This window comes from Microtus pennsylvanicus, chromosome 15 (genome assembly GCF_037038515.1).
Source record: "Microtus pennsylvanicus isolate mMicPen1 chromosome 15, mMicPen1.hap1, whole genome shotgun sequence".
NCBI lineage: Eukaryota > Metazoa > Chordata > Mammalia > Rodentia > Cricetidae > Microtus > Microtus pennsylvanicus.
Genome location: NC_134593.1, coordinates 71,107,196 through 71,239,272, shown reverse-complemented (window position 1 = coordinate 71,239,272; position 132,077 = coordinate 71,107,196). Strand labels below are relative to the sequence as shown.

The window sequence follows — 132,077 nt, the reverse complement described above, 5'->3', positions numbered from 1 at the left end:
CACACACACACACAGCCTGGCCATCGGGACACACACACACACACACCCTGGCCATCGGGAGACACACACACACACACAGCCTGGCCATCGGGACACACACACACACACACACAGCCTGGCCATCGGGACACACACATACACACACACACACAGCCTGGCCATCGGGACACACACACACACACAGCCTGGCCATCGGGACACACACACACACACCCTGGCCATCGGGACACACACACACACACAGCCTGGCCATCGGGACACACACACACACACACACAGTCTGGCCATCGGGACACACACACACACAGCCTGGCCATCGGGACACACACACACACAGCCTGGCCATCGGGACACACACGCACACAGCCTGGCCATCGGGACACACACACACACACACACACACACACACACAGCCTGGCCATCGGGACACACACACACACACACTGCTACCTAGTCAGGCTCAATCACTGCTCTATATGATCTCAGAAGTACTGCTGTACCTGCACGGGAAAACACCTCGGCCCTCCGCACACTGACCCTGAGCTCTCCAGGGCACAGGCGTGCCTCCCCTTCCAATAGTCTGTGCTGAACACGCAAGCGCTCCTGCCTAAATACCGGGGCTTGGTTTTTCTGCTCAAAGGAGTACATCTGAGTGAACCTTTATCTTCAGTTGTGAGGTAACCAGCTCCCTCCTGCTACTTCTGGCCCACCCACCTAACCTCTGCAAGGGCTTGTTTTTTCTTTTCTTCCTTCTCTTTCTTTTTTTCTTTGACAGGACCTCATGTAACTTGCTTGAATTCCCAATTCTCTTCCTCTATCTCTGAAGCCTTGGGTTTACAGACACACACCTGGCTCCATATTGTCTGTCCTTCCTTCCTTCTTTTCTTCCTTCCTTCCTTCTTCCCTCCTTCCCTTCCTTTCTTCCTCCCTTCCTGTCCTCTATCCCTCTCTCCATCCCTTCCTCCCTCCCTCTCTTTCCTTCTAAAACATCTGTTATGGGGATTTGAACTCAGGTCCTAAGGCTTGTGCAACAAGTACTCTTACCTGCTAAGCCATCTTTCCAGCCCTGCAAGATATACTTTCACTATTTTTAGGCCTCATTAAAAGCTGGCCTAAGGGGCTGGAGAGATGGCACAAAGGTTAAGAGCAGTTCTTCCAGAGGTCCTGAGTTCTATTCCCAGCAATCACATGGTGGCCCACAACCATTTATAATGAGATCTGGTGCCCTGCAGGCATACATGCAGGCAGAACATTGTATAAATAATAAATCTTTGAAAGAGAGAGGAAGAAAGAAAGAGAGACAGAGAGAAAGAGTTGACTTGATCTGTTCTCAGGTTTTCGGTTTTCCTTTGCCAGGGGAGGAACCCTGACCTCAGCTACCTTACCCAAAGACAAAGACACTTTTCCAGATCACTGGTGATGCTTTTCCCAAATCTGCTCTTGTTTCTGTGGCCAGTGACCTCCATGCTGCTCAATCCAGTGACCAATTCTCTTCCTCCAGAATACTTGTCTATTGGCAGCAGCAACACGTGGCTCAGTTAGTCCCAGCCACCTCACTGCTTTTCCTGGGTCCCCAGAAACACTCTTCCTCCTTAGCATCCCACGCCAACATCCCGAAGTCTTCACACCTTTGTGTTGGAGTGCCCCGTTCAGAAGGGACCACTCAGCCTCTCCACTCTGGTACCATCTCTGGAGACAATGCCTACATGCCTGAACCTCTTCTTCAAAAGCCAGGCCCCTCTGGCCTTGCTCCCACCAACGGCTTCATCATCTCGGTAGAGAGCCACTGTTTCCTTCCCGGCACCTGAGCCAAGAGCCTAAATGCTTCCCTGACTCCTCCAATCAAGAAACATTCGATCCACCAAAAAATACGCTTGGTTCTTCCTCAAATGGACACACCCCAAATGTGTCCATTTCTTAGGGTACTTGGAGCCACCATCAATCGGTTCCCAAAGGCTCAGGGCCTTCACCTCCTGCCTGGTCTCCCGGATACGAAAGATGGCTGCAAATCCCCGGAGCCATTGCCTGCCAACCCCTGATCCACAGCAGCTTTAGAGGTAACGACAAAAAATCCAGGCAGCAGCAGCAGGGCCCTCCACTGACCCCAGCACTCAGGAGGCAGAGGCAGGTGGATCTCCATGAGTTCAAGGCCAGACGGGTCTACAGAGTGAGTTCCAGGACAGCCAAGGCTACATAGAGAAATCCTGTCTCGAAAAACCAAAAGCCAAACAAACAAACTGAGAAGAGAACATAAAATCCTGCTATGCAATTTTTAATAAAATAAGGAGAAATTTGAGGTAAAGCTTCTCGTTGCTGCTGAATATGTATTATAGTCCTGGAATACAGACAGACACCTTCAACTTGGGAGTCTTAAAGTCACAGAGGACGCTTAGATACAAACAAAGGGCAATGCACTCCAGATCCAAAGAGCATCCAGGGACCCGAGATCATCTCCCCCCACCCCCCCCAACTCTAAGACTGAATCTCAAGTAGTGTATCCGAGGCTAGCCTGGAACTTCCTATGCAGCCAAGGCTAACCTTGAATTTCTGGTTGTCCTACCGAAACCTCTAGAATGGTGGGATTACAGGTGTGTCCCACCATCTCCATGCCCAGTTTCTAAGTGTTTGTGGGACTGTGGCACAGGCCTGGGAGGTGAATTCTGGCCAAAGGAGGGTCAGCCACACTTCCCTTCCCATAGGAGAGCTCATGACTCTGTCACCTCCTAGCAGGACTTCAGAAATCCTTTTCTCTTCTTAGCTTTTCTCCTTTGGTCTGTTTTCATCAATGCTCCGATCTACCTTTCCCACAGTTAAGGATTAATCCTCCCGAAATGCAGTCATATACAGTCTCCTCCGGCTGGAAACTTCTAGAGGTTCCTCCAAGCTCAGTCCAAATTCCATGGCCTTATATCTAGCAACCTTCACAGCCCATGTTCCCACCGCATCTCCTGCTGGCTGAGAGAGTATGGCTTTTGATTATTTGATACAGTTTCCCCACTACCTGTGCTACTACTGACTATTTTTTCCCCTCAAAATGTCTCACTTAGACAAGATTTTTTTTTATTTTGCAGTTTTGGAGATTAAGTCTGAGAACTCATACATGCTAGCATCAAGCTACATAGCCAGACCTCTTTTTTTCTTAAAACATTTTTTTTCAAATATGTATGGGTATCTTGCCTACATAAATGTCCAAAGGCACTAGGTATACTAGTGCCTTTGGAGGCCACAAAAAGGAAACTGGATCCTGGTAGATGGTTGTGAAGAGCCATGTGGGTGCTGGAAATCTAACCTGGGTCATGGTAATCTGCCCTGGGCTCTCTATAAGAACACCCAGGACGTCTGACCTCTGATCCATCTCTCCAGCCTTTTATTTCTCTTAAATGTTAAGATAACAGGCATGGCTGCTTTTATGCTGTTTTAAGGACTGAGTCCATGGATTTATGCATGCTAGGCAAATACTCTACCAACTCAACTATACTTTCAGCACTACTCCCCGATTTTAAAAAATTATTATTACTAGCCAGGCATGGTGGCGCACACCTTTAGTCCCAGCACTCAGGAGGCAGAGGCAGGCAGATCTCTGAGGTCAAGGCCAGCCTGGTCTACAGAGTGAATTCCAGAACAGCCAGGGCTACACAGAGAAACCTTGTCTCGAAAAACCACACATACACACATACACACACAAAATCAAGATTAAAAGTGGGTTTTCCTACTTCAAAGGATTTAATTTAAAAAAATTCCTCACAGGTATATTCAGTCATTTCAGTTTTAGTTGATTCCAGATGTAGTCAAGTTGACAAAGAAGACCAGCCACCACAAGTCCACCCCTTGTGAACCTGACACACAATCATATCTCTTTATGTAGTGCTTAATTTCCAAATGAAAACAATACACAATTATACCTAACATGATGTAACTATCCAATGTACAATCACAAATGCATGGTATATTTAACCAGGTCATAATTATGCCTAACATGATAAAACTATCCCTTGTATAATGGCAAACATTATAAATTTTAGAATAGGTGGCAATGTCCTTTAGGGACATTCTTTATATCTCAAACTTAAATATGATAACTACTGATATTCTTCTAATTGATGTTAGAATAACCCTTTTGTGCACTGTGAATATGTATTATCCACATGGTTAATAAAGAGCTGACTAGTCAACAGCTAGGCAGGAAGAGGTTAGGCAAGAGAGCCAAACTGGGAGACCGCTGGGAAGGAGGAGGGTAGCGTTACCAGCAAGACACGGAGGAAGCAGGAAATGAACATGCCATGCTGAAAAAAGGTCCTGCTATGTGGTAGAGCACAGATAAGAAATACGGGCTAATTTAAGTTATAAGAGCTAGTTAGTAACAAGCCTAAGCTATCAGTCGAGCATCTATAATTAATAATAAGCCTTGTTGGACCCTAGAGTCCAATCACTGTAGTAATAGGAGCGGCGGGGCTGCATCCCCAGCACCCCGGCGGCCTGCTATCTTATGCCCCGAAATAATTACACGGACACTGTATTCTTTTAAACACTGCTTGGCCCATTAGCTCTAGCCCTTACTGGCTAATTCTGATATCCCGATCAACCCATCTCTAATAAACTGTGTAGCACCGGTCTTACCGGGAAAGATTCAGCATGTCTGACATGGTGCGTCTGCCAGGGGAGCAGAGCTATCACGTCTCCCCGGGAGAGGGGAGCATGGCGTCTCTGAACTCACTTCCTCTTCCTCCCAGCATTCTGTTCTGTTTACTCCACCCACCTATGTTCTAACCTATCAGGGCAAGCAGTTTCTTTACTTAATTAACCAGTGACCTTCCTCCATCAAATCACCAAGGAGTCATACCAAAATACCATCTGTCACACCACAGCTGATGTAAAAGCATGAGGATTTTATTAATTCTGTCATGACAGGGTCCCCCAGCATTCAGGAAGCCAAGAGACCCTGAAAAGCTGGTACAGGCTACTTTTAAAGGAAAAAGCCACAGAAGCAAGGGGATATCTGGGGGTTGTTCTTTGACTATTATGATTGGCTTATTAAAAGGGCTATTACCAATAATTGGCTGGAGAGGGTTGCCAGATCAGAGGAGTTAAGAGGTCACTTTGACCCCGTTTCCCAGGGACTGAGTCAAAACATACATGTGTGGGTAATTGTTCAGGAACTGAGTCAATGTCTTAAAGGTTATCTTGCCCCAATTTCTGGAGAACATACGTGCATGTGTAGCTGTTAGGTCCTTGGTTCCCAGGGGGAAGGAGGAGCATTACTGCTGAGACCGAGAGGACTCAGAATGGTCAGAAATGGCTTCAGAATTGTCTTAAAGTTCTACAGCTTCTGTGTGGTTACTTGGGAGTCAGTTAAGTGGTGGGACAGGGAAAGTTCATCTACAAACTGATGATAACAAAATTGAGGGGAAAAACCACAAACATCTGTACAAACACATGCTTAAGAAATTTGACTGAACCCCTCATGTCAATTAGAGTCTTTGTTTCTGCATCTGGTTACATGGCCTTAGCTAGTGTTTATAACTACTTCACTCTACTACCCATTCTGTGTTTCTTCTAGGGATGCGCTGCTATTTTGTTTTTGCTTTTTTGCTTTTTGAAACAAGGTTTCTCGTTGTAGCTCTGGCTGTCCTGGAACGCACTCTGTAGACCAGGGTGGGCTCAAACTCACAGAGATCCACCTGTCTCTAGCAGGATACTGTTTTTGATTCACTACTTTCTCTGGCAGAGGCTACTCTTGAGGATTCTATTCTGCCTTTCCAACCATAACAGCCCTCACTCCACTGGTCAGGAAACCAATGTGAGAATTCTGCCAGATTCCGAGTTTATCTATCCCAATTACACATTCTGGGACTGGGGAAAAAAAAAACTATAGGGCCAAGTTTGAACCGACTGCGGCAGACTTCAAACTCCATTATCACCTGACCCCCATAGTCCCTACCTAAACCGGAGGGCCACAGTGTTTCTTGGGCATCAGTTCAGAACCAGTACCCAATAGATCCTGGAACATCTGATTGTTTCCTTTCCCCTAGTGTACAGCTAACCTTGTGAAAGGCTGTGGGTCCCTCTGGTGAAAAACTAGGGAAACTGTGAGCAGCTTGTGTTTCAGGAAAAGATGCAATAACCAGGAAAGCAAACTTTGCTTTTGCTGAGGCTGTCTGTGGAGAGAAGCAAAGGCCTTGGGCATGCTGGGTAACCACTCCACCACTGAACAACATCTAGGTATCATTGTACACATGGAAGCTTCTAATGATTTCTAGATTCGACACTAGAATAATATGAAGGAAAAAATACCCCTATGGAAACCTGACAAACTGATTCCACCCAGATGAGTCTTGCCCGTAAGAGTCCTGTCTCTAGGTGTGAAACACATACTGCACATGGAATGGAATACCTAAGAGTCTCTATTGTAGCAGCTGTTAGCTACAACACCAGGTTTTTGAAAGAGGAGCTCCTGCTAGCCATGCAATTGGTGGCATCTCTCAACAAATCAGAAAAATCTTTCATGGTGAAGAAAACTAAATAGTGAATTAAAATTGTAACCCCACTCAACATGACCTTTGAAAAAGCAGGTGTTGGGCTGGAGAGATGGCTCAGAGGTTAAGAGCACTGGCTGCTCTTCCAGAGGTCCTGAGTTCAATTCCCAGTAACCACAGGTGGCTCACAACCATCTGTAATGAGATCTGGTGCTCTCTTCTGACCTGCCCGCAGACATGCAGACTGTATATATAACAAATAAATAAAATATTTTAAAAAATTTTTAAAAAGAAAGAAAAATGGGTGATCCAGGAGTTCCCATTATTTTGTTTGTTTTGTTGTTGCTCTTGTTTTTTGTTTTTGTTTTTTTTGGTTTGGTGTTGGTTTGGTTTTGGTTTTTTGAGACAGGGATTTTTTTATAGACCAAGCTGCTGGCCTCAAACTCAGAGATCTACCTGCCTCTGTCTCCCAAGAGCTGGGATTAAAGGCATGCACCACCATGGCTAGGCAACACCCAACGTTTGTAAGGGTTATGGATCCCTACCTCCATTCCAGATTTTCTTTTTTTAAAAGTAAGGTCTCACCAAGTTTCCCAAGCTGGTCTTGAACTCATGATTCTCTTGCCTCAGCCTCCTGAGTGCCGGGATAACAGGTATGGACCACCATGCCCAGTTCTAAAGATTCTTAAAACAAGACTATGAAAAGAAGTTGTGGAAACTTTACAAATGGGTACAGATGGTGATGAGGGGGAGGGAAGGGGAAAGAGGGAAGATATGCAGGCTGTCATGAGTTCTTCACAGTATCTGGGTATCTCTTTTCCTTTCATTGCTACTTTAAGATAGCATTAGTTTTGGCTCATGGTTTCAGAGGTTTCAGCCCAAAGACCCTGGCCCTGTTGCTTCTGAGCTCACGCATTGTGGGGCAGAATACCACGAGGAGCATTTGGTGAAACAAGGAGTCTTGCCTCATAGCAGACAGAGAGCAAGCGACTGGAGGAGGCTAGCAACGAGGCACCCCTTCACTTCTTTCATATAGTCAGAGAGTGCGTGTTTGCATATGCATGTGCGCGTGTGCACGTGTTCAGGTGTGGAAACTGGAAACGTGCCAGGACTCCAGGAATCAAATTCAAGACATTAAGCTTAGAGGCAAGCGCTTGTCTTCCGGGTCCCTCTTTACCTGCCTTCAACCAGGCGCACTTCCTGGCCAGGTCACCACCAACTACACTGTGGATCTAGGATGGGGGTCCCTGCCCTGCACTCATTCTTACAGAGGGAGTTTACACACAAGCATCAGGCAGCTTGTCTCTAGCTCCTCCTCTTTCTCTTGACAGTTTCCATTCATAAGTTCAAGCAGTGAAGATATCAATGGTGAAGGGTAATTTTTGTTCAAATTTTCTTTAGTGAACAGTAATGGGTACAAGCTTATTTCCTGTATGACTACAGAACCCTTCTGCCTACAACAGCCACAACTTCATATCTATGTCAGCTCCTTGTGTTTCAAGACAGACCATTTACCAATAGGAGTGTTACAAAGACTCTAGTTTCTAGAGGAAATTAAGGGTCGAATGATTAGACCATTAAAAAGTAAATCTAAGAGAGAATATATAACTATAGAAACATGTAATGTAGTAAAAAAGCAGTAACTTTTAAAATGTGATTAAATGAATTCCATGACTTCATCAAGATTGTGTGTATATGTGTTTGTGCACGCACACCTGCTAAAGGAGGTTGTTGCCAGGTGTCTTCTTCAACCACTTTCAACCCCCCCACACACACACATACACACAGGGTCGCACTAAGTAGCCTCGGTTTTCCAGATCTCACTATTAGACCAGGCTGACCTTGAACCTGTGCCATTCCTTCTGCCCCAGCCTTTAGAGTGCTGGGATTACAGCTATGTGCCATCATACAATGATTTTGGACTTTGCGTCCCCAAGAGCCCCAAAACTTCCCAAAATACAGCTCCTAACACGGCTTGCTTATCGGTTCCCTCCCATATTCATCCTAAAGCAGAATTCCAACCTGCGTTCAGCCGGCAGGAACTCAGGTGGGGCAGAGGACAGTTGAATCCCAGGCACATCCGCCTCCCTCTCAGAGATTCCTGGTTAGAAACAGGCACAGGACCCACAGAAATGCTACCTCAGCAGGCACAAACACGGTTGGCGTCATCTTTAAGGCAGCAGGGACGCTGCTCAGTTCTGTGAATGTATGGCCATCGCTGGTAGCCTTTTAGTGGCAATGGAAATTTTCACATTAACATTGTAAATTCTGTACCATATTTTAACGCCTGCTACATCAGATGTAAACACAGGGGGTAAAAAAAAACCCCACAATGCATAATGAAAAACCATTCGTTTTCCCTTTTCTAATCTCAGTAGGGACGGAGCCACAGCAAGCAACTCTGCAAACGTATGTAAGGTTAGGGGCTTTGGAAGGAAACGCTGGCTGGCACCTCATGGCCCAAATCACTGTCTCAAAATAATAATTTAAGGAAGAAAGGGGAAAGGAACCCTTGGGAGGAAGCCCTGTGAGATCGGGGAGCATTCTAGTGTAAAGTCCATTGTTTCTAGAATCATCTCAGAGAAGCTCACCCATCTGGGGGTCTGCTCCGGGTGGCAACTCCCACTGGGTCATCCCTCTGCCATCAGGGCCGTCCCATCATGGCCTCAGTCAGCACCAGACCCCTTTCAGAACACGGAGGTTGGCAACAGCAATGACTTTTCTGGACCAGTCCGTGTTCATCCCCACCCCCCAGGCCTTTCCCAAATGTCCTTCTCCTTGTCCCTCAGCCCCACTGCTACTCCTCCCCGGGTGGGCTCCTCAACCCTGCTGTCTACCAGCGTCCCAAAGCCCAAAACCCACCAGGGGCCTCCATCCAGGACTCCTGTACCAAGTAGACCCAGGCTGTACCACGCCACCTACTTCAGTTCTGGCAAGAGAAAGCCCTCAGCCAGGCCCTCCCCGGACAGATCTTGGAAATGATTAATCTCTCAGATTAAACTGAATGAGCTCAATATAAAAATATTTTTAAAAAACAGTAGGGTCGTTAAAGAGTGACAGATTTAAGCGCCATCTGGGCTCACTGGTCAGGGTGGCGCGAATTCCATCAAACGGCTGAACGGCGCACGATCTGAGAATCCCATCTGTTTTATCTAGATGCATCCGTCCGACAGTTTGGCCATTTTGATGTTAGAGTTGTTTAAAGAAAACATTATTCTACGGACCTAGAACAATGCCTCCCCTAAACTCCCTGAATGAAAATGTACTCTTGATTATCACAATGCTTGACAGGAACTAAGCTCGGCTGGACTCCGAACAGTGGCCCCTAAGCCATTCCAAATAGATCTCTTTTCACAAAACGGTTATTTCCACCGGTTTATTTTTGCAAACCTTTGGAGCCATTGTGGAGATGTTTCTTAGGGCTAGTCTGTGAAAGTTCACTTCGGGTTTTTTGTTTGTTTGCTTGTTTGGTCCCCACTGAAAACTATATTAATCAGATGTTACAGCTTATAAAACAAAATATTTTTCTCTTTATGTTAATCCTTCTTCCTCCGCACCCCTCAACTAAAATATTTTTGTGAAAAATACTCAGGAAACGCAGGCAGTTTTAGTTACTCTCGAGAAACATAGTTTTCCTCTTCTCCTCTTTCTTTGAACACAGGGGGATGTCCCTAGTTTTTTCTCTGTCTGGCCTTTGCCACTTTGGAGCCCTTCCCTGCCTGCTTAGGCTGTAAAACAATTTCTAGAGCATTTGGATTTCCCTGTGCCCAATACATGGCTCTGTTTCTGAAATGGTGGAGAAAAAATATATATATATATGTGTGTGTGTGTGTGTGTGTGTATCCTAAACATATACGGCAGCTATCCCCTATTGCACATATTTGTTTGTTTTTTGTCTTTAATAAAAGGAGGAAAAACATTTTAAAAGAAATATAGAAAGGTGAAAGGGTAATAGAACAGGATGGGCGTAACCAGTGCACATATGCACACGCATGAAAATGTCACAATGAAGTCATCTATCTGTTCCATTCATAGATATTGTAAAAACGAATAAATATATTTTACGTATTTTAATACATTTTAAAAGTACCCTATTTTAGCCAGACCACCCTTTAGCTGGAAAACATCATGCCTCTACGATATGACGATTAGAATGTTTGCTCATAAAGTACAGAAGGGGCAGTTTTCCTGGTTTACTGTTATACTACAGTTACACGACACATTACAGTATTTCACAAACACATGCGTGCTAAGCTACCATAAAACCAAGACGCAGGCACTTGGGAACCAAAAGAGAGATTGCCCATTACCACCTTCCTGCATTATTAATTTTTGTCATCTTTTATAGGTGCCATGAACAGCCAAGACTTCCTCAGGGTCGCAGCCACATCCTTTCGCCATTTGACAGAGCGGATGAATTTGCTAACGTATAAGTCACAGCAATTTTAAAAAGCTGGCACAATATACCATATGAGGAACATGTGTATTTATCATTTCTTTACCTTTAAAACCAAGCCAACAAACCCTACTGGAGAATCTGTCTAAGATTGTGGACAGCGGTGTCTGAAAAGCCACACCGAAATGACGAGGTACTCGGATCTCTTTAATAATCACCACTATCACCTAACCTTCCCATGGAAGGAGTAAAACAAAGTGACAGCCAGGCATGGGGCCGAGGCCGACAGAAGCCAGCCTGGTCTACATAATAAGTTCTAGGATAGTCAGGGCTACACAGAGACCCTGTCTCAATGCCCCCACAATCCCCCCAAAATTCTTTCTCCAAATCTCCCTTATATGATTAAATAAGGAGGCACAATTTTATGGATTGTTTTTTAGAGTGGCATTTCACAGATGGATTTGAAATACCGACCTCCGGGTATCACATGACCCCTGAGAAAAATCGTCTCCGCAGCAGACAGGTTTTCAAATGCAAAAGCAAACGTTAAAATTGCTCAGAAACTTTGTTTTCCCAAAAAAGCTACTCTGGCCAGTCAGAGCCCTAGACAGACATGAGAACTCTTGCATAGGGCGACTGGCCCCAGAGTCACGGCAGCATCCGGTTCACACGTAGGACATTGATTTATCTTAAGTGCTGGTGGCCAAGAGTTACAATCCATTTATGTCACTTAACTAAAGCAAATGCTGGAACCATTGACTTTTTCTTTCCCCTTTAAGTTTGGAAAATAAATCAGAAAGGGCTTTAGAAGGACCAAAGCTATTCAAGACATCCCTGAAGAGTGAATTTGTGCTGTTTATTAAACTTTCTTCACATTTGTGGGTTTTGTCCCACTGTATGTCACCCGCAATAAAAAAAAATGGGTTCCTCCTTCATGCTCCTGGCTCCGTCCCCCATTTCCTACCATATTCAGGCCTGCAACACTCTGCAGCTTGGCTTTAGTGAAAATGGAGCTGGTTAGGTTGTCTCTGAGAGGTGCCAGCTGGCTTCTGCACAACGGTGACAAGCTTTCTTTGTTTGTTGCTAATCCTTTTGGCTTACTTAGTGTCCCTAAGTCACACAGACACACACCGGGCACTTCCATCAGGTGGACACACAGTATTGACGCTGGCAGCATGGTGCCCATGTCCTTAGGCATATTCCCAACGGCACAGCCCCTTTCAGTGGGCACCCGAGAATAGAGGTCAGTTCCGCTGGACGTGAGCTGGTTCCGTGGCCCAGCAGTGGAACGTGAGGACTCACTCGGCCATGAGATGGAGAGGTGACAGCAGCAAGGAGGCGGGGAGAGCCACCGCAGAGTCTTTCTTCCTTGCTCAGGTAAAATGCCCCTAATCACGCAGCCCTCGCTCAAGGATGCCAACTGGAAAACGGTATTATTTGTGCCCGTGCGTGTGGCTGGTATCAAATGACGCCTGTTTGCTTCAGTTTCATACATTGTTCAATCAGTGGTGCATAGTTTTGGAGCTTACAAAGTAGCGGAAAATATTCCCCTTGGGGTTTTGCCTAAGCAACTCCATGTGAGCTAAGAGAAGCGGGGAGCTAGCGTGTTCCCTGACAGGCAGTTTGTATTTCGGTGTAGTTGAGCAATTTTGTGGAACCCAACTCTAAAGAAAATTCTCGGCGTCTGCGTGCTGCCCAACATTTTTTTTCTTTGTACCTACAGGGTACCACCTTAGGTCTTAGTACTATATCTCAAGTCACTGAACAGCAGCTGTTGGAAAGCAAAAAGAAGCAAGAATGTACATTACAATTAAGGACAATGAACAAACAAAGAAGCATCCCTGCAACCTGGTTTAAAAAAAATCTTAACAGTGTCTCCTTAATCCTTACCCAAACTCCTGTAACACTCAGGGTGCTCCTGTACACTCAGGGTGCGTGGGGCAAAGAGTCTGTAAATGTGCTGTACTTTACAAATTATTATCAGACGGTAGCATTAGCCATTCGTCAGGGTGTCCAATAATCTGTATTTCGAAATAAGGTGGCTTCCTTCTCAAATCTGTTACCAGGAATACTGATGAAAAAAGTAGGCCTTTTCTTTAAAAATCTTTGTCTTATTGTGACTATTGTCTTAATGAACTGGACACACACATCTATTGCTGTAAAACCAAATGGAAGAGGCACAGCTAATCCAGTTCTGTGACCCCAGTAATTCCCAAGACACCAGAAGAAAGCTGGAAGCTATTTGGCTCAAGAGAATTGATAAAATTGTACTCCTTTTAAATTTTTTTAAAAGTTTTTTAAACTGTTAAGAATCCACATGAGACTTCTAAAAAACATGAACGCTCACATCTAGGCAAGCTCCTGAAAACCATAAGACACACACAGTTTTTCTATCTGTGTGGGGCTAGGCATTCCATAACCCAGAACCTCTCAAACTTCTGGGGCTTTTAGGAAACACAACACAACCAGAACAAAATGCTTTCTGAGAACAAAACCGCAAGGAGAGGTCAGGGAGCCAACAGACCAGCAAAGCCCTTCTTCCCAATTTGGGGTCATTCTCCCCCCAGAGCTGATTGGTCTCCCAATAAATTCCACACTAGCTCCTCCCTTCAGCTGCCTCGGAAACACTCGGACGGCCTCGGTGTTCCACAGAAGTTTAGTTTGCTGATTGGGTCTGAAACAAAGGGAAGCCAGCGGGGGCGCCGTTTATAAGGGGGCAGGGGAGGCTGCCCCGCTATTGTGCTCCCGCGGCATCCGCAAGCTGTCGGTTCTATCTTAACGTCGTTAATAAGGCTGTTAACACATCAGACTTTGTTTTAGGGACCTTGAAAACACCAACAAACTATTTAAACGACCCACCTGAAATAAAATAGTATCCACCTCAGAAAGCTCGAAATCATAATGAGAACGAAAGAAATCAAGTCCTTTAAAATGAAAAGGGCCAAAGAAAGGGGGGGAAAGGAAGAACTGGCTGAAAATGTGTACAAAGTCCTCGAATCTTGGGACTCTTCTGTTTGATTATCTTGATCATGTTGTCTCTGGGTTGCAGGTGTTCAGAATCAAGAAGTTATATCAAGAAGAAACAACTCGGAGGAGCATATGCAAAACAGCATGACAGGCTTGATAGAATATTTAAAATGAATATTTGGCCTGATAGATTAAGAATAGTTAATTCTGTTGGGAAACAAAACAATCTTTTGATCTCAGAATTAGGAAGCAATCCATTATATAAGAGAAGCTCCTAATCCAAGACTTACTTCAAAAAAAAAACAAAAACAAAAAAACAAACCCTTTTTCCTTTGCTCAACATTAGGAATTGAGACTTCAACAAAATAAAATGTTTGTGACTAAAATTAGGAGACCCAGCTTGATAGTCAATATTTGACAATAAATATCATTAAAGGAGAAATCGCTTCATTTGAATTTTGTTGTTGAAACAAAAGTTTTACTTAACTTTTTTTTTCTATTCAAACAATAAACTTCTCACATGATGGTCTTGTAAATTTATAATTGATAGTAAGCTATCAATTCATTCATTGTAAAAAAAAATAATAATAAAAGAAAACTACCTTAAAACCCCACAATGTTCTGCAAGAAATTTCTAACACTGTAAGTATCTGAGGTCTAAAAACTGAATGGGGGCTTTCGGGATTGTGCTCAAGGCATGGATTTTCCAAACAGCTTTAACACAGCAAAATATACTGTTACATGTATGTGTTAATTTTATATAGCCCGTGATTTAAAGCAATGATAATTTAATAACTCTTGCCAGCACTGCAGAGGAAAATTAAAAACATCACTTTTTTAAACAAGAAATTCAAAGTCAAATCACAGAGGAGAGTTATAGAGCTTTTAGAAAGAGGGTTTAAAAGAAAAATTCCAGGAGTATTTAAATATTTGAACTGTAGAGCACAGCTGTTGGTAGGTGGCCAGCGGTGCGGTCGAGACTGAATGAAAAGACAGGGAGATTGCTCACAAAGACATTGATGAGAGAACACAGGGGCATAAACCCAAGGCTGAATTTGGAGGCCACTCCAAAACCACTCCCCGCATCACACATAATTCGGCGATTGTGTTCCCCACAGGTCGGACGACCAGTGAACAAGAGCTGGTACAAGGCCAGGGACTCAGGTGACAGCGGGAAGCAGAAGGGGAAACTGAGGCAGTTACCCTGAAGGAGGACCAGGGTGAAATAATATTTAGCTACTGCCTCTAGCCCACTGCCTTTCCCAAACACAACGCTGGCCTTGCTTCTCAGGCTTCCGACAATCTTTCATGTTTTAGATACACACATTTCAATCCGAGTATTTCAGTTGCTATAACAACTTCATAAATTTGTCCTCAGATGTCCCTTTTAATCATACCATTTTTAAAGAGCTGGATGCTTCCGTGGAGGGCCTCAATCGACTCCACTCCTACCTGCTTCGCGAGGAGCCTGCGATTGGCTTCTTTCTCTCCAGCACCTGTAAGGCCACTTTCTCCTCCCTCTCCACAGGCCAAAGAGAGACTCTTTTAAAAATGTGTTTGTACATGGCCTTATTATCGAGTTTTTAAACCCAGGTGACAGGGTGGCCAGAACTGGTTTGGGGGGGCTCACCGGGGAGAGACACTGCTGCTATGTTGGCCTGTGCAGTAGGCCCTGCCCAGACAGCTGTATTCCCCAGTACCAATTATTTATGCCACCAAACAGGTTTTTGGATAGAATGTTGGCAGTTTTAATTGGCTTCTGGTGACACACAGAACCTTTAAGATACTACCTACCTTCAAATAGGAAAATAAAACCATCATCACGTGTAACTAATTCTCTCGTGCACGAATTTTTAAGCTATTCTGAGATGTTTTAGGCAAGGCCAATAGAGAAGAAAGCACAGCAGCCCTGGCATCCGCAAAGGAATTACTTTTCCAACATCAACCACCAAAACAATGGAAGACAGGACACCAACAACAAGCAGGACGGGGGTGTAAAAAAATTCAAGCCAGGCTCTTTGCATACGTAGTGAAACCTAAGGCCTTTCCCTAGCGAGCAAGGAAATACACAGCTAAGAAGACAAAAGGCCTTGCTGGGGTTTTTCGGGTCACAATTTGGGGTTAAATACAGCAGATGGGAACCTGTGAGAGCTTCGTGGAACTTTAGAATACTCCGGTGTAAAATCAAATGGGGAAATAAGGGCCAGGAAGTTAGGGTGTCCAAGGATATTTCAATCTTCTACTGGCCCTATCAGTTTAATATATACCAAAATTAAAATGCAGGGTAAACAACATGCAACTACATAAATACTGCTTATATTTAAGGAAGGGCCCCAAACTGACTCAATATAAAAAGTTAGAACTTTTACTTCAAAAAATACTGGCGACTTTTTTTTTTTTGGTGTGGCCACTGAGCGCGGGGGGGGGGGGATCTCTTTTAATTATATCAAAAGCAAAGAGAAGGGGGTAGGTTCTCTACCTTTGAATACTAAATGAGGGAACAGCCGCATCAAGACTTCCCTTGATCTGTTTTGTCTGAAAAATTAATAGGCTTTACCAAGTCCTCGAATTGCAAAAAGCTCGAATTGCAAAAATCTCAAAGTGCAAAAAAAGGAAGCGTGGTGACACCCACAGTCCCGGGGACAAAATGCAGCCGAGAAGAGGGAGCTTGCAGTGGAGGGTTCGGTTGTTTCATTTGGGGAAGGGTAGTTTTTGTTTTTCTTTCCTCCACAAGGCAGATTAGACCTTCCTCTGACACGTCAAGGGCCAACCAACCATTCCCCACGTCTTCCTCCAACCTTCCCTCTGCCTCCTCTCTCGGCCGTCATCTCCCTACCCTGCCTGTGGCGGATGCAGGAGGCTGGTGGGGGCACAGTGGGAAGGCCTGGCCACCCAACTCCGCAGCTTCCAAAGGAACAGTTGAGAGGCAGGAGGATGTGTCTGTGGAAGGAGGACTGGAGAGGCCGGCATTCCTACCAAGCCTCTTGTTTGTCTTCTCTCCCGAAAGGAGAGGTGGGACCAGGACCTCAAAGGGGAAAGTTCCGGGGTGCCTGGAGGGACTTCTCTAGTTCACACTCCTGGCAGCAAGATGGCCCCCGAAGGTGGATATTTGTAGCTTCTCTTTTAAAGAAACCCCACGGAAATTTCACTTCTTGGATAAACGGCTGGGTGTTGGAAAAGAGAGAGTAGGGAGGGGGATGGGACAGTCACTGTCCAGGCTTCTGATTCACGATTCAAACCCTCATCCCAAGGTGTCTTGGTGGCCACCCTGGTACAGCAGGGCTGGGAGGGTCTGAAATGACCTCTTACCAAGGGATGTGAGCTCGAAGGTCCCTCCATTCAACAGCAGGAAAAGGGGAAGAGAAAAACCCAAGCAAACGTGGCGGTGGAGGAGATCCCAGTAAACACATTCACTTGGCTGAGGGGTAAGGAGTGGGCTGGGGAGATGGTGCTAAAACCGCTATTTACAGATGAATAGCAGCGGAGCTGCTCAATTCTCTCAGTGACAAATCTTAATTGCTCAAAACAAAGCAGGTTTCCAAGGGCCTGGCACTTCCAAGGCCCCATCTTTGCCTGTAACTCGCAGAACAAAGCTCCACATCCAGTATTTCCATTAAAAAATAAATAAACCAAGGCAAAGCACAGTAAGTTTACCTTAATCTGTTTCCTTGGGTTTAATTTCTTCCCACCTCCCAGACTAAACCTACGCAATGCCACCACGACAATCCATTTCTTTTACCGTGAGATGGGAGAGACCTATGTCTTGTTTCTTAAAAGGTGGATCAAAATCTGAATTTCAAAGAACAACATTACTAAGCAATTACATGGGAAATCTAGAAGGCCTTCTGAGAGAGCTATCAAAAGACAATATTTGTCTAGAATCCGAGCACTAACGACCCTGACACAGCAAAACCATTGTATTTTCCACAACTTTTGTTTTGCTCCATACAGCTGTGTTTTCACAGATGTCAAGCCATGTGTCTCCACCAAAAGGTTTAGCCCTCCCTTCAGAAGCGAATGCTGATCAAAGGTTCAAACGCAGAAATACAAGCTCCCTTTCCCCTCTGGAACATGTTTTTATTTTTCCGCAGTGGCTGCAAACCAGAATTCCCATCTGCTGTCCTGCAGCACCCAGGTTAACCTTAGCAGTGGGGCTCGGAGCCCTGCTATCTCAGCTAAGGAGGGCAGAGATGAGCCCCTCCCCAAGATGTCCACTCCGCTCAGAGAGAATTGAGCCAGACAGGAGCAGAATCCATTTTAGGTGACATTAGAAATGAATTTTTTCCTCTCCTCAAACGTCAGAACAGATTTATGAAGTTGGGATGGGTTTTGCTTTGATTGCACACCAACTCGCAGGAAGAAAACCACGTGCAGCAAGAATATGCAACTAACGCTTGGCTCATTCGAATTTGTCTAACAACAGAAAAATAATATTAATCTCAAATATATCATACCTTACGTTTTCTAAGCTATAGTTCTGAATGGAAATGTTCTCAGACATCCCCCCGACCTGTTATTCTTTTTAATAACCCCCTCGCCCTCACTTCCCATTCTTTTCACTGACCATATCTTTGAAATGACCAAAATAGAAACAAGTTAGTTTTTTATGCAAAAATGGGTTGGTTCACTGCCGGGTACGAGAGAGCTCCAGAGAGGAGCGAACTCACAGCAAAGAAACGGACAGGCTTTTAAGCCCTTGGAAGGTATTTTTGCCATGTTCTTAAGATCATTGGGTGAAATGAATTGGAAAGAGACGTGTATCTGTCTACCTACATCTCTACAGACAGCGGTTTGGGCGACGGATGAAGGGAGACAGGACGGATACAAAGCGTTGGCCAGTCCCTCTTGAGATTTTTACAGGCTCCACAGTGGGAGGTGGCGAGGACTGAACACCAGTGTGTGAGTGCCATCTAGTGGCCAGCTTCGAACTACATCATGGTCGCCGCACCTAGGGTAGGCTGACCTCTCCACATTGATTTGACTCTCTTGCATTCCCAGTCCTCGCGTGCACTCCTTGCAGCTTTTGTTGTTCTGATTACAAAATAAACTTGAAGCTGCTTGAGAGCCACACCGGGAAGGCTAAATCGGCCACGTCTACGAAGGAACTGTTTTGATCACACCTGAAGGACCGACTCTCTGAAAATAGAGCCCTGGCATGCCCAGCTGCCCTTCTGACATCCTGCAGAAAAGCTCCCTCTTGGGCACTCATACACAGACCTCTTAGGGTCCTCCACACGGTAAAGGTACAGTGACCACTCATGCAGCTGGACTCACGGGTAACCAGGAAGGAAACTCAGCCATTTCTCCTACTCCAAATGCCTAGGCTGTAAGCCCCACAGTGGAGCAACCACCAATATGTCCTTTCCTGGGATGACAGGACCCTCTCCCCCAGCTTTGCCGAGCCCAACTCTGAGTGTGGTTCATCACTGGGTAGCAGGTGGCCCCAGAATCCCCTGCCAACCACTAGAGACCACGGTTCTGTCTTCGTTCAATTGGAGTTTCTCCTGCCTTCGCCTCCTAAGTGTTAAGATTATAGATGCAAGACTATACATACTGGGCCCTAAAATGCTACTCAGTTTTAAAATGGTGGCATGCCATCCCTTCTGGCTCATCCCTGGTGGAGAAGGAGTCACGTGTCCTGCCCACTCAAGTCCACTCAATGTCCTGCACACAGCACTTAAACAATACATACTTGATGTGATTCGAGTCTGTCAGAGTGAACAGTTACCACTATGCAGAGACAGAACACAGTGGGAGAGATCCCTCAAAGGCAGAAGGGTTGCATCGGACAGACCCTGGGGTGATAAGACGGTGAAGGCTCCAGGTCCCAGGGTCCCTCCTTTCCTAGTGTCTACCTCAGACCCACGTTGATGCAACACACCAGCACAGCCCAGCTCCCCTCAGCCAGCTTCTCAGGCGTCGATGGAGCCAGGAATGGATCCTTAGTCTGCTGAGTGAGGCACCTCCTCACCATACCTGTTTCTGGATGCAGCCAGACCGTGCCTGGCTGAGGAGATGTGGTCAGGGAGAAGGGAAGGACTCTGGGGCTTTGAAGTATGGAGCAGGTCCCATGTGATGGAGAAGATCACCCAGAGCATGTTGTGAGCGGAGCGTGTTGTAAGCAGAGCGGACTGAGCCCAGGACTGGACTGGACCTCCTCCCGTGTCTGAGTGATGAAAATAATCTTTTTTCTTTTTATTTATTTTATTTTATTTTTTTAAATATTTATTTATTTATTATGTATACAATATTCTGTCTGTATGCCTGAGGGCCAGAAGAGGGCGCCAGACCTCTTTACAGATGGTTGTGAGCCACCATGTGGTTGCTGGGAATTGAACTCAGGACCTTTGGAAGAGCAGGCAATGCTCTTAACCACTGAGCCATCTCTCCAGCCCTCTTTTTTCTTTTTAAAGATTTTATTTATTTATTACATATACAGTGTTCTGCCTGCATGTCAGAAGACAGTATCTGATCTTGTTACAGATGGTTGTGAGAATTGAACTCAGGACCTCTGGAAGAGCAGTCAGTGCTTTTAACCTCTGAGTCATCTCTTCAGCCCAAAAAAATAATCATTAAAGTCATTGTATGTGGGGCCTTTGATAACAGCCCTCAGACACTTGTCCTGGTTTATGTACTAGTTATCAGTATAGATGAAATGGGTAGTTTCACATGGTTAGTGCATTGTACTTGAACCTGCCCAGGGGAAGCAAAACCATAAGCCCATCTATGACAGCTGTGCCTTGCCACAGTGAGATTCCAAGGTAAAAAGGCCAGAGGTAGCATGTGTCTGTAAGAGGCAGAGGCATGAGGGTCAAGAGTTCAAGGCCAGTTGAAGCTCCAGAGCAAGATAAGGCCAGCTTCAGTTGCTCAGTGAAATCCTGCCTCAAAAAGGAAAAACAGGGCTTGAGAGACAACTCAGCAGAGAGTGATTCGCTCTTCCAGGGATCAGAGTTCAAGTCCAAGCACCTACATGTGTGAAGAACACTCAGAAACATAAAATAAAAATAACTAAGCCTTTAAAACTATGTGCATGCCCCTGTAATCACGGACACTAGCTTGGCTGTTCAGCTACACTATGTGAGAAGCTGTCTTATCATTCTCTCCTTTGTCTGGTGTTCCACGGGCTCTTTGGTTTATTCTTCCTCTAGGCTAGTGTTTAATTATTTTTGCTTTTATTTTTGTGAGGGGCATGTGCATTTGAAAGCCAGAGAACAACCTGAGGAATCAAACCTCAGGAGACATTCATCTTTGGGGGGACATTGGAGACAAGGCATCTCATTAGCCCAGAGCTTGGAAAGCAGAACAGGGTGACTAGCAAGTGAACCCCAGAAATCTGCCAGCCCTCCCTACCCAGGGCTGGGATTACAAGGGTGCACCACGACAGCTGGCTTGTTTTCTAAACATGAGTTCTGAGGATGAAACCTGGGTGGACTACAAGCCTTCACCAACTAACTAGTTCTGGGGATGAAACCTGGGTGGATTACAAGCCTTCACCAACTAACTAGTTCTGAGGATGAAACCTGGGTGGACTACAAGCCTTCACCAACTAACTAGTTCTGGGGATGAAACCTGGGTGGATTACAAGCCTTCACCAACTAACTAGTTCTGGGGATGAAACCTGGGTGGATTACAAGCCTTCACCAACTAACTAGTTCTGGGGATGAAACCTGGGTGGATTACAAGCCTTCACCAACTAACTAGTTCTGGGGATGAAACCTGGGTGGATTACAAGCCTTCACCAACTAACTAGTTCTGGGGATGAAACCTGGGTGGAATACAAGCCTTCACCAACTAACTAGTTCTGGGGATGAAACCTGGGTGGACTACAAGCCTTCACCAACTAAACCTGGGTGGACTACAAGCCTTCACCAACTAAACCTGGGTGGACTACAAGCCTTCACCAACTAAACCTGGGTGGACTACAAGCCTTCACCAACTAAACCTGGGTGGACTACAAGCCTTCACCAACTAACTATACATCCATCTTCCATCATTCTTTTGGATGCTTTATTTTGTTTTGTTTAAAATTTCTTCCTTAATTTTTATTTTTTGGTATATGAGTGCCCTGCCTACATAACATCTGTACACCATGTACCTGACACAGAGAGATAGCTCAGCAGTTAGGAGCACTGGCAGCTCTTCCAGAGGTCCTGAGTCCAATTCCCAGCACCCACATGGTGGCTCACAACCATCCGCAAAGAGATCTGGTGCCCTCATCTAGCCTGCATGCATACATGCAGGCAGAACACTGTATATACAATAAATGAATAAATCTTTAAAACAGAAAAAGAAACCAGAAGAGGGCATGGATCCCCTAGGACTGGAGTTACAGGCCATTATTAGCCATCATGTGGGTGCTGGGAACTGAACCCGGGCCCTCTGGGAGAGCCAGTGTCCTTAGCTGCTCAGCCAATCTCTCCAGCCCCAATATTGAAAGAGAGACTTCATTATTTCAGGCACCACGACAGGACCAGCAATGAAGCCTCAGCTGGACATCATGAAGTGGGAACTAAGGGAGGGTTGATAACAGGTCTGGGACCCCAGGGTTCTCATGCTCCCTGATCTCATGCCTTGCTTCTAGCAGGCAATGTTCTTTATTCCTGGTGCCAGCGTTAGAACAGAGGCTTCTTAACTTCTGGCTGCTTATCCCTGCTCTTTAAAGAAAGGTTCGTGCAGGCTGGCTCTTAACTCAGACAGAGCATTTGCGGGATCAAAAGTCCTGGGTTCTATCTCCAGTTCCCTAGACAATGAGAATGTGGAAGTGCAACATACACCATGACACTTTGGTTCTGGAACACCCACACCCCACTCTGGAACACCCACACCCCACTCTGGAACACCCACACCCCATTCTGGAACACCTACACCCCACTCTGGAACACCCACACCCCACTCTGGAACACCCACACCCCACTCTGGAACACCCAATCCCATTCTGGAACACCCACACCCCATTCTGGAACACCCACACCCCATTCTGGAACACCTACACCCCATTCAGGAACACCCATATCCCACTCTGGAACAGCCACACCCACACCCCACTCTGGAACACCCACACCCCATTCTGAAATACCTACATCCCATCCTGAAACACCCACACCCATTCTGAAACATCCACATCCTCTTCGGAACACCTACAGATACTCCCAGCTGCCTTCATGGGTATCTAAAAACCCTGAGTCTAGAACCCAAGGCTCCTCACAACCTGATCCCATGAAGGTTTCCACTCTCACCCCTCCCCCTCCCCCAAGCACACCCTTTCCCTTCAGCAAGGATTTTCTCTCTCAACAGCCCAGGCCCCTGTCACTGGTTTACACTGGCCCATCTTCCCCAGGGCCACCCTCTACTGTAAGCATGTGTAGAATCTACTCATCCTGAGAGTGTTACAGTCACATGTCACTTCATGGAGATACATTGTAAGACACGGGCCATTAGCTACTTCATCGTTGTTCGAAACCTCATATGAATACACCTACGGTTACTACACTGTCCCAAGGTGATTTAACTTATGGGACCAGGGTTCTATGTGTTGTCCATAGTCTACAGACCCCCATCACCCTGTAACCCATGCCTGTTACTGCATCCATGTTCCGATCATCCACGTCGGTGGCCAGCACAGTCCTGCTTGCAGAAAGGTAGTCATCGCTTGGCTGTGCGACTGATTTATAGAGAAGCTGTTCCAAGGGCAACCCTAGAGCCTGTCTGTTCCAAGGCAGAAGCACGGCAGGGGTGGCATTGCTAGGATGCTTAGGACCCTTTTCCACCTCATCTACTGACGTCTACACTGTACCACCTCCTACTTCATCCACTGTGTCTACCCTATACCCCTTCCCTACCGCATCCACTCAAGTCTACTCTATACCCCTTCCCCACCTCAACTACTCATGTTATGCTACACCCTTTCCCATGGCACCTATTGTGTCTACTCTATGCCCTCATCTAAGACCAGTGGCTGTGGCAACACTGGGATCCCAGTTCTTGCCAGAGAGGTCTGCACATATACACTCTCTACACATATAAACTATATATATATACACTCTCTATACATATACAGCATATATACATGTACACTCTATATACATATATACTACACATGCACATATACACTCTATATACATATATACTACATGTACACATATATACTCTATATACACATATGTACTATATATACACATATACATCCTACACACACATATATAATTTTGTGGGGCGCTATAAACTGAACGACGCAGAACACGGGTGGAAAACGTGAGTGAAACTGTGGTTTGAAAGAAAAAACAAAAAAACAACCACTGTTTAGTGCCCAGAAACAGGACAGACTGTGGAGCATCTGCGTGAGGATACGGGGCTGATACATCACTGCATCTTGCTACGCGAGCAGAATCCATGTCCGTCCGGACACAGTGCTACCGTCCGAGAATAGCCACCCCATCCCTGGGCTTTTAATTTGTATTCTGCTTGAAAATATGTGCATTTGGGCTTCCTGGAAATTTGCTTTACTTATTTAACTCTCCTCTAATCATCAACAGCTTTAATTGGGGAGGTTGGTTAGATTTTATGAATGAAATATGAACATAAACATATATACATCCTTATGTTCAAACACTGAACATTTCAAAGTTCAGCCTGCAAATGTAAAACCATGTGACATATAAGACGGAACGGGGGGGGATGTTATTTCCATGGATCCATAAAAACTGCTCATTTTTAAAAATAGCTAGATGACTCATTTTCAGTTATTAATAGAAGGAAGTAGTGCGAGCGAATTTGCTAGAACGTCGGTACAGGCTTATCGAGAGTCTAACCAGGCTTCCATGTATCTGCAGGGGCCAGAGAACCATTAGCTGTCATTCCTCGGAAGCTAGCTACCTTGTCTTCTGACACAGTTTCTCTCTCTGACCTAGAGCTCGCCAAGTGGGGTAGGCTGGCTAGGCAGCCTGGCTTCCCAGGGCTGGGATTGTAACCGTTCACATGGGGTTCTGGGGACCAAACACAGCTCCTCACGCTTGTATACCTTAACGAGTGAGCCATATCCCTAGACACTCTTTCCTTAAGATTTACTTTTATTTATTTATTTTTGTTGTTGTTGCTGCTGTTGTTTTGAGACAGGGTTTTACTGTGTATCCCTGGCTGTCCTGGAATTCACTCTGTAGACCAGACTGGCTTTGAACTCTCAGACAGCTAACTGCCTATGCCTCCCAAGGGCTGGAATTAGAGGCATGTACCACCATACCTGGCTAGATCTATTTTTATTTTTAAGTGCACATATAAGAATGTGTCTGTGGTGGGGGTGTTGTACAGACATGTGAGTACAATTGCCTGTGGAAGCCAGAAGAGGGTGCCAGACTCCCTGCCGTTTGTGTTAACTTATGTGGGTGCTGGGAACGGAATAAGTCCTCTCCAAGAGATGTACACACCCCTAACCATTGTCTTTCCAGCAGACCTGCCTCCTCTTCAAGACAAGGTCATGCTATGGAGCCCTGGCTGGCTCCGCTCTCATACAAGTGCCCAGGCTGGCCTCGAGATCACAGACTCAACCTTTCTAATGCTGGAATCACAAGTGTGAGTAGCTACACACAACTTCTATGAAATATTCAGCCTGTCGGCACTTCCGGCCATGCGATCCGCTCTGAGACATATATCTGTAATAAACTAGAGCCCCCAAAAGGGAACATGGGCAATCCCATGAATCCCTGACGAGAATGCTGCTTAGAACACAAAGAACAATGGACAGCCAGCTCCAGCCTCAGTAACTGTCAGCTACATAGTCACCTTAGAATCCAGGTAGAATCCAGGAGAGCCAAGCCATGCACAGCTACTGTGCGCTCAAGCCTGTGGAACAGTCCGTGGTGATGGGATTTTTGTCTCTGGACTGTAGAGTTAAAGGCACAGTCCTGCCAATTGTGAGGTGCCCTCTCTCACACAGACCACCCACAGCCATGGATTTTCCATCTGGTGAACAAAACAGACAGCTCCCTAATTATTTCTGAAAAGGATTTTTCCCCCGTAACATACTTTTCTTTATTTGTCTGTGACCTGGAACTTCACAGAAAGCCCAATGCATGCCAACTTCATTTCTTGTACTGAAACATCCTATTTTATTGTTTTAACTGGTGTTTGGGCTTTTTGTTGTTGTCGTTGTTATTGTGTTTTTTGTTTTTGTTTGTTTTTTTGGCTCTAAGATAGAAATTACTATCCCAAGATCCAGCGCACCAAACACAATTCCCAACACACTCCCAACCAACAACTGTTTTCTCTGAGCAGAGAACACCCTGTTTAAACACGAACCGATGAAGTGTTCTGTTCACAACCAATAGGATGGGAAACGGAGGGAAATTATTTGCAACCATTCTCAACTGGGCACCCATACTGCTAGTGTCAAAATCTATGGCTTTTCCAACAGGATGGCCACCTCTGCCAAAAGCATGCTCAGAAATGCCAACTGCAATTAAAATCTGGCACCTGTCTTGGGCGCCAAATTTGCTTCGAATGTCTCCATGATGAATTGTGTCTCGGCTTTGGAGGATGCACGATATTTCTTACCCTCTGCCCTTTGGAAAAACACTCGAACAGGAAAATAATTGATGGCTGTTATCCCCAAAATCACTTTTCTCCCCATCTTAACTCTGAGGAGTCTTCTCTGCTTTCTTCCTCAGAATCTGTTTAATTGGTCCCAAGAGAATCGGTATATGCCCTTCCCTACATTTGTTTTTACGACCCTTAGGGAAAACGGGCACCGGGCACCTTCTTCCTCCTCGGGGTTGCTTTTGGGGAGTTGAAGTATGATATGCACTGACTGCACAAGAGTTACAGACTACTGAACCGAGACAGAGATTGCCTTCTCTAAGCAGGCTTTTTAGAGTAGGAAATACGTGTGTGTGCGTGTGTGTGTGTCTGTGTGTTTGTGTGAATGAACTTGGAGCCTCACATACTTTCCCACTAAGTTACCCCTACACCAAGAGCAAAACATCTATTTTGTTTGGTTAGTTGTTTTTAAATAGAATTTCACTCTGTAGCCAAAATGGCCTCAAACTCATGACAGTCCTCACACTACTGAAATTACAGGCATGTGCCACAATGCTCAGCTTTGTGGCTGAACAAAAATCTTGATTTGTTACACGTTGTCCTTTCTCATGCTGTCTCCCCGTAAGCTTGTGCCCCGTCAACTATTTTGCTGAACTCCAAATTATACTAAGGGTTTTGTGCTTGGTTTTGGTTGTTAAGGGATCTGTAGTGTTTCTCTTGAAGGCACCCCAAAACTGGGTAAAGTACTTGCCACACAAGCAGGAGGACTGAGTTAAAGTCCCCAGCACTCATGGTAGAACTCCCATGAGATCACAAATGGGGATACGCAACATCAACACCCTATTTCAGACAAGGCTAGGGCTGATACCCAGGTTGTCCTTTGACCTCCATATGTGGTGCACTGTGGTATATATACACCCACATTCACATACACAAACACGGACAATGCACACACGTGCAAAGATTTAAGAAAACAAAAACCAGGAACTTGCTCCGTGTTTCACAAGAGCCTCCTAGGCCCTGAACCTCTGGTTCAACATAAGGGAAGACAGAGAGGTCTAAGGCTCATGTGTGCAGCATGGTGCTAACATTCCTGCCCAAGGGACCAAATGCCAGCAATGTGCAGGTGGTCACACAGAACCTCCACCTGGTCAGAAGGGAGCTTCACACAAGTCGACTGTGAGACAAGCAGCTAGCTCTGGTGTGGGGTCAACCCGGCAAAGGCTAGGTTACTGTTTAGAGATGTTGGTTTGCACTGACACTCCAAAACTGCCCATAAAGTTTAGTCTTGAATCAGAGTGGAGTTAGCGACAGACTGACCAGAATTAGCCACAGGGGTTTGGGGAGGACCCAGGATACATATAGAGAGACACAGGAAGTAGTAGGGAGGGTCTTAGGAAGATTCAAAGTCTTTTTGGATCAAGGAAGGAGAAAGGTCACCAGTCGCTTCTCTGCCTCTTCTCTGATCAATCAGGTTTCTACCCCAATATCTGACTCCTGAGTTTTAACAGAACAATATAAGCAAATGCTTCCGATGGCAAATCACCATAGATGAGGGAGGATGCCCTTCTGGGGCCAGCGTGGCACTCGGCCCACGTCCTTTCTGAGGCTTTCCTCCGCCTTGAGAAGCCCACTTTGCACACTGTGAGCTCCCATGGCTCCCTGCTCTAAATCATCAATTAAAATGGCAGAAAGGGTGGCACACAGACTGCCTAGAGTGTCTTACCGCTACATACACAACACGTGTGAAGTGATCAAACTATTTCATCGAGAAATCCCTTCCCGGACTTTAATCACAGCACTCTCTCTATGAGTTCAAGGCCAGCCTGGTCTACATAATGAATTCCAGGTCAGCTAAGGCTATAGAGTGAGACCCTGTCAGAATGCATGGATGGATGGATGAATGAATGAATGAATGAATGAATGAATGAATGGAAAAAAGGAAGGGACGGAAGGAGGGAGGGAGGAAGGGAGGAAGGGAGGAAAGAAGGAAGGAAGGAAGGAAGGAAGGAAGGAAGGAAGGAAGGAAGGAAGGAAGGAAGGAAGAAGAATTGTGGGTCTGGGGAGACAGCTCAGTGGTTAGAAGCACTCACTGCTCTTGAAGGGGGCTCAGGTTCAGTTTCCAGCCCCTACCTGATGGCTTATAACCCACCTATAACTCCAGTACAGGGATACAGGGATCCAAAGCTCTCTTCTAGCCTGTATGGGCACCAGGCATACATATGCACATAAAATAAAAATAAACAAGTCCTTAAAAGAAAAATAAATAAATAACCTTATTGGCAGAAAATACGAGGATACGGGTAATTAATAATGTAGGTGCCAAAGATGGAGAATTCAAGTTACGCTCCAGAAGAGACTCTGGATGTCCGGAATGCACGCAGGGCAATAGTGTAGACTGCTGGTGATGTGAAGCAGTCATTACTGGTCACCTCCAGAAACACCAGAGAATGGAGATGCCAAAGCCTCCAGCCTCTGAGCAGACGACATATTGCATTTTTGCTACGAAGTTACGTCAATAGGTTCTGGCAGAGGGGACAGCTATGGTGGCTCCAGGGATAGTGGGGGGGGGGTCTCAAAAGCAGTCTCCTAAGCAGACCCGAAGAGGGCTGTGCCCAGGAAGCAGCACAGCTCAAGATGCCAACGATGAGCTGTAGCTCTGGCTTCTCACTCTAAGATGGCATTCGATCCACAGATGTTTAAGTAATAAGATGCTATGGGACAATGGTTTTACCCTGTAAAGATTTGGTTTTTGTACTTGTTTAATAAAACGCTGATTGGCCAGTAGCCAGGTAGGAAGTAGAGGCAGGGCAACGAGAATGCTGGGAAGAGGGAAGCACAGTCTGCACTCATGACCCAGATGCAGAGGACGCAGGATGTGACTGCCTCGCCAAAAAAGGCACCAAGCCAAGTGGCTAACACAGACAAAAATGATGGGTTAATATAAGTTATAAAAATTAATTATTAAGAAGCCTGAGCTACTGGGTCAACCAGTTTATAATTGATGTAGACCTCTGTGTGATTCTTTGGAACTAAACAGCTGTAGGTCCAGGCAGGACAGAAACCTCAGCCAACAATGAGAATCCAGCCTACCCGTTCCTTTCTCCCCGTCCCTATTCTCTTTTTCTTTTTCTCTCTTCCCCTGTCCTTCAACAGGGTCTGCCTGTGTCGCCCAGCCTGACCTCTGACCTGTGACCTCCCACTTTGGTGGGAACTGGGACCACCGTCACACTCAGTTTGGCCTTCACTTTCTGTAATCTTTTTCTTCTTTTGTCTGACCAAATTTTTAAAGAAACAAACTCGTATTTTTCAGCCTAATAAAGGAAAATATATATACTGTCAATGCCAAACTATAAATAGCTTTTATTTGGGTTTTCACCTAGATTCATTTAAAAATCATCTTAGTCCATATGACTACTCATTTTTATTTTAATTTTTTGTGTCTATTAGTGTTTTGCCACGGGAAGTGTTGAGTCCCCTGAAACTGGAGTTACAGACAGTTCTGAGCTGCCATGTGGGTGCTGGGAATTGAACCAGGTCCTTTGGGAGGGTGGCGTTCAGTGCTCTCAACTGCTGAGCCATCTCCCAGCCTTACTCCTCATTTTTAAAACGTGGCAAACGGTCTCCTGTGCTGCTCTGGGGTAGCACCAACTGTGAACAGTGTCACCATGTTTTATGTGTACTTGTGTGTGTTTTATAAAATTCTCTTTAGGGGCTGTAGAGATGGCTCAGCAGTCGAGAACAGTGGCTGCTTTTGGAGAGGTCCCAGGGTTCGGCAGCTCCAGTTTGAGGGGATCCATGTCCTCGTCCAGTCTCCAAGGATACTTTCCTTATGTGGTGCCCTTACACCTGCAGGCAAAACACCTATGCATAAAGTAACAATGATCTCTTTAAACAATTTAAAGAAGAGTTAGTTTCCTTTTTTAAACTTTATTTTTAAATGATTTCTTTATTTATTTAATCCACATTGGTGTTTTCCTGCATGTATGTCTACAGGAGGTGTCAGATCCTCTGGAACTGGAATTACAGACAGTTACAAGCTGCCGTGTGGGAATTGAACTCAGGTCCATTTGAAAGAGGAGCCTGTGCTCTTAACCACTGAGCCATCTCTCCAGGCCCAACAGTGGCCTTTTTGAGAGCAATAAAAGAATCCTCTTTCCAGAAGGTGCCGAACTAAAGGGCTACAAGGCTTGTGGCTCCTTGAACAGGACTCAGACACAGGAGTTGGGTCGGCTCCTGCCCCTCCCTTGTCCGCAAGTTCAGACTAGACTCTCAAGTTCCTTATTTGTAAAATGGGTAAAGAAATCCCCTTCTCTCCAGAGCATCGACGAATGTAAGGCAGGGTGCTTGGCATATCCGGAGACTCGTGGAGTCTTTCCAGGTACAAGAATAGATCCGGGAGGAGGGCAGGGCGGGTCAAGAAGAACAGTACAGGGCACCCGGGAACAGGAGCACTCAGCTGGAACGGGAGGTCACAGGGGAAAGGGGCAAGAAAAAAAGGAAAGAAGAGAAAGGAGAGGCCAAAAATAATGTCTTTGAACTAGGTAAGATTCCATCAAACACTGCTGGCTTCAGAACTACCTTCGTGAAAACCTGGGGAGACCGCGAAGCTCATCCTTGGCACTCTCTCTGCCCCAACCCTGCGGCTTTGAGCACTTCTCTGAGCCATGGCTGCTCCTGCCTGGCGCCTGAGTTACAGCCAGACCTGCTTTTCAGGGAGCATACGAGCCAGAGACCCCAACTCTCACAAATGTGGCGTTGTCCACACTGTATGAGGAAATTAAGAGGAGGAAGAAGGAAAAACTAAGCAGTTTAAGGAGATTTTAAGTTTTATTTTATTAATAATAGCATCATTACTTGGCTTCATTATGTGTTATTTTCTGTGTGTAATTGTGTAATGTGAGTGCATGCCACATTGTGGGTCAGAGGAGTTGATTCTCCCCTTCAGCCTCTGCGTAGGTTAAGGGGATCGAACGCGGGTGTGTGCAGCAAGCACCTTTATCCACGGAGTTATTTCACTGTTCATCATCATTATTATCATTATCATTATTATTGTTGTTTGAAGACAAGGCTGGTGGTCTAGAACTCATTGTGTAGCCTCGCCTGGCCTTGACTTTGTGATCCTCCTAAGTGCTAAAAGCCTCAGGCCAGGCTTTTAGAACAGCATTTTAGTCTTTATCAGGACAATATCCCTCTGAAAAGGGCCCTGCTCCTGAAGCAGAGACGGTGGGTTTGCTCCCTGCATTCAGATGCCCGTGCTGCCCGAGCACCTCTGTACTGGACTCGCACGTGACCTTTCTGACCTGGTTACTCTGAACAAGAGTCAGAGCAAGCCATCCTCGAAGCCTTAAAAGCACCTCTAAGTGAGAGGGTTCTTGAACTCCAGAGACCTAAGGGAGTTTCATAAAAGCCCAGTGGAAAGCAAGGTCCCCACAAGGAACTGGGCTTGAAACTTAAAACAGGGACCTGCAGCAGAGATGGCAAAGCCCGGGGGCACAGTGGTTTCAACCATATTGTACTGCCCTCAGGGATAGCGGTGTGGCTCATTTGGTAGTGTGCTAGCCTGCTGTGCATCAAGCCTTAGGTCTGACTCCCAGACTATGTAAATCCAGTGCACTGCTGTAATGGCAACATTTGGGAAGAAAAGGTAGGAGAATCGCAAGTTTAACACCATCCTTGGCTTTACATAGTGAGTCTGAGGCTAGCCTGGGCTACAAGAGACCCTGTCTTAAACACACACACACACATATACACATACATATTCACATAGACACATTAGTCTGAGGCTAGCCTGGGCTACAAGAGACCCTGGCTTAAACACACATACACACATACATACATATTCACATAGATACATATACCCATGTACATACAGTTTACACACATACACACACATGCACGCACGTACATACCATTCACACACACACATGCACGTTCACATACACACACATATACACATGTACAATACCATTCACACACACGCTCACACACACACACTTCCTAATGCAGATTACACCATCCCATGCGTGTGCTTTGAGAAGCATCAGACCTGGAGACTAAGGGCAGCCCTATGTCCAGGAGCCTACAGCTGCTCTGCGCCAGCCTCTGCAGCCATGCACCAGAACCCAGAAGCCTACAGCTGCTCTGCGCCAGCCTCTGCAGCCATGCACCAGAACCCAGAAGCCTACAGCTGCTCTGCGCCAGCCTCTGCAGCCATGCACCAGAACCCAGAAGCCTACAGCTGCTCTGCGCCAGCCTCTGCAGCCATGCACCAGAACCCAGAAGCCTACAGCTGCTCTGCACCAGCCCCCTGCAGCCATGCACCAGAACCCAGAAGCCTACAGCTGCTCTGCGCCAGCCTCTGCAGCCATGCACCAGAACCCAGAAGCCTACAGCTGCTCTGCGCTAGCCTCTGCAGCCATGCACCAGAACCCAGAAGCCTTCAGCTGCTCTGCGCCAGCCCCCTGCAGCCATGCACCAGAACCCACAGCCAGAAAAGGACAAGGGGTGATGTCTCTCTAGGTCTGAAGGGGCTACTGCTAATGGACCTGGAAGCAAAGGGACATCCCACCACACAGCAGGACCTCAGGGGAGACAGTGGGGGCCAGGCAGGGGTAACACTGTTAACACACCTAGCCCCCTTCCACCCACCCCCTGGAGGAGGGAGTTGGACAGACAGGGGTGGGTAGGGACCATGTAGGCAGAGATTTGCATAGACAGGCGTCCTGACAGCCAGTTAGCTTCTAGATCAGTGGTTCTCACGATGTGATGACCCCACATGAAATTATCTCGCTGCTAGTTCCTGACTGTTGTGTGTCATAATGTAAATATCTGATATGTGTCCCCCAAAGGGGGTCGCGACCCATGGGTTAAGAACTACTGTGGAGGTCCTGCTTTTGACCCGCAGAAGGAGCCCTGGATTCTCACTTCATCTTTTTGGTTTTCCTCATGGTTTCAGTTAATGAACCACCTGGGAGCTCGCAAGATGAGCTGAGCAGGTGAAGGCTCTCACTGCCAAGCCTGACGCCTTAACCTGGGCTTGATTCACGGGGCCTACCTACATGGCGGAGGGAGAGAACCAACCCCTGCAGGTTGACCTCTGACCTGCCTGGGCATGGGCACGCACACACGCACGCGGACACACAAGAACTTATAAGACCCCCTCTTGGGTTTAAAAACCTGGAACTCGGTTAGCCACTGTCAGGACCATTTGCCAGCCCGCAGGTCCTGTCCGCACTTCAGGGAGCTCTCCACTCCCCTAGTTCCAAGGCCTTACAGGCCACCCTTGCCCCAGGCTCAGGATTGGCCTCCTGGTCCCACACAGCAATGAGGTACCCTAGGTTCTGTTTTCACATTAAAAACCTTATCAGCTACAACACTTAAAACCGTTGCTTCTTCCCCCACTAACAAAAACAACCATACTTTTAAATAGTTTTTATGCTGGTAACACCATTCCCCACCCAGAGATGCAAACAGAGAAATCACCTTGTCATAACAAGCAGTAAATAATGGGCCCTGTGCCCGCTACACTTAAAGGTCCATTCAGATAACCTAAGACTTGAAACTCTGTTACAAAATGATTGTTGCCCAGGGCCTGAAGCTCAGGTTCACAAGCCTGTTCTCCTTCCTGCTGGCCCTCCATGCTTATAAAGGATGCCGTTCAGGAGGAGAGGCAGCTAGTCCTCACTTCCCAGGCTGCTAACGGTTTCACATAAAATGAGCTCCCACGATTTTACAGCCACCCTGCTGCGACTTCCCAGGTGACAAGCCATGGGGAAAGGAGGAGGACATGTCTTCTCCGCCTGGTCTCTGACCTCCCCAAGTGCCAGGGACTTTTCCATTTGGTGTGTCAGATGTACTGATGCGCTGGGCCTCTGGGTAACAAGCATGGAGCTCTACCCTGTGACTTGGGGAGACCAGGAGAAAATCAGCAAGTCCTCTCTAGAGAGAGGGGGTTTGAATTCACTTCCTAAAACGAAGGCTGTAAAGCTGAGGGAGTCACTGGGCCTTTGTATTCCCACTTAAGTAGGTGGGCGGATGTCAGCTGATCTTGCGTTTTTAGAAGTAATTAGAAGAAAACGGTAAAGTGTACATTCCGACCGCATAAGGCAGCTTTGTACCCGTGCTCCCGGCCCAAGAAGCGCTGTAACTCACAGGGTGACCAGGGGCCGCACAAGTGAAAGTGGCCCCAGTGGTTCTGTAAACCTTGTGTTTTAATATGTGTACATTTATATGAAGCTTTAACAACACATAACACACCGAACACAGGGCCAATGAGCGCTTTCAAAAGAAAACACCTCCTAGAAGCCTTTAAAACAAAGCTGACTACCAGAAAATACACGGAATCTTGAATTTGGATGTATCTGACTTTTGTAGACTATATGCTATGAGAGCTGTTTCTGGCCAGAGACCATTTAGCAACATACTTTTTGGGAAAAGGAAACCTAAAAATCATACAAAGTAAAAATAAGTTTTCAACTTTCAAAAGCAGCTGACAGCCCCCCTGAGAGGCTCGGCCGCAGAGGCGCCTGCAGACCTGAACACCTGACCTGGATCCCAGGAATCCCCAGGAGAGAGAGAGCTCAGAGTGAGAGGGTCCTCTGACCGCCACACGTGTGTGTGCAAGCACACACCTGCAAACACGAGTTCGCACACACAGAGTACCCCTGCTCTCATACACACACGCATCCCTTTTTTTTTTTAAGATAGGGTTTCTGACTATCCTGGAACACTCACTCTCTCACTCTCTGTCTCTCTGTCTCTCTCTCACACACACACACATACACACACACGCACACACGCACGCGCAAGCTCACACACATACACTTTTAAGGTCACATCTTTATTTCTAAGAAATGACCAATACAGCCAGGTGGTGGTGCACACCTTTAATCCCAGCACTCAGGAGGCAGAGGCAGGCAGATCTCTGAGTTTCAGGCCAGCCTGGTCTACATAGTAAGTCCCAGGACAGCCAGGGCTACACAGAGAAATCCCATCTCAAAACAAAACAAAACAGTTCAGTATGGCATATTTGAACTAGTTTTAAAACTTTAAAAAAATCTCAAATTCACATACAACAAAATGCCATATAAGTCACTTATATATGTATATGTCTTGGCACACACATCCTTAAGCTTCCAAAACACAACTTAAACTCTCAAACAGCTCCCTTTATGACCACAGATCTTCCAGCATCATTAGTCATGAACTTACAAGTGGTGAAAAGTAACCCAGCTGCCAGAAATTATTTACTTTGTAGCACAAACGACTAAGGATGTAACACCCACTAACCTGCTTGCAGGGAAAAGGCAGGGTTAATTTATTCTGCCCGCCTTGGGTTTTACCTTCTGCTCAAACAAGACTTGTTGCCACGTTTAACCCTTTCTTCGCACACTTTTGAAAAAGACAAAAGAAAGAACAGAGAAAAGGAGAAAAGGGCAAAAAGCCAACATTTGTGAAACCCAAATTTGTTAGTGCCTTTAAGTGTAAGAATTAAAAAAAAAAATCATAAACACTGAGTTTCGGTTAGGTTTTGGTGGTTAGTGGGACTGGGGACTTTGAACATTTTAGACCCGTGCGTGGTCCATCCCAATGCCATACTCAGCCCACGATTAGTGTTAAAGTCGGGATCATCACACACTAAGTATTCCACGTATTTTTTTTTTTAATTCACAGCGTAGCTCCAGGGGCCTTTTGCCATTCAGAAGCGCCAACCCAACCACGGAGCCGTGAGCAGTAAGTCCCAAGTCCTAACTGGATGATCCTTCTGGCAGAGTGACGACAGGGGCTGGCTTATTATAGAAGCCCTTTGTAACTACAGCCCAGGAATGTCATCTGTCTTGAATTACGTCCACCTGGGATTATGTCCCGATGACCAACACCGGCAGAACGCTGGGACCTGAGAACTTCGCTGCTTTGCTGATTGACATTTAAACTGTTTGAAGTTCCTAATTAAGGCCTCTTAACAAATTAACTGCAGATGCAGGAAGTTAAGTGGGCGGTTGTGCAGTATACAGAGATCCGAAGTCACCTGAGAGCTGCAAGCAACTAGAACCAGTTCAATGCAGCGAGCTCATTAGCACAATGAGCCTGCTGCTCCTGGTGCAAACACTGTTGCGCTGGTTCATTTAGCTTCCCCAGAGCATGGGAGGTTGAGCGTTGAGGTGTTGGAACTCGGGGCCTCCTGCGTATTAGGGGATGTTCTACCACTGCACAGCACCCCCACATCCCCAGTGTTATGAATGTAAGGTAAAAGAGAAAGGCACCCAACTGAAATGCCGTGCAAATACCACTTAGATCGCCCATTAGAACAGACTGTCGACTTGACAAGCCCCCAGGTCACCGTGAAACAACCTCTGGGCACACCCAGGGCTGTTTCTTGACAGATTAATTGAGGTGGAGCAGCGCCCATTCCGTGGGCTGGAGTCAGTTGCTGAATCACAAGGAGAAAGTCAGGTAAGCACTAACCTCCACCTCTTACTGCTTCCCGACTAGAAACAAGATGGCCAGACACTTCACCCTGCTTCCCTGCCATAATAGGTGGTCCCCTCAAACAGCGAACCCAGACAAACCCTTCCTCATGTTGTTTCTCACTGGCCGCAGCCATGACAAGGCAGCGCCTCAACCAGGCTTCAGAATGAAGAGCCAGCCTGGTGGGGTGGGTGAGGGGGTGAATCATCTTCCCCGCCTCTCTGTTGCCTGGCAGAAGTCCGGTGCTGGTCAGAGAAGCTCGGTGGTGTCACCTCAGCCAAGCCCTGGGCCGAGTCACCACCACACTACACTGTCCTGTGTTAACTCCTGTGGGACATGTGGTTCTCTCTTCCAGGAGCTACCCTTCCCTCTCTGTCAGCCTTTAAAGTCAGCTCCCAAGAGGATGGTCCAGAAACCCCACCTCTGTGTCCCCACAGCATCTGAGCTTATCCCTGTGTGACTGTTCATCTCAACTGTCAACCTGGTGACATCTGGAAACACCCAAGAGACAGGCCCCTGGGCACACCCGTGAGGGCTAGGTTAACTAGGTTAATGGAGTGGGAAGTCTGTGGATGGCGCTATCCTCTGGGCTGAGAACCTCAACTGTATGAAAACGAAACGAGTGAGCGGAAGCATTCCTCTCTCTCTCTCTCTCTCTCTCTCTCTCTCTCTCTCTCTCTCTCTCTCTCTAAATGTTTAAAAATTGTCTATCTTTTCACGTGTGTGAGTGTTTTGCCTACATGTATGACAACTGTACACACACCATGTGTGTAGTACCTACGGAGGCCGGAAGAAGGTGTCAGATCCCCTGGTTGTGAGATGCCATGGTGTGCTGGGAATTGAACTGGGTCACCTGGAAGGGCAGCCAGTCTTCTTGACTGCTCAGCCACTTCCCCAGCTCCCCTGTTTCTTCACTGCGCAATGTGGCTACAGCCCTAAAACTTGGCTGCTGGCTTTGTCATGATGACTGCCATTTCAAAGTATGAATCAGAACAAAGCATTTCTCCTGTAAGTTACTATGGCAGGGGCATTCTACTGCAGCAACAGGAACAGCAATGGAGACATTCTTTCTCGCCACATGCCCCAGCGCAGCCAATTTAGTCAACACTGCTAAGACCTACCCACAGGCCAAGGAGCTACGTGGGCTGCTGGGAGACTAAAAAACAATCACGACAGATGTACTCATTGGAGCTGGTGTAGTGGCACACGGCTTTAGTCCCAGCACTTGGGAGGCAGAGGCAAGCTGATCTCTGTGAGTTCAAGGCCAGCCTGGTCTAAAAATGAGTTCCTGGACAGCCAGTTCTTCTCAACAGTTCCTCTCCTCACAGCACACTTGAAAGGTCAGCGGTAAATCAGGAGTGGTGGGTGGCTCTCAGGAGGCTGGGGCCGGCAGATCTTCGTGAGCTCATAGGCATTCTGGGATACTCCTGAGACCCTGCGAGCTGGGAGATTGGTCAGTAGGCAAAGTGCTTGCCTTGCGCTCACCGCTTGAATCCAGATTCCCAGGACCCACAGGAAGACCCAAATACAGTAGCACATGACTGTCAGCCTGAAGCTCCCACTGTGAGACGGGAATCAAAGACAGGAGAAACACCTGGAAGCCCGTGGGCCGGCTAGAAGTCTGTGGGAAGCAAAGGTAGGAGAGCCGGAAGTTTAACACCATCCTTGGCTTTACGTGGTGAGTCTGAGGCTAGCCTCAGGCAGAGGCAGAATCAAGAAAAGACCCTGTCTGTCTCAAAACAAGGTCGGAGGTAAGAACTGACTCCCCAAAGTGTCCTTGTGCTTCATATTGTGCTGTGGTACACACACACACACACACACACACACTCACAAACACACACCCATATTCACAAACACACACACATACATGCCACCCCACATGCCCACATTCACACACACACACACACACACACACACATGCCCCCCACACCCATATTCACACACACATATCCCCCCAAACACACATGCTCACACACACACACACACACACACGCTCACAAACACACACCCATATTCACAAACACACACACATACATGCCACCCCACATGCCCACATTCACACACACACACACATGCCCCCCACACCCATATTCACACACACATATCCCCCCCAAACACACATGCTCACACACACACATATACAACCGTCAGAAAGCCATCGAAAAGGAAACATCTAACACGAAACACAGCCTTCTGGTGTCTGTAGAGAAGGTTCTGCACATTGCTCTCCACCTGAGCAGCCGCCTCAAGAGTGACCAGAACCTGGGGCACAATTCTCTTCAATTCTCTTCCTTTAAGAGAATGTATGGGCTGGGTGGTGGTGGCGCACGCCTTTAATCCCAGCACTCGGGAGGCAGAGGCAGGCGGATCTCTGTGAGTTCGAGACCAGCCTGGTCTAGAAGAGCTAGTTCCAGAACAGGAACCAAAAAAGCTACGGAGAAACCCTGTCTCGAAAATAAAAAAAAAAGAGAGAGAGAGAGAGAGAGAGAATGTATGAATGAGAGCCTGAATGAAAAAGAGACACGTGCTGAAAACAGCTCTTCCTGCGGATGTGTTCTAGAATTGTTTGTGACAAGCTGTTTTAGGAAGTAAATACTGTTCTCATTCTCCTGCACAATAAAACCAATAATGAGTTCTTAAAAAAAAAAACAGTGCTGTCCTTAGAAATATAACAAGTTTAAAAATTGCTTTTCAAGAGAGAAAAACACATCAAGCAAGAAGCCATATGGTTGCGAAGATGAAAAGATAAATTTCTTATCCCCCATTAACAATAATCCTGGAAATACTCGTATTCTCACTAACTCCTCCCCAGACAGGATACTCATTAATAGCGTGCACCTGGGTCAACAGCGCCATTTCCATCTCCGAAAGCCTTCCGTGGGCTGGTGCCTGGGATCCCCGTTCTCACACCTTAGATGTTTGTGCAGCCTACAACCTGCTAATCCCTGCTGATCCCTGGCTGGCTGCAGCCACCAGGCCAGGCTCAGAGGCAGGCTGGTCAGCAGTGGCTCAGCCCAGTCCTGGGAGGGGACAGCTGTGCCAATATGACGTCCTGTCCTCAATGCGCTTACCGCCCAATGAGCATCACACACACAGCATAAGCCCACACAGGGCCTCGGGCCCAGCAGGCTGTGCCACGCCACCCACACGAGTGCAGGCCTCTTCCACAGCCACAGTTTGGATTCAAAAACAGGAATGGACAAAGTCTTCCATCCACACTCCCCACTGTGCCCCGTTCCAGAAACCAAGAAGGCAAACCAATGAGGAGACAACCCTGGTCGCTAGTCTGCGAAGTGCTTGCCTCTCATGCATAAGGACCAGAGTTCAATCCCCTGTCCCCACGTCAAAGTGTCACAGGTAGCCACACGGAGTTGCACACACTTGGAATCTCAGCATTCCCTGGAGTTTGCTGGCCAGCAGGCTTTAGCCTGATTGGTGAGCTCCAGTCCAATGACAGTCCCTGCATACATGCAAATGCGTGCCCACACACTTGTATGAACACACACACAAATGGCAATCTCACAATGAAAGCGAACCCTCTTCCCACCGTACTAAGACACGGCTCCACAGAAAGACTGTTGTTTTTGTTTTGTTTTTAGTGCCAGTGTAGAGCTCGCTCTGCCATTGAGACGCACCAAGCTCACATCACAACCATTGTTTAGTGCACCTTCTAGACACCAAGTGGGCCCTGCCGTGAAGGGCAGAAGAACTATCTAGAAATTCTGAAACAAACAGGAAGGCTGGAGAGAGTGACAAGGAGGCACCTTAGTTCAACTGAGTCAGATGGCCAGCGTATCTTCATGGACACCTTGGACTGTGGTAAGTCACATGAGGCATTTCTAAAGGTCCCATCGCTCAGCTGTGCAGATGAACAGCGTAGTTTGTACAGACCTCTGATTTATTCTTTGGAAAACTCTTTGACAAAAGGAAGAATACTGTGGAATCTGAAAACAGCCCTGGCCAGTGTTCAAGAACTCAAGCCAAGAAAGAAACTTCAGATTTGACATCTTAAATTACCAGGAATGTTTAGACAAATCTATAATCTAGGAAAACATACAGACACCCACACTCATACACAGAAAGTTTGCCTCTCCACCTTCTCACGTCGAGCCAATAATTAGTAACTAATTCTGCTTCCTGTGGCCACACGAGGAGGTGTTCATTCAAGAAGTCTTTTCCCCCTGCCCATTGTGTGCCTGGCGCTGTGTACTGGGCACAAGTAGGAAGGGTGAACCCTGAGTTTACGATGTACGGAGAAGAGCTAATATAAGAAGGAAGTGCAGAATTCACACCTCAGGGTAAACCTTGGAGTGAGGCAGAGTGGGGTGCTGAGGGGAGAGAGATGGGAGGGGAGGGGAGGACTTGCCCCAAGGGTGGTGCTTTTACACAGGTGTCTAGTTTCCCTTTGCGTATGAACGTTCTGTTGATTTTTAATAGGGTTCATTTGTTTATTTATTTTATGTGTATGGGTATTGTGTCTACATGTGTGTCTGTGCACTGCTCACAGAGGCCAGAGGGCATCAGTTTTCCTGGAGCTGGTTTAGAGATGGTTGTGAGCCACCATGTGGGTGTTGGGAATTAAACCCGAGTCCTCTGGAAGAACAACCAGTGCTCTTAACCTCTGAGCCATGTCTCCAGCCTCTTCTCATGCGCAGACACCACAGCCACCATCCGGTGCTTCTTCCTGTCTAAGCGGACACTGGATGTGAACCCTGCTATCCCCAGACCTCAAAGGCCACGGTCTAGCTTCCGGAAGGAGGAGGCCTGGGAAGTATGGCGCGTGGAGTGTGAGGAGGACCCAAGGGGCAGGGTGTGAAGGGCCGAAAGGCAAGATTGCACATGCTCAAGAGCTACGAGGGACGGGGAGGGTTGTCACGGGTGCAGCTGGAGAACACGGGAGGCGCAGAGGGATGAAGCGTGCATTTATGAGTGATCTGGAGAGACAGCATGGCGCTCACCTCGCAGCAGCCAGAACAGCTATATGAGACAGCGGGAAGTAGCAAGAGCTACTAAGGATGGAGAGGCCTGGGCCACAGTGCATTGTGGGTATGACGGAAAGTGGAGCCGAAGTGAACAAGTTGGATGGTTCCTCATGAGTTATTCCCAAAGATGCCACATGACCCAGGAATTCCACTCCTACACACCCCAAAAGGCCTCTCAGTTAAGGGTCTACCTACGATGTGTGAGGCCCTGGGTTTACTCCTCAGCACAGCTGGGACCAGGGTGAGTGTGCCCTAAGGAGTGTGTGGTAGGATGGCTGAGTGTGCCCTGAGGAGTGTATGGCTGGAAGGCTGAGTGTGCCCTGAGGAGTGTGTGGCTGGATGGGTGAGTGTGCCCCCAGGAGTGTGTGGCTGGATGGGTGAGTGTGCCCCCAGGAGTGTGTGGCTGGATGGCTGAGTGTGCCCCCAGGAGTGTGTGGCTGGATGGCTGAGTGTGCCCTGAGGAGTGTATGGCTGGATGGCTGAGTGTGCCCCCAGGAGTGTGTGGCTGGATGGCTGAGTGTGCCCCCAGGAGTGTGTGGCTGGATGGGTGAGTGTGCCCCCAGGAGTGTGTGGCAGGATGGGTGAGTGTGCCCCCAGGAGTGTGTGGCTGGATGGCTGAGTGTGCCCCCAGGAGTGTGTGGCTGGATGGCTGAGTGTGCCCCGAGGAGTGTGTGGTAGGATGGCTGAGTGTGCCCTGAGGAGTGTGTGGCTGGATGGGTGAGTGTGCCCTGAGGAGTGTGTGGCTGGATGGGTGAGTGTGCCCTGAGGAGTGTATGGCTGGATGGCTGAGTGTGCCCTGAGGAGTGTGTGGCTGGATGGGTGAGTGTGCCCTGAGGAGTGTGTGGCTGGATGGCTGAGTGTGCCCCCAGGAGTGTGTGGCTGGATGGGTGAGTGTGCCCCCAGGAGTGTGTGGCTGGATGTGTGAGTGTGCCCCCAGGAGTGTGTGGCTGGATGGGTGAGTGTGCCCTGAGGAGTGTGTGGCTGGATGGCTGAGTGTGCCCTGAGGAGTGTGTGGCTGGATGGGTGAGTGTGCCCCCAGGAGTGTGTGGCTGGATGGGTGAGTGTGCCCCCAGGAGTGTGTGGCTGGATGGCTGAGTGTGCCCCCAGGAGTGTGTGGTTGGACGGCTGCATGTGGTTGGATGAGCAGGGTGCAAGGTGAGGTAACTCACTGCACCCCAGCACACAGGAGGTGGGGGAGCAGGGGAAGAGGATTTTGGACGTGTGCATATTACGCCGGGAGCAGCAAAGCTGCAGGGAGAGGCTTCTTCACGGCCCAGAGTAGTTGGCGCTGTCACCGGAACACTCCTGGTTCACATGGGTAGACGCTGCTCAACCAATCTGTCAGTCCCACCAGGCAAGCAGTCCAACTCAACTTCATGCCTAACCCAGCAAATGCTTTCCTAACAACGAATGTCACTTTGTAGTTTCGGGAGCTTTAAAAGCAACAGAATAAGCAGGCTACATCGCTGATGTTGTGGGTATTTGTGTTCTGGAGGGAGGTCAAACAGACAAGAAATAAACACCTGATACTTCTGAAAGAGGAAGTGATGGGGAAAGCGAGGCAGGATAGGGAGAGGGTAGAGGCAGCAGCAGAGGATGGTGGGTAAGGGGCTTTGTCAATCAGGAAGACCTCCCTGATTGGTGTGCGTTGAGACCTAAGAAGCAAAATGAGCCAGGATCGCATGCAGCACAGCGGGGCAGCACAGGACCCTAGACGGAAGGTCCTGGGGTACCAAGGGCGACTCAAGTCTCTCACCAACTTTTAAGGCTTAAAATTTAAGCGGACCGTTTACAGGCCAGTGTAGACCCATTCCTCTCCCCCTCCGTGTGTCTTTCGTTTGTCTTAAAGAACGAACAGAAAAACCTCATCCCTATCTTAGGAAAAGCAGCCTATTTGCGAGGGCGCGGCCCACGACTGCAGAGATCCGCTACATCTCCCGTTGCTAGAGCGCCCTCCAGTGTCTTAGGCATGAACTACACTTGGAGTGGGGGCTGGGAACTTTTTTTTTGTTGTTAAACTTTTAGTTTGTATCCAAAACTAATATGAGCACGTCAGTCTGCTCACAAATGCCAGTGTGGGATTATATAAGAAGACAAGATAACTTTACACGCCTTTACACAAGCCTCCGTTTCTTCTAGCCAAAGCAGTAATGTATGTGCCTGACGATGTTTTAAAGACCCGTGTAAAAAGGTCCACAGAGGGGCACATATGAAAAGGTAAAGAGGCCATCTTAGAAATAAATAACGGTTCCGTTTCGTTGTTTCTTTCTGAGACGGGACCTCATGCAGCTCAAGCTTGCCTCAAGCTTTTTTGCTAGGCCGACCTCAAACTCCTGATCCCCCTGTTTCTAACTTCCCAGTGATGAGACTGCAGGTGTTTGGTGCCTCAATTAGAACTGAGCTAAGTAGGAAATGCAGTCTCCAACTAAACTGTGGCTTGAGCTAGTAAGATGGCTTGGCAGGTACTGGGATTTACGGCCAAGCCTGCTGCTCTGAGTCCAATGTCCCCACCCACCTACACAGAAAGACAGAAGCCACTCCTGCAAACTAGCCTCTAATTTTCTTTTCTTTTTTTAAAAATATTTATTTTATTTATTATGTATACAGTATTCTGTCTGTATGTCTGCCGACCAGAAGAGGGCACCAGACCTCATTACAGATGGTTGTGAGCCACCATGTTGTTGCTGGGAATTGAACTCAGGACCTTTGGAAGAGCAGGCAATGCTCTTAACCTCTGAGCCATCTCTCCAGCTCCATAGCCTCTAATTTTCACAGAAGGGTTCCCGTGTAGGTGTTCAGATACACACATGCACACCGACACGCACACACCACACACAGACACATACACACACCACACAGACACACACACCACACAGACATATACACACACCACACAAATACACAGACACACATACCACGCACACAGACACATACACACACCACACAGACACATCCACACCATGTACTCATTCACACCACACACACACCTACACACCACACACATAGACACACCACACACTCATACCACACACCCCACACACCATACACACACACCACACACTCACACATACTTACACCACACTCACACACACATACACCACTACATTCACACTACATACACACTCACACCACAGACACACTACACACACAGACATAGGCACACACCACAATCATACCCACACCATACACAGAGACACACACATACTGAATTGTTAAAATATCATTTAAAAAGAGAAAGCCATCAAGACGGCTAGTACATAAACATGATTAACATGCTTGCCTCCAAGCTCGGTGGCCTGCGTTCACGCCCTAGAACGTACGGGGCGGGAAAAGAGAAATGACTCCCAAGGATTAACCTCTGACCTCCACACCTGAGCTCTGCCATCAACACCTGTGCATATGACTCACACAGATACATACAATTAAATAAGAATTGTAATTCGCCAGGTGTGGTGGTATACAACTTTAATCTCAGCACTTGGGAGGCAGGGGATCTCCGTGAGTTTGAGGCCAGCCTGGTCTACAGGCCAGTGATGCTATAACTGTCTCATAAACCAAACCAAACCAAAGAATTGTAACTCTTAGAAAATTAATAAATTAAATATGGCTCTCATGGAGGAACCGTGAGATAATAAAGTGGAGAGGAATTGTTGTCATTTAAAGTTTTCAGTACTGGAAGGCCCCAGGAGTCAATATCTGAAGTGTCCTGCGGCCCTTGCAGGACACCAGCCGCTCCCGGCAGCATGTAGAGTGTGTCTTAAAGCCACTGAGACATTGACTTTTGGCTCTTTATTATTAATGGGACCTCTGTGGATCATATATATATATTCTCTATGGATCATATCATATATGTGTGTATATATATATTCTCCGTGGATATATCAAATATATGTGTATGTATGTATATACACATATTTTTTTATTGAGCTCTACATTTTTCTCTAATCCTCTCCCTGCTTCTCCCCTCCCCTTCAACCCTCTCCCAAGGTCCCCATGCTCCCAATTTACTCAGAAGATCCTGTCTTTTTCTCTTTCCCATGTAGATTAGATCCATGTAAGTCTCTCTTAGTGTCCTCATTGTTGTCTAAGTTCTCTGCAGTTGTCATTTGAGGATTGGTTTTCTTTGCCTTATGTTTAAAAACATGTGATAATTGTCCTTCTGGGTCTGGGTTACCTTACTCAAAATTATGTTTTCTAGCGCCATCCATTTGCCTGCAAATTTCAAGATGTCATTCTTTTTTTCTGCTGTGTAGCATTCCATTGTGTAAATGTACATTTTCCCTATTCATTCTTCGGTCGAGGGGTATTTAGGTTGTTTCCAGGTTCTGGTTATGACAAACAAAGCTGCTATGAACATAGTTGAGCACATGTCCTTGTGGCATGATTGAGCATCCTTTGGGTATATACCCAAAAGTGGTATTACTGGGTCTTGACGAAGGCTGTTTCCTAATTTTCTGAGAAATCGCCACACTGACATCCAAAGGGGCTGTACCAGATTGCACTCCCACCAGCAATGCAGAAGTGTTCCCTTTACCCCACAACCTCTCCAGCATAAGTTGTCATCAGTGTTTTTGATCTTGGCCATTCTTACATGTGTAAGATGGAATCTCAGAGTTGTTTTGATTTTCATTTCTCTGGTGAATAAGGATGTTGACCATTTCCCTAAGTGTCTTTCAGCCATTTTAGATTCCTCTGTTGAGAGTTCTCTGTTTAGGTCTGTACCCCATTTTTTTATTGGATTATTTGTTCTTTTGATGACCAATTTCTTGAGTTCTTTGTATATTTTGGAGATCAGACCTCTGTCTGATGTGGGGTTAGCGCAGATCTCTTCCCATTCTGTAGGCTATTGTTTTGTCTTGTTGACCATGCCCTTTGCTTTACAGAAGCGTCTCGATTTCAGGAAGTCCCATTTATTAATTGTTTCTCTCCATGTCTGTTGTACTGGGCTTATATTTAGGAAGTGGTCTCCTGTGCCAATGTGTTCAAGTGTACTTCCCACTTTCTCTTCTATCAGGTTCAGTGTGACTGGCTTTATGTTGAGGTCTTTCATCCATTTGGACTTGAGTTTTGTGCATGGTGATAGACATGGATCTATTTTCATTCTTCTACATGTTGTTATCCAGTTATGCCAGCACCATTTGTTAAATATGCTTTCTTTTTACAATTTGATATTTTTTGCTTCTTTGTAAAAAATCAGGTATTCGAAAATGTGTGGATTAATATCCGGGTCTTCCATTTGGTTCCATTGATCTTCCTGTCTGTTTTTATGCTAATACTAGGCTGGTTTCCAGTAGCATAGCTCTGTAGTAGAGTTTGAAGTCAGGGATTGTGATGCCTCCAGAAATTCTTTTATTGAACAGGATTGTTTTGGCTATCCTGGGTTTTTTGCTTTTCCATATGAAATTGAGTACCATTCTTTTGAGGTCTGCCAAGAATTTTGCTGGGATTTTGATGAGCATTGCATTGAATCTGTAGATTACTTTTGGTAAGATTGCCATTTTTACTATGTCAATTCTACCTACCCAAGAGCATGGTAGATCTTTCCACTTTCTGATGTCTTCTTCGATTTCTTTCTTCAAAGATTTAAAGTTCTTGTCATACAAATCTTCCATTTGTTTGGAAGTTACTCCAAGATATTTTATGCTATTTGTGGCTATTGTGAAGGATGTTGTTTCTCTGATTTCTTTCTCAGCCCATTTATCATCTGTGTACAGGAGGCTACTGATTTTTTGAGTTAATCTTGAATTCTGCTATATTACTGAAAGTGTTAATGAGTTGTAGAAGGTTCTTGGTAGAATTTTTGGGGTTGCTTATGTAAACTAGCATATCATAAGCAAATAGTGAGAGCCTGACTTCTTTTCCGATTTATATCTCCTTGATCTCCTTTTGGTGTCTTATTGCTCTAGCTAGGACCTCAAGAACTATATTGAATAGATATGGAGAGTGGACAACCTTGTCTTTTTCTGATTTCAGTTGGATTGCTGGGAGTTCTCTCCATTTAGTTTGATGTTGGCTGTTGGCTTGCTGTATATTGCCTTTATTATGTTTAGGTATGTTCTTATTCTATTCCTGCTCTCTCCAAGACCTTTATCATGAAGGTTGTATTTTGTTGAAAGCTTTATTGGCATCTACTGAGATGATCATGTGGTTTTTATTTTTCAGCTTGTTTATATGGTGGATTACGTTGACAGATTTTCATATGTTGAACCATCCCTGCATCTGTGGGATGAAGCTGACTTGGTCATATGGTGGATGATGGTTCTGATGTGTTCTTGGATTTGATTTGCTAGTATTTTATTTAGTATTTTTGTATCAATGTTCATGAGTGAGATTGGTCTGTAATTCTCTTTCTTAGTATTGTCTGTCTGTGGTTTGGGTATCAGGGTAATTGTAGCCTCATAAAAAGAGTTTGGCAATGTTCCCTCTGTTTCTATTGTGTGGAATAATTTGAGGAATATTGGTATTAGTTCCTCTTTGAAAGTCTTGTAGAATTCTGAGCTGAAACCATCTGGTCCTGGGATTTTTTTGGTTGGGAGACTTTTGATGACTGTTTCTATTTCTTCAGCATTTATAGGTCTGTTTAATTTGCTTATCTGGTCTTGATTTAATTTTGGTAAGTGATATTTATCCAGAAGTTGTCCATTTCCTTTAAGCTTTCCAATTTCGTGGAGTACAGGTCATTTTCTTTTGTTTCATCTATATTTGGTTGTTCAAGTCTTGCTGTTGTAGGGTCTCTAGAGTTTACTGGTATCATGTTGCTCTTTGTGGTGTTGCGTGTGTTCTTACCTTATCTACTCATCTTTTCCTCTAATTGGTGTGGTTGGGGCTGTCTGTGACTCTGGTGATTGATCTTCTATGTGCCAGAGGATCCAAGGCTCAGATGGTTGTTCATCAACCATCTGAGTGCCATGGTTCTAGCTACCCCATTGGTCACTCCGTGTTCCTGGAAGTCACTTAGCACTCCTGGTATGGAGCTCACTGCCTCAAGCCTGTTCTGGCCTAGGTCACTGGCCCAGTCCTCCTGCTTCCGCAAATGTCCCTGGTCTGGATCTCTGTGGATCTTAAAAGCTTAGCTAAGAGTAAGACATGGCCTACTGGGTAGTTGCCTGGCAGGTCAGAGTGCCAGCCCAGGCCGACAGCCAGAGGGTAGGGTCTTTGTATGCAGCCACTGCCAGCTTTGTAACCCACAAGACATTCTGAGCTTATTTTACCAAGTATGGGCCTGCTAAACCCAGGGAGGGGGCAGGTAAGTGCTACAAGGCAGCCTGTAGTCCAGAGCAACACCTTCTAGACGGTGATTGACAGCAGGCACCAAAAGGCTGCAAAGAACACAGGCTTTGAACCTGCAAGCTCACATGTCAGAAGCTGCCTCCAGGGATCTTGAGAAAGCTGAGAGAGAAACATTTCCCTCCCCCTGCATTTCCCAAGAAAGAAAACTTGGGAACAGACTAAACAAACAACTGTGGTCATATGCACACACACGCACACATGATAGTGTTTTCTACAGTAATCAGAAGAACTCTAAAGGACGGGCTGAGGCAACGGCTCAGGAGCAAAGTGTGTGTGTCTGTGTCTGTGTGTGAGTGTGTTTGTGTGTGTATCTGTGTATAAGTGTGTCTCTCTGTGTGTTTGTGTGTGTCTGTGTGTGAGTGTGTGTCTGTGTGTGTCTGTGTGTTTGTGTGTGTGTCTGTGTGTTGGTGTGTATATGTGTGTCTGTGTGATTGTGTATGTCTATGTGTGTGTGTCTGTGTGTGAGTGTGTGTGTCTATGTGTGTGTCTGTGTGTGAGTGTGTGTGTCTGTGTGTGAGTGTGTGTCTCTGTGTGTGTCTCTGTGTGTGTTTGTGTGTATATGTGTGTGTCTGTGTGTGAGTGTGTGTGTCTATTTGTGTCTGTGTGTGAGTGTGTGTGTCTATTTGTGTCTGTGTGTGAGTGTGTGTGTCTGTGTCTGTATGTGAGTGTGTGTGTCTGTGTGTTTGTGTGTGAGTGTGTGTGTCTGTGTGTTTGTGTGTGAGTGTGTGTCTATGTGTGTGTCTGTGTGTGAGTGTGTGTGTCTGTGTGTGTATATATGTGTATATGTGTGTGAGTGTGTGTCTATGTGTGTGTGTCTATGTGTGTCTGTGTGTGTGTATATGTGTATGTGTCTGTGTGTGAGTGTGTGTGTCTATTTGTGTCTGTGTGTGAGTGTCTATTTGTGTCTGTGTGTGAGTGTGTGTGTCTGTGTCTGTATGTGAGTGTGTGTGTCTGTGTGTTTGTGTGTGAGTGTGTGTCTATGTGTGTGTCTGTGTGTGAGTGTGTGTGTCTCTGTGTGAGTGTGTGTGTCTGTGTGTGTATATATGTGTATATGTGTGTGAGTGTGTGTCTATGTGTGTGTGTCTATGTGTGTCTGTGTGTGTGTATATGTGTATGTGTCTGTGTGTGAGTGTGTGTGTCTGTGTGTGTATATGTGTGTATGTGTGTCTGTGAGTGTGTGTCTATGTGTGTATATGTGTGTGTCTGTGTGTGAGTGTGTGTGTCTGTGTGTGTGTCTGTGTGTGAGTGTGTTATTTAACTATATATTGACATTATCTATCTAGATATTTAGGTCTTACACAGACCAGGCCTTAAACTCACTGTATACCAAGGATGACCTTGAATGTCTGATCCTCCTGCCTCCACCTCCGGAGTACTGGTATTACATACAATCTGTACCATCATGGTCAGTTTATGTGGCACTGGGGATTGAACCCAGGGCTTCATACATGTGAGGCAAGCACTCTGCTAACCGAGCTATATTCCCAGCCCCCTCCCCCGCTGCCCGGACTTATTTCTATAACAAAGCTACTCTCAGTCATGAGCACACTCCCAAAATATCAGCATCAATCCATTCATAGGGCAGAGCCATCATGACCTAATTACCTCTTAAAGGTCCCACTCTTAACATGGTTGCTTTGGGATTGGTTTCATTCCCAGCACATGACTTTGAGGGACACATTCAAACCATGGCAACAAGCTATAAAAGCAACATGAAATAAACTGAACCCGCTGAATGGCAGTGGATTTATATTCATACCCAAGTGACCTATATGAAAACACAAATACCACTTCCTCTATAATATCTTTATTATCTAATAAAATTCTAAACGTAACCTGTTGAGAACAAGCGCCGCCGCCGCTCCTTTCCGTGGCAGCCAAAAGATTTTGTCTTACAATTAGCAACTCTTTTTCCCCTTAATAAAATCCTTCAGACATACCAAGGGCCCCTTCCCAAGGAGCCCAGCGTACCCCAGCTTTCTCTCTGCATCTTCTAAACCCACATTTCTGGCCTGCTATGGTAGTGCTCAACTCTTGGGAGACAGAGGCAGGGTAGTCTCTGTGAATTCAGGGCCAGTCTTGCCTACATAAATTTACATAAATTATAGCGATGTATTACTGAGTTTGTAACACACACACATTTAAAACAACGATACCAGCAAAAGGAGAAAAATAAAGACAGATACATAGGAGCCGTCGGAACACGGTCCAAGAACAGAGTCGTGTGGGAACTCTGTGGGCTTGAGGAAAAACTCTAAAACAAGAGTCTTGCAGCCTCAATGACTTCAAAACACAGAATTGTTCTTGGAATCTGAGCAGAGGGGAGTGAGTTTACTTCAGATTACCAATTATAGCCTGTTATGGTTGTTTATATGCCACTATGGAAAAGCATGTTTTTGCTACACATGTATGGCTTGGCCTTGTGACTGTACGCTTTACTCAGGTGACCCTACCAATCCCCAGAGGATAAAACCGTCTGATGCTCGGAATAAAGCTGGCTATCTCGTGAGACTTTAGTCAGCCTCACTTATTGGCTCCGCTCTCCCAAGTCCCGCCGCTTCTGAAGTGGGGGGCAGTAAGTGACATCTCTGTACCTCCCTGAAGGAAGTAGTAGGATTTGAAAGTAGATTAGATCCATGACGACGTAAACGGTAATACACAGTTAGCGGCATATGACCACTACAGCAGGGGCGAGGCCTCAGATGTCACCCCAAGCAAAGGAGGCCACACACAGAGGGGTGGGCACTACACAAGTGTATCCAGACACCAGGCGATCCCCACTCAGCAGGGATGGAAGCAACAGAAAATGCTGGGAGCAAACAGGGCTGACGGCTGCACATACCAACACAGCTATGAACTCTGCACTAAAATGGCTAAAATGGGAACCTGTATGCACACGTATGTGCAGAAGTCTCCTAAAAGTGACTTATTTTGGAAAATTGTATATGCACATGTATATGCATGTCTCCTAAAAGCGACTTATTTTTATTTTATGTGTGCAAATGTTTTGCCTGCATGTATATCTGTGCATCACATTGTGCAGTGCCCAATAGGGCCAGAGAGGGCATCAGAGAGGGGGATACATTTCTGGAACTGAGTGGTTGTGAGCCACCATACTGGTGCTGGGAATTGAACCCAGGTCCTCTGCAAGAGTAGCAAGTGTTCTTAACTACTGAGCCACCTCTCCAATTTCAAGATTCAAGATCTTAGGATGTTAATTCCTCTGACTTACTGTATGGACTCAGTGCAGGTTAGTCTATAGTATAGAGAAAAGAGGGCCCAGAAGAACCACCACAACACACCAGACAAGACAGTCCAGATGCTGCCAACTGATGCTAGGACAACCGAAGGGGTCAGAGATACACAACACTGTTGACCTTCCAAAAGAAAGGATGGGGATGAGGGTGGGGGACTCTCAAGATCCACACATGATAAACTGGACTTTTCATTAAAATTAGAATTATTTTCTCTTTGAAATCCACTCTTCAGAGAATGCTGAGAAATGCCACAGACTGGAGAAAATATTTCCAAAATACAAATCTGAGGAAGGACGTGTAGTTGATCTATACCAACAAGGCGAAACTCAACAGCAAGCAAGCAGCCTGAAGGACTGACCCAAGGGTGTCCTTCTCTTTCTGGCTCATTCAACTTGTGGGGGAGGGAGCCCTCCCCCCCCACCCCATCCAACAGCAAATCCACTCCTCCTGCAGACACTAAGATATCCGTTAACTCAACTCTGACATTTTCCAGCTCGAGCTAGTGAGCACCACACTCCACACATTTGGGGCTTAGTTCCTCATGTTGCCCCTCCTTCAGATGCAAACAAAAGTTAAGGGTGTTTGTCTTGCGTTTCTGACTGATCGGCCCTAAGTCAGGGGTTCCTAAGACGCCACTCTTTAGATTTGACTCATTTGCCACGACAGCTCCCAGAACGCTTGGAAACCGGTTACTATAAGAGACATTCGAAAGGATCCAGACGAATGGCCAGATGGAAGGATACACGGGGCAGGGTGTGGGGGAGGGGCGGGAGCTTCAGTGCCCTCTCTTAAGTACACCTCCCTCCAGAAAGCTGCATGTGTTCAGCAATCTGGATGCTCTCCAGACCCCGGCCTTTTGGATTTTGATGGATGCATCCTTGCACAGACGTGATTGATCACCTCACTGGTCACTTGGAATCAACTCAGTCTTCACTTACCCCAGAGGTGTGTGTGTGGGGGGGGGGGTGTGACACATTTCCCATGGGCTATAGTGGGTGTTTTAGCTAGGTTTTATATGGCAGTCATAAAACATCATAACCAAAGCAACTTGGAGAGGAAACTCTTAAAGCTCTCACACTTCATCACTGAGGGAACTCAAGGCAGGAACTGGGACAGAGCCACGAAGGCGTGCTGCTGACTGGCTCGTTCCCCCTGGACTGTTTGGACAGCTTTCTTTCTTTTCTTTTTTTTTCTTTTTTTAGATTTGTTTATTTATTATGTATACAGTTTTCAGCCTGCATGTACACCTGCCTGCCAGAAGAGGGCACCAAATCTCATTACAGATGGCTGTGAGCCACCATGTGGTTGCTGGGAATTGAATCTAGGTACTCTGGAAGAGCAGCCAGGGCTCTTAACCTCTGAGCCATCTCTCCAGCCCCAGACAAATTTCTTATACAATCTACCCAGGGTGGCATCACTCACCCACATGAGTTGTTAAGAAAATGCCCTCAGGCTTGCCCTCAGGCCAATCTTGTAGAGACAACTGTGGTTCCCTCTTCTCAGGAAACTCTAGCTGTGCCAAGCTGATAAACACTCACCAGGTTCTCCAATCATGCTGTGGGTTTTCTGAGAGGGCCCACATCCTGAAACCCAGTTGGACCCCCCAGATACTCAAGTCACCCTGGAGAGTCCAGTGGCTTAGGGCTCTGTTCCAGGAAACACGGACCAAAACCCAATACACATATCTCATTATATCACAGAATCACACACAACCCAATTCAGAAGTCGGCAAAGGAGTTGAACAAATTTACGAAGGATATACACAGATGGAAAATCAGCACAAAAGCCCGACCCCAGTGACATACCTCCTCCAAAAGGCCACATCTCCTAATCTCCCCCGGACTGTTCCACCAAGCACTCAAATATCCGAGCTCATGGGGCCATTTTCACGCAAACCACCCCAGGTCGTTTGAGGAGGTTTCAGAACAGCTGGATGCCCTTTAACCATCGAAACAAGCAAACTGAAAACAGGATACTACAACCACACACCCATTAGAGCAGCTGATGAGTTTGCACAGCAACAGGCCTCTCGTACACTGATAAAACAATGCGTTTTCGTACACCATCTTCCCAAACAATTCAACAGTCACATTCCTAAGTAAGCATGTCCGTACATTGAACACAAATATAGAGAGAGGGCTTAGGCACGACCAACAAAAACCAGAAGCAACCAAAATGTCCTTCAACGGATAACAATAAGAGGAGGAGGAGGAGGAGGAGGAGGAGGAGGAGGAGGAGGAGGAGGAGGAGGAGGAGGAGGATGTATAAATCAATTGTGGTATAGCATACAATGGAATATCACTTGGCAATAAAAAGAAATGAATCATTAAGTCATGAGAGACATGAAGGGATTTTACATGCATATTATTAAGTAAAAGGATCCAACCTAAAAAGACTGTACCCCATGTGGTTCCAATTCTGTGACGTTCCAAAAGAGATGGATCAGCAGTAAAAGTATACGAGGCCAACCTGGTCTACAAGGGCTAGTTCAGGACAGGCTCCAAAGCTACAAAGAAACCCTGTCTCGAAAAACAAACAACAACAACAAAAAAGTATATGTGACAACCTGACTTCTATCCCTGGAGCCTATGGTGGAGGAGAATCGGGTCCTGAAAGTTGTCCTCTGACCTCCACACATAAACACACACAATAAACAAAGTAAAGGTGAAAACTCTCGAGTGGCGGATACAGACTCTGAAAAAGCACTAACTGTCACAAATGCACACACAAGGGCTAAAGGTAAGGTGCTGATCCAAGTGGAGCCCTTAAGGGAGAGAAAACGGGCACCGTCCTCTAGGGGACGGGCTCCTTCCCATCCCATGAGTGTGATGACAATTCTGTAAATACTCGCCGAGTTGAACAATCAGGTGAATGTATGGCAGACAGCAGGAGCCCGGTTTCTAATGCAGGAGTGGGGTTTACAAACAAGCCCGGGGAAGTGGTAAACTGGTCCTTTACCAATGCATTAGAGCTGGAGACGACATAAGAACTCGTATGTGGTTTGATAAATGTTTACAAATGTTTCTGTATAACAATTTTCTGTTTTGTTTTTGTTTTTGAAGATAGGGTTTTTTTGTGTAGCCTTGGCTGTCCTAGAACTACCTCTGTAGACCAGGTTGGTCTTGAACTCACAGAGAGTTATCTTTCTTTACCTCCCAAGTGCTGGGATTAAAGGAGTGTACCACCAGCTTCTATGTATCATTTTTTATAGGTTATATGTACGTGTGTGGTATATATGTGTGTTTGTGTGTATTTGTGCTTCTGTGTGTGTGTGTTTGCATGTGTGTGGTATGTGTCTGTGGTGTGTATGATATATGTGTGGTATATGTGTGATGTGTGTGTATGTGTGTGGTGATGTGGGATACCCCTCTGTATGCTATGAATATGTTTTATTACCATTGGTTAATAAAGAAGCTGCTTTGGCCTATGGCAGGGCAGAATATAGCTAGGTGGGAAATCCAAATAGAAAGAGGAAGAAAGAAGGCAGAGTCAGAGATGCCAGCAACCACTGGAGAAGCAAGATGTGAGGTAATAAGCTATGAGCCTCATGGTAAAATATAGAATAACAGAAAAGAGTTCATTTAAGTTGCAAGAGTTAGCTAATAATAAGTCTGAGCTAATAGGCCAAACAATTTATAATTAAGTCTTAGAGTGGTTATGTAGGAAGTGGCAGGCAGGTGGGGTAGAAACTTCCAGTTACAGTGTGGTGTATGTGTGGTGTGTGTGTGTATGGTACGATGTGTGTGTATGGTATGATGTGTGTGTGTTCACATTCCTGTCTATATTTCTCGGCTCTGTCAAGTGAATTCCGCTCCCTCCCTTGAAGGCAGGGTAATTTATATGTATCCAGCATGGCCAGTCAACAGCATGGATAACAGGACAGTCTAGGACTCAACAGGGCAAACGCTGGAGGGTCGGGAACAGGGATCAAGACTGGAGGTCTAGAATGGCCCCTGCCTGCCCAGCAATGGTTCAGAACAACCAGAAGTGGCTCACTGGTTCAAGCTGAAGCTCAGTCCAACAGACAGAAATAAGGTATGGCAGATAGTGTTCACTCACTCCCGTGTGTTCACTAAGACCCACACTATTTAACACAGCTGGGGTCATCAAAGAGCCCAGGACCCAGAGATGCAAAGATGTGGTATGGAGAGGAAGAAATAAACATTTCCTAGAAGTGGTGACCGCAGGGGGTCAGTGCTGAGCAAACCACAGAGCCTGGCCCTTTCTCACCTCAGAAAAGAAACCTCTGGGCAGGCCTGTGACCACTCCTCTATCTGCCATTCTGGTTCCAACAGTGATTTCCTGAGCCAGGGTACAAACCACAGGTAATGGAGACAGTGGGTTGCCTAAGGCCATGTGGGTGCTACCATGGATCAGGTGTGAATCTTAAAGCACAAGAAAAAGATGTAAAAATCGCTAGATCATGAACCTTGGCTCTGTAACTCTGTGGGACTTTGAGACAGTCATTTGGGCTCTCTGATCCTGTTCCTCATTGTAAACAGGACACCTTACTTCTTCAGATGGTGGTGAGGGGGACCACAGGAGATCTGTGATTTGCAGATGGGCACACCAGGGTCACATCAGCAGTTCTCAAAGTGGAAGTCCCTGACACACGAGTGTGCCTGACTTGTGACGGCCTACTGATCTCTTTTACCAGCTAGTATTGCTATGCAGACCAGGCTGGCCTCAAACTTGCTATGGAGACACGTGTAGCCTTGAACCTGTGTCCTCCTGCCTCTTCTTCCCAAGTTCTGGAATTCCTTTCAGATGTTTACTCCAAAGCTGGTGACATGAGACTCTCATATTAAACCAAAGAAAATCTCAAGACATTATGCTCTTTCCATCTAAAAAAACCAAAAAGGTCAGTGTTTTTTATGAACAAATTCTGGCAGAAGCTCTTTGGGACCCTCAATCATCTTTAGATGGGTAAGGGGGTACAGAGACCAAACATTAGGGAACCTCTGTGCTTCACATAGAAAACAGGTGTGTTGTCGCTCAGGAGGCCAGCGTCTCAGCTACTCCAGAGCCTCCCTAGAAAGCTTGGCGCGTCTGACAGCCCTGCCAATCCGGCAACACTTGTACCCACCGACCGGGTCCATGCAAAACCCGCCCTCTGGGAGGCAGCAGCCGCAGCGACCTTGGCAGAGGTCAAGCGCGGAAGGCACAGAGGCTGCGGGCTAGAGTGCCCGTGCAGGCTCAACACAGCGCTCTGGCCGCCGCCTTCGCCGCGTGGCGGGGACTGGGGACCTGAACTCACAGCCTGGGCAGCGCCGCCGCTCCGCGGACCGTTTTCCGCAGCACACACAACGCCATCTTCCCGACGTATCGCCCCGCCCCGCCCCGCCCCGCCCCGCCCCAGCGGGACGCGGACACGCCCACCAGTTTTAGCCCCGCCCGACCTCTGCTGCCAGGCCCCACCGCGCCGCCAATCTTCCCAACGCCACGCCCCTCCACCGCTGGCCACGCCCCTTCCCGGCACCTCCTTTGCTCTGATCCCTGACCTAGACGCCCCGGATTTCTCATTTCTCACCGCCTTGTGCGGACACTTTGGTGACCCAACCCGACTCTCGTAGCGCTTCTGAAGCGAGTTAGGAAAACTGGAATTTTCTTAGGCAGAACATACAGATTCCCCAGAGTTTTCTTTTCTTCCTATTTACGTTCTCAACGTGCCCCTGACACCGGTGAGCCTGCCCTGGTGAGCGGGCTACGAGTGGTCGAAGCGAATGGGCTACCTGGAAAGGCACCTATTAGTGCACGCTGGGGACTCACACACGGCGCTTGCTTCATTCTGCAGAGAGGCTTCCAGAAGCCGACAGAAGCTTAGGGTTCCAGCAGGCGGCTGCGTGCCCACCGGCCTGTCTTCCCTAATCCAATGGTGCCCCACCTACTGTCTGTTGCTTTCTCCACCCTTCCTCTGTCTTCTAGTTCTGCAGTTTTCATTACGTTCCATTGCTGCTGAATTTACACTTGAAAATGTTGCGGGAAGCAAAAACAGACTCGAGTAGCCTTGTGCAGCCAGAAGGGGAACATGGATGCCAAATATCTGCAGAACAGAGGTATTGTATGTAATACCAACAGGGCAGACTGCAACCCCTCTGTGAGGCCCCCACACCCACCCCAGGCCTCTCCTGCCTGCATCCAATAAGGTCCACTCCACTTTCCTGGCTCCGATGCGACCCCAGCCTGTGCCCCTTTCAGTCATGTTGGAGCTTGAGGCAAAAGAAATATCTGGAACACTCATCCTGCCTCTAATTTACTCATCGATATTTTGTACTAAGAGTCTGAGCAGGCAGATCTTTGTCCTTGATCCCAGAATAAAAATGCACACTGGACGTCTCTGAGTTTTCATTTCTTGTGTCTCCTAAAATCACGTAAAAGCTCCAGTTACACACACACACACACACACACACACACACACGAACAAACGAGGTATGTGATCTAAACGCCTTTTTAAATAATAGGCTCAGGAGTAGAATTTAGGGCCTCATCCATGCCAGCAAGCATTCTACCACTGAGCTACACCCTGGCCCCAGACTGGTGAAATCTTAGCGCTGTATTCCACAAATACAGATATGCTAGATGGAAGTGAGTTCTATTTTTACCACGAGGCCTCTTAATTATCGTGAAAACTCAATCAAAGTCCACTGCTAATTGTCTCAAAATTTTTAGCTTTTGTATCAGCTCCATAAGGATGCATCCTTCTAGGACATGTCGACTGAAAATACCTTATCCACCTCACTGTTTGCTGTAACATTTAAATAACCTTCCAGTGGGAAAGGGCAGACCCATTAGGAAAATGAAGCCCTTTATTCTTTAGTTAGGAACCCCAAAGGCTCTTTATCGCAATCCATTCTTTCCTTCCTTTTGCTGTCTGGCCGGATGTAGGATTTTCTCACCAAAGTTGAGTCTCAAAGGCTGAGCAGCCGGTGTCACTGGCTTCAAACTTCAGAATGGCGCACTTAGAAAGAAGCCCTATTAGAAGTTCTGTGGAATGGTTTTTTAAGCAGTGGCACAGATAGAACTTGGCTCTGAGATCATTGCTGCCTCCTGCTGCTAAGATACAAAACCCTCCCAGCCGCGCTCCCGGGCCGCGCTGCCTTTGATAAGGGTGACGGCTGCCGCTGGCTCCTTGGGGAGAGAGGAAGAGACGTCTCACAGATTTAGGCCAAATGCAGAATAACTAACGGCCGCGTCGTGAGCCTGCCGGGCCTTAGCTCCCTCTCTTTAAGCTGAGGAAGTTAGACTACATAACCTTTAAAATATCCTTTGGCTCCGGAAGGCCGGGAGTCTGATTTTATGAGTTCATGGTTTCCAGTCTCGGTTGTGCTGCAGCGGCCCCTAGAATCAGAACATTGGTGGTACCTTCTAGGCCACGGTCTTTGCTTTGTCGCCGTAACTCTTCTAGTACTTATTTATCGATCTAATTTGTATTTATTTATTTTGGGTTTTCGAGACATGGTCTCATACAGCCCAGGCTGGCCTCTTTACTCACTGCGTGGTTGAGGCTGGACGTGAACCTTCCGATGTTCCTGCCTGTGCCTTCCCAAATGTTGGGACTGCGTGTTGGTTTTATGAAATGCTGGCAATTGAACCCAGGCTTGTGCGTACTAGGCAAGCGCTCTGCCGACTGAGCTACTTCCCCCAGCTTCAGTTTCTGAATTTCCAAGCGTGGTAGCCTCCAAAGATGATCGCTTCCTAACTGCTGGAATCTGAGTGTGTCACTCAGCAGGTGTGAGGAAAGATCTTAAGATGGGAAGATCACCCTGGATCATTTGGGAGGCCCAATGTCATTGTAAGCGTCCCTATAAGGAGGCAACAGAATCAAATCATGCAAAGCTACAGAGAAACCCTGTCTCGAAAACAACAACAAAAAAAAAAAGAGAGAGAGAGAGAGGGTCAAATTACTGAGCAGACATGAGACATGGGAGCACAATGCGACCTGCAGAGAAACTGGCAAGGCAGCCACGCACTTCTTCCCTTCAGTGCCCTGAAGAAACGCAGCTTTTGGACTTCTGGCCCCGAGAACTGTAAGATACTAATTGTCAGGTTATTTTTTTTTTTAAATATTTATTTACTTATTATGTATACAATATTCTGTCTGTGTGCATGTCTGCAGGCCAGAAGAGGGCACCAGACCTCTTTACAGATGGTTGTGAGCCACCATGTGGTTGCCAGAAATTGAACTCAGGACCTTTGGAAGAGCAGGCAATGCTCTTAACCACTGAGCCATCTCTCCAGCCCTTGTCAGGTTATTTTGAGCCACTAAATTTGCAGTAATGACTTGCAGAAGTGCCTAGTAAAAATAAAACTTTGAGTTTCTCTGTGAAGGAATGGCTCTTAAAGACTGACTTTAAGGCATGTGGAGGGGCTTGGGATGTGGTTCCGTGTGTAAAATGTTTGCCTGGCATGCATGCATGAGGTCCTGGGTTCTATGTCTAGTGCGGCATCGAGTCATACGATGGCACCTGCCGGTTATCCTAGCTCTTAAGAGGTGGGAGGCAAGGGCTGGAGGGGTTAAGAGCACTGGCTGCTCCACATGTGCCTCACAACCATCTGTAGTGAGACTGGACGCCCTCTTCTGGTGTGGAGGCATACATGTATGTAGATAGAGCACTTGTATACATAAAATAAATATTAAAAAAGTAAAACCAAAAGAGGTGAGGGTCAGAGAGATGGCTCAGGGATTGAGAGCCCTTGCTGCTCTTGCACAAGACAAAGGTTTAGTTCCCAGAATCCATATGGTGGCTCACAACTATCTATAATCCAGTTTCAGTGGATAAATGCCCCTAGGCATGCTTGTGGTACCTTAAATATATCTAAATACAGAAAAAACATGCACCCATACACATAAAATAAAAACAAATAAAAAATTTAAAAGAATTCAAGATCATCTTCAACTACACAGCGAGCTTGAGGCCAGCCTCATAAAATATATGAGATCTTGACTCATAAAAAATAAAAATAAATTTTGAAGGGGCTGGGCACTGTGGTGCACACCTTTAATCTCAACATTCTGGAGACAGGGGCAGGCTATATCTGTGAGTTTGAGACCAGCCTGGTATACATAGTGGGTTCCAGGATAACCAGGGCTACACAGTGAGGGGGAACTTACCTCACAATTCCTGGGACCTACAGTGCAAAAGAAAGGAACCGACCTCCAAACGTTCTTCTCTGACCTCCACATGTGTGTAGTATGTGTTTCCCCCAACCCTCACACATGATAAATAAACCATAAATAGTACATAAAATGACGCTCTCATAAGAGCAAAAAGCACCGTTTCCAAGTCCTGATGGGAACTCACAGAGCTCTGTCTGCCTCTGCCTCCTAGGACTGGACATGGCAATGCATTCCCACAATCCTAGCTATCAGACTGCAGGAGGATGACTGAAAAGCCAAGGACAGTCTCGGCTACATAGCAAGTTCAAGGCTTGTCTGGGTAATTTACCAAAAACCGGAATGAAATAGGACTGAAGATGTAACCTGGTGGCAGAGCACTTGACTAGCATGGCCAAGGCCCTGAGTGCAAAACCTAACTAAATAAAACAAGCCAGGATATAGGATCTCTCTCTCTCTCTCTCTTTCTCTCTCTCTCTCTCTCTCTCTCTCTCTCTCTCTCTCTCTCTCTCTCTCTGTGTGTGTGTGTGTGTGTGTGTTCTTCTATCATCTGTCTATCTACCTAGCAATCAGTACCCATTTAGAGTGATATATACGCTGGAAATAAGGCATAGCTAGAGGAAGAACTCACCCAAATAGTGACAGGCTACCTTTTAGGGGTGTTTCTCCCCACACCCCTAATTCCAACATCAGCATTTCGGTTTGTCTATAATAAACATCTATCATTGCCTATGCAATACTAAGCAGGATTTTCTAAAGGAGAAAATAGGACCTGGAGAGATTGGCTCAGTGGTTAAGGCACTAGCTGCTCTAGCAGAAGACCTGGATTCATGTCCCAGCATCCACGTAGCCACTAACAACCACTTGTAACTCCACTTCTAAAGGATCTGATGCCCAGTTTTGGGCTCTGTGGGCAATACATGCATTTAGTGTGCATACATACATGCAGATAAAACACCCATATGCATAAATAAATTAGTTTGGCAGTGGTGGCACACGTCTTTAATCCCAGCGCTTGGGAGGTAGAGGCAGGCAGAGCTCTGTGAGCTCGAGGCCAGCCTGGTCTACAGAGTGAGTTCCAGGACAGCCAGAGCTGTTACACAGAAAAATCCTGTCTCAGAAAAAAAAAAAATTAAAAAAATAAAAATATTTAAAAAACAGATTTGGCCTTTTGCAAGGAAAACAAACATTTTTTAGAGAACATTGTGTGTCAGCCACCGTTGATGGAAATACAGTAATGGACAAAGAGATGGTGTGGCCTTCGCTTGACCACGTGACAAGTCCAAGAAATGCTTTGTTCCTTAGACAAGGGGAAACAAAACGGGAGGGTCCCAGAGAACCTCAGACTCACAAGCGGGGCCAAGGCTGTCTCAGCTGGGTGGGCTTCACTCCCGGGTCAGGATCATTTACCATGTGGACAGAGGCACAGAGAGTCACAAATGGGGATTAAAGGGCAGCTTGGAGCAATTAGATCACATGAGGTCCCAAATACCTCATTTATCGGGATGAATCCAAATTTGACTCCTATTGCTAAAAGAAGAAATAGAAAGCAAGATACATATTTCTTACAAGCCGACCTGGGGGCGTTATCATGCTGTCTATTATCAGCAATGAGCAGATTTGATTCCCTTCCAAACAAGACTGGCGGAGCCCGCGGAATCTGTCAGAGTCAGGCTAATCCTCCAATCATCTGTCCGCCCCACGACGGTAATAGAAAAATGTTGGTAATAAGGAGGTTAACAATCTTCTTATCTGGCGCATTAAAGATAATTCCACACAACCCAGAGGGTCTTACCCGAGCAGCCACCATGATGGGGCTCAGCACCCAGCAGCACTTCCACCAGGGCTGCTGGCTGCCAGTGGTGCAAAGTAAGTCACGGGTCCCTGCTCATATCAAGACACGGGCCAGACTTCAGGAGTTCTTAACGCATCACGGGACAGAGAACTCATCAGCCGCAAACACGGAGGATGGTATTGCACACTGCACAAGCCAAGCTGGGGGCCGGTTAGTTAGCCCAGCTTCCTGAAGGTCACCCTTCAGGTCTCCTTCATTTCATCTTATTATCTGGATGATTTAAAGTACTGTTTTAAGTAACTAATGCATACATAGAGCTAATTTAAAAAAAAATAGCAAAAAAGGACATAGAGAAAACCTTGCCACTCCTTATCTCCATGTACTTATTGCTCCGTCCCCTGGCAGGTGGCTTTCCTCAGAATTATTTTATTCTTTCAGAGAGAAAAGGCAAACGAATCTCCAGGTTTGAGGCCAGCTTGGTCTACAGTCAAGGCTACACAGAGAAACATTGTGTCGAAAAACTAAACTGAAAATAAAAACAAACAAAAAACCCACCTAGGGTTTGACTGAGATCTGCGCTGACACAGAGAAGAAACACTGTACTTGCTTGGAATCCTAAAGTAACAGTAGGGTGAGGGCTGGCCAGGAGAAACAACAATCCTCACTTGGTAAGTGTGCTGGCGACTCGACTGGGAGCAGAGTGAAGCCGCTTGCTTATTTCCCACACTGCACAGCTGGGGTGTCAGCCTAGGAGAAGGCAGAAAAGGCTGGCATGCCCAATTTGGTACAGAACGGTGGTTTTTGAAATCTTGATGGCGTTTCTCTGCTCCCCGAATCCTTTGTTGGCTGAGTTCTTCCGGGAGGTACGGTCTTTCCAGTGAGCTAATGTAGGTCCCAACTCAAACTCCTCATCTTCCAAAGGCTCAAGGACCTTTCCCTTCGCTACACGTGGGCTCAGTCAACATAGCAGATTTTCTGTATCTTTCTAATGCTAAATAGATAAACTAAAACTTGCCCAACCCAGCAGGCAGCGGTGGTGAGCTGGGGAAGACAGGCTTAGTGATTCATTGTTGAGCTCAATATGCATCTCAAACTGAGAATGGACAGAATGATTTGTTTCTTGGCAGGGGCAAGAGAAGAGGTGGGGAGGCCATGCTTCATGGAAAATACTTTAAGTGTGAGAAGATGGAAAAGTTCTACAGGTAAATGTTGATGATGGTTACCCAACAATATGAATGTATGTGTGCGCGCAAGCATGTGTGTGTGTGTGTGTGTGTGTGTGTGTGTGTGCGTGTGTGGTGCTTAGGATCAAACCCAGGGTCTTGTGCACACTAAGCAAGCACTCTACTCCTGAGACCTACTCCCAACACTGTTGTGTGACATTTTGTGTTCTGAGATATAAAACTTGCCTGAGGATCAGAGTGCAGAGCTAAGTCACTAGTCAGCCATAGAGGCCAGGCAGTAGCAACATACACCTTTAATCCCAGCACTTGGGAGACAGAGGCAGACGGATCTCTGTTAGTTCCAGGCCACCCTGGGTTACACAAGATTGATCCAGTCTAAAAGATAAACAGAGCCAGGTGGTGGTGGCTCACACCTTTAATCCCAGCACTAGGGAGGTGGAGACAGGAAGGAATAAGCCTGGGCAGAGAGAGGATTATAAGGCGGGAGAAGACAAATGCTCAACACGTTGAGTCTGAGGATTCAGGCTGAAGTTTCCTAGACAGTGTTCAGGCTGAGGATTTATGGAGACAGGATCTTGCCCACTTTGGTCTGAGGATTCGATAGAGGTAAAAGGACTCTCTAGTGGTTGACTGCTCTGCTTCTCTGATCTCCAGGCAAGCTTTATTTGTTAGATCACAAACAAATTATCACCACAGAGCCCCCAAAATGTAAACAATGTCCCGGAACTGTCCACTTGAAAATGAGGCTGGGACTTGGGCTCGCCTAGAATACACAAAGCCCTGGGTTCCCTCTCAAGCGTGGCATAAACCGAGCAGGTTGGGGCATGGCTGTAATTCCAGCACCCAGAAGATTGAGGTACAATGTAGTAGTTGGAGCGGCGGGGCTGCGTCCCCAGCACCCCAGCCGCCTGCTAGCTTATGCCCGAAATAACAACACACAAACTGTATTCATTTAAACACTGCTTGGCCCATTTCTATCTAGCCTCTTCTAGGCTAATTCTCACATATTAATTTAGCCCATTTCTAATTATCTGCATAGCACGGCTAGGTGCGCTTACCGGGAAGATTCTAGCCTACGTCCATCCTGGGTCGGAGCTTCATCGAGCATCTTCCAGGGAGCGGGGAGCATGCTGTCTCTCTGAGGCGTCTGCTCCCGAGAGGAGAGCTGTCGAGTCTGAGTTCACTTACTCTTCCTCCCAGCATTCTGTTCTGTTTTCTCCACCCACCTGCATTCTAACCTATGAGGGCCAGCCAAGCAGTTTCTTTATTTTTTTTAACCAATGACCTTCCTCCATCAGTAGAAGAATGAATTCTAGGTCATCCCCAGCTACATAAGGAATTCAGTGCTTAGCCTACATAAGACACTGTTTCAACAAAGGAGGGGGGCAGAATTAAAGTGTTCTGATTAGTAACGAACATCACAAAAGAAACTATGAATCTTAGATTTTTATTTCACTTTCTCAAAAAATATAAAAGATGAAATACAGTTCTTGCCTTGATAGCACATGCCTTTAACCACAGAACTTGGGAGGGTGAGGCAGAGGCAGGCAGATCTCTGAGATCAAACTCAGCCTGGTCTACAGAGAATGGTCCAGAACAGCCAGGACTACACAGAGAAACCCCGCCTCAGAGAGAGACAGCCGGAGACAGAGACAGAGACACACACAAAGAGAATATAATGCAATGTATTGCTTTTCTTACTAACAATGTGTCTTGGAGAGGTTTTTACAAAACAAAGCAAAAATACCTTAACAAAAAACAGTCTAGGGGAGAAATAGTTTGCTTTATCTCACAATTCCAGGTTACAGTCCACCATTATCATTCCAAGGAAGTCAAGACAGGGAACTGAAGCAGCTGGTCACACCCACAGTTAAGAGCAGAGGGAACCACTAAGACTCAGCTGGCTTTCTCTCTCTACCCAGACAATTCGGGATCCAAAGCAATGCTACCACCACAGTGGGCTAGGGCTTCTCAAATCAGTTAGCATAATCAAGACCAGCTTCCAACAGGCGTGACCACAGGCCTAGCTGATCCACGTAATCCAAGATGACTCCTCCCAGGCACTAGCTCAGTGGTTAAGGCGGCTCTTTCAGAGACCCAAGTTCAGCTCCCAGCACTCCTGTCAGCCAGCTCCCAACCACCTCCAGCTCCAGGGGATCCAGTTCCTCTGTATGGCTTCTGAGGACATGGGCATACATTTGCACACATAAATAAAAACAAATCCTTTATAAAAAATAAAGACTACAGACCACCGCACATGTGTTTTAGGCATGGAGATGTTCAGATTTTTGTACAAAAGAGAAGAACAAAATATGCACATACAATAGTCATGGCAAACCTAGAGAAAGCGAGAAAATGACTTCAGGCTTCAGAGATGCTGGCTTCCCTATCTGATTCAAGCTATTTTTCCCCTTTGAGATAAGGTCTCCAGCAGCCCTGGGTAGCTTAGAACTCACTCTGTACACCAGGTTGGCCTTGAACTCATAGAGACTGACCTGCCTCTGCCTCCTGGGTTTTGGGATCAAAGGCGTGCACCACCACACCTGGCTATAATTCAAACTTTTTTACCCTGGTAAACTTGGAAAAATATTTTCACGCCATACGTTTTTAAAAATAAGATTATAGCTGTGGCGTTCGCCTGTTTTACGCAGTCCTCAGCTTAAAGTTTGCAAAATCTAGTCCTCGCTTCTCTCTCCTGTTCTTCATCTTCTTTGTTAAAGCTTTTAACTTATTGACCTCAGTATTTCTGCTACATCCATTGCCAGGATCAAATCCTTATTCTTTTCAAAAGCATTCCTTTAACCCGAGGTCAAAACCAACGTGAAATATGAGGTTATAAAAAGACTAAAATCTAGAACAGCCACAACCCCGATGTACTTTATCCAAATTTTTACAACTTTGAAGTGCACTGGCTACAGAAAGAAGGCAGGGTTTTATGTTCCAGCCAGAGGAACCAAACACAAGAAAGAATGATTTCATGGCCAACTTCTCAACCCAAAACTCAGAGAAAAGAAAGACAGACAGAAACGGGGGAGCGGGCAGACAGAGCCAACAAAAATGAACGGTTGTCATTGTTTATTTAGAAAACAGTTCCCTGGGGTCTCTTTTTTTTTCCCCAAGGAAAAAAGTTATTTCCTCCTCTTACTTTCTAGAAGAGGAACGTGTATGAATAAGTGGACCCAGACAATGCCTGCACTCGGGGCTGTGGGGAAGTGGGGCCACGCTAAGTGGCTCACGGCTGGCAGAGTTTCCTGTCTGGCCTTGTCTGATCTTGTCCCACTTCTGGACATTGGCTTTGAGCTTGGACTGTGAGCCAGTTCCAGCTGTAGACCTGGAGGAGCCTCACCTGCTTCAGTACGTTCCACCCTCATTCCAGCAAGGAAAGCCTGTCTCATCAAAACCCACAATGTCCAGGAGGAAGAGAAGCCCGTGCAGAGTGGAACAAAACTGTTTCAACAGCTTCAGCTGCCCCAGCCTAGAGCCCAGCCCAGCCCGGGTCAGTCTACCTTCTGCAGATAGAAGACTACATCAACAAAAGTAAACACTGACTGCAGGAAGCCCTGGAGGTCTGGAGAGCCTTTACACCTCTCTCTGAGCCTTAATGTTCACTCCCATAAGGGCTTCCAAGGGTTGTGGTTCTATACCTCAGGTGGGAAGGGACATGGGCAGTGTCTGGTCTGAACAGCGTGTTTCTCTTTGGATTTGCCTCTCTGCCATGGGACAATTCCCATCACCACCTGCCCTGCTGCCATGACAGACCTGTGATCCAGCTGTGTGGAGTTTGTGTTGGGGGTGGCGTTGAGCATTTAATGAACATGGGGTCTCTTCTCCCACATCAAGAGCATTAAAGACAACTGTAAGTCTGACGGCATTTCCGTCTAGACTGCTTTTGGGAAAGAGTTTGGGCAAGACAGGAAAAAGTGAAGCAAAGGTGGGGGAGGGAAAAGATAGTGAGCTGAGCCGCCGCCTCCCTCTCTGCTTTCTGTCTGTGGGTGCCACGTGACCCCCCTCAACCCCTGCCTCCACATCATCTCCAACATGATGGGCTATACCATACATAAAACTGTGATCCAAATTAAAGCCCCCATTTCAGCACGGGAAGCAGCCCGTGCTGAAAGAGCTGTTTCCATTTATGCAGAAAGCAGAGACTCTGCCGTGTTTAGACGTTAGAAAGCGTCACAAGATGGGGCCTCTACATGGCCCTTCCGCTTGGGGATCTGGCGGAGTGTGCCACCCCTGCAAGGATAGCAGGCAGTTCCCTGGCTCTGTACACAGGTGCAAGAGGTCCGGCTAAGGTGAAGCTCCACCCACCCTTTCCCCCGCTGCTCCTCTGAAGAGACAAGCAGCGCTCTCTCTCTCTCTCTCTCTCTCTCTCTCTCCAATCCCTCTGCCTCTCTCTTTTCTTCCACCACTCCTGTCCCCAGTGGCCAGTCCTCCCCCTCCCTCTCCCCTTTTCATTCCCTTTCTCTCAATAAACTTTCCACATAAGCTTGGTCTGTACGGCGTGTCTGTCTCTAGCCCACCGTGGGAACCAAACTCCAATCTCGCACCGCATCATAGCAGGTACTACTATAGACCAGACACTGTCATCTCCACTTGATCATCGCCTAGCTTTGTCTGGGGCTAGGAGGCATCTTTTGACCTTCCTCTCTACTCAAAAGCTGGAAGACTCTGTAGGTCCTCTCTGTGGGCTCTTTGAACATGGTCTGGACAGGAACTTAAATAATTGGCAGCCCGGAACTAGGAGAAAATGTCAACATCGAGCACTCAGATCCTTTGTGGCAACTAAGGGATCTGAGTGGAAACAGAATAGCACTGAGTGGAAACAAAAGAAGCCAGAGCAGAGAGAGAGAAGGCAAAGCTGTCTCACACGGGCTGAGATTCCTGCAGCTGGCAGCAGAGGGCGCCTGACTCCGCAGCTTGGGCTTGTCAAAGGGCGATTCAAAGGCACACAATCGTGGGTTGCAGAATCTCTCACATTTGCTTGCCATTGATTGCTTCTTTCTTCAATAGGAATACTTGCTTCTGGACTATTCCTTTATACTGTGTGAAGATGTGTGATTGGTTTAATAAAAAGCTAAACAGCCAATAGCTAGGCAGGAGGTATAAGCAGGATATCAGGACACAGAGAGAACTCTGGGAAGACGAAAGGTGGGATTACAAGCCAGACACAGAGGGAGCAAGATGTGCGGGAGGACAGGTAAAAGCCACGAGTCATGTGGCAGCATGTAAATGAACAAAAATAAGTAATAAGAGCTAGTGGGACAAGCCTAAGCTATAGGCCAAGCTTTCATAATTAATAACAAGTCTCGGTGTCATTCTTTTGTGAGCTGGCAGCCCAAACAAAAATTCATCTTAAGAAGTAACTTGAATTATGTATTTTCTTGATTGTAGTAGAGTTGCCTGATGTGGGATTCCCCTCTGTATTCTGTGAATGTTTTATTATCATTGGTTAATAAAGAAGCTGATTTGGCCTGTGGCAGGGCAGAACATAGCTAGGCTGGGAAACTAAACTGAATGCTGGGAGAAATAAGACAGAGTCAGAGAGATGCCATGTAGTGGCTGAAGGAGAAAGACACCCACCTAGAACATTACCGGTAAACTACGAGCCTCATGATAAAATATCAAATAATAGAAATGGGTTAATTCTATTATTAGAATTACCTAAGATGTAAGAGTTAGTTAATAAGAAGCCCGAGCTAACAGGCCAAGCAGTGTTTTAATTAATACAGCTCCCGTATGATTATTTCGGGCCTGGGAAACAGCCGAGCAGCCTCCGCCTACAACTGCCCATGCATGTGTTTCTTTTCAACAAAGTCAACTACCTGCAGAAGCTGAGTCTTTGTCCCTTCTAACCTGAAGGAGTTTGTTCCGCACACCATCCATGTCAAACTCATCTACACCTAGACACCAGATTAACTACAGGAAATCCTTCCCTGGGGCCAATCCCCAGTTTTGAATAAAACAGACAAAGCAGCAGCATTTGCTCTTCCCGAGAAGCTCCACCCACTCCAGTGGAAACACTCCTCGGTGACAGAGGTTTGGCTAAGCACGGCTCTCCTGAAGGATGGCCGCTCAGCTGGACGAGTCCTCCCAGTGACCCCAGGCTCATGGAGACCGTGCTGATTTGACCTCTTGTCCCGTGAAGTGTGAGCATGAGGCACACGTGTGAGCGGAGGGACACCGACTCAGTGAGACATGTTCCCTGTGACCCTTGATCTCCGCACGTTCTATCTTCCCGTGCGCATCTTTCCCAGCCCAGTTACGGCTTGGGCAACTTTGTCTGGTCACCGTCACCATCTCCTTTCGTGAAAAGGGTCTCAAACTTGTTCCCCTCTCTCAATCATCGTCTCAGATGGAATTCTCAAAGTTCCTTCTGGGGTTCTGGGGGCAAGATGCTGTGCACAGGAGGCTCCTGTCTGTCAGTCTGGCCGCCAATAGCATCTTCTTCCCACAGGTGTCATGTCATGATTCTGAGAAAAAAGAAAGAACAACAAGCTATTCTTTATGATGTCTAGAAAATCTAAGCCTAGGACATCTGGTAAGATCGGGATAACTGTTACAACATTGGAAGGGGCAGAGGGAACTGTTTCAGCATCTGTCCTTGGTTAAGAGAATTTCACATGTATTTATTCATAGATAACTATAGCAACCAAAGGTTAAATGTTTGAATGTAAATGCAAGGCAGAAGGGATTAAAGGTAGATTTTGCCAAGTTCTCAGGGCTTTGAAGACAGGCTGCCTCTTCCAGGGTAAGGGGGCCACTCCTAGACACAGCATAAGAATCTGCTCTTGCCTTAGGGGCATCTTTACCCACTGCCATCTTGATTCAGGTGTTGGGAGATGCCAAGCCTCCCGGGACTTGCCTGGGAGGTGTGGAGGATACATTAGGGATTGCTGGAGTTTGGAGCCTGCAGGGGTACCCTGAGTGTTACAACGGAGCCATTGCTGCAAGCCAGGCCAGGACGAATTGCTCCAAAAGCCACTTAGCCCCAACCCTGAGTCCGGATGAGGGAGGAGGTGGATCTCAGTGGGGCAATCACTCTGCCCCCATCAAGGTGAAGTGGGTTGCCATCCTGTCCATCCCGAGCCATGGACTGTTGTTACACACCTAGCTCATACCACCCACTCTGACAAAAGGGAGGGTGGCTAGGACGTTCACCTGAAGCAGAAACGAGCCACGTCCCGAGGCCTGAGATGAAGCTGTGGGGAGCTGGTGGGGTAGGGGAAGCAGCCTGCAATGCAGCAGGGAGGCTCTGTCAGGGCGCGCCATGGCCAGGCAGCAGGCTGTTTCAACATTGTTTCTCCGAGGTTATTAGTAAGGGCTGCATTGGGGGGTAAGAGATGATCCGTCTATTAGCTGGGCTCCAGCGATGCTTTGATTAGGGCCTTTGTCATCTGAGTTGATCCTGGGGAGAGGAGACATGGAGCTATCGTTTCTAAGTCAAATTTCTGAGCGTACTCATTTCTTTCTCCCAACAGGTCCCAAGAGGTGGCCTCTATCACTTTTCATGTTTATTTAACCCCAGAGGTGTCTTTTAGTGACAGCAATGCCTTTTCTGCACAATCAAATCTTCATTTCCACAGTTGCTTTTAAAACATGCCCACCAGGGGCTGGAGAGATGGCTCAGTGATTAAGAGCACTGGCTGCTCTTCCAGAGGACCCAGGTTCAAAACCCAGCACCCACATGGCAGCTCCCACCTGCCTCTAACTCCAGTTCCAGGGCACCTAACACCCTCACACAGATTTACATGCAGACAAAACACCAATGCACATAAAATGAAAATATTTTTTAAACTTACTCCTTAAAAATGCACACCAAAATTGAGAATAAATATTAATATTGTCAGTTAAACAGGTATCCAAATAAGAGGTGTCAAGAACCTCGGGTAAAATAAAGGAGGTTCAGGGATAATTAAGAGCCGTGTCCCCTTGAGATGGCAGGCATCTTACTTTTCTCTATGTCCTATTGTGCAATTTGAATTGTGAGCCATGTGCAGCAACTGTCTCCTCAAAGGGGAAAATAAATTTAAGAATCCAAGCTGACTGTTAAACTACATCTCCTTAAACCTTCACGAGAAAAGGGACCTAGCTTGGCTTTTTGAAGCGCCCTCCCCCACCCTCGGCGTTCCACTTCCTTTAAGGAGCGAGCAAGCCTGCGTGGGAGTTGGAAACCGCATCTAATCCCTCCCTCCCCGCATGCTGGTCAGAAGGGTCATCTATTTTGCTTGAGTGAGTAGTGACCCAGCATTCTGATTTCAATTAGCCTCTTTGTGGCTTTGTGTTCAGGCTGTTTCCGTGAGTAACGGTTCTCACGAAGTGTAGAGAGGAGCTGGCCAAGTTACGCGGCTGCTGATTTGTTTTTCACAACTGTGAACCGATGTAGAGCAAGCATACGAAGCAATGCTGCCGGATGCACAATGCAATTTTATGGAATCAAAACGGCATGTTCTGGAAATCTGAGAGCTAAAAAAAAATAGTGACAGGGTTCCTTTCTGTTAATTGAACTATTTAAAATCGGTATAATTACTTAAATGCCAATTTCAGTCATCAAATGTACGCCTATCATGGAAAATGTATCGTGGTGGGGCTCCATGCTGACTTGCTGGTAGCCATCTTGAGTCATTGACCATGATTGCCCAAGGGGGCAACCTCCATGGTTTCTCAGCACAGCAGAGTAAGCTACGGAGTTATCATCAGACTCTGGAGCCTCCAGAAATGTCCTGAAGTGGCTGATGTTAGTTCCAAACCAGGATCGGTCCTGTTGGTACGGATGACCTTCTCTCTGACCCAAGTCACAGGGATCTGCTGACCTTCCTTGCCACCCTGACTATGTAAGTCCCCGGTCAGCAGGTGTAGTGACCGATGGTCTTTGATCATGATCAGTGCATATGGCCTATACTAGTCTTTGCTAACAGAGGCCAGAAGAAACAGTAACACTTTATAAAGCAAAATAGCTCACTGGTGAGAGAAATTAAATAATCACTGAGTCCACAAACAAAGCAGAAACGACAATCAGGTATGAGGAGTGACCACTGTGCTCAAGTGAGCAGGCAGAAGGGAGCCCACAGACTCCCACGCGCTGAAAGAATAATGATCATTTTACCTTTAACATTTAGACCTAAGACTACACAGGGAAGGTTACAAACAAAAGGAAGACAGCTCTATCTATGTAAAAACAGACAAGCAGGAACTGGAGACAAGGCTCAGGTCCAGGTGCCAGCAGCCAGAGGCAACTCAGCCCTGGAGGCCCCTCCGTCCTCCTCTGACCTCAGAGAGCACCAGGCACACCCTAGGTGCTCCCAAGACGACTCAGTGGATAAAAACACTTGATAGGAAGGTAGGCAACCTGAGTTTGATCCCCACGGTTCACATGGCGGAAGGAGAAAACCATGCCCCAAAAGCTGTCCTCTGACCTCCACATTTGAGGTTTGGCATGCTTGTACCCAACACATACATATTAACACAGAATAAAGTGTAATTCAAAACTTTAAAAAAAGATTTATTTATGTACTTTATGTATATGGTGTTTTGTCTGTATGCACACTTGAACACCAGAAGAGGGCGCCAGATCCAATGGGACTACAGTTACAGATGGTTGTGAGCCACCATGTGAGTGCTGGGGGTCAAACCCAGAGTCTGGCGCATGCTAAGCAAATGCTCAGCCTCTGAGCTGCGCCCCTGCAGCAAAAGCTCTTGGTTTGCAGCAAGCAGAAGAAGTGGACTCTGTTGACACAGTTGTGCCTTGTGCCTGTAGATGGTGGAATAATCTCGTACTTAACTAACCTGCAGCTTTACATTGAGAAAACGTTTTTCAAATGTATACTTTTCCTCCTGTAATCCAAATAGATGGTGGCCATAATCTGAGCCTACAGCAAGGTCAATGGAAAACGTGCTTTGCTTTTAAAAATATGTCTATCTTTTTTTTTTTTTATGTGTATGAGGGTTTTGCTTGTATGCACGCATGTGTAATGTGTACCTGCCTGGTGCCCTTAGAGGCCAGAAGGGGGCACAGGATCCCCTGGAACTAGATGGCTGGCGGCACAAAGTAGGTCTTTATAAGACTTTGTAAAGTTGATATTAAAAACAAAAAAAGACTCCTTTAGGATCTGTGATGCATTGTGGTGACTGGTGTTCTGTAGTTTTCAACCCTGTCTGTAAAGATGTCTGGACACTGTAAGGCGTGACAGCATAGCCATGGATGGACAACCTTCAAGTCATGTGACTGCCCCTGGGTGGCACCTGTGTCCACACGGGCTCCTTCCAAGTATCACCGTCTGTGCTCACCATTCCCTAAACAGCACACTCTGGGGGCTCCTTTAATTAAAACCCTTGCGTTGCATAAAACCTAAAACGCAGGAGCTGAGCTTTGTTAACTCCGTGTCAAGTCTGTTCCACTCACTGGTATTGTTTACGTTATTAGTCTAAACCGAGAGCTTTAAAATAGCCTAGCTAAGAAAAATTTGAAGGGACATGAAAAGGTTCGGAGGCATGTATTTTCAATTCAGAATGCAAGCGGTTACCCCCTGTGCGCACGCTGCCATAGCAACGGAAATGGGCAAATCAGAGAGCCCTGTCCCCAAAGAGCTTACTCATACCTTCACGGGTGGTAGTGGTGGTGGTTGCAGGGGGCACCTACCACAGAATTCCACAGGAAAAGATCTTTACAATGAGGGTTTATAAAAACATTTCCAAACCTATAACCAAGGTTCATTATTTTAAACAATGATGTAGCTGGGTGTGGCGGCACGTCTTTCATCCCAGCACTCAGGAAGCAGGGGCAGGTGGATCTGAGAGTATGAAGTCCGCTTGGTGTACGCAGGGAGTTTTAGCAAAACCAGGGCTGCATAGAGAGACCCTTTCTAAAAAAACAAACAGACAAACAACAAGAATAGCAACAATGAATCAAAAAGGCTGTCTAGCTGCAGCAGCAGGCCGAGGGTGCCCAGCACCAAGCCCTCTTACCTGGACACACATGCAACCCTCCCCCATAAATAAATAAAAAAGTAGACTCCTTCTGAGTTATTTTTGTGTGGTGTGTGCCAGAGGCCAGACATCAGGCACCCTCTGATGTTCTCAACCTTGTTTTTTAAAAAATATTTTTTATGGGTAGGATTGTTAGTCCTGAGATTCGCCAGAGAAAAACCAGTTCTACTGTGACCTTGGGCCAAATTAATGCAAGGTTTATGAAAATATTTTACACTGACCAAGATGGACATTGGTCAGGACCACTCCTAGAGCTACCCCAGATTGACCCTGAGACACATGTTGTCCAGGCTATAAAGACAAAATCCATACATACATTCCCATGAGGCTTTATTTTCAAGAACTCCCAGCATCCCAGAAAGTTACCTGGTCCTTGGGCAGGTGGGGTTTACAGGTTAATTTGAGGTGATCGTTACAGGCATGACTGACACCTGCAGAGTTCAGAAGAGGGCAGGTATTAGCTTCCCTGGAAGGACAGTTAGAAACAGTTAGAAACGGTTGTGAGACACCATGTGGAATGCTGGGAACGGAACCCAGGTTCTCTGCAAGGGCACGTAACTGTCGAGCCATCTTTCTGGTGCCTCTACTTAATTTTTTTTTTTTTTTTTTTTTTGGTTTTTCGAGACAGGGTTTCTCTGTGGTTTTGGAGCCTGTCCTGGAACTAGCTCTTGTAGACCAGGCTGGTCTCGAACTCACAGAGATCCGCCTGCCTCTGCCTCCCAAGTGCTGGGATAAAAGGCGTGCGCCACCACCGGCCGGCTCTACTTAATTTTTTTGAGACAAGGTCACTCCCTATGCCTGGAGCTCATCAACCAAACGGCCCATCTGGCCAGTGAGCTCCCCAGGATTCTCTTGCCTCTATTCTGTCCTCCTAGCCTTAGGGTTACAGGCAAGCAGGACCAGCTTATGCCAGTGCTAGGGATACAAACTCAAGTCTTCACGCGCAGAGAAAGGCGTTTACCACGGAACCATCTATCTCCCCAGTCCCGTGCTGTTTTCTCCTTCCTGATCAATGTTGGTTACGTCAGAAACAGGACTTCTCGGAGAAACAACAGCACTCCCCCTTCACCCCCAACCCGCCCACGTGTGTGAGAAAACCAAAAGAGCAGTCTGGCTATGGATACATTGTGGCTACCCCACTGCCTTGTTTGCTACTAGGTATGAAAACCTGGTCAGAGGAGAGCCCACCTTTTCTCCATAACAGTCTCTACAAGTAGTGGTCAGGTAATGTCACTGGGGTGTGAGCAAAAGGTGGGTCTGCTGGGACACCTGGTTCAGTGAACAGTTTTAACCTGAGTGTTGACCAAACCAAACCAAACAACAACACCAAACCAATCCAAACCAAAACCCACAGAGAGGAGCCAAGACGTGTGCTGCCGAGTTGGGTGATCTGAATGACTGGTGGCTCACAACCCACGCCAACTCCAGTTCAATCTCCAGGATCCACACGGCTGGAAGGAGAACCTGCTTCCCAAGGAGGTCTGTCCTCTGACCTCACTGGTACTGTGGCACAGAGGTTCCCCGCCCAGAATAAATACATGTACAAAAGAATTTGTACATTGTTCCCTAGATGTAGCACCATAGAAATGACGTGTATTGTGATGGGCTGGAAAAACAGGCTGTTCGAACTGTCCACACTGCAGCATTGCATCCCATGATGCAACTGTGAGGATATTTTGAGGTACGGCTTGTAAGGAGATAGTGAAGGTCAAGCTATTTCACACAAGCCCTAATCTAGTCAGAACGGAGTCTTTCTAAGAGGGAATCTCGACAGGCACACCAGGGATGTACATTAACAGAAAATGTCACTGCTATCCCCAGGAGTTAGCAGGTGGAAGGTGTGATTCCTCAGCACAGGAAAGAAACAGAAAAGTGACCACACCAAGAGGGGCCTCACGAAGAACCAAGGCATCTACAGACGCACACCCTGAATCCACCCGGTCCTGTCTGATCTTAAGAGAATCTAGCTCACTGACACCTTCCCAGCTCTGAGGGAAACATCTCTGCTGCTTAAGGTCACTCTGTCTAACATCCAGTCCCTGATGTCCTATTACGGCAGACGTATCCAACCAATACCTCCAGACAAGAAAGACCTGCAATTAAAGCTGTTGCTGGTTTATTTTCACATCTGAGAATAAGACTTTTGAGGAAAGGCATTAGAAATTGAGCCTGGGGGGTTGGAGAGATGGCTCAGTGGTTAAGAGCCGTGGCTGCTCTTCCAGGGGACAGAGGTTCAATTCCCAGCGTCCACATGGCAACTCACAACTGTCTGTAACCCTAGTTCCAGAGGATCCAACAGCCTCACACAGATATACACGCAGGCAAAACACCAATGCACATAAAATCTTAAAAAAAATTTAAATTAAAAAAAAATTAAGCCTGGGGCGGCATCACCCGCAGAGTTCTCTACCCGAGTTCTACCTGGAGGCTTCCGTTTTACCTTTAATTTTGAGGCCCAGTCTTACTAAGTTACTCAGGCTGCTTTGGGCATCAGTAGCCCAGGAGGGTCTTCAGCTTTTCCACCCTCTCGTCCACCTCCTGAGAAGCTGGGATCAGGCCAGCAGCACTGGGTGCTTTGGATACCATGGGATTCATGGCACATGGAACTTTGAGGCAGATGTGTGTGAAATGCTATTAGATTCTCTTCTGGTCGCCAACCCGAATGCAGCAGAACAAATCCTCATGACTGAGGCTGAAAGGCAGCCTAAGCCCATAAATACGCCTGTGTGCTTTAGAATGTTAACACTAGGTTTCGCTGCACTATGGTGAAGGCTTTTTCTAATTTCCTGAACCGAAGGGCTCCTGAGCACACGTAGTTTGGTGTGGTTGGGGCGTCAGAGGTCAGCGCTGCACAGGGTGTGTGTGCTTGAAGCCCATTCTGTCACAGGTGTCACAGGAGGAGCGCGTGATGAACCAGCTGGCTGCAGAGGTCTTAGGAGGTGCATGCAGGCCCCGGCGGTGAGGCAGATACAGACCGGGGGGCTGGAGGTGGAGAGAGGTGTCCTAGTGCCCTGAAGCCCTCTGTTGGATGAGGCAGGTCTGGAAGGCTGAGGTCCACGTAGATGTAAACTGAGCTTGCGGGCCGTGAGGATCCTTCAGGCTGTCCAGCAAGCTGGCGGCTGCAGCTGCAGGTGGATGGAATGGTTAAGAGGGTGAAATGAAATCAAAGGTACTGGTGAGAACAGACATGGACTAGGGAAGGACTTCAGCCTTCACTGGGCAGACAGTCTGCTGTACAGCAATCCTCCACCAGGACACGAGCAGGGCTAGGCCATGTCAGTCTGGATTATGTGTATTATTGTGTTTTCCTTAAATTTCTGACTGTGAATGAGCAAAGCACAGAGAGAAGCTGCTAGCTAATCCAACATATATATTTTAAAGTATCTTGATTTCAAAATTTGGGTCTAAGGATATGTTGCTTTGGAAAAGAAGTTCTGCTTTTGTTTCCACAGAGGATGAGAACCTGTGGATTCCTTCCAGACTAATGTGGTTTGATGAACAAGACCACCCTAAAGGTCTCCGTGAACCCCCCAAAATTACTTGCCCAACAAAAAGCAGGAAGCAGTTTGGAGAGATCTATGTCCAAATTCCCTAAATGATTGCTTATGTTTGTTTACACTTAAAAGGGGACATGCTATAGAGATACTTTGCATTGGGACAGATCTTGGTTTGATACAAATTAAAGGTCAATTTTGCTATATGTATATTTCTGCTCGATTAAGGTATTGTGTTTGTGCAGCTCACTTAAAAATGTAATGTACAATACAGGTTAATTTATAGTCATCTATAATAGTCAAGCTTATAGTCATGTTAAGTTTTCTAGATATTTAGATATATTTTAATCTTCAAACCTTTCAAAGACCTACAAAATATGTCATTTAAAATGTTTTAAGAACTTAGGATTTTTCATGACAATAAGACACATCTGCTCCTGGCAGCACTGATCTACTTCAAGGGGATGATGAGCATCAAAGAGGCTCCTTAGGGAGTTTGTTAACCATTTGGGCAAGAAACTAATCTTGCCTGGACTGCTTGATGTTATGCTGTATGAACTAGACATGCAGGACACAGAAAAAATGACTGCTGAACTTGCCTAAAGGTGAGACCATCCTTCAAGGTTCTTGCTTCACGAGTCTGCTAGACATTCTGCAGGACACAGAAGAAAGCAACTGATGAACTTTGCCATTACGAGGCAGAACAGATCTTCAAATTTCCTGCTTCATGGAAAAGTCTGCTGGATACTATGGGCCTGCAGGTTGAAAATAGATGCTACATTACAGAAGAACTCTGGGGGACTGTCCAGGCAATGAGATGTCTCTGTCAATTCTAAAGTTTTGGAAGTTGCTTACAATGCACTTCCTGTTAAATTAGGTAATATTATATCCTTCTGGGGTTTTTGATGGTGTTGAAGAATAGTTATGATTATAGTTTTCCTTACTTATGATAAAAGGTAAAGTAGATTTAAATATTGTAACTGTAATTCTTACTTGATACTTGTTTTGCTATATGTAATTTTACTATGTTAAAGTTAAAACCTTCCTTTTTATTTGAACAGAAAAGGGGAAATGGTGTGGGAAGTCCTTCTGTATATGTGTTGCTTTTATTGGTTAATGAATAAAGCTGTTTTGGTCAGTGGCTTGGCCGACTAGAACAAGGCAGGAATTCCAAGCAGATAGAGGAAGAAAGAAAATGGAGTGAGACGCCATGTAGCCATTGCAGGAGAGATGTTGGGTGGAACCCTACCAGTAGGCCATGACCTCATGGTGATGCAGATTAATAGAGATGGGTTAATTTAACATATAAGAGGTAGCTAATACGCTTAAGCTACTGGCCAAGAAGTGTTTTAAATAATATAGTTTCTGGGGCTGGAGAGATGGCTCAAAGGTTAAGAGCACTGACTGCTCTTCCAGAGGTCCTGAGTTCAATTCCCAGCAACCACATGGTGTCTCACAACCATCTGTAATAAGATCTGGTGTCCTCTTCTGCCTGCAGGCATGGAGGCTGAACACTGTGTACATAATAAACAAATCTTTAAAAATATATAGTTTGTGTGTGATTATTTCAGGTCTGGGTGGCTGGGAAATGAATGAGCAGCCTTCGCCTACACCCAACTCACAGTTTCAAATTTCACAACTCTGAGACTAAGGAGTGTCAACTGGATAAAGGTAATGCAAACATTTATAAATCCGGAACAAGCACTTTAGACGGGGTTACTAGGCCCGAAAGTCACTTCTCTCCTTCAGAGTGTGTGTGAAATGTGGCTGGTTTATATAGAACACTAAGGACAGACTAAAAACATCCAGTCAACTGTGCTGGTATCCGATTGTTCACTGCAGCAAAATGAAAGACCAGTACCGCAGGCTAGCCTCACCTTCCCAGGCTGGGAAAGACCAGTACCGCAGGCTAGCCTCACCTTCCCAGGCTGGGAAAGACTAGTACTGCAGGCTAGCCTCACCTTCCCAGGCTGGGATTCAAGTGTGCACCTGGTCTAGCTGGTGTGTAACATCTCTGCAGGAAGGCCTGGCAACTGAGTGACAGTTAGGAACCTTTGTTTAGGTTTAAAGCTGGTGTCTGATGTGTCTTCATAAGCAGCCAGCAATGAAGCCCTCAATACAGAAGGCATTCACGGACACAGATTCATATTTGAAACCACCTCAGATTTCTGTATAAACAGATTTACACTTGCCAGATGTGTCTAAGAAAGTACTAGTGATTTCCTAAGCATAGGACAAGAATTAGAGCCCAACCCACACTGTGTGCAAGAAGTCCAGGCTGCCCTCCAACATCACCCTTCACCTCCACTACAGACATGATGGAGGTGCGCCATTACACCTGATGACTTAAAAAAAGAATCACTACACTTTGGACCTAGGTCAAGAATATAATTATTAATAGTAACAATATAAGGCCCGCATTATATTCTACTAAATGTGTTGTTTATCTGGCATGACTATAATTTGTATCATTCTTTTAGAGTGGAAATTCAGATCTGACAAAATCCAAGAGGCTAAAATTTCACCTGTGGTCAAGAGATTCATGTTCACAGAATCTTCTGAAATATGCAATAGGGAATAATGCAATGAAGACATTTTTACAATATTTATTAAGATAACAAATTTATAAATTCGAAGACTCAGAGGCACATAGTTTAAAAGGCCAATACCATGGGAATAATGAAGTCAACACAGAAGAGTAAGAAGATATGACAATTACAACCAATACAAGATTTTTTTAAAGCCACATTCCCCCCAATGAACATGTCATAGGAATCATCCTTCAAAATTACCATGATAAAAAGTTATTTCCTTCAAAGAAAAATAATTCTTTCCACCTACCGAGCCTAGAAAATCCTATTTACAACAGCAAACTGTCCAGTCTCATCAGTATTATGGCCTCCTCTAATCTGCCATTAGAAGTATTGAAAAGTTTATAGCTATCATATTTACAAATGCACATAATATTTAAATCTGCTCCTCATTGAGAACAACTGATACAGACCTAACCCAATCACAATACGAATGCTTTAGTGTTGAGTACATCATGTGGGCACAGGGGCACGGGGAGAGGTGGACTTAGCAGTGCTGTGTCTGAAGGATTACTAGGCCAACAAGTCTGAGAGAACTCAAGGTAGTCACAAAACAGGTCTCTGCTGATGAAAACTTAGTTTATTTCTGTTTGAACTGGACACACTGGGCTTCTTCAGTCAACTTTCACCACACTGTATATTTTGGTGACAAACCAAAAGCATGCAAAGAAGCCAATTGTTCCTAGAAAAGAAAAACAAAACAAAATTAAGTCCCTTTCAAAAGAAGTTTGTAGTAATAAGAGCGGCAGGGCTGCATCCCCAGCACCCCGGCCGCCTGGCTGGCTTATGCCCCGAAATAATTACACAGACACTGTATTCTTTTAAGCATTAATTCATTAGTTTAGACCAAAAAAGCAGATGTAAGGTGACTGGATCCTCTAAAAAGAACAAAACTTTTCAGTTTTGATGGCCAAAAATATAACACAGCCCCATGAGCTTTCCTTCTGAGGAACATGAAATCACTTAAATTCCTTACAAAAACATGTAGAATTTCTTATATTGTAAAATTATCTAAGTTTTCCATAACATACATTATTCCTTTTTTTGGGGAGGTGGAGGTGGGAAACGAGGTTCTGTATACCTCTGGTGGTCCTTGAATTAAGAGATCTGTCTGCCTCTGCCTCCTGAGTGCTAGGATTAAAGGTACGCACGACTACCAGAAGTCCAGCTATTTTCCTTTCTATATATATCAATGAATTAAAAAGTGAAAAGTATATCATACCATGATTTCCATTTAAGAATATTTTTATCACTAACAGAAACTGCTACCATTTTTACCAGAGTCACAGAATAAGATAGGATTTTTCCCCAGAGACAAGGTTTGTCTGGCTGTCCTGGAACTCGCTCTGTAGACCAGGTTGGCCTCAAACTTACAGAGCTCCACCTGCTTCCGCCTCCCGAGTTCTGGGATACAATGCGTATGACCACCACCACCCGGTGATGGGATGTTTTCTAAGTGTAGCTGCTAGGAATTAACAGCAGTCAGTGAGCTGCAGTAAAATAATCTAGAGCTTCTGCACCAAACGCAAGTGATGTCAGCAGGGTAAGAACAAAGACGTTCCAGCAGCTGACAGGCAGAGGGCTCTGCGCAGCACTCGGCTCACACACTGCACGCTGGGCACGGTGAAAGGTAACTGTGCTTTTTGTAGTTGTTGCAAGTGGGGTTGAACAGCTCCCAGCCTCTCAGAGAGTGGGCACAGACTCGATCACTCAGTCATACCCTCAGCTACACACAGGGTCTCACTAAGTCATCCAGTTGGGTCTTGGACTCTTGAGTAGACAGGAGTATAGGCCTGCACCACCATCCCACTCCAAATCCACTTCCTGACCACAGGAGACGTCTGCATCAATCACACTGTTACATAACAACACGTGCCTTCATCAGCCTAAAACCTGAACAATTTGAGCTACCTGGACACATTCTTTCAGCATAACAAATATAAAGCTCAAAGGAATCTTGTTGGAAATCTGGCCAAAATCAAATCTATTTCCTGTGATATTCTTTTAAATCAAAGTTTTTCAAGTTACTTTATTATGACTGTATATTGTCTGGGTTTGGTGTGGAGACCAGAAGCCAACTTTTGGGAATACTTTTCTCCTTCCACCACTGGTTGAGGACCACTCAGGCTTGAGTGGCAAGTGCTTCTATCCCCTGAGCCATCTCACCAGCTACAACAAAAGCTCCTTAAACTGTGTGCTGTGGCTATATGGCAGTGGTTTTCAACCCTTTGGGGGTCACACATCAGATATTTACATTGTGACTCCTAACAGTAGGAAAATTAGAGTTATGAAGTAGCAACACAGTAACCCTCTGGTTGGGGTCAGCATAGCACAGGAGACTGCATTAAGGGGTTCAGCGTTAGTGAGGCTGAGAATCACTGCTCTGTGTGACCATGCAATTCAGTGCAGGCTAGGAAAAATCTGCTAGCAGTAAAAGGTTTCCAAATGTATAATGAGCAAATACATAACGAAACTGAGCTGTTGTGCCGTAGCACCCTGCACCACAGCCGCAAGCACAGCACGCTCACGGTATCGCACACAAGCGCCATGGTGCTGCACAGCACCAATGAGCACGGCCTGGAACACCAGCTACAGCTCATTACCAGCTGCTGCGTCTCCAACATAGGCAACAGTTTCCTGTTCTTACACAAATGCGACTCTTTCATCATGGAGAAAAAAGGCTTTTGTTGTTTTCTTACCAATATTTCTCAACATATTGTTTGAGTATATGTTTGAATTATAGCACGTCAGACAAACAAGCACATCTACTTTACTAATACGCTGTACAAACGATGGGCTTTAAGTAAAGCGACCCCCCCTCCCCAGCCTCGAATAGACCCCCTTCCTACAAACACAGCTCAGAGCACAAGCAGCCCCACTCATTCAAACACAACCAGGCTCTGGGACTAAAGCTATCGCATGGCGCCAAGACACACATCGAAGCCCAGCCTGCACCGTGTGCGTCCCTGCCTCCAGTTTTGCATTTTCACCTTGCAGAGCTGCAACTATGAGCAGGTGTGCCAAACGATGCTGACCTGGGGATGGGTCAGTGGGTAGCAGAAACATTCATAAAGGAGAAATAAATCCACTAAACCATATTAAAAGCATCATTTGTGTCTTACCTGTAAAGAGAAAGAAGATCAACACCATGATCATAGTGTAACCGAAGTAGAGGATGGTGCTTGCCGTCCCAGTGATCTGCAGTTTCGAGAAGAAGTAGTGTATGGCATAAATTAAGAAATAGACCGCAGTGAAGCCGCTGGTGAGGAAGGAGCGCCACTGCCAGTGATAATCCTGGGTGGAGAGGGGAGAAAAGAACAATTACTTCCTAATACTGGACAACATGGGGCTACTAAAGTCACAAAGTAACAGCATTCACTGGAAGCCCTAACCTAACTTCTGCCACAGTTACAGTTGCTGGCTGACTGCACTCTGTGTACTCTCTACCACACTCTTACTTGCTGTATAGCTACTTAAAAATGTATGAGAAAATATCCAACCGCTTATGAATAACAAAGGATCAGACTATATTTTAAAGTTTATGATTCTGAAGGAAAAGCAATGTGCAAAAATCTTTTGACAGTTCAAAATTAATATTCATTTTATCATAGCTCAGTCAACTCTACACAAGAGCAATTTCCTATTAAGTCTGGTTGACATTGATTTCCAATTATGACACACATAATCCCAGCAAGGCAGGTGGCTAAGACAGCTATTCTCACTTCACATAAAATGTCTCTAGCACAGCACAGCATCTTTTTTTAGAAAAAGAAATCTTTGCAACCCCCGCTACAATTGGGCACATGTCTACATTCAGGAGGCTGAGGCCAGCCCGTCTGCAGGTCCATCCAGGCCACACGAGTCACAGTGAGACGATGTCAAAAGGAAAAAAAAGCAAAAACCAAAATGACCACAAACAAAATAAGGAAAACAACATCAGGATAAAAGCACACCTAAACAAAACTTGACTATGGCTAATCGAAGAATCCATCCATGTTTCAGAGTGCTAACACCTCCAAATAAAGCCAGCAAGGGCAAAGGATGCACACCTGCGTGGTGCTGACAACCGAGGCCACAGGCTTGCACATACTAGGCTAATTCTGTCACCGAGCTCCACTCAGCAGATAAGTTTTTATACGCTAACAACAGACAAAGAAAGAACACAAAAATACTAGAAATACCTTTCAAAAAGGATTTGAAACATTTATATGCCAAAAAGTATAAAATGTCACAACATAAATGACAGAAAATTTAAATAAATGTTAAATACATGCTTGTTTAAGTTGGAAAATTTAAAACTTAAATTTAAAATTTAAAGATGATCATATTCTCCACAGTAATCTGGATCAATGCAGACCCTACCAGGAGGTTAAAGATCCGGGCTCAGAGAGCACTGCATACCCACTGCCCGACTGTGCCATGGAGCCCAGGAGGCACAGACAGTAGAGCTGAGGAAGAATTAGGAAACTGGAAACCATATGCGGCTGCTGGAAACAAACTGCAGTCTCCAGGACTTGAAGCAAAGAATCATCACATGGCAATGCAATCCAAAAAAACACCCCAAAACTAAAACATTTAAATACTCTTGGTAGGTGTTTATAGCAGCATTGTTTACAGCACTCAAAATGTGGAGAACACAGGCCTGCGGGTGGATGAATGTTTACGCTGATGTCACATATCAGGTGCTTATTATTCAGTCGCAGAAGGAACACAGCACTAAAATACGCTAGAGCAGAACCCTTACAAAGTATTTCTTGTGCATGCATGGTGTGTGGGCCTAGAGCACAGGCGTAGGACATGGACACATCAGAGGACAACCCTGTGGATTGGGTTTTCTTTTCCTACCTTTACTTGTGTTTCAGGATCTCAAGTCAGATGCTTTATCTGGCTGAGCCATCTCATTGGCTCCAGAATCTTTTCTGCTTATTTGGTTTTTCGAGACAGGGTTTCTCAGTAGCTATAGTCTGTCCTGGAACTAGCTCTGTAGACCAGCCTGGCTTTGAACTCACAGAGATCTGCCCGCCTCTGCCTCCCTGGGATTCAAGGTGTGAGCCACCACCGCCCAGCCTGTGTCTTTATTTTTTTTGGGGGGAGGACAGGATTTCTCTGGACAGGAGTTCCTGGCTGTCCTGGAACTCAAAGCTCCACCTGCCTCAACCTCTGAGCTTTGGGATTACAAAGACAAGTCACACAGTGTTCTCTTTCAGAGACAGAAAGCAGACCGGTGGAAGGAGGAAATGGATAAATAGTCAATGCTTATGGAGTTTCTGTGTGTAGAAAGAATAAAAATATTTTAGAATCAGACAAGAGGAGAGAGTTGCACAAAACATGTTAAGTGCCAGTCATTTTTTTGAACTTTCAAAACATGAATTAAACTTAAATGGACAAATAAAAACAACGAAAAACTCAGTTTAACCAATTTTATCTGTATAGAAAGTAACACGGAAAGAGTGGATCTAATGATGACTGTGAGCAACTGCAGCCCTTCACACAACAGTAAACCGAGGGGCAGACTATCAGTAACTCAAACACTGGGCTCTTGAGCATGAATTGTAGACAACATCATCTTGCAATGTTCAAAGGCTCGGATACAAAGATGCTATCATTGTGGTGCTGCTACCAATTACAACTCGTTACAAGGTAATTATTGAAACTTTTCAATGAACACTGTCACTCAACTACTTATCTTTTTAAGAAAAACAAAATGGTTTTTCCAGACAGCGTTTCTCTATGTATCAGCTCTGGCTATCTTGGAACTTGCTTTGTAGAACAGGCTGGCTTTGAACTCAGAGATCCACCTGGCTCTGCTTCTAGAAAGTAAAGGCATGCACCACCATTGCCCAGCTTAGAAATATTTATTATAAATGTATACGGGTGTGCCTAAGTGTGCACCTTCTGTGTGCAGGTGCCTGAGGAGGTCAGAAGAGGGCATAGCACCCTTAGAACTGGAGTTACAGGTAGTTGGTTTTTAAGTCACCTGATGTGGGTGCTAGGAACTCAACCCAGTCCTCTGCAAGAGCAAGTGCTCTTTCCACTGAGCCATCTCTCCAGGCCCCAACTACTTATTTTTACCAATTTTTAGAACCCAGAAACATCTATAAGAATATTAACTTTTAAGTCAGATAATCATAAAAGTCAAATTCAGTATACTATAATATTCTTGGGAAATTAACCATCTAGAATTTCTACTAATAACCTTTAAATAAATACAATGAAGAAAGAATATGACCTTGATTCAATCCTAAAGAAGCCTTCTTTTGATTTGTGAGGAGAGGTCAATTTCTTTGATAATAAACATGAATGTAGAAAAATTATCTCAATAATATTCAAGTTGAAATATGCCAAAGTTATAATACTGCCTACAAATTAACATTGAATACTGCTAACACGTACCTCTGCACACAGGTGGAAATAGCAAAGAAGTATAGTTGCTTCAGAACATGTAATAACCAAAATGATAAACACCAGAAACAGGAAGCCAAACATGTAATACATCTGATGTGACCTGTAATCAAACATGTCAGGACACATGATATAAATATTTTGACACAAGAAATGACATTGTTCATTCTGTTTTAACTAGGAAGGTTTTCTTTTCTTCTCAACAAATTAAACAAGATAATTCTGCACAGGTTTGATGATGGAGAGGGTTTGACAAGGAAGGATATGGTGGCGATGCCATCAGATTTTAGCCTCCTGTTCAGGCAGACCCTGAAACCACTATTCAGGAAAATGTGTCAAGCCTGTGTTTGTGAGTCAGAAGTGTTTGAGAAAAACATAATGAAAAGACAGTCAAACTAGGAAAAAGAAAAAAAACAAACCACATTAGCACATAAGGTTTTAGAATTTGGAAAGTTATTCTAACCATTTACAAAGCTCCAGTTTATTCCACTTTCATGCTACCTCAGATCTTGGCACACTTGCAATGTGTCATATGATAAAGGTGATTACAACACACTACCCCCACTCAAACACACTGCAATAGAGAGGCTTACAAAATAAGTTTCCAAGGCGTGGGGGCACATACCTTTAATCTCACCATCTGGGAGACAGAGGCAGACAATCTCGGTGAGTTCAAGCCCAGCCTGGTCTACACAGCAAGTTCCAGGCCAGTCAGGGATACATAGAGAAGCACTACTTCAAAAAAGACTCCCATGGGAACAAGAAACAGGGAATGCAGGATCTGGGTGATGCATAGAATTCCAGGTCAAGGAAATCAGACTCCTTTCCACCCCCAGCCTCTTCCCATGAGCTCTCGGCTGCTTCTCTCTGAGCAGTACAATTACTTAAGATCAGGGAAGGACCTGGGCCTCGCTTCTGCCACAGAGCAGCCGATACAATCACTCAACCTCCTAAGCTTCATTTTCTTCTCTGGAAAATGAGGACAGAATCCTGACAGACTCAGCCTTACATCAGTGTGAGCTGCCATCACTGCTCTACCCTCTGCTGTTTACATCTGTAACAACACAGCAGTCCTCACAGCAATGGCGACGAGGAGGGGACTTTGTCCTCAGCTTACCAAATGCTATTCAGAATGAAGAAGAGCTGTATAAAGATGCAGCCGAAGGGCAGAATCCCCCCCATGATGATACCAGGCAAGGGCTTGGTGTAGAATGACTGTTCAGGAATCTGACGAGGAATCTGATTGGTTCGAACTGGGTGTTCAATGGCCTGCAGGAAGAAAAAAGATTTATAATTAAGTAGCTATTAAAATACTCTCTGCACAATCTTTTCTTTCTTTCTTCTTAGTTTCCATATTAATACTACTTGAGTCCATTTAAGTCATCAAATGGAAGTATGTAATTAGAAGCAATGAATTAGACATTGCCAGGTATAAGGTCTGACTTCTGAACAGGCCAAAGCTCTTTATAGTGGTTATCTACTGACCAATGGCTTTACTCAAAGTAAGAAATAAGAGAAGACAATATGGCATTAGTAAGGCAAACCCTGGATTTTCATTTTAATTATGTACTTACTGAAAGAAATCAGTCTAAAATTTCATTATTGATTTTATATTGGGAAGTGGGCTAAAATAAAATAACCTTATTACAACCACCATCCCCATTCAGTGATTTAAGAACGTAAGGGGAACTACTGCAAACAAAAGAAACCTTATGCCCAGGTGTGGTGGTGCACGCCTGTACTCTAGGCATTAGGAGGGAGAAATGGAAAACTCAGGCTCGCTACAGAGAACCTGTCTTTAAAGACCCAACATTCCCAACACCATTATGAACCTGTGAAGCCTCAATAATCTTAAGGGTAAGTTTACACCCTGTGACATTTTCATGGTATCTTTTAAGACAGAAGTTTCCTCAGCTGAAACCACTGAAGTTACATTCTTCTCAAAGTTAAACTTACATTCTTCTTAAAGCCAAAGTATGCACCGATAAACGTCAAAGGCACAGATATGCAGAACCAAAGGGCCAAGATGGCAACCAGGGTGCCAAAAGGAATGGCGGCTGAAGAGCCTTCTCCCCAGAGGATCAGGTTCATGATAAAGAAGTCAGCAAACACAATCCTGAAAGACAAACAGTCAGAAACAAAATGAAGGGACAGTAACCTGTGATTTAAGTTACAACATTAGTGACTTGGGATAGAAATTAAAAACAGTAGGATTTCTGAGTCATGGGATTCAAAGAATTTAAAACTTTACTACAAACTGCAAAATTGTTTTTTCAGCAGCTTTGACCAATTTAAACTCCAACCAGCAGCTGATTTCATCACAGTTGGAACTATGGGAACTTGAATTTCTAAGAACGACTGCAGTGCGCATCTGGCCCTGGGTCACTCCTGCGCTGGCCCTGGGTCACTCCTGCACTGGCCCTGGGTCACTCCTGCGCTGGCCCTGGGTCACTCCTGCACTGGCCCTGGGTCACTTCTGTGCTGGCCCTGGGTCACTCCTGCACTGGCCCTGGGTCACTCCTGCACTGCGCTGGCCCTGGGTCACTCCTGCACTGCGCTGGCCCTGGGTCACTCCTGCGCTGACCCTGGGTCACTCCTGCGCTGGCCCTGGGTCACTCCTGCACTGGCCCTGGGTCACTCCTGCACTGGCCCTGGGTCACTCCTGCACTGGCCCTGGGTCACTCCTGCACTGGCCCTGGGTCACTCCTGCACTGGCTGGCCCTGGGTCACTCCTGCACTGGCCCTGGGTCACTCCTGCACTGCGCTGGCCCTGGGTCACTCCTGCGCTGACCCTGGGTCACTCCTGCACTGCGCTGGCCCTGGGTCACTCCTGCGCTGACCCTGGGTCACTCCTGCGCTGGCCCTGGGTCACTCCTGCGCTGGCCCTGGGTCACTCCTGCGCTGGCTCTGGGTCACTCCTGCACTGGCTGGCCCTGGGTCACTCCTGCACTGGCCCTGGGTCACTCCTGCACTGCGCTGGCCCTGGGTCACTCCTGCGCTGACCCTGGGTCACTCCTGCGCTGGCCCTGGGTCACTCCTGCGCTGGCCCTGGGTCACTCCTGCGCTGGCCCTGGGTCACTCCTGCACTGGCCCTGGGTCACTCCTGCACTGGCCCTGGGTCACTCCTGCGCTGGCCCTGGGTCACTCCTGCGCTGGCCCTGGGTCACTCCTGCGCTGACCCTGGGTCACTCCTGCGCTGGCTGGCCCTGGGTCACTCCTGCACTGGCCCTGGGTCACTCCTGCGCTGGCTGGCCCTGGGTCACTCCTGCGCTGGCTGGCCCTGGGTCACTCCTGCACTGGCCCTGGGTCACTCCTGCGCTGGCTGGCCCTGGGTCACTCCTGCGCTGGCCCTGGGTCACTCCTGCGCTGGCCCTGGGTCACTCCTGCACTGGCCCTGGGTCACTCCTGCGCTGGCTGGCCCTGGGTCACTCCTGCGCTGGCTGGCCCTGGGTCACTCCTGCACTGGCCCTGGGTCACTCCTGCGCTGGCTGGCCCTGGGTCACTCCTGCGCTGGCTGGCCCTGGGTCACTCCTGCGCTGGCCCTGGGTCACTCCTGCGCTGGCCCTGGGTCACTCCTGCGCTGGCTGGCCCTGGGTCACTCCTGCGCTGGCCCTGGGTCACTCCTGCGCTGGCCCTGGGTCACTCCTGCGCTGACCCTGGGTCACCTCTGCGCTGGCCCTGGGTCACTCCTGTGCTGGCCCTGGGTCCCTCCTGCACTGGCCCTGGGTCACTCCTGCACTGCGCTGGCCCTGGGTCACTCCTGCGCTGACCCTCGGTCACTCCTGCGCTGGCTGGCCCTGGGTCACTCCTGCACTGGCCCTGGGTCACTCCTTCGCTGGCTGGCCCTGGGTCACTCCTGCACTGGCCCTGGGTCACTCCTGCGCTGGCTGGCCCTGGGTCACTCCTGCACTGGCTGGCTAGGCCCCCTGCTCATTTTTCATTTGGACTACATGTTTTCTGCAAAGTACTTGTGTATTATTTTATACTCCAGTCACCAATTCCTCACTGAATGCCATGCTTCCCCTTGTGCTTTTACTGACTTTAAACATAAGCGTGCGCCGTTGTACTTGCACCAAGGCTTTCTGAGCCCAGTTCTCAATTAGCAATAATTGATACTTGGACAGACAGCACTGCCTATGGTACTGCCACTGCTCAAAACTTCCAAGTTTTTTTAGAACAAGGCTGTTAATCATAAAATACATACTTTACAGTATTTTTCCACACCAGGGCTGGAGCACAGAATAAGAGCTCTGGGCAGTGGTCCAGAAAGAGCATGTCTCTCCCCACCCCCTTAGTTTTTTTGAGACAGTGTTTTTTTGTGTAGACCAGGCTGGTGTTGAACTCAGAGATCAGCCTGCCTCTGCCTCCTAAGGGCTGGGATTAAAGATGTGCACCATCGCCTAGCAAGACCCAGTCTTCTAAAAAGAACACGCAGTATCAGGGAAGAGCTGGGTGCACTCCTAGGACACAGGAGAGGGAGCAGCAGATGTCTGACTTGGTGACAGTCACAAGCAACCATGTCTGGCCCAGAACACAGACATGCGTGTGGGAGTGTCTGCTTCCGGTGCTGGTCTACAAAGATACCAGCTATCACCACGCTTGTTCCTGGCCTGCCAGCCAAACAGCCCTGTCTGCTGGCCCCCACCGTGTGTGCTCTTCATTGCTACTGCATGTCCGGCGGCCAGTTCCTGTCCACCAGAAATGTGCTGATCATGGAGGATACTAGATGAGAACAGAAGCACCTCTCAAGAAAGTCAAGGCTGTTGGAGTTGCTGTGTTTATTAAGTTTTGGGACACATCATTCTCTATAATGGAATATACCAACTATCAGAATACATCTGATGAAAACCACACACTGGCTTGTCTGGGCACCCTTCAGGGAGAAGCCCACCCTGTGATCAACACTATATGGCAACGTGTCAGAGCAACTGCTGTAGACCGAGACAGAAAGACGTGGTCAAGGGAGGTGCTGGCTCGCTTATTCTCCCTCAGACACTACAAAAACTTACAAGAAAGCAAGTTTTCTATTATCTACATGTAATTTTTGTATAAAAGATACATGTCACTTAGCACAGGTTCACTAAATATTCATGCTATCCATTTTCAAAACTTAAATGCTTTCTTAGTCACTGGATTTAGAGACCTAAGGGACTGAAAAGGTTGGGGGAATAGAGAGATCATCAAGGGTCACGGAAAACATCACTCACCCGGGACAGAGAAATGACGTCAGGAGAACATTTGTTTTCCACTTCTCGCCCCCAAAAGCTAAGGAAGAAAACAAAAGCATAAGTACAGAAGCCAAGTGCTCACACCCCAAAGCCTGTCGGCAGCATGAGCGGCTCACCCGGAAGAGACCAAGAGACCTCCATAACTATGCTATGATGCCTGTTATTAAATGTTCCACCGTGTTTGGGCAAGTTCAGTATTCAAGGCTAAGCCACCCAGATCTGGTCTTTCTTACTGATGCCACAAAACGAACAACCCCTTTACAGCCCAGGTCAACATCAATGACCACGCCTGGGTATGGAAGCCATACAAGGAGGATTCTTGTTCAGCTGTGGTCCGTTTTGGAGTCATATCCAGGTCTCTCCAAACAGTGGTTTCTGGGGGTAGGGGCATGGGGAGCTGTGTGACGTCACGACACCGAGAGAAAGGGCTCTAGCCTTCTGACGGAACGAATCTGCTCATTCAGTTTCTACTTTTCTTTGCTCCTCTCTAATTTTTTCTTCCACTTAAAAATATCAAATTATGAGCTGTGCAGAGTAAAAAGTGACATTTCTCCTCTGTTGCCATGAAACTGGGTGTGAAGATTTCAAAAAACTTTCAGTACATTTTATAGGCAAGTATACATAATACTTACCTTAAAGGAAAATGACAAAATTAAATTCATATCAATTAAAAACATTTGGTATGAATTCAGTTACTGTAGACTGAATTTACTGAGTTTAGTAAAAACACAACTCCAAACTTCAAAATACTTTGTCTTTAAATGTATTGTATGCGTATGAGGGCCTTGCCTGCATGCATGTGTGTGCACTGTGTTCATGCTTGGAGTAGCAGGTGTTTGTGAGCCACCATGTGGATGCTGGCAACGAAGACCACCGAGCCACCTCTCTAGTACCTCAAAACATTTTTAAAGAACACGCAACTACATAGCAAGATATTACTCTGATTTAAAGAAAAAGTCCTTTTATCAAACAGCGTTCTTCTGCCGGGACCATGTGACATCACCTCCCAGAAGGGAGGTGTAAGGGGTGTAGAGACATTACCACGAGGGAGCTGTGGGTTGAGAGAGGCACAGAAGAGTAGAGCCTGGTTAAGGAACTCACAGAAAACCTCTATGGGGGCTGGAGAGATGGCTCAGAGATTAAGAGCATTGCCTGCTCTTCCAAAGGTCCTGAGTTCAATTCCCAGCAACCACATGGTGGCTCACAACCATCTGTAATGAGGTCTGGTGCCCTCTTCTGGCCTTCAGGCATAACGCAGAAAGAATATTGTACACATAATAAATAAATAAATATTTTAAAAAGGGGGAAAAAAACCCTCTATGATCAAAAACCAGGCATGGTATGATAGGCGGGGTTCTGACTATTCCACTGTCCTGTGTCCTTGAGTGAAGAGTACCAGAAGAGTGAGAACAGAACCTGGGAAGTAACTGAACCCCACCTACCCCTGCGCATACATAACAGGGCCTGATGGAATCCTCACGTCAGGGTCACCCGGGGAAGCTCTTCCTCTCAGGAGACGGACAGGGAAGTACAGACAGGGCTTCAGCACCCTAAGCAGGGCCCACTGCCATTCTCTGACCTTGACAAACTAAGCCCTAAACTGCCAAGGACACCTGTGGCTTTGGCCCTTTGTTCTCTCAACTTTGCTTTACTTCTGAAGAGAAGGGACAGAAAGTAATGACACACACCTTACTTCCTTCAGGACTCCCCCAAAAGTGACATCTTTGTTTACTGTAGTTTATATGTTAAATTGGTATGTTGTTTTGTTACCAAAAGGCTAAGGCTTTAAAGGAAAAGAGTGAAGGGACGGCCGAGAAGCAGAAGCAGCATCACGACGGCTTCTGCTACTGTCGAAGCATTTGAGAGGTATTTCTGGAACAGCCGTCCATGTACAGGCTCTTATCTAGACACCGGGGGTACCTGTCCAGGACTGCCTATCTGCCGCCCGCTAGCCCAATGGTGGCAGACTCAACTGCAGTATACTTGTCCAGGCAGTGCCAATCCACCGCCCAAGCACGCCCCTCCCTCCCCCGACCCCCCCTTCAGAACCACAGTGGTGGCACAATCAGTAGCAGTCACTATGGCCTCTACTTACACTTGTAGAATCTGGCAGCCACATAGCCAGCAGGTGTGCCCAGCAACACCCACAACACCACAGCACATGTCATCAGGGCTCCTCGATTGGCAGGGGACAAGAATCCCAGACAGGCAAAAACTAAGAAGCAACCATTAAAAGTTGAGAATGTTATTACTCTGCTTCTTATGTTGTGAAATGATAGAACTTTTTTACACAAGAAAACAATTATAACCTCATGAAAAACAGACACAGCCTTATGCAGCTAGCAACGGCTAACACATAGCACGCACATGATCCCACATGAAGCCAGCTCCATGGAGAGTCTGATGGGTCCTGACAAAACCCTAAAGCACAACTCTGTCCTCAAGCGCCATTTCTGGGTTGAGTCCATCTTGGTTCTCTTAGTAAGCCTTGGGCTTACTAAGATTTTTAGTGACGTCTTCTCCAGGCCTACCTGGAGAATACTAATTCTAAGATGTCTAACACTCTTATAAGTCCTAGCCCTATCTTTCAAAGCCATTATCTCTCTATTTGTTACTACATTAAAGTAACAATAGCAAGGATGACTTAGTGCACAGAATAAGCCTAGCAACCTGAGCGTAAAGCCTAGAGGTGTGAATTGTGGCTTTCAAACGTGCTCAGAAGACAGGCATTTAGAAATGAGTTATTCCCACTATAAAAATATGCAGCCAGGTAGTGGTGGTACACACCTTTAATCCCAGCCCTCTGGAGGCAGAGGCAGGTGGATCTCAAAACAAAACAAACAAACACAAAACAACAAAATGCAGTAATTTTACTAGCAGAAATCTCTACTGTTCATGATGGCTCACACTGTATCCCAGTACTAGGGAGGAGGAACAGGTGCTACTACAAATTTGAGCTAGCATGCTCAACATAGTGAGGTTCCAAGCCAGCTCAGAATACAAAGTAACACCCTGTCTTAAAAAAGTAAGTTTAAACAAGACTAAATTATACCATTATATATTTGATCTGTAACCAAACAAGATCATATGTTCCCTAGAAAAAATTTAAAATGTCACCTGTGGACTTTTTGTTTGTTTTTTGAGATGGGCTCTCTGTGAAACCCTGGTTGTACTGGAACTCAGTTTGTAGCACAGGCCAGACTCAAACTCACAGACGTCTGCCTGCCTCTGCCTCCAGCTGTGACTGAAGGCCTGCCCCCCTGGATTATTTCAGTAACAGTATTTGTCACTTTTCACAGTCGCTGGACTCAACAAGTAAACCCACTGCTAAAAATATAGACAATGCAGAAAAGTCTACTCATAGACAGTCTCCCTGGCAGAAAAGAACAGGGAAAGGAACCGGAACTAATGCAACCCCAGGGAGCAGTCCCAGAGTGACCCAGCATCTCACCAGTCCTCCTGAAGGAGATCTATTTCAGTGATAAAACTTTCTGCAATAAAGTTTCTCAAGATCCCCAGGGGGCTCGAGGAGACCCTGTATTATGGAACACTATCAGAAAGGAAGTCTCACTTCCTAAACTTCCCCATGAGAAAACACCACAGAAACTTCCTTTCTCACCCCCAGTTCCTTCTATTTTCTACCCTCATGTCAGAGATCCACTGGCTCTTAGCTGACTGTTCCTTCCTTTGTAGTTGGATAAAACAGCCAAATTGAGTGGCGCTGGCTCCAGGTGGGTCTCTCGGGGCCTGCACATCAGTAGCTGGGTTGGAGGAAGATACCCATCAGCCTCTGGTGTGCTCAGAGCCAAAGCACAGAGTTTGAAAGTCAAAAGGGCTCTTAGCACAGCTACTTTACATAGGAAAACTTACTTCTAAATACTATTCAAAGAATCTTCTTTTTAATAGTCATGTAAAACTTACACAGAGTTACAAAAGTCATAATTAAAATCTGTGTCCCAGATCCTAGAAAGACCGACAACAGCATCCCCTTTCTTGGAGGCCGGAATATATCACCATGAACTAGTTTCCAGCCAAATTCTTCCTGGGCATCCTCCTACAAAAACAGAGAACTCAGTTCAGCATGTCACATAGTAACATTTTTGTTAGTTTCCCATTGAATATGCTGCTATACGTTTTTCAAACTTATGTTAATTACTTCAGTTATGAAGACTAGAACGTGAGCATGTGGTTTTAAACAGCTTTCTAGAATTGTTTCTAAAGGAGTGTTATGTACTGAAGTCATCAGGAAATGCCTACCACCCCCAAGCCCTCTGAGATCCTTAACACTGTCAAGAAAAAGAGACTGCGGATGGAGAGACTACACAGACAACGTGACTCCTACCTAACTGTGGGACTAAGTAAGCTGGAGACCATGTTTGCACTGCCAGCCCCCACTGCACCTGCCTTACATGTATGTACTGAATCAATAGCTCTACCTGGCCAGACATGATAAACACAGCTACAAAATTCTCGTCCTCCCAAGTCCCCTCCAGATGAAAACGCCACCTTCCAACTGCTCAACCTCCAAACCCAAGTCTCCTCCTGTCACGCTTCAGCCTCACCACACGCCCACAGACCTTCAATACAGCCAGAGGGACCCTTCTAACCACACAAGTGGCTGGACCAGAAACCTGGGGTCACCCACTGGCCCTCTCTGGCGTCCGTATTCTCTAGTGTGAGCTGGTCAGTCTGCTCCACCCAGCACTTAAAATACCCCTGGATGTATCTGTCCCACCTTCCTCTGCACGGGTCTCTGCATTTCCAATCTCACCCTGCCTCAAACAATTCTCCAGATAACAAATACACACAGCAGCATCACTCGGTTTCAAATTCTTTAGCAGTTTCTCCACTGCTTTCTTCACTGCACAGCTTCTGTGTCCTTGAGAATGAGCCTCTGCTGGCAGTTCCTCCTGACAGTCCCCCAGGTCCATCTGAATCCCCTTTAAGCCCCTTATTCTTCTAAGCAGTAGACAGTGCTACTGCTAATATATCAAATTTGTTTTTACATAAATATAAATCAGCTGAAATTTAAAATATCTTAAAGTTATATGTAGAGAGAGAACAGGCCGAGTCAGAGAGACACCATGAAGTTGGCTTAGAAGACAGATGCTGGAACCTTATGGGTAGGCCACAACCTTGTGGTGATACATAGATTAATAGAAATAGGTTAATTTAAGATGCAAAAGTTAGTTAATAAGAAGCCTGAGCTAACAGGTCAAACAGTATCATAATTAATATAGTCTCTGTGTGATTATTTGGGTCTGGCAACTGGGAAACTAAAGCACAGTTTCCTTCTACATATATGCAGGTATGATTCCAGTTCAAGGTAACAGTTATGACCAAGGTATGTCCTGTTTTGTACAAAACATTTTACATGCATTTTGGTATTAATACTTCCACGACATTACAAAGACTGCAAAGTTGAAGTATTATTAAAACATACATGATCTCTTAAGAGAGTAAATAAAATTTTACCTGGGATTCGTTTAATAAAACTAGAGGATGGGGAGGAGGAGGTTAGGATCTACAGATCAGTTGTGTGAACACGAGCTGACAGAGGCCGGTTTGCTGGTCTCTGCTCTGTGAATGTTTTGTTTAACAAACAAGAGGCTGAGAATACACGCTCCTCTTTTCAGCTGAGTTAGTGTTAAATAAAGGACTGCTTCAGTTCACCTTTTATTTACTGGAGAGATGGCTCAGTGGTTAAGAGCAATGACTGCTCCTCCAGAGGACCCAGGTTCAATTCCCAGCATCCACATGGCAGCTCACAGCTGTCTCTAACTCCAGTTCTAAGGGACCCAACACCCATGGCAAAATAGCAATGCACATAAAATAAATAAATTTTAAAAACCTGAAATTAAAACTAAACAAAACAAAAAAATACAACTAAGTGTGTGGTGGCACAGACCCCGTCTCAAAAATAAACAAACAAAGCGGCAATAGACAAAAGCCCCAAAACAACAACAAAGAACAGCTAAATTTTGCCCAAAGTACAGGGGCTTCTTGTACTGGGGAAAAAAAACTATTGTGATTAGGTTTTTATTACCTTATAGAAAGAATTTACTATAAAATGGATTGCGTGCGCACACACGCCCCGCAACTTTGTTTAATTCTATGATCATCTTGAAGCTTTTTTTCAACCTATATTCAGAGCTTGCTCACTGCTGTTAGTAAGTATTTAGTATTCTATTGTGTGGATTTTCGTGCCACACGGTACACTGCTCTGCATTATCACTTGTCATCGTGTGTGTGTGTGTGTGTCCAAAACAGGCAGAGCCAAGTGAACCAAGAACACCGCAATATGCATGTTCTTGATTGTGAATGATTTTCTTATTAATCATTTATTATTATTATTATTATTATTATTATTATTATTATTATTATTGTGCGTGCATGTGGAAACCAGAGGACAACCTTCAGGAGTGCCTCTCTCCTGCTGCGGTTCTAAGGATGAACTCGGTTTGCCACACCAAGTCATCTCCGATGTTTTGTTACAGACCTGTATTTATTATGTCGTTCTCCTTTCCCTTTCAAATACCAACTTTATCCTAACACCATTTATCAAATACTCTGTTTGTCCGTGTTCATGTCCTTTAAGCCCTTGGTCCAGACAGAAGGTGTTTCCTTGTCAATTCTGCTCATCTCTCTGTTAACTGTTTCCATTTACTTACAGTCTGCTAAGTCACCGCCACAAAAATTGCTTCTGTATAGATCTGTTTGTGGCCAAGTATTTTTGTTTGTTGACAAAATGTCTCTCAGTTCAAATATGCAAAGAATTCATTTCATGTATATGTTTGGGGAATATTTTAATCTATGAATTTTCTGTTTTCTGTCTTGGAAAAATTTTAGCTATTATTTTTTCATATATTTCATGTTCTGCAACTGAAGGTTTCCATGTCCGAAGCCTCTGTGGTATCTAAAGACCAAATGAAATGTTTCCACTTACCGTAGAGTCCATCTGGTTATATCTGGCAATATCTTTATGCAGCGTGCGTAACATAATCATAGCTACCATCCCAGACAAGAAGAGGACAATAACCAAGGAATTCATTATGCTGTGGGGACAAGCACATCAGGAAAGAACTGCAGCTTAGGCACAGAACAGTGGACATTAAATCACCTCAATCAGGGTGGTGGCCATGATAACTTTTAATCCCCGCACTTGAGAGGCAGAGGCAGGCAAATCTCTGAGTTCAAGGCCAGTCTAGTCTATAAAAAGAGGTCTAGGACATCTAGGGCTACAAAGAAAAAATTCGTCTTGAAAAACCAAAACCACCACCAACAAAAAACCCTCACTTCAATCAAATACCCCCTCCTCCCCAGACAGGGCTTCTCTGTGTGGCTTTGGCTTGTACTGCAATAGCTTTGTAGCCCAGGATGGCTTTGAACTCACAAAGATCCACCTGTCTCTGCCTCCCCAGTGCTGGGATTAAAAGTGTGTGCCACCACCGCCTGACCCAAAATTTCTCAAGGTGTTGTGTTCTTTCAAGGACATATTTTCATATATCCGCCATCATCCTCCCTCCCTCCCTGTCCCCTCTCCCTTAGCCCCACCTCAGCTTTGCTACATTACCCAGCTTGACTGCAACTCTGTAATCCTCCTGCCTCAGTCTTCTAAGTGACTAAACATTAGTCACTGTTGCTGCAGACTGATTCCTGAGCCACCCTACACAACTCTGTAATCCTCCTGCCTCAGTCTTCTCAGTGACTAAACATTAGTCACTGTTGCTGCAGACTGACTCCTGAGCCACCCTACACAAGCACTTTACTACTCAACTACAAATCCACAGCCTCTGCCATTTCGCATAAAAATAATTTCATGGTTGAGAAAGTGTACTAAAGTACCGCAGCGTTAGGAAGGCTGAAGCACTGGGTTACATTACTGACCACACTGACCTGGGCTAGAGAGGGACAAGGGATGACCCGAGAGAAGGCAGCTTGATCGCACTCTTACCTAAACCACTGAATGTGGGTGTGAGGCATGGACTCCAAAATATAGTCCCATCTCGATGCCCACCTGATCTCTTTCTTTTCCTGGAGGGGAGAAAGACACCTTGAGCACTGCCTCACAAGGAATATTAACAAGTTCACTCTTCTAGTCAGTCAACGCCCGCAGTGTTAACAGTACCTGAATTACTAGTGAGAACGCCGTAGTTTTAGATTTATTCAAATCTAGTGCAAATAGAATGAAACCAAGCAATAAATTAAAACACACAAACAACAAACCCAAGAAGACTGGCAAGAATTCCAGCAATACCTATATGTCTGTGTTTTTAAAAGTCCAGTTCTAAATCATAGCTAGTACAAGTGGATTTTTAAAATTTTTTTTAAAGATTATTAATTAATTAATTAATTAATTTATATGGTATCCTGCCTGTAGGCCAGAAGAGGGCACCAGATCTCATTATAGGTGGCTGTGAGCCACCATGTGGTGCTGGGAATTGAACTCAGGACCTCTGGAAGAGCAGTCAGGCAGGAGCCTTCTCTCCAGCTCCCGTACAAGTGGATTTTTAATACCAAAGTTTGGAGTTATATTTAGTTTGAGAAAATAACACAACAGATTGAGTTCTTCTTACACTGCACCATGGGCTGACTAATAAGACCGCGTTTCTAACCCAGGCACACTCAACATCTGGTAAATGCCACTCATACTAGGGTTTTACCCAAAAACACAGACTGGCCTTGAAAACAAAATACTGTACATGGGGACATTAAACATCATGACTACATTAGCTAGTGAAGACAAAAACTTAAGAGCAGAGGTGGAATACTTCCCACACTTTTGACAACGCCCTCCTCTTCCCTAAGACACCCGCCCCACGTCACTGTCCATTTCAGTTGGTGCCCTTATGCCCACATGAAGAGGATGGAGGTTCCCACAGCTCCTGACACGCCAGACACTTCCTATCACCTTCTACCTGTTTCCCACAGCACATCTTACACGCATCTCTTGGCTGTAACACACACAAAGCACGCTTCTTTGATTTCCTCTATCATTTCATTTAAACTAAGATTTAGTTTTAGGAATAGTCATGTTGTTTGGTGCACTGACAGGCTATTCTAAAACGCAGCTCATTAAAAGCTTATCTATCTGACCATTAGTATTTTTAATTAGGTTAAGTGGCACATAAAGACTGAAAGCAAACTCACCTCAAAACTAATGGAGTAAGTGTAGGCAATTCTGATCTCCCCAGAAGCCTTGTTACTGATGTCCATGGGGGGTCCGGAGCAGTCTGGTTTATCTATGTGGGTGTGTTTGAAGCTGTGGGAAGAAACATTTTGTCAAGATAATGATAAAGTTCATTTTAGAAAATGAGGTAAAAGACAGGTCATAAGTTTTCTCTGTATTTCATAATGCGGTTGACCATTAAAGATGACATCATTCATGCCACACTACAAAACTTGTCTCAAATTTGACTCTCTCTGTGTGCGTGCGTGCGTGTGTGTGTGTGTGTGTGTGTGTGTGTGTGTTTTGAAGTTGTGGGACACTTTTGTAGTCAGGCCCCTCCTTCCACTGTGGAATCAAGGGCTTGAACTCAGGTCATCCTTGGAAAACACTTTTATAACCTAGCCACCTCACTGGTCCTCACGTCACACTTCACAGCATGGAAATAATGGGCCTGGTTACATGTTCAATCAGAAGCCAAAGTCTGAACAACTCCACGTAAAAGAACACTGAAGCCCTACTCCCCTTTGAAGATGGGCCTGGCCGTGCTGCTCATGCTGGTTTTGATGTCTGGACTAAACGACCCCCCCTGCTTCACCCATGTGCTGGGACCACGAGCACAAGGCACTGTACCAGGTCACACAATCTCAGGGGAGTGTAAACAAGCAGCCATTTCAGTGTGCCACAAACTGCTTTACACTAATATGTCAAAGCATGCTGGTTCAGTGCAAGAAAAGTCATGGAAAAATACAATCCACAGCCAAAACAAGTACTTTTCTTTTTCTTGAGACAAGGTTTCTCTGTGCAACCCTGGCTGTCATGGAACTCAGTCTGTAGACCAGGCTGGCCTCAAACTCAGAGATCTGCCTGCCTCTGCCTCACAGGTACTGGGATTAAAGCTGTGCACCACCATGCCGGGATCAAACCAGGTACTTTTAAGCTGCCACCCGAACAACCTTAAAAAACTCCCTTGCAAAGGCTGCCGTGGAGACTTTAAAAAGATGGTTCCAACCGTCACATGGGCCTGAGAGCAGGAAAGCTGTCCCCCAAGAGATGCTCTTTCCACTACAAAGGGGACATTGTGCCAACCACTCAGTGCCTACTACAACAAACCAAAAAGGTGTGAGGATTCCTGGAAGAAAAACAAAACAAAATGCACAAGAAAGGCATCTCAATTCGACCAGTTCTCCATTACAGAGAAATAATAATTACTGTTTCTCTGTACAGTCTACAAACATCTCAGAAACAGAATACTGAAGGGAGTGCTCACTGTAATTAATCTGCAAATGTCAGAATAATAATTAAGGAATAAGTGCTTGGTCTCAAAATACTTATTTAGATCTAAGTTTCACTGATACCTGTTATTGGTTTAGGGGTATGTATCTCACTCTGGACTCACCTCCCTTAGCCTCCCAAAGGGCTAGGATTATAAGTGCGAGCCACCACACATGCTGCAATGTTTTTGTTTTTTTTTTTAAACCTAGTTGTATATTTACCTTTTTGGTTCAAGTTTAGCAGCTACTAATCTTGCTCCCATGGACCCCGTTTCAACAACATGATAATGTATTTTGATGTCAACATGATTGAAGATGTAGAAAGTATCTCTCTCATGGAATTCTGACTGTGAAATAGAACTTAAAGTTAAAGGGAGAACACTGCCTATGGGAGAATCAAGCACAGTACTTCACAGATGACTACATTAACAAATACGTTCAGATACAATTTAAACTTGCCCTAGTACAATGCTAAGGTTTTAAGTTTGAAGTCCTTATAAGCCAAAATGAAGTGTAGAAGGTAAATGATGCTTTCTAAGGTCTTAATTTTACATAAAACTAGGTAACTAATAGTTTCTAGCTTTTCACTTACAATACAAAGTGAAGAAGAAATAGTAACATGAACATGCAGAATCACCCACATTTTAATAGCACCCCCTCTCCAGACTCTATAACCCTGACCACTCAAGTGCCTCTGCTCAACTTCACAAGGATTAATCAATAGAGTGAGATTCAGGCTAACTTATCAGATCATATCCATTAGGCTGTCTGAGTACACAAAAACCTTATATATCCAATATTAGCAGTAACAAACCAATACAGCAACTATTACATACTGATCTTAATAACAATTTTGTATCAATATCTCTGTTCTTAGTACTCCATTTTCATCATAGAAGTAGGGCTTCAAAGACAAACAGGTCTTACAAAAAGTATATTCTCAAGCTTCTGCAATGTAACTTCTGAACTTATGGAGAAGCCTTCTGACACTCCAGAATCTACATGATTTGATGCATGACTCATGCACCGCATGTTCCTCCTCAGGGCCCCTCCTATTGCTGGCAGTCTTTTTCTTACTTTTCCTTAATAACTACCTTTGCTTTTACAGAAGTTTCCGACTATAACGATTGTATACGAGTGGGCGTGTGGGGAGTTCCAGAGTCAGTCATCTCCTTTGTCCACGTGGACCCCAAAACTGAACTCAGGTCACCACGCACCTTTACCTATTGAGCCACCTCATTGGCCCTCAATCTAACTTCTTTTTTAAATTAAAAATTCTTTTAAAGATTTATTTTTAGTGGGAGCATAGTGGTGCAGGCCTTTAATCCCAGCACTCAGGAGGCAGAGGCAGTCAGGTCTGAGTATTTACGTGTCATGTGTGTCTTGAGAGCCAGTGCTCTTGCAGGCTAGAAGAGGTCTCCCAGAACTAGAGTGCTAGGCTGTTGTGAGCACCTGACATGGGTGCGAAGGCTCAAACTCGGGTCCTCTGCAAAAGCATTACCATCCCTCCAGCCACAGAATGCAATTTTTAACTGAGTTAGAATAAAGACTTAAACCTTAACACAGAACTTATTATAAGAGACTGTAAATATTGAACTGAACCTGAATTACTTTAATTCTAGAGATAAATTTGCAGTTTTAATCCACCTTAAATTTAAGATGCAAGTAATATACTCGAGAACATCTGACTGTATTCATTCTATGCCTGCAGCAATACTGTTTAAAAATCAAATTCTCCTTCTAAAAAGCAGTGCAGTTTACCACAGACTTACACTAATAACACAGGCATCTTTTGCGTGGCCTTTATCTGTAATGTAACAGCCGATAGGAAATCCAGGATTACAGAACCTCTGACCATCTTCGACATCGTAACACCACGTTACAGGCATATTATCCACAATCCTGTGCATGGAGGTAAAAGTCAAGTTAGGAGAGAGCCTAGTAAACACAACGCAGTACTGCTTAGATAAACGTCATCGTTTTATAAAATGTAAACATTTCTAAATGTCTTTATTTTGGTTGGTTTGATTTTTATCTACACAGTTTCTCTGTGTAGCCCTGGCTGTCGTGGAACTCACTCTGTAGACTAGGCTGGCCTTGAACTCAGGGATCTGCCTTCACCTCTGCACCACCATCCCGGCTTTTAAATGTCTTGAGATTCCAAATTAAAAAAAATGCTTTGATGAAACCCATGATACACTATATAAGCGTAGATTTTACAGAGGCTTTGAAGCTGCAACGCAGACAGGAAAGGCGTCCTATAAGCCAGTGTGCTGCAGCTGTGAACTTAACGACATCGTCTAGGTGCCCGAGCATAACTTTCCCCTTCCGCAGAGCACCTGAGGCTTGAACACGGCACAGAGCACTGTATCTGGCTCCTTAGGAACTTATTAGGCAGACATAAATGGTGTTTATTATAACAACTCAATAGAAAGACAAAGAATACAACTCCAGGATGAAATTTAACTAAAGGGCGCAGAAAATAAGCGGAAATTACAGTATTTTCTGTTAAAACTTATAAATCCAAGTGATTTGTAAAAGAAACATTGCTATAAAGCAAGAGAAGAAAATCTTTCAAACTTTATAGTGAAAAATCATTAAAAGAACAGTGAAGTTCTGTAGCATTGTGAAGCTGCATTATAGCCCAGGCGTGTGGTCCTCTACGCTTAGAACACACTGCAGGATACAAAAAAAATTAGTCAAAATATACTAGCTGTATTACAGTCATAAGACTACACTCCAGGGCATGTTTTATTTTGTAATTAATGTGTGCACTAGGAAGTAAAACTATGATTCTATATTCACCCAAGGTGTATGTTAATGACCTAATAAAACATGTCTTGTCGTATTTAAGTGCTACTTAATAGCATTCTGTGTACCAAATTTTAGAATCACCTATACTATTAAACTGTTTATTATACCCAAAAGACTGTAATATTATAAAATATTAGAAACATAAAACAATGCTATATAAATAATTCAGAGTTTTATGGGAAACTAAATAGTCAGTTGCTTTAGACAGAAATGAAATATACCCAGTGAGTACACACAGGTGACAAGAAAGAAAACACCACATACAGGTAGGGTGCTGGTGGCAGTAAGGAGTGAATTACTTACAGCGAGGAGGCAACTAAGTTTTAAAAACAAACATTTCACTTACTTGTAATTTATTTAATGCCTTGATGTTAATAGCTAAAGTATTAGAATGTACTAAACAGGAAGAGAAGCCCTTTGAAATAGATGTAAGAAAATTTAAGAGTATCATTTAAAATGCTTTCCTAAGTCAGGAAGCAGCACTTAATCTCTAACATAAAACAACTCAACTATCCCCAATTCGCCACAGTGCAACCGAGTGCAGAAGAATCCAAGGGTAACAGCGGGGTGACTGGTCCTGTCTACCAGAAGGAACTCATTAGTGTAGAGAAGGCTCCCCCTCTGCATTCCAGGGCCCTGTGGGAAACACTGCACCAATAGAACTTCATATAAAGATGTACTTCCTTTCCCAATAATTCAGTTACACAAGCTTTTGATTAGACTGCAATAACCAAAACTGTAGCCAGAGGGAATGAAACATGGCCATGAAGTGCTACTGTGTGTTTCTATCAATGAGGACCTCTGCCCTCCGCTCTCCTCTGCTGAACTGGTAGACTCTGAGATGAGGTGTGCTAAGTTAGCTTCAAATCTCTTTCCATACATAAGCTGCATATGCAGGTCTGTGTCATTAAACCCTGGGAGAACTAAGGCCACTAGCTGAGGAGAAAGATTGTATTTTGTTTTGTTTTTTCGAGACAGGGATTCTCTGTGGCTTTGGAGCCTGTCCTGGAACTAGCTCTGTAGACCAGGCTGACCTCGAACTCACAAAGATCCACCTGCCTCTGCCTCCCGAGTGCTGGGATTAAAGGCGTACGCCACCATGGCCCGGGGAAAGATTGTACTTTTAAAACACCATACAGGGCTGAGGTACAGTTCAGCAGCATAGCATGTTCAGCATGAGTAAGACCCTATACTTAGTCTTCAGTAACAATGTGCCCCACCCCTCCAGGTCCTGCCCCAGAAGGCAAGGGACAGAGCAGACGGCACAGCTGAAGGAGTTCAGGTACCAGCGTGGGGATCAAAAACAGGCTCTAGAATGATGGAGCTGCTCCGGCTATGGATAAAGTCAGCCCCAAAGATCTCAAACCCACCTTTAAATGACCCAAATAAAAATGGAAAGGTACTCAACTCAATTAAGAAAACTATATCCCATTAACCCTTCTCTATAATGAGGATGATGAAATTATGTATATGGATACAATGCTCTGTAGAAAAAAATCACATTCATTCACATCATGGGATTCATACAGCTGCATGAACGAATGAAGTACAAATGCAGAAATCCAAAGGCGCGCACCACAAGCAGTGCTGCCCAGAGGGCGGAGAGGAGGCTGGCAGTGGCGGTCGGCGCTGACCACTACTCAGTAGTTTTCTGTACCACCTGCGGGTCTTCTGCCTCCCTAAAGCAAGTGGTACAGTGAATGACTACAGTCCCAGCAGGACTCTGGAAGGTCTTTCCAATTCTGAGGGACACCTTTTATCTCTGTCAATTATGCTTGAAGTCAAGCTACTAGTCTAAACCTTCTGAAACAGAAACATACTCAACTCAGTTTCAGTAATCCCACCACGGAGAAACAATGTTTCCAAAACCAGTGACCTAGGGTTTAAGGACTAAGGCCTAGAATTCTTGTTCATGACGCGGACTTGATATCAAACTTTCCCAGTTTAACAGCAGAAACTATTTTTAACAGTACTTTTCCAGTTGACTTTTATAAGCAGTCATTTGCTGGCAACAGCCTTTATAAACTGCTTAGTAAATTTTACTAGTGAATGCCTTGTAACTTTGTAAACTACTTTAAATAGCCTTTCTTCTTATAACATATCCTGGCATTAAGATAGGACCTAGAGTGATCGCAAAAATTAGCCAAAGACTTCTCGGTACCTTCCTGTATGGATGCTGCTTAGGAGTAAAATCTCCTGTTATCTCTACCTATAGCACCGGGATAGAACCAAGTAAAGGCCTACCCACCACATTCTGCCACCAAACCACACAGCCACCCTAGTCTTTAGAGTCTCAACAGTACCCTCAGAACAGAATGGTACAAGAGACCTAAAATAACCACAGGCCAAAGTCTGTGCTTCAGTCAACAAATGAGCCACTGCTACAACAGATGGAGGGGAAAAGGGCTAAGAGAAACAACTTGAAATATTCTTTTAAGTATGAGGAATAATTTGTAGGAAAGAAAACAACCAAGGAGAAATGGCTCCCAGCTCACACTGGTCTCGCGATGCATCTGCACAGCAGCTCAGGTAGTAAAGCTCTTGGTTTCAGGGCCTCTCAGAGCCAGTGGGTGGTGCTCCAGGCCTGCGCCTGCCAGCACTACGTCCTTCCTTCTTCTCCCAGGGCCTGCGTATCTAAGGACACTTATTTCAACAGGGCGCAAGGCCCAGTGCTATCAGAACAAGTTCATACATGAATGGATGCAGGCTCCAGGACTGCCCTGCCTAGGAACCCTTGGCTCTCTAAGCTTGGCACATAGGAATTAAGCAGTCGAGTGGTGAAAGGCTCTAGCCATTGTACCCCAAGTCTGAACTGGGGTTCAAGTCCCTCATTTTCCTGGGAGTCTATAAACTTTCCAGCTTGAGACACCAATACCAAGTTCAAGGAGTGAAGAAAAGATAATGCTAATAACTAGTACCAACTTAGTTTCTCTAAAGGAGAAACTTCTATACACCATGAATCTACATGGAATACAGGCGTGTGTAAGCAAAATGATCTTGAAAAGGGTGGATCTGGAGAGCCGTCAACGTCTTTTACATTTGAATACTGGACAGTAAGTGTATACTACTTAAGAACAAAACAAAATGCTTTTGATTTCAACACAAACTGGTAAACTTGTAAACGCTGCTTGGTTAAAAAGCATGAAGTAGCTGTAATCTGTAAGGTGCTACTGGCAAATGCTGAATGGGTTTGCTAATGCTCCTCCTCTTTCCCCACAGCACAGACGTGCTCCGTCTCAACCACACACGACCACAGGAAGCAGTGCAGCAGGCCCTGCTGAGTAAAGGCAGCACAGCACCTGCACAATCATGATCTAAGCACGGGGAACACTACTTTGAACCATGCTCTGGCATGAACACAAGTAAGTTAATTTGCTATATTTTCTGTAACCTCCAATTTACCGTCTACAGACACTGAAACAGGAGCCCCTACTTCACCTTTGGAGCCCCGACCACCGACCCCGTCTCACCAGTGGTGCTGATAGTTCAGCAGCATGCTCTTTTTCAGGAAATCCAGCTTCTGTTTGTCTTCAGGCTTCTCCGTATTGTACGTTTTCGTGCAAACGAGCTTACAGTTTTCGACCTTATTAAATGTGAACTGCATAAAAAGAAAGCATTAACAAAAATTATCCAAAAAGACACAGGTTCTTCCTAAGATAACAGATAATTTCTTAAGTCATCAATGTTGGTGATATACATCTAACATCCACCACAGCTCACTCAGTAACACTGAAACTTTGATCTGATTCTCATAGTTAAGTCTGTAACTTTTCTTATCACAAGTTCTTCTTTCCTCTTCTGATGACTTTAATTTACTCATCGTCTCCATGTAAATAAGATCTAGAAGAAAGGAAGGTAAAGCCGTTTCCCTAAAGCATGTTTTGAACTTCTGGAGTTGATAGTTTCTGTGCTAGCGTCCAAGCGGAGGTATCAATCAAGTGTTTGAGAGGAGACTAGGCAGTGACCACAGTGTCATATTTGAATATCTAAAATCAAAGCAGATATGACCTTTACTCAAGTTTAGACAGCTCATTTTTCAGGACTCTATTTATAAAAAAGGTAAAATAAAGATCAGTAATTTTTTTCTAAATCAAATTTAAAAACTAGAGGTTCCTCCAATTTTGAGCCCAGAACTGACTTCATTCACAGAACAATAATGACAGGTTCACGATGACTGGAGGGCGGGGTAGAAGGCACCGGAAGAGCAGGAGATGAGCAGCGAGCGTGAGGCTCGCTCAACCTCCAGAACTAGAACCAAACAGAACGCTCTATATAAACACTTCCATATTTCCAGAAGACTGTGACACATCAACTACATAAATAAACCATAATAATCTGTAATGAAAAAATTATTTCTAATTATGCTTCATTTCTAAGTAGCCCACCTGACTTGCCACTTTGTTTGTTTTGGAAACAAGGTCTTACTATGCGACAGTCTGACTGCGTGCTCAAGCTCCTTCTAGCTACCCAAGCCTCCCAAACGCTGGGCTCTCGGTAGGTATGGACTACCACACCTGGCTAGCGTGTACTTGTGCACGTGGTACGTGATAGCAAGCTACAGCAGTGGCGTCCACTAGAGCAGCCCACTGCTGCCATCTGCCAGCCGACAGTGCTAGTACCACGGTCCCGAAGCACGCACACGGCAGAGTCAGAGGCACAGCTGTAACACAAATGAACAGAGATGTGCACTATCCCCCTGCCAGTTATGCCTCAACCTAACGGCTGGCAACTGGAGTCAGCTGACCCAACTTCTGTGTTCAACTGTAAAGGAAAAAGAAAAGACCAAAGGAGGTGTGCACGGGGCGGCACACAGAGGCCTGTCACAGGCCAATGTCAGCCATCCTTACACCACTCTCCACTCCAGTCCTGACACAAGGTCTACCAGTGAACTGCAGCTCACTGACGTGCAGCTCCCGGCGAAGATTACAGGCGCATGCACTAATGTACCAGCTTGTAAGTGGGTGCTGGGTCCTAAATTCAGGTCCTGATGCTTATCAGCAAGCACTCTGTCAGCTGAGTCGTCTCCTCAGCCCGGATGACACCTGACTATCTGCCAATAGCTCGCATTCCCCTAACGCTCCCTATGTTCTACACATATTCATATCATATTTATCAAGGCTCGCGTGTTCTACCCAACAATGAATAAGGTTGACCTCCTTATTCACATTTTAAAGATTAGAAAAACCAAGGCATAAATGACACAAACTAAGGAGGATGAGCGTTGAGTCCTCTGGGACTGGAGTGACTGATGGTTGTGAGCTGCCATGTGGGTACTGGGAATCAAACCAGGATCTTCTGGAAACACAGCCAGTGCTTTTAATTGCTGAGCTATCTTTACAGCCCCCCAGTACTTAAGTTTTGATAAGAATTTAATCAAGAATTTAAGCATATTATTAGCTTTCAAGAAAACCAATCCCTTTTATGACACGCAAGCCCCATTTTTACTTAAATTCAGTGCTGCGTGGTGCATGTCCATGCAGAGGAGAGTGCCGTGTGCATGGTCAGCCACTCTCCATTATCATTAATATACATCTTTATCTCTTCCTTAGCCAATTTTCTTGGCTCCACTTTTTGCCTATGCTTTGCCTGCATGTAGAGTACTACCTGCCTGCAGTGCCCATAGCGGCCAGCAGAGGGTGTCTGATCCCTGAACTGCTTTGTGGGCACTGGGAACAGAACCTCCTTGGCCTTCCAGAAGAGTGCTCTTAACCACTGATCCATCACTCCAAGCTCTCTTAGCTCCACTTTCAAAAAAACAGGCTGATTCTAAGATTCCAGCTACACAATCTCCTCCCTTCTAGTCATGCCTAAGGCCTCAAGTCCTGTCTGGCCGGCTATAAAACCTAACTGGCTCTCCCAGCTTCTCTCCTTACACTGAGTCTGTTCTCAACACGCCCCTACAGTGAGCACCTGGGAAGATCCAAGCTGATGCAGACATCTCTAAGTCTGCTCAGATGTGAAGGGCCCAACGCTTCCGACAGCACCAAGGACTGAATCCAAGGGTTCAGGCACGCTAGCAAGCGCTCCACCACTGAACCTGTACAACACAACACTTCCTCCTACAATGCAGCCCCAAAACTCTTTTCCCCTCATGGCTCACTAGGCTCTGTATCACTCACTTGCTCCAGCTGTACTTGTGTGTGTACCTTGAACACTCCAGGCAAGTTCACACAGGGGACTGGCATTTGCTATCTGCTTCTAAAATACTTTCCCTAGGCATTTGTGTGGCTTAGTCCCTTACTTATTTTTAAGGTCTTACATTTTTTAATGTCACCTCTCAGTGAGCCTATTTCCACATTCTGTTTTATTTTCAGGAGTTCCTTCCAAGTAACTGGCACACTAAACACTTTAGCTGTCTCCAGTCTCCTCCTGTCACAAAGGCCAGAGATTTATTTAGTCCTGTCCACTGTCATATTCTCTATCTGGAATAGTGCCCGGGGTACACAGAAAGAAGTTAAACCACAAACGCTTTACCCAGTAAATGAATGAATGAGTGTTCAGATGTGAATGAGGTTTATGATCCTCATGGTGTCTTATGCTCTATTTTTCCTGACCTAAGCAGATGTCACAGGAAAACAGTGGCAGAGCAGATGACAGATGTGGAGTCTCCTCTGTCACTGGTTATCACTTTTGCTTTTACTGCAGATTTAAATAGGATAAAAACATCTGAAAATAGAATACAGGAAATCAAAATGAAATGAAAATATATTGCTTAGCTGAGCGGTGACAGCACATGTCTTTAATCCCAGCTCTCAGGAGGCAGAAGTAAATGAACCTCTGAGCCTGAGGCCAGCGTGGTCTAAAGAGTGAGTTCCAGGACAGCCAGGGCCACACAGAGAATCCCTGACTCAAAAAACTAAATGTGTGTGTAGACCGCAATACATTGATGGCTGGTGAGAAAAATCTCACCTCCCAACACCATGTTTTCATATGCCTGAGTCTTCAATGAGAATTTAACTTTTGGCTTGTGGACAGGACCTTGCTATATAGCCTAGGATGACCTGGACGGCCCTTAGCACCCACAGGAACGTATGCCACCCTGCCCTGCTCACCACAGACCTCGATCCTAAAGTTTCTGCTAGGTGCACAACTCTCTGCACTGGGCGTCCTTCTGTTCTCCTTTGTCTTCCACACATTTAGAAATGTCGAGAGTGAGGTCCACACATTTAGAAATGTCGAGAGTGAGGTCCGCCTAGAGGCAGACTCTCTTTTCCTGACTTTCCCTGTAGTAATATGGGCGGCAGGGCTGCGTCCCCAACACCCCAGCCGCCTGCTCGGCTAGCTTTTGCCCCGAAATAATTACACGGACACTGTATTCTTTTAATCACTGCTTGGCCCTTTAGCTCTACCCCTTACTGGCTAATTCTGATATCCCGATCAACCCATCTCTAATAATCTGTGAGCACCGGTCTTACCGGGAAGATTCTAGCCTAAGTCCATCCTGGGTCGGGCTGGGGCATGGCGTCTCTCTGAGGCGTCTGCTCCGGAGAAAAGAGCTGTGGAGTCTGAGCTCACTTCCTCTTCCTCCCAGCGTTCTGTTCTGTTTACTCCTCCCACCTATCTTCTAACCAATGAGGACCAAGCAGTTTCTTTTTATTTAACCAATGACCTTCCTCCATCATTTCCCAGCTGACTGGTGCGCCAAAGGCTGTGTTGTCCCTGCAGGGTGAGATCCCTGCTGCCCTCATGTCACAGACACTAACTGACTCTTCTTTCCTACCTCTTTCTTTCTCCTCTTTCTCTTTCCTTCTTTTCTTTCAGCTTTTGAGACACGGTTTCTCTGTGTAGCCTTGGCTGTCCTTGAACCTGGTTCTGTAAACCAGGCTGGCCTGGAACTTACAGAGATGCATGTGTCTCTGCCTCCTGTGTGCTGGGAGTAAAGGTGTGCGCCACCACTGCCTGGCTACTCTTTTTGTCTTTGAGACAAGTCTGCCTCTGAGGACACTTGATTTTTCCTGCTGGGATGACAGGCTGTGCTACCATGCTTGGCTTCGTGGTGCTGAGGGGAGATCCCGGGCTACTGTCCATGGTAAAGCACTGTACCAAGTCAGCTGTACCCCATTCCTCAAAAACACTTCTAGTGAGTCAAAAGAAAGACAAGCTAAACAAAGACCAAAAACTACATTTAAAAAATCTCCTCAAAATACCAGTCGAGGAGCCCAGGCATGTCACACTTGGAAACAGAGGAACTCTATAGACACTGTTCAAACAGAAGGAACAGACAGAAAGTGACAGAGACAACCTTCGCATGGCTAGAAAAAGGACAGTATGCTGCAAGGGCGTCACAGTACACGCTGTGTGAACAGTCAGAAAGACCTGCCAAGGGCGTCACAGTGCACGCTGTGTGAACAGTCAGAAAGACCTGCCAAGGGCGTCACAGTACACGCTGTGTGAACAGTCAGAAAGACCTGCCAAGGGCGTCACAGTGCACGCTGTGTGAACAGTCAGAAAGACCTGCCAAGGGCGTCACAGTGCACGCTGTGTGAACAGTCAGAAAGACCTGCCAAGGGTGTCACAGTACACGCTGTGTGAACAGTCAGAAAGACCTGCCAAGGGCGTCACAGTGCACACTATGTGAACAGTCAGAAAGACCTGCCAAGGGTGTCACAGTGCACGCTGTGTGAACACAGTCAGAAAGACCTGCCAATGACACACTACAAAGAGAAGAAAGGTCTTTCTAAACCATGGCTTTAAGAAATTACTACTGGGGTTAGAGAGATGGCTCAGTGCTAAGGACCAGTTTTCCTGCCAGCACCAACAAAGCGGCTCACAGCACCTGCAACTCCAGTTCCAAGGGATCCCTTTGGGAATCAGGCACACAAATGGTGCACAGACATATACACAGACAAAACACACACGCACATAAAATAAGATTAAAAAGAAGGGGGGGCAGCTCTTTATTGGTAAGGTTCAAGTTATTTGAGACAGTTCTCATAACAAAAAGAACCCCCCAAACTATTACTAAATAATTTTTATTTAACACTAAATACAAACCTTATATGGCGAAGGTTCAATTCTTTCCCCAAATAACACCTGACCAAGATTTTCAGATGGGCGTTTTCCTTCCGATGCTTGGCAAAAATCAAACCTGAGGAAAGAGCATTAACATTTAAACAAGATAACCACGAGGTAAGCACCTCTGCACAATCTTGAATGACCCTGTATTTTATCAGCTCGTTCAACGAGGAACACCCCAAACACCATAGGTCCCACCAGATCCAGAAACTCTCTGTGTTATATACAACTAAGAATTTGAAAAAAAATTAAACATTGTAGCTTATCCTTGCAAAATTATAAAATTATTTATAATATAGCTTTATTTTTCAGGATTAATCTTTTGTTGTAAATTTTTTTTTTTTTTTGAGACAGGTTTCTCTGTGCAGCCCTGGCTGTCCTAGAACTCTCTCTGTAGACCAGGCTGGCCTTCAACTCACAGAGATCCACCTGCCTCTGCCTCCCAATTCCTGGGATTAAAGGTGTGCTCCACCACACTCAGCTTGTTGTAACTTCATAATGGATGTTAAGGACGACACTTCCGGAAGATGCACCAATTTATACTGCCTCACCCAGATATGGCGACCACCCATCCCTTCACTATGAGACCTCAGACTGGTGAAAGCAGCACCCAGTTACCCCAGCCTCTTCTGTAATGGCCATGTACTACGAGCTAGCTTAGTGATGCTGGGCTTCAATGTGCCGCAGAAACTGCAGGGCATCCGTATCCATGTCGACACTGGCGTCACGATGGAGACAGGACAGTCGGCCACTGAGAGGAGGATGCATTTCAGAGATCAGACCCAGTCAATGCTCCCAACAGGAACAAAGACTGAAGAAGACATGCCGACGCCTTAACAGACAGACACCAGACAAGGGCATCAAAGGCTCTGTGAAGAAGGCTGTCAACTCAACTCGGCTTCTGCACTCCTTTCTTACATACACTTAGATTACTGGGCAAATACTTTTTCTGTGTGGCAAAAATTGTGTTTTAGAACTCTTTGAGCCATGAAAAAAATCTTATGATTTTATTTTGTAAGCACCGGTGTTTTGGCTGTATTGTCTGTGTGAGGGTGTTGGATCCCCTGGAACTGAAGTTACAGGCAGGTTGTGAGCTGCCACGTGGGTACTAGGAATTGAACCCAGGTCCTCTGGGAGAGCAGGCAGTACACTTAACCATGGAGCCATCTCTCCAGCCTGAGAAACAGAGAAATTTTAACTCCTTTAGAATCTAGGAACTATGTAACAGCCAACATGGAATACAGCAGTTCAGTGACTACAGGCATTTTTATGCAGCACATTTTATAAAACAACTTGGAAAGCCAGAAAATGGTTCACTGGGTAAAGTATCATGCACAAGCCTGACCACCTCATTGTAATTAGCTAAGCCATGCAGTGGTGGATGGAGAACACTGACCCCACAAACATACCCAGACATGAAATAATAAGAAGCAATAACTTTAAATAAGTAACTAAGCAACTGGGCTATACATAATTCTTACAAGTTACAAAAAAGACTAAACTGACCGCACACTGACTGACATGAGAGAGAATCCTGCCGAGAAAGGTGCAAATCAAACATAAACTCACTCCTGCTTAAAATAAACTATACAAATATGGGTATATACATTTAAAAATCTGAGGAAAAGATGTCTCAGAGACAAAACAGTAGTTCTTTCTGAGGACAATGTGAAGCAGAATTCTCTTCAAAAATATCTAGGAAGCCAGTTGTTGTGGCACTCGGGGCGAGGGGGGAGGGCAAGAGGCTGGCGGATCTCTGTTGTCTACAGAATGAGTAGAGCTAGGGCTTGGCTCTTCCTCAGAACGTGGGATCCAGCCCAGCACCCACATGGTGACTTATCTCCATCTCTAACACCACTTCCAGAGCACCTGATGCATTCTTCTGCCCCCAAACCAGGCATGCGTGTGCTGCACAGACATTCAGGTAGTCAAATCACCCATACACATAAATAAAAAGTTAAAAGGAACAAAATTAATTTTTTATAATCAGGTAAAAAAGGAAAATCCATCAGTTATGCTACAAAGCGACACAAGAACAGCAGTCCAGTTCTTCAAGCAGAATTTGCTGCTGTGTGTGCACATGCTGCCCCCACATGTGTGCAGGTCCCCATGGAGGCCCCAAGAGGTAGGGGACCCTCTGCACCTGGAGCCACCGCGGGAGTGCTGGAGCTGAACCCGGGTCCTCTGGAGGACCACATGTGCTCTGAGCTGAGTCATCTCTCCAGCTCCAGAACAGCAGGTGTTACCTCAAAGTGTTCTGAGCTGGGTGTGGTGTTTTCTAGCAATCCCAACAACTGAGAGGCTGAGACGGGAGATTTGCCAAGAGTTCGAAGCCAGAACGAGTGAGACTCCGTCTCCACCACCTCTACCCAAATCTTTAGGCCCTCAGCATTTAGGAAATGAGTATGAACTTATTTCTGTAGGGAAATTAAAAGCTCTAAACACAGAATTGTGGCGCGTCACATGAAAGTTTATACAAAAACCAAGCAGGAAACTTACGCTGTATATTCATAAGGAAGAACAGATTCCACGGAGTCAAGTCGGTTAACAAACAGCTCTATCTCAGCCTGGAATGAGGAAGCATAGGATTAGAGCATGAACCCTGAAGACAGCACAGGTGCTCCAACCATTAAACCACTCTATCATAAATATTCGATTAATGAATTATATGCATTTAAAACATACCTATGAGCCGGGCGGTGGTGGCGCACGCCTGTAATCCCAGCACTCGGGAGGCAGAGGCAGGTGGATCTCTGGGAGTTCGAGGCCAGACTGGTCTACAAGAGCTAGTTCCAGGACGGGCACCAAAGCTACAGAGAAACCCTGTCTTGAAAAACAAAACAAAACAAAACAAAACAAAACAAAACAAAACAAAACAAAAAAAACCTATGTAACTTTTACTCATGTGTCTCCAGTATTTCTAATGCTTTTTAAATTCTAAATTTTCTATAATGTTAAATAAGATATTTAAAAAGCATTTGTCTCATTGTTTTCTAAGCCTGCTCTCTAAATTCAGCAGCTTCATTTGACAGCACAGAAGTAGTTTATTTCTAGAGAAGAGGAGACGGTTAAGAGGGTGCAGTGCTCTTGCCGAGGACCAGAGTTCAGTCCCCAGCACCTGAAGTTCAGCTCACAGCCTCAATCCAGCTCTAAAGGACGAGGCGCCCTCTTCCAGCCTCTGGAGAACAAGCACACACATATGCACAGCTCCTAAATAAAAACAAAATGTACCTCTTAGAAAGTAATTTCTGTTCCAGAACAACCAGAGCTAGTCTCAACAACCAAACAAATAAACAAACATAAGAAAAAAAAACTTTTGCTGAGCACACACCTTTAACCCTAGAACTTGGGAGGCAGAGCAGGTAAAACTCTAAATTCAAGGCCAAACTGGTCTACAAAGTTAATTCTAGAACAGTCAGGGCTACAGAGAAACCTTGTCTCAAACAAAACAAAACAGCAATTTCTCCCTTAAAACACACCATAATCAAGAAATGCTGCCACAGTGGTTGGATTTTCTCAACTAACCACTCTGTAAATAGAATCCCATGCATTATATGCACTCTTAAGCAGCCAGGAGAAGACCACGCGGTCTAATGCTGCTGGACCACTGCAATCAGTGGAGAATGACGCACTACAATTAGTAACCAGATCACGTTCAACACAAAGGAAAGGGAGAAAGGCTAACTCAACCTCTTAAAAAACATCTTTTTACTACAGCTTTCAAAATTGCTCCTAGATATAGATGTAGCTTCCTGGGAAGCCATCTGAGTCCTCAAACACTTTGGGGGCTAACCAAATACTGAGACAAATATCTTCATTGAGTCAAGACTGCTGTGGCTACCTGTGGATGAGATCAAGAGGGTGCCAAGAATGGCATAAAGCCACAATGCCGTTCCAATTTCACCAGTACTCAAGACTTTCTACTACCCCCCACTTACCAAAAGGCAAAACAAGATACGCAATGTGCAATGTAACAGGCCAATAGGGCCCACAAGACAGCTCAGCAGGGAAAACTGCTTGCTCACTATCCAGATCAACTTCTGAGGACTGTCCCTGAATTCAACATGCTTGCCTCTCCCTGTCATTAGGGGAAGAGTAAAACAGAGCAGATCAAAGTATAGACTGTGGGTCAGATGGCCTGGGTTACAAACCCTGTCCAATCGCTTAACTGTGTAATCTGGGACAAATTATTTAACAAGTCAGTTTCCCCACAGATGCTTCAGTTTCCTTATGGGCAAAATGGTGGTAATACTCATCTTGTATTTTAAACAGTGCCTAACAGAATGAGAAGATACAGACAAAAAAGACTGATACTACAAACAGGTAGAGAGTCTAAAAAATTACTGTGTTCATCAGCTAAACTCCTAAAGGCAATATTAACCTTTGTAAACAAGTTTCACAGACAAACTCTATACTTAAGAAAATAGCAACTCAAAAGCCCACACTGGCTGCCGTCTCTCTGCATAAAAATATGCCAATGGTCATCAGCAAACAAGACGGCAGGACGTGAGAGTTCAGCATCACAGAATGTTTGAGTAATTAAAGTCAAACATACACAACCACTGTAAAGGTAAAACTTGTAGCTGATGGTTTACTTGGTTAAAAGACTCTTTACTAACATAGCTATAAAGACAAACCTAAATTCAAATACTCTAACATCTAATAAAGAAAGGAAGGACTCTAAATCTAATTCAGGCTAATCTCCAGATTTCTCCTACATGACTCCAGATTTCTTTCTCTGAGACTTTCTAAGTTTTCAGTTTCAAAACCTGCAGACCTACAATGCTATCATCATCAGGCGTATCCTTTCCCAACCTCGTCTTGGGAAGCGAGGCTGCCAAGGCTTCAGTCCTCACTCTGACCCACCTGGTGGACAGGCAGGTTCCTTTCTCGTGTCTACGTTTTCTCGTTTGAAGAATGAGAACGATAATCCCATTTCCTAGCAGTTTTTGAGAAGCTTCAGCAATGGCATGCCCAAGATGAAAGCTGAGGGCATCCTACTGTGCAGCGGTGTCCAACAGAACCCAATGCCAATGTTCTTCATCTGCACTGCTGGACGTGACAACCTCCAGGCCATGGAGGCCACTGGGCACTTAGAATGTGGTCAGTTACTGGAGCTGAATAAACGGAATTCTTGACTTGTATTTAATGCTAGTTAAAGTTAAATGGCCATAGGAGGCCAATGGCTTCTAAATTGGGCAGAAGTAATAGAATATCAAGCTGCTTGGTGCCGTTTATATAAATAATCTCTTTGTATACTTAACATTTTCACTCCAGTCACCAGAGCCTTGTTCCAGAAAAAATAGCCCTCATTTTATTACTCCATCCCAGGGCTTCAAACCTTTCCTATAAAGAGACAGAGAAAACCATTTAGGGCCTGTAGTACCCACTGGCTTTACCCTGTGGTGTAAAAGCAGCCCAGACAACTGGGAACTGAGGCCATGCCTGAGGTCCAGTAAGCTGAATGGTCTTTAAAATAAAAACAGAAGTTCATGGGATTCTCAATAATTACTAAATAATTTTCTTCTTTCCTCCTCAACCACCTAAAAGCGTAAAAAACAACCTGTTGCTTGACAGCCAGCCTTCTGACAACAGGCAGTGATCTGCGCTGGACTCCATTTCCCTGTAAGCCTCATCTTTAGAGGAAACCCCGAAAACCGGAAGGCTGCAATCTTTTCAGCTGCCCCCTTTACCATGCCAGCTGGTTTTCCCAGGACTCGGCTACACCCACACAACACTTTCAACAGATGCGTCATCAAGCATAACTACAGCAAACTTCACGGTCCAAACACCAAAGTGTCCTAGTATTATAGAAGGTCAAAGGTCCTTTGAGCAACCTCTCTCTGTCCCCGTGTAGAAATTCTTCAAAGAGACTCATTTCTCCTGTGCGTTCTACCCAAAGCTAAATGCTCATCCTCAAGTATACGTTGCTTCTTTTCAAATATTCTTTCTAAATTTGTCCAAGACCAAATTAATTTACTTTATTTAGTCCAAATAAACTTAACGGACTCAACCTTGCTCTCTCATATAACTTGTTTTTGGAGCAGGGTCCCATGTAGCCCAGACTGGACTTGACCTATCTGTAGGGCCAAGGATGACCTTGAACCTCTGATGCTTGGGATCACACACCCTGAAATTGTTGCCCTGTTAGCATTACATTCATTACAGCTCTAACACTACCAACTTTATTGGCATTTTTATCATAGATCTAATATTACCAATAAGTTAAAACATTTCCTGCATGTTCCTTGCTATATTTAACACCCTAATTAGCTTCAGGTGCCAGTCCTGGGGTTTACGGGAAAAAATATCCACCATTCTACAGCTACCCACTTCCTTAAACCCATACATGTCTAAATTCCAATTTAAAATAGCCTTACAAATCAGGTTTACTAGTCTTCCTTTGTTTTTCTTTTTTTGAGACAAGGTTACTGTGTAGCCGCCCTAGCTGTTCTGGAACTAGCTCTGTAGACCAGGCTGACCTTGAGCTCACAGAGATCCACCTGCCTCTGCCTTTGCCTCTCAAGTGCTGGGATTAAAGGTGTGCACCACCATCATCCGGCCTAGCTCCTTCTAAAACTACATTTTTTTGGTTCTGAGTTAGGGTTTCGCTATGTGTTGTAGGAGGGCTGCTTGTTTGTCCCAGGCTGCTCAGCCCCGAAGAAACCACAGAAATTGTATTAATTAAATCACTGCTTGGCCCATTAGCTCTAGCTTCCCTTTGGCTAACTATTACATCTTAATTTAATCCATTTTTATTAATCTGTATATCGCCACGTGGCTGTGGCTTACCAGCAAGGTTAGGTGTCTGTCTCTGGTGGGGCTACATGGCTTCTCCTGACTCCACCTTCTTTCTCCTGGCATTCAGTTTTGTATTCCCCGCCTAGCTCTGTTCTGCCCTATCACAGGTCCAAAACAGCTTCTTTATTAACCAATGGTATTCACAGCATACAGAGATCCCACATCAGCCATTGAGCTAAAGCTGATCCTGAATTCACGTTCCTCCTCCTAGAGGAGGTAGACCTCCTTAGCACTGAGATCACTGACAAGCACCATACCCCTGGCTCAGGGTCCGTCTTTCACTAACTCTAGCCGCCGGGAAAGCCTCTGTTTCTACAACAGTGTCATTTAAACCAAGTGTGTCCACCTCAACGCATCTGACTCTGCTGCTCACTAAGGTTCACACCGGTTCTTGTCCCACTCTCGAAAATTATGTGCATCTTACTAGTTTTTGCTAACCATGCACTTGGCATTTTTATCTAATAGCAAACCCTCCATTAAATTTACCTTCTCTGTCAACTTTTCATGATCTAGCAAAGTAGCCTCAAATTGTACACATAGGAAAGATATGGATAATGCCTCTATGCAGTATGTATTGGTTCTGCTTTGTGATACAAAAGTCTGTTATTATCAAGAGTTTTCCATAAAAACTTCTAAAAACAGTATTCCTCACAAATCTTCCGCCTAGAGACAAAGCTCATTTTACCACTGCACATAAGAAGCACGAGATCAGTCTGGTGACAGCACAGCAGCAGACGGCTGTGGAGACACGACTCAGGAGCACATGCTCTCCTTCCAGGGGAGCTGAGTGCAGTTCCTAGAACCACTCGGGGTGACACATACCTGCCTGCAGGTACCCATGGCAATACTCACACATTAAACAATTAAGTCTTAAGACTTTAGGTCCAGTCTCAATAAACATGTGATCTTGGACAAGTAATGACCTTGAATGTAAAGACTAAATGAGGTGATAATAAAAGAAAATGGTACATAAAGAAGATGGTCCATAGCTCCATAGCTGACATGCAATTATAAATTAAATGAATAAATATGTATACTTGTTATCTGTTAGTCTGAACATCCTGAGCTTGAATAGAGATTCACTAGTATATGGATAACCCTGGGTTTCTGTAGGAGATCCTGTAGCCGTAAAAGCAGAAATGACTGTACACGCTGGGTCATTGCTTCTGCACAGCCATTGATCAGATCTCAGTTATTCAGTGGGTTTCTTAAGCTTTTCTGCTTGTGACTATAGCCAATAAAGTTTTTACACAATACTGAGTGAGTAATGGGTACAGAAAATAAGAATATAAATCAAACATTAATTGACAGAACAATTATTTGGTATAATGTAATTATGTCAATTACTGAAAATGAAAGCAAATTTGCATGCTCATGAGGGGAGGTACTTGTCATTTTTAATATAAAAAAATAAATTATGGGGGCTGGAGAGGTGTCTGAGGTTAAGAGCACGGGTTGCTCTTCCAGAGGACCAGATTCAGTTCCTACCACCTATTCAGCGGCTCACAACCACCTGTAACTACTGCTCCAGGGGAATCCAATCCCTCTTTTGGCCTCTGTAGGCAGTGCATGCACACAGTGCTGACATATTTGCATTTGTTAGGGAGAGTTACCGAGTCTCTGCGGGGGTTTAATTTTCTCATTAAAACAGCAAGCACTATGAGAGGCATTTAGGTTATGGGCAAGGGTGGGATGAATATGATCAAAATATATAAGCAAATGGAAACGTCATATATATTGTACATAGTATGAAAAGCCACTGTGGTGGAGCGTGGTGATGCACACCTCTAATCCCAGTGTTTAGGAGGCCAGCCTGTTCTGTGCAGCTAGTTCCAAGCCAGCCAGGGCTACAGAGTGGTACCCTGTCTCAAAAAAGAGAAAAGCTTGCTGTTCGACAACGACTCCAAATGCCAAGGGCACACTGAAGATACTGCCTTGATTCATTGGACCTATGCAATATCAGCCAATGTTCATCTTAATTTCAGACCTACTCCCAAGAGTTCACTTTTAGGAAGCTGTGCTGGGGAATTGGGCCCTTTCTATTCTGGTATCAAGTCTTCAAAACAGACTTATCCAGGAAGGAAAATGGGACTAAATATTTAACTTTTCTTATTAAGTTTGGCAAGAATGACTCTACTCTTGCACTTAAAGAAATCTTCTATGAATCCTGGGAAAAAATTTATATGGCAATTTTTTTAAATCTAATTTAGAGTGCGGGGGTGTCCCTTCTAAATCCACCTTCCCAGTGCATGTTTCTATTTTCTGTTTCAGTCAGAACTGTTTTACTGCTATAGACACACGGTCAGGCTGAAGTGCTCTTGCTTTGGCCTTTATTCTGCTTCTTCCCACTGCCACCGCATCAGCTCCACCTAACACCTACAGTGGGGAAAGGGCGCTCAGAGAGGAGGCACCACTGTATAAGGATCAAAGCCATCAGCCAGGCAGTCATAAAAGGGTCTAAAATACAATGGGGAAAGCCACACAAGATCCCACTGCCTAATGTTAGAGAAGTGGACTGATGTAAGTCTTAATGCAGACATGATAAAAAAAATCTTAGTAGGAAGTTGTTAAGTAGAAACTCAGGTTACAAGAAAGGGTGGGAGTGTTTTATTGTTCACGGAAGCTGATCTATTATTTACTCAAGGCTATTTCCTCATATCTCTGAAAAATAAAGTTCCAGTTTTAGAGTGTATCAAAGACTGGAGTATACATCTGACCGTGGAGCAGGTGCTGTGCACACCTGTAGTCCTAGCACTTAGGAAGTGGAGACAGGAGGCCAAGAGTTCAAGGCCAGCCTCAGACATTCGGATTACAAAGCCAACCTGGACTATACAACACCCTGTCTAAAAATACCCTAAAAATAAAAAAAAAATTGAAATTCTTTACATAGACAAATAACTTTTTTGGGGGGACTAACATCAATTCTGGAAGTCTTGGTTCCTAGGAGGCAGAGCAGCACAGAAGGAAAATGCACAGGGCATCCCAGAGTGGTGAGAAGCCAGAGCTGTGGCGTCAGACAGTCCTGGGCTTACCTGCTTTTTGGCGGAACTCTATTGCCTCTGTGAACTGAATTAAGTGCTGAGTTTCCATTGTTCCCCATCTAAAAACCCAGAGTGGTTATGGAGACTGACTGAGTTACTGTGTCCGGAACACAAAGGCTACGACCGGCAGTCATCACCTTTATAGCAGAGGGCATCTAGCAGGCCTGCCCTTTATGGGAATTCTTTCTTTTCAACTTTTTTTCTATTAAGCTGAGCTCTCACTGTGCAGCCCTGGCTGGCCTCAAACTCAGCTTTGCCTGCCTGTCTGCCAATCCTAGGATGAAAGCAGTGCCCCCTCCCCCCAGCAGTTTACCTAACAGCAACAGAGAAGGAAGGATCCGGTGGCCACAGGAACTAGAAAACTTACTAGAAGCCCAGGTGGCAGATGTGTGTAAGAAGACTGAGGACAGGCAGTTTAAGAACCCCGGTGTGAGGAGGGCAGTACAGGCCAGCGAGGGCACACATGCAGGTTTACTTTGCTGTAATGTGGCTGCATGCCTGTGACTTTGTTTCGTGCGCTTAGCTATACAGCTTTGGAAGGAAGAACTGGTAAAATGTTTATTTACTGTGGCTAACTGAGTCTTCCCAACGCCAATCCTGAAATACCACCCACACTCTCCTAGGTTTCCAGAAGGTAAGAATCCACACTTTTATTCCAGAGAAAACTACGAGGGTATGAAACCAAATGCCAGTCAGTAAATGCTACCCACTTGAAACAATAAGTACACACATAAACTGATTTTTGTTTCAGTACTTCAAAATCTTCATACTACTTCAGTCAAATGCTAGAGACAGTCTGCTCTGCTCAGAGCAACACACAGGCCTGCCTTCTTAAATCTGACTCATTCCATGTTTGAAGGCAACTAAACTGAAACAATCTATAGTTTCTAAAAATAACTCCAAGAAAGGAAGGTTTAAAAGTATGACTGAGAAAGCCTTCATTTTATCAGGGTTGCTGAACTAATGGTACTGAGCTTTGCTGTTGTTAGCCACTAGGGGGTAGAGTTGGTCATTGTTCTTTACAGTACAGCGAAGAATTTCAATTTTTCTTCTTTAAATTTCTGTGTGTGTGTGTGTGTGTGTGTGTGTGTGTGTGTGTGTGTGTGTGTGTGTGTGTGAGCAGACCTTCTGGGGGTAGGTTCTCTCCTCCATGTGGAACCCAGATCCCAAAGATTGAATCAGATTGTCAGGCTCACTGGCAAGTGTCTTTTTTTTTGGAGGCAGGGTCTCTTTAGTCTTGGAGCTCATTATGTAGACCAGGTTGGCCTGGAACTCACAGAGATCCGCCTGCCTCTGCTGCCCAAATGCTGGGATTAAAGATGTGCGTGTGCCACCAAAGCAAACCTTACTCTTTCCCCTAAGAATATGATCTCTCCAATGTTTTGAGAGCTTGTGCTACTTTAGTTCTTAGGTCTGAACTGACATTAAGGAGCCAGATATTGACAGTTAAACCATGAAGGTGAACTGTCACTCACCTTCAAGCACAGCCACTCACTCCACTGAGACTGGTCCACAGCTACCCAGACACAGCAGCTACCTGAATCAAGACTTTCCTAACGGTGGGAACACTGCCACGCCCCACCTCGTCCAGCAAGGATGACGCGCGACACACCGGAGCTCTTCTCACTGCAGTTTATTCCAGGACTTTATTCACTTTCTCTCTCTCTCTCCCCCCTCTCTCTCCTCTCTCTCCTCCTCTCTCTCTTTTCTACAGGTGAGACCATAAAACCCACATTTATTGCGATTCCTCAATCTTACTGCTGCACCCCCTGCAGCAAGTTCTGGGCTCCACGGAGAGAGATTTGGAGGTTCCCCGTACGATTGTCCCCGTACGGGCCACCACTTGTCGCGTCCACACTTGACCCAGCAAGGAAAAACGCAACACCCGGAGCTCTTCTTGCAGCAGTTTTCAGGACTTTATTCACAGCAATCTATTTCCCTCTCTCTCCCTCTCCATCTCCCTCCCTCTCTCTCTCTCTGGCAAACCTCTCCCAGCCCTTAAGTAGGCATGGGCTGCCAATCCCGGATTGCCAGGTGGGCACTGCCCGTAGGCCCACGCATATGCAAGCAGCTGATGATCATTGCGTGATCAGGCATAAGTCAGACTTTAACCATAGGAGTTGATTATACATCTCCATCAGGTGTGGCTCTATGCTGCTCGCTACAGGGAACTGTACACCTCACCCTGTGCAGATGCACTCGCTCTGATCACACATCCTCCATGGAAGAGAGGCTGCAGGAACAGAACCCATAGTGCAGGCCTTTGTTGTTATGGTCTTAAAACTAACAAAATAAGGCACAGATGTGAGGAAGGAAAACCAGATGCCTCAACGGCACTGAAAGCCACGCATGAAAAATGTTTCCAGAAATGGGGCTATAGACCAGTGGTAGAGCACACGGCTAGTATATACAAGTCCCTGGGTTCAATTCTTAACACCCCCATACACACAAGGGTATCTCAGGTATTATCATACAGTTATTAAATGTATAACTAAGCTGTACCTGGTAATCCCAACAGTAGGTAGGATAAAGCTGAAATATTTTGTACTTGAGGTCAGGAAAGCAAAACCCCATTTCAACAACTCAGAAATAAATATTAGCAGTGGATGCTGTTCGTGAAGAGGACCAAACCTGAGTTTGGTTCCCAGTTCCCATGTCAGTGGCTCACAACCATCGGTACTCCAGCTCGAGTGGGATCTGAGCCCTGTCCCCTCAGGTGGTCACACACACAGGCACACAAGACACACACTTAGGAGGGGGCTGGCGAGATGACTTAAGACCACCGGCTGCTCTTCTGGAAGGTCCAGGTTCTATCCAACATCCACAAGGCGCTAACAAGTTTCTGTAATTTCAGTTCCAAGTTATTTGATGTAGACTCCCTGGGTACACAACATGCACATGACACAGACACACACAAAGGCAAAACACTCATACACAGGCAATAAAATTAAAAAATAAGATTTACAGCCAGGCGGTGGTGGTGCATGCCTCTAATCCCAGAACTTGGGAGGCAGAGGCAGGCGGATCTCTAATGAGTTTGAAGCCAGCCTCGTCGGCAAAGTGAGTTCCAAGAAAGCCAGGACTACACAGAGAGACCCTATCTCGAAAAACCAGGAGAAAAAAGTTACATTTAAGAATACACAAATAGGAGCTGGGAAGACGGCTCAGTCATTAAGAGTCCAGCACTGTTCTTCTACAGGTCCTGAGTTCAATTCCCAGTACCCACCCATCTGGGGGCTACAACTAATGGTAACTCCAGCTCCAGAGGATCTGACACCTTTGGCCTCCACAGGCACCCACACTCATAGGCATCTGCACACAAACACACATAATTAAAGGTAAAATAAATCTTGACAAAAAACAATCCACAACTAATCCGTGCTAAGTACATTTCAACAAACTAATTACAACATAAAAAAATGAAACTGAACAAAATGCCTGACAAGCACAAATGGTTAGGAAGCCACAGACAGCATAAGTTAATAAAAAGCTCCCGTCTCTAACAGAAACAAGAATGCACACATCGTGATCACACAGGTATTTAAATGTACACACATGGAATGGCCTTATGCTAAAACAGGGTAAACCAGGACAATTCAGTATTCATGAAAGCTAAGATCATTAAATCAGAAACTAGAGTAGCATAAACAGGATTTTATGTTGAGTGGACTCCTGTTTCTCTGCCAGGAAATTAAACATAAAACTGTTGTTGTTGAGACAAGGTCTCTCTTCACAGCCCTGGAGGCCCTGGAACTCATTATGTAGCTAGACTGGCCTTAAACTCAAGAGATGCGCTTGTCTCTGCCTCTGCGATTAAAGGTGTGCCCAGCCACAAGGCTTATACAACAATTTTAAGTCGACAAAGTATCCACATCCTCAGTCTCAAAATCCATCCTGAGAAAATGCAGGACGAGGACTGGAGGGCCATTCTGCACGTGCTCCACAGGGCGAGAGCTGCCTCACTCTGCACACATCCAGTGCAAAGACGATGCTTCCTCTCAGTCAAACATAAGAAGCAAACACGACTGTCCCTGTGCTACAGAGCAGAAAAAGCAGAATTATGTAAGAGAACAGTATCGAAGGCTACTCTGTTCACTTCTGATGTTTAAATAAGTCCCTCTGTCCTCTTAAGAAACACAGGATGGATGGTCTGAACCTTCCGCTCTCCTGTCCCAATTCCTGCGCTGAAACGAAGACCCTCAGGTAAAGGTACTATGAAGGGGATGACCAGGTCTGGGCAGGGCACGCCCACCAAGGTTTAGTGTCCTCGAAGAGGCCTAAAGAAGCTCTTTCATCCTTCCCACATGAAGACACCTGCATACAGACCAGGAAGAAGATGAACCCTCACCAGACGCTGACTCTGTGGGCACCTAAACCTTAGCTGTCCAGCCTCCCAGCTGTGAAATGAATCTGTAAGGAAGAGAGGGAAGGGGCACTCAAAACAAGCAGCTGCCATCCTGACTGAGGTAATAAAAATTTCACTATGCAGAATACCTCCCCAGTGAGAGAAAAGGGAAGAAGCTTAAATTCTCACCGACAAGCTGGGGGAGACCAGCAACACGCCCTTGTTCCTATTGGCCAACACAGAGCAGCTGAAAATCCGACATCCAGGATGTGATGTCTTGCCTAGTTTATCCCCACATCTATCAAAGCTAAAAATCTCAAAGGACCTGAAAACTTTCCACAAAGATACTTAAGGACCTCGTGAGAGAAAAAAAAGTCATTTAGCTTACAGACCACCTATAAATTCCTTCACACTCATCTTGTCCCAAACGCTCCCTCGTCTGTTCTTTAGGGACGTGGACACACACCTTCCACATCAGACCTCATCAATCTCTTCATAAGCTTTTATTCTCCAGCGGTGGCTGGAGAGGCTGGGAAGGTACTTTCCTCTCCGAGACACTATGAAGACATCACACACTCACTCACAGGCTGGGTATGTGGTTGTAAAGGCGGGCTGCTGAGATATCTAAAAGACAAAACCTAGGGTGCCTACAAGACTGGATCTCACTTTGGGCCTGAACTCTCCACAAGCAGGCAGAGACAGAGTACCACAGTTAAATACTGCCGACTGTTAGCCTGAGTTGTGTCTGCACGTATGCCTGCAGATCACAAGAGGGTATCAGATCTCACCACAGATGGTTTGCTGGGAACTGAACTCAGGACCTCTGGTAGAACAGCCAGCACTCTTAACCAGATTCATTGGCATTTTCACAGCCACAGGTTGGTTTGTTTCTTTTGAAAACTAACGTGATTGTGCCAACGTAACACTGCATAGTGGACACATGTAAACCTAGAAACAGCAAAATGCAGTGAAAACTTTAACAGCCTCCCTAACGCACAACTGCGGTAAAGCTAACAGTCATAAAATAAACACCAGCTTTAAAAAGTTAGTAAATGAGCCAACTGCAGACTGTAAACGTTTTCTGAATCATTATTTGAACTGTTAAAAACGAACGGTTTCAAGGAGAGCCTCGATCCTGCAAATGGTTAAGTTTCAGTAACTTAACGAAATAATGGTACATTGTGATGCTCTACACCTAATAACATAAAAACCGCTATCAGCTGGTAAACCGAAAAACTTGTAGGCCAATGTTCTACGAAGCCAACACTTTCAAGACAGATTCTTTCGCCGTATGCCTCTTTAAAGTATTTAAAACTATCTCGGAGAAACCCACTTGGGATCTCTTAAATATGTTTACAGAGATTTCTAAAAATAACATTTAAAGGCCAGGAATTAAGCGTCTCGATAACTAGTCTTTACGAACGCAGTTTTGATGAGAGGAGGTGTCACGATCCACAGGTTAAGTAAGCGACTGCTAATCTTCATGTGAGACACCAAAGTCCTAGAGAGAATAAATCGTCGTAACCAGGAATTCCAGAAAAATACAATGACACGGGAAGCCATACAAGGAAAAGTTACTCTAAGTTGTCGCTCGGCTGGGAGCGCCCCACGGGGCGGGCGGCAGGTCACTCCGGGAGCTGCGTGCAGGCCAGCCCAAGGGCGATCGGCTCGCCGCGGGAGCAGTGCCTGAGACCTGGCGGGGACGAAGAGGACGGGTCGCCCGAGCGCTCAGCGCACCTTTGGGAAGCGGCCCCGAGGAAGCACGGCCCCTGCCCGCACCGCCTGCCCAGCCTGCCCAGCCCGCCGCCGCTCCGGAACGCGACCCCACCCACAGCTACGCCCCCTCCGCGGGCGGCCCGCTGGGCCTTCCCCACCTTGCACTCGTCGGTCTTCTTCTCCTCGGTGCAGAAGTTGACCGGCGCCAGGCCGGGCAGGTAGAAGGCGCTGCCCGGGTGCGGGCCAGGGACCGTCCCCAGCAGGAGCAGCGACAGCAGCAACAGCCGCGGGCCCGGCGCGGGCGGCGACGCGGACGGCCTGGCGCTCATGCCGGCGGCTGCGAGAGGACGGCGGCCGAACCGAGGGGGACGACGAGGGCGGAGGGGGCCGGGGGGGCTCGGAGATCACCTGCAGGCCCAAGCGCGGAGAAGGCCGGCCCGCAACGGCTAGTTCCGGTTGCGCTCCGAGACGCCGCGGGCCCCGCGACGGAAACCGAAGCGGGCCTCCACGGAGCATGCGCGGCGCCGCGTGCACATGCCCAGTGCGGGCGCCGCCAGAGCAGCGGGCCGTTTCCGGGCGGGGCGGGACGGGGGAGGAGATCCGCGTTCCGGGTTTCCAGCTCTCCGGCTGGGGCGACTTCCGGCTGCGCGCTTCTTGCTCTCACGGTCCGGTTTCGGAGTCCCACCTGGCGCTTCTCGGGCGCTCGGCTAGGGACTGATGAACCAATAAGTATTTCTGGTGGAGGCC

The 132,077-nt window shown here is 45.8% G+C and overlaps 2 protein-coding genes across 4 annotated transcripts in view; both read right to left on the bottom strand.

Annotated features, from left to right (window-relative positions):
- Positions 1–57,694, bottom strand: part of Clybl (citramalyl-CoA lyase) — a 220,075-nt gene extending 162,381 nt beyond the window's left edge. For all 3 annotated transcript variants that reach the window (XM_075949781.1, XM_075949782.1, XM_075949783.1), the window contains exon 1: positions 57,621–57,694. In XM_075949781.1, the coding sequence (XP_075805896.1) occupies positions 57,621–57,676 (56 nt within the window). In that variant the 5' untranslated portion in view covers positions 57,677–57,694. The remainder of the gene's footprint in view (positions 1–57,620) is intronic.
- A 23,835-nt stretch (positions 57,695–81,529) lies between these two features.
- Tm9sf2 (transmembrane 9 superfamily member 2) lies at positions 81,530–131,839 on the bottom strand. Its single transcript, XM_075949005.1, has 17 exons — positions 131,489–131,839; positions 117,927–117,994; positions 115,407–115,500; positions 109,883–110,010; positions 105,371–105,500; positions 103,821–103,945; positions 102,309–102,420; positions 101,113–101,192; positions 100,105–100,213; positions 97,080–97,212; positions 95,254–95,373; positions 93,138–93,195; positions 89,887–90,046; positions 89,048–89,199; positions 87,922–88,033; positions 84,651–84,822; positions 81,530–82,210 (listed from the first exon to the last, which is right to left on the bottom strand). The coding sequence occupies exons 1-17, from the start codon at positions 131,657–131,659 to the stop codon at positions 82,143–82,145; spliced, it is 1,992 nt and encodes a 663-aa protein (XP_075805120.1). The 5' UTR covers positions 131,660–131,839; the 3' UTR covers positions 81,530–82,142.
- Between the last annotated feature and the right edge of the window lie 238 nt (positions 131,840–132,077).

Coding starts and splice junctions, on each gene's coding strand:
- Tm9sf2 (XM_075949005.1), bottom strand. CDS start 131,659: ATGAGCGCCAGGCCGTCCGCGTCGCCGCCCGCGCCGGGCCCGCGGCTG. Junction 110,011..115,406: donor TTGAACCTTCGCCATATAAG/GTTTGTATTTAG, acceptor CTTTTTATGCAG/TTCACATTTAATAAGGTCGA. Junction 105,501..109,882: donor CTGAACTATCAGCACCACTG/GTGAGACGGGGT, acceptor CTCCATGCACAG/GATTGTGGATAATATGCCTG.